Source organism: Hermetia illucens, chromosome 1 (genome assembly GCF_905115235.1).
Source record: "Hermetia illucens chromosome 1, iHerIll2.2.curated.20191125, whole genome shotgun sequence".
Classification (NCBI taxonomy): domain Eukaryota; kingdom Metazoa; phylum Arthropoda; class Insecta; order Diptera; family Stratiomyidae; genus Hermetia; species Hermetia illucens.
Window position 1 is genome coordinate 114,713,539 of NC_051849.1, and position 144,179 is coordinate 114,857,717.

Genomic DNA, 144,179 nt, shown 5'->3' on the forward strand with positions numbered 1-144,179 from the left:
AGTTGGGTGGACTTCAAGAGGATAGTGTCTGCCGCATTTACATCTGCATCGCGAATCACTTCCTTCAGAGCCAGGTTAAAGAAGGCGCATGGTAGCGCATCCCTTTGTCTTAGACCGTTGTTGATGTTGAATGGCCTCGAGAGTGATCCTGCCGCTTTTATCTCGCCTTCCACACTGCTCAGGGCGAACCCAATCAGTCTTACCAATTCCGTCGGGATACATAATTTTCTCATGGCCGTGTACAGTATTACCCTGGCTATACTATCGTAGGCGGCATTAAAGTCGATTAAAAAATAGCGCAATTGATTTCCATATTCCAGCAGTTTTTCCATGGTCTGCTGCTGAGAGAAAATCTGATCTGTTGCTTTGATTGGAGTGAAGTCTCTTTGGCATGAGCCGATAATGTTCTGGGCGTATGGGACTATCCGTCATGATAGAATGGCGGAGAATATCTTATAGATGGTACTCCGCAACGTGATACCTCTATAATTACTGCACTGCGTGATATATATGGGACAGATAATGCCTCATTACCGGTCGGCAGGCATTGATTCGCTGCCCCACACCTTCAGCATCAGTTGATGAACCGCTTAGTGTAGTTAGTCGCCTTCATATTTAGCCAATTCGACTGTAATCCCATCGGCCCCTGGCGACTTATGGTTTTTAAGCTTTCGGATTGCACGGACTGTTTCTTCAATGCTTGGCGGTGGCAGCAGTTGTCCGTCGTCTTCAGTTGGCGGGACCTCCAACTAGCCGATATCTTGTTTATTGAGCAGTTGACCAAAATATTCAACCCATCGCTCCAATATGACAATTCTGTCAGAAATCAGATTTACTTCTTTTGCTTGGCAATATGAACATTGAGGTGTATAAGTATCCATTCTGCTGACTTGTTCGTAAAACTTACGCTCCTGGTGCCGTTGACTTTTCGACTTCACAGACTTGTTGGTTCTCCCAGGCTTCCTTTTCCGTCTGCTGAAGTCGCTTCTCCACTCGACGGAGTTCGTGATAAGTCTCCTGCGCGTGCCCCCGTTCCTTTGAATGAGAGAATGCTACATTACTCCGGTATGCAGAATTCTTTCGTTCCGGTGCAAGTTTACATTCACCTTCGAACCAACCGTTCCGACTTTTCTTGCGGCTGCCAAGTATGTTTGCGCCCGTGTAAATGATAACATTTTGCAGGTGGTTGTGAGGATCAAGGGAGGGATTCGAGGTGGTGTTTTAATTCGAGCTCGGACCACAATACCAACGAGATAGTGATCCGACTTTATATTGGCCCCCCCTATATGTTCTCACATTCATCAAGGCTAAGAGATGACGGCGTTCGATCAACACCTTGGTCAATTTGGCTTGAAAGCGGAGCCAACATATCTCCTGAATAAGGGTTCCGTCCTTGCTTGACTTGAGTATGATTTTGATATCATACTTGGGATAGGTTTCGAGGGTCCGCTCAACTGCCTCGTAGAAGGTATCCTTCTCCCTACTCTGCAGTCTCTTCTGTAGGGGCATGAACTTTCATGAGACTTATATTTCTAAATTTGCCTTCGCAAACGCATAGCCTCTCATACTCCAAGCACATGGTTTACTGGATGGCCACTATAATATATGGTGTAGTAGCTCTCCTCTAGGAAACCAACCTCTGTCCAACACATCTTTTGCAGCGCTGTTGCATCAGCCTTATATTGGGACAGGGTAACAGTTAGCTGCTGAGCAGTATTCGCTCTGTACGGGGAGCGCACCTTCCATGAGAAAATGCGCAAATCGTTATTCAGTTGTTGTTGCTGGGTTCGTCGTTTTAAAGTCCATCCTGCCCGAGGCTCCTTCTATAAGACAAGGGTGCAGCTAATTGGGAATTTGGGGAAATTTGGTTCCTCGTTTTCTAGAATATAATCCTGAAATTTTTGGATGAGATATGCGATGTGTGGACCTAGAGTTCGAGCAAATCCCACTGATGTTCAACCAGGTTAAGGTTTAGAGATAAGCATTCTCCTACTGGGAAGGAAGTGTACTTGAAGCCGTTGTCCTACTGGAAAGCAAATGGTTGCTTTATGTCTAAGGTGGCGTCTTGTCATAAGTAGAAAACCACAGCATTAGAGTATACTTCCCAGGTTTGGATGGCATCCCCAACCGAGCTTTGAAACTGGCAGTGAAGACTAGGCCCGACCTTTTCGCCAATACCTTCGAGGCGTGCCTAAAAGAAGGAATATTCCCTGCCCAGTGGAAAAAGCAAAAGTTGGTGTTGCTTTCGAAGCCTGGCAAGCCACCTGGAAACCCAGCGTCGTATCGTCATATCTGCCTGTTGGATACAATGGGGAAGATGATGGAGAGAGTCATCTACAACAGACTCCTACCCATCGTCGAAGCCAACAATGGTTTGTCGGAACGCCAGTTTGGTTTCCGACGCGTCCACTCTATGGTGGACGCAATTGGCATGGTGGTAAACCTGACAAAAGGTGCACTGATTTCTGGCGGCTGCTGTGCCGTGGTGGCGTTGGATGTCAAAAACGCATTCAACTCGGCCAACTGGAATAGAATTAAAGGGGCGTTGGCTGACATAGGTGTCCCCGGATACTTAGCGAATTTGGTGGAAAACTACCTCTCGGAGAGCACTCTCTGGTACGGGACGGATGAAGGCCCCAAAAAATACATTGCCACAGCCGGGGTACCACAGGGATTGGTACTTGGTCCCCTGTTGTGGAATATCATGTATAATGGGGCGCTTGGTCTTCCCGTCCCAGAGGGGACTACGATTGTCGGCTTTGCTGATGACCTAGCTGTGGTTGTTGCAGCAAAACACCCAGAAGATGTGGACGTTTATGCAACGGAAACAGTGAGAGCGGTAAAGTCCTGGCTAGAAAAGGCCGGGCTGATCTTGGCGGACGCGAAAACGGAAGCGGTCTTAATAACGAAACGCAGGAAAAATAATACTGTAAAAGTGGAGGTCGGTGGACATACGGTCGTATCAAAGCCGGTTATCAAATACCTGGGGGTAATAATTGATACCAAATTGAGTTTTAGGGAACACCTAGAGTATGCATGCCAAAAAGCAGCCAGTGCCACCACGGCACTTGCAAAAATGTTGCCAAATATTGGTGGACCGAAACACTGCCGGAGGTTGGTGCTAGCCGGAGTGGTGCGCTCCATCCTGCTCTATTCGTCGCCTGTGTGGGCAGAGGCGCTTGCAAACTCTCAGAGACGGAAGCAGGTGAACTCGGTTTACCGGCGGATGGCTTTGAGGGTTTGCAGTGCTTTTAGAACCACATCAGATGAGGCAGTATTGGTGGTGGCAGGCATGGTCCCGGTTGACATTCTGGCCAAAGAAATGAGTGTCCTGTACAATGAAAGACATATGGAGGGGCATGCACAGCGTAGAAATGCGGCAAGGTCAGAATCGCTTGATCTCTGGCAACGCAAATGGGACGAGTCTACGAAAGATCGGTGGACGCACAGGCTCATTCCCAACACTAGGGTGTGGCTTGAGCGAAAACATGGGGAGACCAACTACCACATTACCCAGTTCCCCACGGGGCACGGTGGTTGCTACAGGCAGTATCTGCACCGCTTTGGGTTGGATGATTCTCCGAACTGTCCCAGATGCGATGGCATACCGGAGGATCCAGAGCATGTGATGTTTCACTGCCCACGATTTGCGATGGAGAGAAGGAGCTTAAACCAGGTGCTGGGCAGGAGCGGGACCCCGGAGACCTGGGTTACTGAGATGCTGGAGTCCGAGGAGAAGTGGCTTGCGGTTGGCTCTGCAATCATCCAAATGCAGGAGGAGTTGCTGAGATAACAAAGAAGGAGGAAAGCCGGAAATAGGAGAAGGATGAGTGCCTAAGAGCAAACCTACCCCGCGAAGTAACACCTCAATGGTGGTCCCGCGGGGCTGGGGCTGGAGAGACCGGGGGTGGTTTTTAGTGGGTGTGAATCCCACACGCGCCCGCTGTAGTTCCGGCGTTCAGGCGGCGGAGCTGCAGCGGACGTGTCTTTCTAAGATTTTCCACCTCCGTGTACGCACAAAAAAAAAAAAGAAGAGTATACTTCTTTTTCATGTTCCAGTCAATAAACAACAATCTATCTGTCTATCTATCCGGTCGCTTCGTTTCGATTTCTTTTTAAAAGCACTGAAAATTATCTATTTAATTAAAAAAAGCACTGAGAAATGAGAAAAAGTGCTGCAGTACTGGTGAATTTCAAAAGCTACTAAATTTGGTACTTTGGTACTAAAAAGAGAACACTGTAGTTATCTGAGCAAGCCGGAACCTTCACGAGACACAAGGTTAATAATAGTGTTTTCGATATGTTTACGTTGCACTACACTAGGCAATATATGTACTGTCCTGTGGTTCCCAGTGGACGCTAGTCAACCTGCCATATCGTGTAGTGTCATTCCCAGTGAGCGTTAGCAAAACTGTCGTGTTGTGTTGTGACCTGTCTCTCCCAAAAGGCGCTCCTTTAGGCGCGTATGACAGGACCATCATATAAAGTGAACTCAATGACGGCGAGGAGCATCAGAACATGCAATATTATTAAGAACCTGCGGGATTATGTCGACGGAAGGCTTCGCGAAGGTCACCTTTCCGACTAAAAATACCTAGATGGAACGTTTTCTCGAATAATGGAGAGAAACTCCAGCCGAATATATCCAACGTTTGGTCAAATCCATACCACTACCCAGTAAAGGATGAATATGATGCTAAAAGTCTCCAAACTTAATATTAATTGGCAAGGTCCAAATTTCAGTTTTGCATAATAGATTTTCTCTTGTTTTTTACCTTTAGCAATGGTTTTATTTGATCGTTTCTCGTAAACTTGCTTTTTGTATTATATTCAACAGACTGTACGTAAAGTTCTTGTAAAACAAAACAAACATACACTCCTTATCCCCCTTTCTGAGCATTTATGTATTTCGTTCGACGGTGTCCGGATTTCATTGTTGTCCAATATCTATTTTTTTAATTTGAATTTATAAACATTGTTTTTTTTTTATTAATTTAAACAAAAATATCATGAAATTTAAACGTCCACGAAATACATTTATTTTTGGAAAAAGAGTTTAAATTCAAAAGTGAAAATGTCCTCAGTAGAAAAGGATTATGTGAAGATGAACTTAGTGATAGGAAAGAAGTGGAGAATATTAGTTGTTCGAGAAACGGTGAAATTATCCACGTGGATAGCTTTTATAGTACAATTAACTTTGGGGAAGAGGGAAATAGCACGTGCAGTCGCGGTTTAGGGTATTTGTGAAGCAAGAATTGATGCATATGGTTAGTTTTCTAAAAAGCTTTTCCATTAATATGTACATAGATTTGCTGATACCATTTGGTCACAAAAAAACAGATTAAATAAAAAGTAATTTTTTATTGCTTTCAACAAAAGAATAGAAAACTTTTTAGCAGTGAAAATCTAAGTGTAGGCGTCCTGGAAAAATCTTAGGGCTTTACTATCTATGCGAACGTCTGTCTGTCTACCTGTTTGTCACACGCATTTTTTCGGAGACGGTTGTAGCGGTTAACACCAAATTTGGTGGAAAGGTAGGAACTGTGATGCGCATATAGTGAGCTACATAATTCTAAGTCGAATTTAGGGGGGGGCCCTCATACATGCAAAAGCGGGGTGTACATTGTTTTTCATCAAATATAGTCATAGTATCAAATGAAAGGTCTCTGTTAGTACTTTCTGAAGCCGGTTTGACATTTGTTGGTAAGGTGGGGAGTGCGGGGGGTCGAAAATGATCATTTCTTTAACAGACCCATTTTCAGAAATTACCCAAACCAAAAATCTGAAAAAAATCAGAACTCTGCCACTATATGGTGCCTAGGCTCTTAAATACCCTCAACACCGATATCTGCTCAAATATAGTTAATAATAGTATATTACTATAAGTTTTAGTAATTGGCTGGAAAACCTCCCCTAAGTTCATCCTAGTACTTTTTTGCTTCCTAGTATTTTTTTCAAAAGGGTAATTAATTGAAAACTTGATTGGAGTACGTATATATAATGTAATATCTCGAAAGAAACTTTCTAAGAACGATGTATCGTGTAAACTTTCTATTTAAAAGAAATGTCTAAAGATTGCGGTAGCAAAATACTTCCGCTTACAGATAATATTTACCCGTTTTGCAATAATATTCCATTATTTTATTTTTTAGTAGCTATCAGAGGCTTTTACATCCTAATGCACTTGATGGACATGTGTGATTATCGAACCGACATTAAAGTATATAAAAACCTTTCGGGTCTTATCACGTACTGCTTTACATCCCCATTACCAAAGTAAAAAAGGTGTTCACGGCTTGGACCTTTCCTTTTATAAAGTATATATAGAAATTGATGATATTATCCTCGCCTCTGGTTCTATTCTACAAGTATCCTAAATATGTCCGAATAACATTTCTGAAATAGGGCTCCGTTTTTGTCAACGTCGTTGAGTACCGAATTTATAGCTGCTTCCCGATATTCCACGAACGCTTTTGATCCTGATTCTTTTTCCCTACTTTCATACTTGTCTAAAAACTTCAGCGTTTACCCCATTTTCAGTACTTTTACTGGGTTTGCTTGCCAATAATGCCTACTACTATGATTTCATATGTTACATTTTCTTGCGAATTTATTCTGGGCGTTTTTTAATGCCCCTTTTATCCTGGTTCGACAGTCGACCTTCGAAGAAATGTTCCTATCTTTTCTTTTCCCTTTTGGAAGGGCTTATTTTGTTTACTTTTGTTGGCTATCTTTTTATGCGTAGCCTTATTTTCTGGTGATCAATAACAAGCTGAGTAATTTTAGGTAATTTTAAGTAAAATGTTTCATTTCCGAGGGTGAAGTTGATGAAATTAAATTTATTCTAACAACATCTTATCCAAACATCTAACGAACTCCATTCTTTGACCGTCCGGAAGCATTTGCATTATTTTGTCTGAAATAACATTTTACTTCGGCTTATGCATTTTAACAAATTTTCGTGACTCCTGGTATGCTGTATCTAGTTTCTGGATATGTTCTACTTCAATATCGGATTCAGTTATGTAAATTATTCGCTTATTGAATAATTTATAGGTTCTTGTCTCTCCTGCTTTTGATGATAATATCAGTACGATATTCGGACAAGACTTGTCTTATATACCAGGGTAGACAATACCTTTTTATAGGATGAACCGTCAAAACTTGTAAGCCAAATTCGAAACATGCCAAGTCGCTACCATTTTTTATTTCAATTATACTATTCTTGGTTGGAATTTATTCTAATCCCACAACACAACTATCTTTATCTTCAAGCTTCAAGTGTAATATTTGGGAAGTTTCTCAAGCTACTTTCAGATCACCTCTAGTTAGATGTAGACAATTTTTAGCAGGAATTATAAATTAATAAATAAAGTTTTACTTTCGTATAGTTCCGAAATCAATTTATGGTGACGAATCCTTCGAAGGTCTTTGAACTTAAAAACACATAAAATCGGGAATTCCTGGCGATTTCAATTTCTTGGAAACCCTACAATTCAGAATTTAGAAAGTATTACGCATATAGCGACATTTTGGAAAAAAATTGTGCTTTTCCTCAGTGCAAAGTATTGTCATCCTTAAAGTGGGTCATAACATGTTCTCAAGATCTACGTATATAAGTCTAAGTGTTACTTAACTATATCTTAGGAGTATAATATTGAGCTTCAACAAGTGGTATCTTTCGAGATATACCGAACGCATGATACAAAATAGTTATATAGGGACAAGGCTGTCGAGAAGGGGGTGGAAAGGGAGTTTCCTCTGGGCGCTACTTGTATTTCCGAATATGCTGTGAAAAGTGTACGAGTAGCTCCCTTCGTTATTGTAATTGAATGCTGTTTTATTGGGATCGATTTTCAACTTTAATCAGGCCAGTCGTGAATGCTCAGCTTGACGCCGTGGGTCTTGCTCTTCGCGAATTGCAACACTCCGGAGAGTAGATGCATTTTTTTGAAGACTTGTATTTCGAAAACTATGTTGCTGTAATGTTTCGACAGTTGTTGAAGCGAAAACTCACACCAGGAGGTTGTAAAGCTGTGCATTTTCTTTTCTGATGTTTGGTAGCTCTTAAAATGAAAGTTTTAGTCATGTCATATTTTCCGCGTGGTGTTCATGGCTCATATATTTCAGCACCTCCTCAAATAGAGGCCCTGATTCGTTCTGTTGCCAGACTCTGGTTTCATTCTTCAGATATTTCACTCTACTTGACTGACAGTTGCCAAGCATGTCTGGTTGATCTTCCAATATTCATTTTTTCGACGGAAATGTATATAAGTAGATCCAATATTGTGTCACCTAGTGGTAAGTTACGACAAAGTCGATATCTATAAAATATTTTGCACTAAAAGCCAACCAGTTTCCATGGCGAACGGTTTCAGAGCTTATACATCTTAAGCTGGTATATGTATACACCGATCTCTCTGCTGTCACACCCTATTTACTCCGAAAAAGTGGAAACTATTGTCACGAAATTTGGTTTGGAACATAGAGGCTATGAGCCCCTTTACAGACAATGAGCGAACTGATTTTATCTTGAGTTTAAGGGCGGGTCTCGACATGCATGTTAAAGAGGATTGTAAAATTTCTTTAGTAGAATCTGGTCATGTGGGAGTATCTAATGATAACATATCAACAACAAAGGATGCTAAGCTCAAAAATGTACGCACCGTGAAGTGTAACAGGTCTCGTTACTAGAACATGTCCTACCGAAAAATTTTAAAAAAGTCGCCATAATGCATCTATACGAATTTAGATTTCCAAATGCACCCCGTTCCCATATCTGTGCAAATAAAGTTAATAAATGCTTGTTACCTATATTTTGGACAATTTATTTGAAGACACCCTTACATCCATTCTAGATATACAAAATTTGGCGTCAATTGAAGAGACAATATAAGAAATAACTCTGTTTGTACGCAATCCATCTAGGAGGGCAACGAGATGCGGGAAATTATAGCAGACTCCAATTTCGCTCTATACGAAATTTCGAAATCACTGGTTGATGAATACCAAAAACTAGGAAGCACGAACGCAAACCTGCTGTTAAAAATCCCAAAGAAGTCATCAATAGACTACATAATGTACCACCACTATCAAAAGGCGATCGCTTAGTATTCTAGGACGTGAAGGCTCGGTTTCCGAATACACGCGTAAGAGAAGTCCTGCCAATATCCGAGGGATGGCTCCTACAGTTTAGTAATTTTATGGAGTAGAAAATGACAGCCAGCCAATACATAAGATTGACGGGTGTGTGTCTGAATGAAAATGCAATACACCCGAAAATGACATTTACTCAAGAGATGGAAGAAAATGGCAAATTGCCACTTTTAGATCTAATTGTTATGCGCTCCAATCAATAGTTCTCTTTCGACATCTACCGAAAACCGGCGAGCAGCCCTAGTATCTTGTTTTATAATTACTGACAAAACAAGACTCTCTCACTCGCCAGGAAACCTTTCATCATCATCATCATCAACGGCGCAACAACCGGTATCCGGTCTAGGCCTGCCTTAATAAGGAACTCCAGACATCCCGGTTTTGCGCCGAGGTCCACCAATTCGATATCCCTAAAAGCTGTCTGGCGTCCTGACCCACGCCATCGCTCCATCTTAGGCAGGGTCTGCCTCGTCTTCTTTTTCTACCATAGATATTGCCCTTATAGACTTTCCGGGTGGGATCATCTTCATCCATACGGATTAAGTGACCCGCCCACCGTAACCTATTGAGCCCGATTTTATCCACAACCGGACGGTCATGGTATCGCTCATAGATTTCGTCATTGTGTAGGCTACGGAATCGTCCATCCTCATGTAGGGGGCCAAAAATTCTTCGGATGATTCTTCTCTCGAACACGGCCAAGAGTTCGCAATTTTTCTTGCTAAGAACCGAAGTTTCCGAGGAATACATGAGGACCGGCAAGATCATAATCTTGTACAGTAAGAGCTTTGACCCTATGGTGAGACGTTTCGAGCGGAACAGTCTTTGTAAGCTGAAATAGGCTCTATTGGCTGACAACAACCGTGCGCGGATTTCATCATCGTAGTTGTTATCGGTTGTGATTTTCGACCCTAGATAGGAGAAATTGTCAACGGTCTCAAAGTTGTATTTCCCTATCTTTATTCTTCTTCGTGTTTGTGTTTGACCAGTGCGGTTTGATGTTGTTGGTTGATTCGGCTTCTGTGCTGACATTGCCACCATATATTTTGTCTTGCCTTCATTGATGTGCAGCCCAAGATCTCGCGCCGCCTGCTCGATCTGGATGAAGGCAGTTTGTACGTCTCGGGTGGTTCTTCCCATGATGTCGATATCGTCAGCATAGGCCAGCAGTTGGGTGGACTTAAAGAGGATCGTACCTCTTGCATTCACCTCAGCATCACGGATCACTTTCTCGAGGGCCAAGTTAAAGAGGACGCATGATAGCACATCCCCTTGTCGCAGACCGTTGTTGATGTCGAATGGTCTTGAGAGTGATCCTGCTGCTTTTATCTAGCCTCGCACATTGGTCAGGGTCAGCCTAGTCAGTCTTATTAATTTCGTCGGGATCCCGAATTCTCTCATGGCCGTGTACAGCTTTACCCTGGCTATGCTATCATAGGCGACTTTAAAGTTGATGAACAGATGGTGCAACTGTTGTCCATATTCCAACAGTTTTTCCATCGCCTGCCGCAGAGAGAAAATCTGATCTGTTGCTGATTTGCCAGGAGTTAAGCCTCTTTGGTATGGGCCAATGATGTTCTGGGCATATGGGGCTATCCGGCCTAGCAAGATAGTGGAGAATATCTTATAGATGGTACTCAGCAACGTGATACCTCTATATTTGCTGCACTGTGTGATATCTCCCTTTTTATGTATGAGACAGATTATGCCTCGTTGTGAATCGTCAGGCATTGATACGCTGTCCCATACCTTGAGCACAAGTTGATGAACCACTTGGTGTAACTCGTCGCCTCCATATTTAACCAATTCGGCTGTAATTCCATCGGCTCCTGGCGACTTATGATTTTTAAGCCGATGAATTGCACGGACTGTTTCTACTAAACTTGGTGGTGGCAGTATTTGTCCGTCGTCTTCAGTTGGCGGGACCTCCAACTCGCCGATGTTCTGGTTGTTCAGTAGCGCATCAAAGTACTCAACCCATCGCTCTAATATGCCCATTCTGTCGGAAATCAGATTTCCCTCTTTGTCTCGGCAGGATGAGCATCGAGGTGTATAAGGCTTCATCCTGCTGACTTGTTGGTAAAACTTCCGCGCCTGGTGCGGTTGCTCCCTGTACTTTTCTAGTTCACAGACTTGATGGTTCTCCCAGGCTTCCTTTTTCCGTCTGTGAAGTCGCTTCTCCGCTCGACCGAGTTCGTGATAAGTCTCTTCGCGTGCCCGTGTTCTTTGAGAATGTAACATTACTCGGTATGCGGCATTCTTCCGTTCCGTTGCTAGCTTACATTCATCGTCAAACCAGCCGTTCCGACTCCTTTTGCGGCTGGGGCCAAGTATATTTGTGGCCGTATCCATGAAAACGTTCTTCAGGTGGTTGTGAAGATCATTTGTTCATGCTTCATCTCCAGGTCCTCTGTTGACTGCAATTATTACGGCATCGATTTCCCTCTTATAGGTGCCGCGGAGGGCTGTGTTGTGGATGGCTTCAGTGTTCACTCTTACCTGATTGTCAGAGGGGATTCTAGGTGGTATTGTTATTCGAGCTCGGAGCACCATGCCAACGAGATAGTGATCCGAGTCTCTATTAGCCCCCCTATATGTTCTGACATTCATCAAGGCTGAGAGGTGGCCGCGTTCGATCAACACGTGGTCAATTTTGTTGAAAGTGGTCCCGTCTGGAGAGGCCCACGTATGTTTGTGGACCGCTTTCCGCGTAAACCAGGTACTTCCAACAACCATTTCGTGGGACCCTGCTAATTGAATAGTCCGCAGTCCGTTATCATTTGTTTTTTCGTGTAAGCTATGGGAGCCAACGTATCGCCTGAATACGGGCTCCTTCCCTACTTGGCTGTTAAAATCCCCAAGTATGATTTTGATATCATATCTGGGACAGGCTTCGAGGGTTCGTTCTACTGCCTCGTAGAAGGTATCCTTCTCCGACTCTGCAGTCTCCTTTGTAGGGGCGTGAACGTTTATGAGGCTTATATTTCTAAACTTGCCTCGCAAGCGCATAGTGCATAGCCGTTCGCTTATGTCTTCAGAGCCGATAACAGCAGGTTTCATTTTTTGGCTGACTAAGAAACCTACTCTGAGCACATGGTTTACTGGATGACCGCTATAATATATGGTGTAGTGGCTCTTCTCCAGGAAACCCATCCCTGTCCATCGCATCTCTTGCAACGCTGTTATATCAGCCCTATATTTGGACAGGGTATCGGCTAGCTGCTTATCAGCTTCATCTCTGTACAGGGAGCGCACGTTCCATGAGAAAATGCGCAAATCGTTGTTCCTTTGTCGTTGCCGGGTCCGTCGTTTTAAAATCCGTCCTATCCGAGGCTTCTGTTGTGGCTTCGTAACAAGTTGTTTTCCGTGTAGGGTTGTCAGCCCTACCCAACCCCCAACCTGGAGGACCAGTTGGTACAATTTGTCCCGTTTTTAAGTGCGGGAGACTCGCCTTCATCCTTCTCCGTCTGCAGCTTTTCGTCAGGAAAGAGCTCCCAGCGGTCACCACGTGGAGGTGGAGATAGGGTTTGGTAGTAGAGCTGTTGGTGTTGGTTCAACAGGCATTTCCCAGGTTTTATGCTCCATCGTGGGTACCAATCCACGTTTCGCCCCGGGACCTATACTACCCTTTGACCACCCTTCGCCAGGAGAAAAAGTGCATCATGGATACGGTCAATAAAAACGGTTATGATAGCAAGATGATAGAATCTATGATAAAAACTACTAAGTATAATACTCGCAACAAAAGCACAAAGGTATAATTTACTCCCCTTTGACACAAAAACTGAAACGAATTATCAAAAAAATATATTCTTGTCACTGGATCTAGCAGAACATTCCAACTCAAAACAAACCGGTCATATGAAAAAGATCCAAAACAAATATCAGAAATGAGCGGAATATACATCGGTATCTTACTTTGTAGGCCCAAAAGTTGACGTCGGACAAAGTAAAAGATTGGTGACCACAACGCGACGGCGGTCAAAAGGTAATATAGGTCTCAGTGCGAAACGTGGTTTGCTACCTACGTTAGAGCATAAAACCTGTAAAACACCTGCTGATCAGCCCTACTACCAAACCCTATCTCCACTTCGACGTAACGGTCGCTACGAGGTTTTTCTTCATGAAAAACTGCCGACAGCGAAGGATAAGGGCGAGTCTCCCGCGCCTAAAAACGATACAAATTATACCAACTGGTTCTCCAGGTTGAGGGTTGGGTAAGGATGACAATCATATAAAAGGAGCTTCAAACTGGGTTAACAACACAATGACCAACCCGGCAACAAAAGCGGAATAACGATCTGAGCATTTTCTCAAGGAACGTGCGCTCCATGTACAAACCGAATGATGCTTTGCAACTAGCCGATACACTGTCCCAATATAAGATTAATGTAATAGCGTCGCAAGAGATGCGTTGAACAGGGAGTGGTTTCCTGGAGAAGAGCCACTACACCACATAATGTAGCGGTAATGAAGTAAACTATGAAACAATGTGCTCGGAGAAGGTGTCCTAGTCAAATAAAAAATGAAACCTGTTTTTATCGGCGCCCTGAGGCGCTCAACGCTCGAATTACAATGCGGCCTACAATCCCCTTTGACAATTAGGTGAAAGTTAACACTGAATCCATCAACAACATAGCCCTCCGTAACACCTATGAAAGGGAAATGGATGCTGCAATAACAGCAGTTAACAGATGAACTGGAGATGAGGCAACGTCAAATGATGTTCACAATCATCTGAGGAGCGTTATCATTGGCACGGGCACAAACATACTTGGCACCTGCCTGCTCGACGAAAAATGTAAGCTAGCAATCGAACGGAAGAAACCTGCATACCGGGGGCAATGTTGCACTCTCAAAGAACGCGCAGTTTGATGAACTAACGAACAAACAGAACATCAGCGAAGACGACGGACAAATGCTGCTTCCAGCAAGTATGGAAGAAAGAGTCCGGGCAATTCTTCGGCTTAAATCCGTAAGTCGCTAGGAGCCAATGAAATTACAGCGGAATTAATTAAATATGGAACCGAAGAGTTACACCAAACGGGCCATCAATTGATGTTCAAGGTGTGGGACAGCGAATCAATGCCCGACAACCAGCAACGAGGCATTACCTGTCCCATATATAAAAAGGGGGATATCATGCAATGCAGCAATTATCGAGGTATCACATTGTTAAGTACCATCTAGACGATATTTTGCGCTATCTTGCTAGGTCGGATAATTCCATACGCCCTGAACATTATTTTCCCATACCAAACAGGCTGCACTCCAGTCAAATGAGCAACTGATGAGATTTTCTCGCTGCGGCAACCCATGAAAGACTGCTGTATTACGGACATCAGCTGCACCATGTTTTCATCGAATTTAACGCCACCTATGATAGCATAGCCAGAAAGTGAGAGAAAGTGGAGAAAGTGATTCACGATGTAAATGCAACAGACAAAATCCTCTTGAAGTCCACCCAACTACTGACATTATTGACATTATGAGAATAATAACTCGAGATGCACATTCTACCTTCAATCAAATGGAGGCAGGCGGCTATCGGCGCGAGATCTTAGGCTGCACCTTAATGAAGGGAAGACGAAGTAGACTGGTGGCAACGTCAGCACCAAAACCCAAAGAATCAAGAAGATCCTAATCGCACTAGTCAAACGAGAACTATAAACTTTGAGACTGTTGAAAATTTCTCTTATCTAAGGTCGAAAATCACAACCGATAACAGCTATGACGATCTTGACGGTTGTTGGCAACCAACAAAACCTATTTCAGCTTACAAAAATTATCTCGTTCGAAACGTCTCAACATAGTGTCCAAGCTCTTACTGTACAAGACAATGATCCTATCAGTCCTTATGTCTTTCTCTAAGAAAAATTCCGAACTCTTGGCAGCATTCGCCGCAGCCACTATAACGATGAAATCTGTGAGCGATACCATGTTGAGCGATACCGGTTCAGAGACAGTGTGGTACGCAGACGCCCCCCGGAAAGCTCCCCACCTCAGCACTTGCGAGAGACGCTTACGGTATACCTCCTTGCCAAGAACGTCAGCCTGCGCCGTAGAGCAGGACAAACTGTGCTGAATCCATCAGGAGACGTCGCCTGCTAGGCGTAGGACCCCCAATATTTGCCATTAGCCTAGTTAATGCCATAACTCCATCCGATTAGTTAGGAAGACTACTTCGGCTTTTTTCCAGTGCAAGGTTGGAACCATGAGCAGTCATCCATCTGTGCTACCCCCATCTTGATCTCCATCCTCCCCTGACTCTCTAGCGTTTCATAGAGAAGAGAGTTGTTCCTGCTTTTCCTAGAGAGGACTACCTGTTCCAACTCTTTTGTAGAGAAAAGTTAACAGTCCTCTATATTCTCCGCACCGATGTCATCATCTCGTACGGGGTGCGCCGGAAATAGTACCCGTACAATGCCGTCCATCTGCTTGGCCTTAAGAGAACAAAGTTTCCGCAGAGCTCTGATTTTTCGGGCTACCTGTTTGTTGCCGAGTCACCACGGCTCCCGGTTAAGCTCATCGACCAGATCCTGCCGGCAGCGAGTTTTGCTCGTGTTTATTGCTCGGTCGTTATCAGGTTCATAACAGAATGTATGGTTGCTTGCCGAGAAGTCATACAGAATTCACCAGCCCGTCGATCAGGGATACCAGTGACTCCGACGCGAAGGTTACGTTCGGAATGCTATTTCTCACAGCCTGGAAGCCTTAGGTTGGGGTAGATCCAGCATTTAAACCTACCAGTCCTGTTTTCGCCGCCATTTCGAGAATCCGTTTCCCTCTGGAATCTACGATCAACTCGAATGCACGGAGTAAAGCGGAAATATTCAAATACCGTCGATCAACTCGAATGCGTATGTATGGATATGTATGAATCAATATGCAGTAATAGGCAATGCTTGTTTTTAGGATGAGCATAGTATTTATGCTGTTGATTTGTACAGAAGTATATCTTGGAAGTGTCCGGATAGCTGAGTGGTTAGAGCGCAAGGCTGTCGTACGGAAGGTCACGGTTCAAATCTCACTGGTGGCAGTGCGATTTGTATCGTGATTTTAAGTCGGATACCAGTCGACTCAGCTGTGAATGGGTACCTTGATTCAAATCAGGGTAATAATCTCGGGCGAGCGTAATGTTGACCACTATTGCCTCCTACAGTGTTCTGTAGTGTACCGTTACGGTCTTGAATGAAGTGCTCTAACACACTTCAAGGCCCTGATCCAACATGGATTGTTGCGCCAACGATTATTATTATTATTATTATATCTTGGAATTTATCAATATATTAAGGAATATTTTATTTCCTTAGCTCGACGACTGAGTAAAGAAATTGGATATTTTTCTGTTCTTTCTAACTTTGATACGATCGTATGTTTTTTGCTAGAACGTGTAATGAACGTAATATTAATTTCGCCTATGCCAGGAATATATGTATGTATGTGGGTGCCATAGATTTTCGGCTGCACTTGTATGACTGATCTTACACAGTTAGTTTTTCATCTGCCCTGAGACAATCCATCAACAAGTCGAAATACCGGAAGCTGGTGCTTCGGGTATAAAGGTTTTGTGTTTAGCTTATGTGAGAAATTTTCTACGCACATTCCTCCGTTCGTATATATGTATATATTGCAGACGTAGATATATGAATTGATCGAACACCTATTTCCCATTTACTTCGCCCAAAAAAAACATATGCAGTATGTATATTGAATATCGCTATCTGAATTAGCATATACATATCAATACACATGTGTCTGTCTCAAGTAATTAATATTAATATATAAATGATTAAAAAGCTAAAACGAAATGTTTTCCTGCGATCCTCCATTGCATATGAGCTCACTTCGTTGTGGTATTGACGAATTGATATGTTATGATGACATAATATACGTTTTGGAATGCAAGAAATTCACAAAAAATGTAAAAGTTTTACCTTCTACAACTTTTTTAATACTGGTTGGATTTCCTTCTCAAAGTTATGGTTTATATTATCCTTATACTGCTAAATTTTCGACTTCTAGAATGCATTTAAGCATGATTTCCTAACCAAGTGCAGAGGCGAGGAGCTTTGCGAGTGGCGATGGTGATCGCGGGGGTGATCCCCGTCGCCCTCCTTGCCAAGCAGCGCAAAGTTATCTACCGCCGTAAGGGCGACAACTTGAACGTCAACGCACCCTTACCGAGTGGCAACTTTCTTGGCAAAATGAGCTAAGGGGCAGATGGACTGCGCGGCTCATCGACAAATTAGGCCCGTGGTTGAACAAAAGGCACGGTGAGATTGATTACTTCCTTACCCAACTTCTAAGTGGGCATGGAGGTTTTCAGTCTTACCTGCACAGGATTGTGAGTTCTGCAATGGAGTGGCGGATGACGCGGAACACACCTTTTTCTTTTGCGAGAGGTGGGACACCAACAGCTCTATTACCAAACCCTATCTCCACCTCCACGTGGTGATCGCTGGCAGCTCTTTCGTAACGAAAAGCTGCAGACGGAGAAGGATGAAGGCTAGCCTCCCGCGCCTAAAAACGGGACAAACTGTACCAACTGGTCCTCCAGGTTGGGGGTTGGGTAGGGCTGACAACCCTACACGGAAAAACCGATGTTACGGAGTCACGAAAAGGAGCCTCGGACAGGATAGAATTTACAACGACGCACCCGGTAACGATAACGGACTAACGATTTGAGCATTTTCACATGAAACGTGCGCTCCCTGTACAGAGATAAAGCTGATGAGCAGCTAGCCGATACCCTGTCCCAATATAAGGCTTATATAACAGCGTTCCAAGAGATACGATGGATAGGGACCGGTTTCCCGGAGAAGAGCCGCTACACCATATATTATAGCGGTCATCCAGTAAACCATGTGCTCGGAGTAGGTTTCTTAGTCAGCCAAAAAATGAAACCTGCTGTTATTGGCTTTGAAAACATAAGCAAACGGCTATGCACTTTGCGCTTGCGAGGCGAGTTTAGAAATATAAGCCTCATTAACGTTCACGCCCCTACAGAGGAGACTGCAGAGTCGGAGAAGTATACCTTCTACGAGGCAGTAGAACGAACCCTCGAAGCCTGTCCCAGATATGATATCAAAATCATACTTGGCGATTTTAACAGCCAAGGTAGGGAAGGAGCCCGTATTCAGGCGATACGTTGGCTCCCATAGCTTACACGAAAAAACAAATGATAACGCGCTGGGGATTATTCAATTAGCAGGGTCACACGAAATGGTAGTTGGAAGTATCTGGTTTAGCGCGGAAAGCGGTCCACAAACATACGTGGGCCTCTCGCAGACGGGACCACTTTCAATCAAAATTGACCACGTGTTGATCTGAACGCCTGCCACCTCTCAGCCTTGATGAATGTCAGAACATATAGGGGGCTAATAGAGACTCGGATCACTATCTCGTTGGCATGGTGCTCCTGAGCTCGAATAACGAATACCACCTAGAAGTCCCCTCTGACAGTCAGGTAAGAGTGAACACTGAAGCCATCCACAACACAGCCCTCCGCGGCACCTATAAGAGGGAAATCGATGCCGTAATAATTGCAGTCAACAGAGGACCTGGAGATGAAGCATAAACAAATGATCTTCACAACCACCTGAAGAACGTTATCATGGATACGGCCACAAATATACTTGGCCCCAGCCGCAAAAGGAGTCGGAACGGCTGGTTTGACGATGAATGTAAGCTAGCAACGGAACGGAAGAATGCCGCATACCGAGTAATGTTGCATTCTCAAAGAACGCGGGCACGCGAAGAGACTTATCACGAACTCGGTCGAGCGGAGAAGCGACTTCACAGACGGAAAAAGGAAGCCTGGGAGAACCATCAAGTCTGTGAACTAGAAAAGTACAGGGAGCAACCGCACCAGGCGCGGAAGTTTTACCAACAAGTCAGCAGGATGAAGCCTTATGCACCTCGATGCTCATTCCTGCCGAGACAAAGAGGGAAATCTGATTTCCGACAGAATGGGCATATTAGAGCGACCGGTTGAGTACTTTGATGCGCTACTGAACAACCCGAACATCGGCGAGTTGGAGGCTCCCGCCAACTGAAGACGACGGACAAATACTGCCACCACCAAGTTTAGTAAGAAACAGTCCGTGCAATTCATCGGCTTAAAAATCATAAGTCGCCAGGAGCCGATGGAATTTACAGCCGAATTGGTTAAATATGGAGGCGACGAGTTACACCAAGTGGTTCATCAACTTGTACTCAAGGTATGGGACAGCGAATCAATGCCTGACGATTGGCAACGAGGTATTATCAGTACTCATACATAAAAAGGGAGATATCACACAGTGCAGCAAATATAGAGGTATCACATTGCTGAGTACCATCTATAAGATATTCTCCACTATCTTGCTAGGCCCGATAGCCCCATACTGCCCAGAACATCATTGGCCCATACCAAGAGGCTTCACTCCTGGCAAATCAGCAACAGATCAGATTTTCTCTCTGCGGCAAGGCGATGGAAAAACTGTTGGAATATGGGCAACAGTTGCACCATCTATTCGTAGATTTTAAAGTCGCCTATGATAGCATAGCCAGGGTAAAACTGTACATGGTCATGAGAGAAGTTGGTATCCCGACGAAATTAATAAGACTGACTAGGCTAACCCTGACCAATGTGCGAGGCCAGATAAAAGCAGCAGTATCACTCTCGAGACCTTTCGACATCAACGACGGTCTACGACAAGGGGATGTGCTATCATGCGTCCTCTTTAACCTGGCCCTCGAGAAAGTGATCCGTGACGCTGAGGTAAATGCAAGAGGTACGATCTTCTTCAAGTCCACCCAACTACTGGCCTATGCTGACGATATCGACATCATGGGAAGAACCACCCGAGACGTACAAACTGCCTTCATCCAGATCGAGCAGGCGGCGCGAGATCTTGGGCTGCACAGCAATGAAGGCAAGACAAAATATATGGTGGCAACGTCAGCGCCGAAGACGAATTAACCAACAACATCAAACTGCACTGGTCAAACACGAAGAAGAATAAAGATAGGAGAATACAACTTTGAGGACCGCTGACAATTTCTCCTGGCTAGGGTCGAAAATCACAACCGATAGCAGCTACGATGATGAAATGCGCGCACGGTTTTTGTCAGCCAAAAGAGCCTATTTCAGCTTACAAAGACTGTTCCGCTCGAAATGTCTCACCATAGGTTCAAAGCTCTTACTGTACAAGACTATGATCTTGCCAGTCCTCATGTATTCCTCGGAAACTTGGGTTCTTAGCAAGAAAAATTGCGAACCCTTGGCTGCGTTCGAGAGAAGAATTTTTGGCACCATACATGGGGATGGACGATTCCGTAGCCTACACAATGACGAAATCTATGAGCGATACCATGACTGTCCGGTTGTGGATAAAATCGGGCTCAATAGGTTACGGTGGGCGGGTCACTTAATCGAGGCCGAGGCAGACCCTGCTTAAGATGGAGCGATGGCGTAGGTCAGGACGCCAGACAGCTTTTAGGGATATCGAATTGGTGGACCTCGGCGCAAAACCGGGATGTCTGGAGTTCCTTATTAAGGCAGGCCAAGACCGGATACCGGTTTTTGCGCCGTTAATGATGATGATGATACCCACCACAAACAGGTCGACTTGATACCGAGAAAGATACCTTCCAGAGACAGCTTGTCGTAAAAACCTGTAACGTACCTGCCGATAAATATTTTGTCATTGGTGCGATGTGAACCATGAGTTCCATGGGAGAAAAGAGTTTGGAGCTTGCAACGGAGATGGCGAGGGTATAAATGATGTCTCGGACACCCACAAACTTATACCTTGCAATACACGATTTATTAAAAGAACGTCTCATCTTCCCACATTTTATACCGGGAACTTGACTAGCTCCCCATAGAATGTCGGTGTTTTTCATACCCACTGACCACAAGGCCATTCCTTATGAGACCGTGGCACCTCAAATCAACCATTGATTACTGACCAGCAAATTAAGTCAGCGATAAAGGGATCGGACGGTAAGGGGTTCCCTGAACTAACAATAATTTTCTTCCTCCCCTCCCCTTCCGTTGGTGAAAGAATTCCGTGACATGAAGGCTCCCAAAGCCAGGAGTGTTGGAAGGCTAACCCGAAGTCATGTTCCAGGCTAGTTCTCTGATGACAAGGAGGTGTTTAGTTGGTAGTCCGCCAGCGTTGTTGCGGGAGTCCAACACTCTGTTCGTAAACGCATTCACCTACACTACTCCCAAAAAAGGGTGATTTCCGGAGGATTCATAGACCGCACATTCTCACCAAATTTCGTGACAGTCGGAATAAATCGAATGTGACAGACAAACAGACGGACACACATCGATTCTAATAAGGTTTTGTTACACAAACAACCTTAAAAATTGGCTGATAAGAAACTGGTGAACTGACGTGTTAAGTAAAAACAAAATGCAAAAAAGGTTTTCAGCGCATTCATTTAAATCTTCTTTTTTTCTTCAGCCTTTGTCCCGTTCACAAGCGCCTGGTCTGGATGCAATCGCATTCATTTAGATATTGAGCGTGATTTAAATAAATCACTTCCAAGTATGTGCATGCTGACTGCCATTCTCAGCTGTTTCCGTACGAGTAGGACAAAATCTCCTTAATATTTTATTAGATCCAGACTGGTAACCTCTACTAAAAACCATTGCAAACAAAAACTTTTCATTCTTAATGAAAATAGATTCTTGATGAAAATAGATGAATAAACGCATATATCTATAAACACTTTTATACATACATATTTACGTAAAAGTATATGCCGCATGGAGTCATAAGGAAATTTGTTGGAACGGGGCTAGTGATTCTTGCTTAATTAAAAACCACTTGTACGTATGGAAGTGATTCTCGGAAAGTGCATTACAGAATACACAGTGGAGAGGGAAATATATTACAAAAATATGTATATACATAATTATAATATCTTCACTAGAATCGGCCATTGTGCAAATGAAGATTATACTTGCTTTCTTTCCATTTTAATAAATTGACAGTGTCACGATATCTGCTACAACCAAAAATATGTTTACTACATAGTCAAATTCTCGTTAGGTGCCGATAGAAGAATGACGAAAGTAGGCAGGTCCTTGGCGTGTCAATGCCAAAAGTGGCTTCGCTTCTCTATCGGTTTTTAACTTCATTCAGCAAATAGTTCGAACATGATTGATTAACAAAATTGCCAGTATCAGTTGCTTTTAAATTAAGGCGTACAATGAAAGATGGTGATAATTGTAAGCTATTCCTTCATGATTTCATTCTTATTTGAACTAATAAATCTACGTGTTGCGAACAGATGAAAATAATATCGGCAATGGATTATCTACGAATACTCACGTAGATGCCAGTATCGTGGGGCTCTATGAAGAGGCATTGTTCGACAATTGTGCTGTGCATTCTGCAGAAAACATTCAGAGTGATTCAAGTGAAAGGAATGAGACCGTTGTACGTGGCCAGAATATTACATCAACCAAGGAAAATGAACTACTCCCGAAGGAAGTTGTTGAAAAGGCTCTTCCCACTTCCAACCAATCGGCGTGCATTCACTCAATACCATCTATATGCTGCCGCATTTGTCAGATAGCAGATGATAGTGAACGGTACGTGTGGATCCAGATTTAATTGATAGACATTTAAGCGTATATATACATATGCCATACCATCACAAAATAGGGTTTGTTGAAGTTTTATTTATCGATATGTAAAATTTTCTTACTGTATATTCCATTTGGAACGATTACCATGGGCTTGAATTGTAATGGCTTTTCTGATTTATAAAATATGCAGGCAGCCAACGTTACAACTAAGCTGCTAATCGAGGAAGAACAATTTCTAACTTATATTGAAACAACAAAAACCACCTCCTGCACAACGCGACTAACGGAACTGAACTTTTCTACTTTACAAATTGTGTAATTTAAGACGCCAAGAATTTCCGCGGGTAGGCAAATGAATAACTGGAGCATAGCGCCTGGCAGATTTCCGTTGCTGGAATTTTCTCAAGAAATTTCTACAGCGTTTGCATTTATTTGTTGTATAATATTTCTTATTTGCTCGGGGTTTGAAATATTGTACATAACTTATCCCTTATGCCGCTGCCAAATTTGGTTCTTCTAGCATGACCTTAAGGGGGCTAAATTTCTAAAATATGCTAATATACTATTATTAATTTTATTTGGATAGATTTCATAACGGGATGTATTTTAAGGCCTAGATTTCGCTAGATACACCGACCGCGATTTTTTTCGGAATTTTTGGTTGTATAGGTTCTGAGAAAGAAATCTGTTACACTTTTCGAGGTCATATTTTGATCCCTCATTCGCATATATTTCACTCGATATCAAATTTGGGACCACTTTCTAAAAGTACTAATCAAACCCTTTCATTTGGCTATAACCTGAGAAATACAAGACCACACGTTCTCATACAAATTTCGTGGCAATTGGTCCAGCCGTTTCCGAATAAATTGAGTATGACAGACAGACAGATAGAGAGACGGACAGACGCATCGAATCGATTCTAAACAAGTTTTGTTTCACACAAACCCTGAATAATGAAATGATTGCCAAATGCAACACGGTGTTAGGTTGCTCTTGCCGTCCAGGAAAACTCGAATCGGATAAGCTGTCTGCTATTTGAGAGAACAATCTTCATTAAGGGAAAAAACTACATCAGACGGTTTTTTTCCACGTATTTTTGGAGGATTTTTTTACTTAGAAAAATTAATTGGAATTCGATTAAGCGAATAATAGCAAAGTAACCGGACATTAGTGCGCTGAAGGTCATAACTGGAGTTCTTAAATTACAGGACGTGTACCGATTCCAGTTTTTATGTGAAAACGGAAAAGTTTGAACTTTACATTACTAACTTATTGCCTTAAAATATAAACCTCAACGCAGTTGAAATAATCAAAATTAAAAAAATGTAGTTGTTTAGAAAAAGTATTTCGATTCCCACCATTTTCTTTTTCACTTTTTTAAAAAAAATAAGTCAAAAATCGAAAGACCAACGGTTCAAGGTATTAAAAGTTATATACGATGATTCCATTTATATATACATAGCTCGTAAACCATACATGTTGATATACCCGATATACTATTAGACGTAATACTGGCATTTGATCTCGTGGGGAGTAGTAATTTGACGGGAAAGAAGCAACTTTAACCCACCATAACTTTGTCAGTAATATTAGTATCTTTACCAAACTTTTCGGTATGCTTCTTCATATTAAAAACTATATTATAGATCTACGATGAAGTTAATAGAGGTCACAGTAAATTTTTAAAATATATGAATATAAAATTATTAACTTTTTTTGAGGAGACATTGTAATGGATAGTAGTTTTCGGGCGTTGATACCATGTGCATGGGCCACCGTAATTTTTTTTTTTCAGATTTTTCGGTACTCCTACCCTTTGGAATCAATGTCAAAACTAAATACCTACTCCGGAAAGTACTATTCGATATCTTTCATTTTAATATCCCACATTAATATTTTCGATGAAAAAAATGTGCACCTCTTATTTCAGGTGTATTTACTTTAGTTTAACGTACATCAAAGTAATTCACCACATGTGTGAGGAGGGGTTTGTACCAAACTGCGCTGTCACTTGAAGGAACTTCATAACGCAGTTCACTGTAGGCGCATAGCAGTTGAGATGAGACACTTAAGTCACTCATTTCGCGACAGACCGTTGTCTTTAACAGTAATAGCAAATATTTCATCGGGGTTGGTTGTCAAAAAATTTGTTTTGTTCAGACTCAGTCTCAATCCGCGCTGCATGAGGCGCAGAATATCAGCCTTATTATAAGACGCTGGAGAAACATTATCAGCTTAGAACGGTGCGCCGTTCCGCTGGACATAGGAGATGGCCCGCGTAACAGCCATGATGAGTAGAATGCTTGAGAAGGCGTTTACTTGGTGAATAACTACAGATGCACTAGTAGAGTTTTAATCTACCCATCACACTTCGAACTTAATTTTTCGGATTTCTTTAGATGCAATGTAATTCAACGAACGCGTTCCTCAGGCATATAGCATACCATATGAGTTGTGCGGTTAAACGCTTTTCCCCAATTGCAAAAATGCAATGTAAAATTAGTCTTGTGTAAACAGTTCCGCAGTTCTTCACAAACCTTGTTATGTTCAAGATTATTTGAGCGCTAGTAATGGGATAGCAATAGGATCGAACGATCATTTGTAAATCCTTCTGGACTGTCTTTCCTTTTACATATCGGAACAATCGAGCATCCTTGCCAATAAGATGGTTATCTAACCTCCTCAATAACCCCATTGAAAAACTCATGAGCGGCAGTATTGGTTCCCAGCTCTTTGCTTTCCAAAGCTCTGCTTTGATGTCGTCAATTACTTGCTGCCTTCCTTGACTTCACTTGTTTGATTGCTTTATCGACTTAGTAGCGCTGACAGATGGTATCGCCCCAAATGTCGGCAGTGTTTATATAGATTATGTGAAATTTTTTTCGTTGAAATCTTCTCCCTAGTATTGTCGGCATCCATCCTTTCCGGCTCGTTGGTCGTTAAGTAAAGTACTATTCCTCTCATTACCTACAACCACTATTTTGTGTTGAGTTTAGGGGGACTTCCCCATACATGAAAAAGGGACGGTATACATTCTTTTCACAAAATATGTTCATGTGGGATATCAAATGGAAAGGCTCGATTAGTACTTTTCGAAACTACTGCTTATTTTTGATATGGGGTGAAACATAAGGGAGTGTGCACTAACAAGTGAAACAGGCCTCGTTCTCAAAACCTATCCAGCCAAGAAAACTAAAAAAACATTAAAATTTTGCATCTATACCAAAATCAAAATATACATCCGGTTCCAATATCTGCTCAAATAAAGTTAAAGATAGTATATTACCATCTTTTAAAAATTTACCTGAGAATGCGTCTCAGGTTTATAAGGTATAGTATAAGGCATAATTCTAATGAAATCTAACTATTATTAACAAAGTTATAGAAGGTCATACTTATGCATTTCTCATAAATTCATTGCGCTCTAACGCGTGTATGACGTCATCATTACATAAAGTCAGTTAGTTTTAACTTTTTAGCCGTTTTCACATATTTGTATATCAGTATGAATGAATCCAGACAGACGTATCTATGTATACGCTAATTAAGTTTGCGGGTAGCGTCCTATAATAGACAACTGCGTACGTTAGCACCAGTGATACTCACTTTAAATACATATATGTATTCTTTTGTACACAAAGTAAATTGGAAATACGTTTATTTAGGATGAGCACTTTATTTAGGTTTCTAATATATATATAAATATGTATGTTTGTATATGTATGTATCTGTAGTTTAGCAATTAATGAAGGAATATCTTTCATTTTAATGTACGAATTGGAAACTGTCCGTGTGTATTTGATCATCGACGAAGAACTTGCCATAGAGGCATGTATTCTCACACACTTTGATTTAGACATTGTTGGTCCAAAGCCGAGACTCTCGGTTGATGAATCACGTACCAGATTTGTCAATCGCAAGGTTTGCATGAGCCGCTCTACTGACCATGGTTCATAACTGGCAATTGGTATTTTTTCACAAAATCACCACCATTTAATTCTCCGCAGGCCAATGTGCTCCTCATGTGGCTTTATCGCTGGCTTAATTTACTGGTCAGTAATCAACGGTCGATGTTGAGGTGCCATAGTCTCATAGGGAATGGCCTTGTCCAGTGGGTATGAAAAATACCGATATTCTATGAAGAGCTAGTCAATTTGCGTTTTACTGTTCCCTGGTATAAAATATAGGAAGATAAGACGTTCTTTTAATAAATCGTGTATTGCAAGGTACAAGTTTGTGTGATGTCCGGGACATTTAGACCCTCGTCATCTTCGTTGGAAGTTCCAAACTTTTTTCACCCATAGCACTCATGGTTAAGTTCGCACCAATGACAAAATATTTATCGGCAGTTGCATTACAGGTTTTTACGACAAGCTGTTGCTGCAAGGTATCTTTCTCGGTATCAAGTCGACCTGTTTGTGGTGGGTATCATCATCACCACCGGCACAACAACCAGTATCCGGTCTAATAAGGAACTTCAGACATTCTGGATTTGCGCCCAGGTCCACCAATTCGATATCCCTAAAAGCTGTCTAGCTTCCTGGCCTACATCATCGCTCCATTTCAGGTAAGCTCTGCCTCGCCTTCTTTTTCAATCATAGATATTGTCCTTATAGACTTTCCGGGCCGCATCATTCCCACCTATATGGATTAGGTGACCCGCCCAACGCAACCTGTTGAACCGTATTTTATCACGAGACGGTCGTGGTACCCTTTATAGATTTCATCGTTATGTAGGCTACGGAATCCATCCGGCCAAAAATTCATCGAAGGATTCTTCTCTCGAACGCGGCCAAGAGTTCGCAATTTTTCTTTGTAAAAACCCAAGTGTCCCAAGAATACATGAGGACTGGCAAGATCACTGTCTTGTACAGTAGAGTTTTGACCCTATGGTAAGACGTTTCGAAGGAAACAGCTTGTGTAAGCTGAAATAGGCTCTGTTGGCTGTCCACAACCGCGCGGGTTTGTGGCGGATATGCGGTGTAGAAATGAATCGTGAGAGCAGCTAATATAACGGCGATTCGCCTCAGCCAGTTATCAGATCGCTCAACTTTTTTAATGGCTCAACTCTGGTGAGTTCCTCCGTCTTGACAGTAATGGTACCATTATTTAGTCCATCTATACTTTATTTATCCCTTTCCATGATCTCAAGCATTTTGTTTTTATTTTACTCAGGATAGTACAAACTCCGTTGCCTCAACCCCTCTTTCTTTATCTGGACTAGGAAGAAGTATGCTATGTAAATATCAAAATAACCAGAACGATAAGGTCCGTTGCATGGGTAATTTTATCCTCGCAAAATTTTAACAGTACAGTACTAGCGTTCTTGGTTACCAAAGTAAACTATAATATTACGATCGTCGTCCAGGAAAAATCTTAGAAAATTGTTGAATGGAATTACTGGATATTGATTGTCAATTACTCCCTCGAAACAGGTTATGAGCATGTATCAAAATCCATAACGTGATGAATTAATGGGCTTCTATTATACGAATTTCCTCCATTTTTTTCTGTGAAAGTGACGAGACAGCCAGCCCTGCAACAGGAAGGGAAGGTATCTGGAGGTCAATGTTTGAATTCAATGCAATGCAATTCTTCTGATAGCTACAACAACTCTTTCATCACGGATTTTTACGGAGGGTGCTACCCTCTGCAATATAGACTAGCACGATACTAGAAGGTTTGGTTGAAATTTACTTTTATTAATAGATCTATATTTAGCAACTTGGAAAATAAAATCGGCTCTATTCTGAACTCAGACTTTTGTTTATCTTATCGACCGAAAAACAGCTAACGTTTGCTTTGGTGTTTGCATAACGCTCTCAAGAAGTTATCCATCTGGGCGATTAGAATTAAATGTTAGTTGTCTAGTTTCTTACACCACATGACGATCCTCGCACTACACTTGGATCTGTACCCTTGATTATCCCTTTTTTATCACTTTTTAACTGATACACATAGACTGCTGATTTTATGATTTTCTACCCAGTTGTTCGCTTGGCAGTATTCAACCACTTCTTGTATCTGCTGTTCTTGATTCCTTGATATGTTGCCTTTGGCTAAGTTGAACCCGTTCTTTGATTAGTGCATTTCTGCCTACTCCTCTGACGTGTATGGTGATGTGTGCTTAACCTAGACAGTATCCCCTATGGTTCCGTTATTCGCGGGGAGTCGGTTATTTACCAGGTGGGCTGAAAATTTCGTAGGCTAAAATAGAAAAAAATGTTTTCTGATAAGATCTCAGTTCAATATAGTTGTTTTTGTGTACATGTTTCTTTTGAAGGTTAGGGATAACCAAAACATCATATGGATTCTAGTAGCGTCTATGCATTAGCATACAAACTTTTAAACCTTCTTGGTACATATATCTAGGATGCTATAGTAGTTAAATCCCCTCGGGACATCGTCTTCGCCCAATTCAAGACTTCTTTCTGAGCTTGTTTTTAAGGTTTTGTGTAAAACACATGCATTTTTTCAGAGAGGGTTACAGCGATTCTCACCAAATTTGTTGCAAAGGTGGGAACTGTAAACGCTCACGCATACAGTGAGTTACATTCATCAATGTCGGGAGTGAGTCGAGAGCGATCATTTCTTTAATGGACTGAGAAATTACCCAACTGAAAAATCAGGAAAAAACATGAGGCTGCCACTATACGGTACCAAGGTTCGAAAATAACCTCCGTGCCGATATTTGTTCAATTAAAGTTAATAAAGTACGTTACTATAATTTTTAGTAATTGGCTGCATAGCCCTCCTTAAGTTTAGCTTAGCACCACATGCAGCAATATAGACTATACCATAGAGCATGATCCTACCAAAGTTTAGTGGTTACTGCACTATTCTTAACAAAGTTTTGATAAAACAAATTTGCCGTTTCTCTGCAAATTCAAGACTTTGGATGCCAATATCACTTCATTCATCATCATTTTTGACCCAGTAGTTATTTGCAAATTAAACTCAGTTTCGTATATGTATGTTGGTACGAAACACATCGGTAGTGTACAATTCAGATGAATAAGCATATTTGTATATTGCTCTCTTTTGCTTACGAAGGAAGGCAGAAATTTTCACATGTGCAAGATTAATTTTATTCGCACCTGGCAATGCGTGATTGTTCATAATGAACATAATAATTAATAATTCCTGAATATCATGAAGTTTGGAAGTACGTGAAGGAATGTTTAAAACTATTCTAAATTTCAAACAAGAATTTCTAAATTTGTTGTTGAAGCACTCTGTTATCTTTGCCTCGGACAATGGTGGACTTTCCGATAAAACCCCTACTCATACGGCCTAGTGCTTAGCGCATAAGGCACAAAGGAGTTTTTTCATACATTTACTATGAGAGTATTCATTCGATCCTGCAGCAGGCGTTCTGTATCGAGCTCGAAACGTGTCCAGCACACTGCAGACGAAGATACATAGCGTGTCCAGTGTTTGGGAAGTCTCCTAATAGAGCGCAGTTCGCACCCAAGTCCAGCCAAGTATCTAACTTGGCGCACTTATCCCTTGGGAGCGATAGAGTCCTGATTCTTTTATCCCTCGCTGTCAAGTAGGTTTCTACCTATCCTAGCTACTCGATTGCTCCAAAAGAACTCCAACACGAATCCAACAGAACTCCTACACGAATCCAACAGAACTCCGACACGACCCGACTCCAACACGTTTGACTTCAACACGTCTAGACTCCAACACGTCTAGACTCCAACCCGTTTCCGCCTTGCAGCAGTTTAAATACGTGAAGTCCATTAGCAGCAACCCGGAACTTAAGTTTGTTTGAAAGGTCCAATCAAAACAAAAACTGTATACACAACAGTCAACCGTTGGGCGATGTCGTCAGAATATTCCCATATGCTATGGTGCTGGTGACGACATCGCTCAGTAGCAAGCCGGAACACGGAATCGCTTGCATTTTGCACATTGGCACATGTGAATGTTGTGCATTAGCACATGGGCAAGGTTGCTGTTGTTTATTGTGATACTTGATCAGTCAGCAACGTACGCTGACTTTGCAGTAATCACTGCCGATGATTGTTGACGCTATTGATGCGGACTTACGCGATCGGTTGCTTGTGGGAAATCGCTTAAACATTCTCCCACCCGAGAAAGCTTCCTGCTGAGTCGAAGCGTTTTGATGACGGTCATAATAACTTCGGTTGATCCTGATGATCTGCTTGTGCCAGATGAGTAATCCTGTGGTCGTTGAACTTATTACCTATTATTACAAAAGATTTTTTTTTTTTTCAATTTCGCACTTATTTTCTAACGTTACAAAGCTATTTCTTACGGAATATACATAATAGTTTTACCAAGCTTACAAAAATCTTTACATGATGCTTATCAGTTACGGTAATGATTGTTTTAAAATTTTCTGTTCATTAATAGCTTCCTTACAGTTTTTTTTTTTTTTAATGGAAGCTACTTTACAGCGTAACAACAGTTTCTATTTAACTTTCTGTTGATTAGTAACTTCCTTACAAGATTTAGATGGAAGTAACTTTACAAAATATTAATTTAATTGAACTTACTAGTAACTTCCTTACAATTTTTTAGATGGAAGTTACTTTACATTTTTTTTTTTTTTTTCAACATCGGTTTAATGGCGCTCCCCAAATAACATTATTTTGTTCATCTACCACTTTTGTCAGTTTAGTAAACTATTACTACTGTATTTTTGTTAATCAATTAAACACAGTAATAAAATAAACACAGTAAGGATCATGAAACTTAGGCCGCGGCATGGGTTTTATTTACATTGCCGTGAAAGCTAATTCATGAACCTTAATTCGTAACATGGAATATATTTACATTGCCGTGAAAAAACTAGATACTCACTTCAACTACTATATTTACAAATCCAATACATATATACGGTGCACCTTCTTGATAAATTTTCTTATACAATTGAAGTGGTGATTCCTTCATCCCTGGTTTGTTCCCCTGACTCTCGCCAACTCGCTGGCCTTCTATCTTCCAAGGATAGGTGACTCACGAAGCTAGGTTCTTCTTCCGGATTTCTACCTCGTCTTTTAATTACCCAAATTAAACCACCGATAATGATTGCGATTAACGACAAACCTCCCCCAATTAATCCGTGTGGGATGTATTGCCGAAAATCTGATTCCAGTCCAAGTGTTGCTTCTAATTCCTGCCGCAAAATACTAATATCCCTGTCTACAGAAATGTTTGCGGCCACTGTCATCTTATCTAACTGGTGAAATCGAGGAGTCACTGCCTCAAATTTTGCTGTCCAATTCAATACTATGGTATGAGGAGTCCCTGTGATATTGAACATGGCCATGTCAAGTGTGCAGTGAGCCAAGTCTATCAAGGACACTGGAAACCGAAGCTCTAAAGCAGTTTCACTACAGATTATTGGAATTTCCTTCACCTGACCCTTAAACACTGCCCCAAGTTGTGGTTTTAAACGTGCCACAAAAGTGCCATTACTCCACCTCCTAAGAGAACACCACTCTCGCAGATTTTTTGTTCCTTTTGCAATTTCACGCGCGCAGGACGGTCCTGATCGAACAAGCTTAGTTTCAAAGAATCCGGGTAGAATCTCCACTGCACCTTCCTCAAAGAAAAATTTGTCATTTTTCCCAGGCCCCATGAATAAACCCCGAAACGGGACAGCCGTCCTCAAATCCCACGTAAGGCTTTGATGATCGGGGGTAGTAATTACTGCTACGTGGGCAAACCGTTCTTTGTAAGCCAGAGGGATTAAGAATTCGATAGTAACTAAATCGTCTTTTACCCATGCAGAAGGAGGATGAATGTCAAAGATGCTCTCCGGATGCTCCAAATTTGGTAAGTTCATCCCTGGAACATCCTTATTTATTCGCTTTACATATTCTGTAAGCTCTCCTATTGGTCTCAGTTTACTCAACTGTTGATGCTTGGCCCATATCCCTGCTACTAGGGATTGTAGCTCCATTGAGTATTCTGATATTTCTTGTTGGAGCATTGCTACTTCCTGTCGCTCCACAACAGCATTAATCTGCCCCTCAACCTGATGGTACTCGAGATCCGTGATATTAAGCATTAAGGATGCGATTTTAGCTTGCTGATTCTGCAAGCTCTGTATCTCATTACCGATCACGACATCTTGATAACCCATGTATACCATTGCCCCCGTGCCGAACACAGCTGGCAAGTACTTAACCCCTAGTTTCACAGCCTCTTTTACTATAAACGGAACCACGCTTGGGGCCCGCTTAGCTCGATTGGGTTTATAAGCAGCAATAAGGTTCTGGTTTACGTCCTTAGCCTGTTGCTGGTTAGCGATTAACAGAGTCCCGCAATGTTCCTGGATGTCCTGTTTGACTTGTCTGGCGCATATTTTTTAAAATTTTTCCATTTGATCTGCTATGACCTCTAAATGGGCGGTTTACTGAGGTTGCTACCATGTACTTTAACTCGAACACCTTAACTTGAACATCGCCTAAATGAATACCCCTTGATTCTAACACCGGCTCCACCGATGAGGAGGCCAAACTGCCGGGTAGAAAGAACAAACACAAAATCAAGGCAGCTCGAGCCAGAAAACCTCCTTTAACCTTTACGGCTCCACGGGTTCTAGACGCAGGACCATCGATTGCTACTTCGCCTCCCGGATTAGGCCTGCTATCTGCCGATAAATCCGGTTGCAGCTTACCATCCTCCGGTAATAATGGGACAAGCTGATACACTGCACGGTTCACGTTATCCCGTTCAGTTGTTTTTAATCTCACTTGCCTCACCACACCGTTGGGATCCGGAAACGTCTCAACGACTCGTGCCTCCTTCCAATTCAGGGGACTATGATCCTTTTCCTTTATTAGAACCAAATCCCCCTGTTCTAGCTGGCGCCCTGGATTTTTCCATTTGCATCGTTTCTCTAAATGGCCCAAATAATCTTGTTCAAATTTTACCCAAAACTGATGCTGTAAGTCCTGGACCTGCAGCCACCGCCTTGTTGCAGGAAGATCTTCCCTGAGACCTTTCCCCATCGGAGGATTTAATAATCCCCGCTGGATTAAAAAATGTGCGGGTGCCAGCACCTGCAAATCGTGACTATAATTTGACAACGGGTATAATGGTCTACTGTTAAGGATGACTTCCCAAGTACAAGTAATAGCACAATATGAATATTTAGGGTATACATATAGAATAAATATTATTGGGTGCAGGCATAATGTATTTTATATTGTCTGTACCATAGTTGTAGATATATTCTTATCTTAAGATAATAACAGGACCTTGTTCGAAGAACGCATCTTGTTTTGTAACATGTGTGAACGGGCCTGATAATAAAAATGGTACAAGCATAATGTTATTTATATTGCTTGTACCCTATTTCGTAAGAAATGTGTGTTCATTAATGAAGACACTTTGACCTGCGCATTGTAAAATGCAAAATGGACATGTGCGCGACACACGATAAAGATAGGATAATGTTTACAAGATAGGTTACTTTGTAAGAAATATTGTAAGCAGTCTTTAGTCTAAATTTGGAATTTAAATAAAATGGTCATACGATCCTTCCCAAACGGACTCAAATTAAATTTTATTTTAATTGGCGCCCAACGTGGTTTGAACCACAATCTTTAATCCTTGTATAAGGAGTCGGTATTAATTTCGTAAAAAAGTGTGTGAAAATTTAGTTATATAAATGTTCACGATCGTGCGAATTTAAAACGAAACAATAATCGAGTGAAGCGGCTGGCAGCGGAGTTTTCAGACGTACCTACATATTGCAACAAGTGACTGTGACTGGGTGAACGAGATATCTAATCAAAGCGAATCGAATCAACTGGTGGCGTGTGTCTAACTTGCAAACAGATATGAATATCTGTACGAGTATTATGTATGTACAATTAATTTAAAAACATCCTAACATATTAAATTGAGAAATTTAAGCTTAAAAAGGGCCGATTACAGGGTTAACCGAATCGACAGTTTAAATTTTTTAAATCTCTTAGAAAAAAAGTAATAGAAATGTCTTTATCTGCCGAAGCTATTTCGAATATGATTGAAAGGGTTAACCTTTCATTAGCTGTTCAGCTTAGGAAGGAATTTCAAGACGCAATTGCGGAATTGAAATCTGAGCCAGGTCCGTCAACTCAAGGGAGTGACATTCACAGTGTTGTTTCTCAGTTAAGGCTGGAATTTCATTCTACCATACAGGAACTGCGAGCGTCAGCACCACCTGTTGAAAATCAGAGTGATATTAATGTGGTTGTTTCGCAATTAAGGGAAGAATTTCAGTCTTCTTTGCAGCAACTGAAGACACCGGGTCCTTCTGTACAGAGGTATGAGGAAATTGCCATCACAAGTAGGGTTGTTGGTGGTAATATGAGGCTTGACTTACCAAAATCAATGCACGAGTTTAGCGGTGTTATGGATAAGTATCCATCATGGCGACAGTCAGCCAAAGCTGCAATAAAGCCGTATCAACCATATGTTGGTTCTGACATATATTATCAAGCTGTTGCTATTATCCGCAACAAAATTACTGGTTCTGCTGATATGGTTTTATCGTCGTTCAGTACACCACTGAATTTTGACGCTATATTGGCTAGATTGGACCATACGTATTCCGATAAGAGACCACTGTATTTACTCGAGCAGGAATTGTCTACTCTTAGACAAGGTCGTTTTTCTATTCCACAATTTTATGATATGGTAGAAAAACAATTGACTTTAATAACCAATAAAGCTATTATGCAATATGGCGATGAAAGCGTAGTTTTGAAATCCTTGAATGAAAAGTATAGAGACGACGCATTGCGTATTTTCATTTCTGGTATTAAAAGACCTATCGGTGATACTCTCTTTGCGAGTCAACCAAAGGATTTACCATCTGCCTTGGCTCTCGCACAGGAACTAGAGTCTAACAGACAACGCTATAATTTCGCCGCTGCTTTTGCTAATTCGAACTCTGATAGGGAACATACAAGTAATTTGGGTAAAAGTCCACATTATAAAGTGGTTAACAAAACTACCCGAGATGAAGCTCAATCTCCACCTGAACCAATGGATGTAGATCCATCAACGTCTCGATTTAAACAAAATTCGGGAAAAAATAATAATTTTCGTTCGAAATCATCAAACAATAATTTTTCAAAAAGACATCAATTGAACACATTCCGGGTAGAGAAATTAAAGGATAGTTCTGTTGTAGACATTTTACAATCAAAAGCATGTCTTCCATACGTTTGTTCAGTCACTTCTTTATAAAAATATAATTATGTTTCTCAATTTTTGTTCTTTGTTTTGTTCTTGCCTTTTTTAAGTTTTATTATATTGTTTCGAATACAATTTCTAGTGAGCGTGATTTTCTTATGTTTTCATAATATTTATTATCTAAAATGATTGATTAAAATCTATCACTAAGTAGGCCAAGTACTATAAACAATCGCAAAAAGATCACTTTTTTATTTAGTGCTTACACCGCCGCGGTTGGAAACAGAAGAGACCGACTTATTTCCATGCGGTCCTTACTGTCCCAACCAACGGCATTTTTCCGCCGCTAATTCTCCACTCCCCGGGTGCGTTCCGAAAATGAGCGAGTGGAGAGTTTCGCACCATCTACCCGTCCGCATCCGCAACATTCGAAATAAATTTCGAATGCTGCAGATCCTGCCGCGCCACACGTTCAACACACTTTGTTAAACGGTGAGAAAATTAAACTTCTTTTGGACACAGGTGCCGAAAGAAACTATGTGAAAAATCTTCCATTTCTAGTTGGTGTATCTAAATTAAAAAACGATGAATTTGATGTACATTCCATTCATGGGGAAACACGTATCACCGCGAAATGTCAGATAAGCATTATGGGACGTACTTCTGATTTTTATGTATTGTCTGAAATAAATGATATGGATGGAATTATAGGTTACAGATTTCTAAAGGAAATCAATGCAATGATTGATGTCACTGGTAGTAAACTTTATTCTATAGGTGGAATTCAAGAGGTTTTTCCTTCTAATAGAACACAAATAAATCTCCTACAGGATTTAAATTACAATTCTATTCCTGAGGAAGGTGTAGACGGGTTTAAGAAAATCGTTACGGAAAATCAAAAAGCATTTGCTGATCCAAATGAATCATTGCCTTATAATACTAACATTGTGGCCACGATTAAAACTACCACTGACGAAGCAATATATTCAAGGAGTTACCCATACCAGATGACGGCAACTAAATTTGTAAATTCTGAGGTTGAAACTATGCTACGTGATGGTATAATCAGAAAGAGTTCTTCTCCTTATAATAACCCAATTTGGGTAGTTAATAAAAAGGGTGTAGATGAAATGGGAAATCCTAAACTACGTCTGGTAATTGACTTTCGAAAACTCAATGCGAAAACTGTTTCGGATAAATATCCTATTCCAGATACTTCAGTTATATTGTCGAATTTAGGAAAATCAAAGTATTATTCTACTTTAGATTTAAAGTCAGGTTTTCATCAAATCTTGTTGTCAGAAAAAGATCGTAAGAAAACGGCGTTTTCCGTTAATAATGGCAAATACGAATATTGTCGAATGCCATTTGGTCTGAAAAATGCTCCAAGTATCTTTCAGAGAGCGATCGATGATGTATTAAGGGACGACATAGGAGTCCGTTGCCACGTCTACATTGATGACATTATAATTTTTTCTTCCGATATTCAGAGTCATTTAAAAGATATTGAAATAGTAATAAAAAAGCTTCGAGATGCAAATATGTGCATTTCATTGGGAAAATGTAATTTTTTCAAAACGCAACTCGAGTTCTTGGGTTTCGTTGCATCTGAAAATGGTTTAAAAACTGCAGATAGCAAAGTAAGTGCTATTCTTAATTTCAAAGAGCCAACTACTATTAAGGGCCTTAGATCCTTCTTAGGATTATCGGGTTACTATCGACGGTTTATACGTGATTATGCAAAAATTGCAAAACCTTTGACTCAATTATTGCGAGGAGAAAATGGTAATGTTAGTGCAAAAAAGTCAGAAAAAAAGAAAATTACATTGTTGAAGGATGTTCAAGATGCCTTCAATAAGTTAAAGCAGATTTTAGTATCAGAGGACGTTACTTTACGTTTTCCGGATTTCAGCAGACCATTCGAGCTGACAACTGATGCCTCATCGGTAGCAATTGGTGCTGTGTTATCTCAGGACAAACATCCGATTACTTTCGTATCACGAACGCTTAGTGCGACTGAGCAAAACTATGCGACCAATGAGAGAGAAATGCTTGCCATAGTATGGGCATTGCAGTCTCTTAGAAATTATCTCTATGGAGTAAACAATCTTCACATTTATACCGATCATCAACCACTAACATTCGCGATATCTGATCGAAATCCTAACACCAAGCTAAAGCGTTGGAAAAGCTTTATCGAAGAATTCACACCGACTTTTCATTATAAGCCTGGGTCTCAAAATGTTGTCGCAGACGCGCTATCTCGCCAGTATATTCAGAATCTTACTGGAAATGGTGAATCTAGCGGAAATTGCTATAACAGTGAGGTATCCCTATCTCAGGTCATAAGGACAGTGTCAACGCCTATAAATTGCTTTAAAAGTCAGATTATTCTTTCGGTGGGCAAGGATCTAAAAGTAATAACAATTAGATTGTTTAATGGGTACCTACGTCACGAAATTGATTTTTCGAACACCGAAAGTCTATATTCAAAGTTAAAGGAGATAGTTGACGCGAAGGTAGTTAATGGAGTCCACTGTTCTTTGGAAATTCTTGGAAAAATACAGAATGATATTATCAATCTGTTTCCCTCGGTTCATTTTAAGCATACCGAAAAGATTGTGATGGATTTAATAAATGAAAATGATCAGCTGGAAACTATTGCAATGGAACACAATAGAGCGCATCGTTCAGCGAAGGAGAACTATGACCAAATTCTGGATACATACTTTTTTCCTGGACTTCGTAAGGAAATAAAAAAATTCGTTAGTAATTGTAAAATTTGCGTAGAGTCTAAATACCAAAGACATCCGAAGAGGCAAATTATGAAGCGTACGCCATTACCCAAATATCCTGGTGAAATCCTGCATATGGATATTTACAGTACTCAGAATAACTACTTCCTTACGTGCATAGACAAATTTTCAAAATATGCTCTAGTGGAACAAATTGATTCACGTTCAATTGTAGATATTAAAATTCCTCTTACGAAAATAATTGGTTTCTTCAAAAATCCGAAAATTTTATGATAGTTACGGATAATGAGCCATCACTCTGTTCAAATGTTATACAATCCCTTATTAGGGACCACTTTGGTATGTCTCACCATAAAGTTCCAGCTATGCACAGTACAAGCAATGGACAAGTCGAGAGATTCCATTCAACTCTAGCAGAAATATCGAGAGCGATAAAAAAGGATATGCAACTTACAGATCTTAGTGAAATTATCCAATTAGCGTTAATAAAGTATTACAATTCTATACACTCTGTAACAAAAGCAAGACCTATTGACTTACTTTGGAACATTTCTGATTCAAATAAACTTAATACGGAAAAGCTTTTGTTAAATGCCCAAAAAGCTCAAAATAATTATGACAACAAAAAAAGGGTCAATAGAAAATTTAAAAAGGGGCAAGAAATATTTGTCAAAAGGAATAAACGTTGTGGGAATAAGCTTTCGAATAAGTATGATAGGAAAAATGTGCAGAAAGATTTAGGTACTGCGGTACTAGTAGATGGTAAAGAGGTGCACAAAGATAATATTCGTTAATGTTTCTCTTCCCAGATTAACATTGGTCACCACCGTCGCCGGTAAAATCTTTGACTATAGTTCATCTAATTATATATCATTACGGAAAGGGGACGTGGGACTGTACGAAGATTATATATACCTTAGCCATAATATAAATTTAACTAAATTTGAAAGTATAATAGGGGATATTAGTGATTTAAGAAAAATGTTTTCAATATCGGAACAGAAGGAATCACTGGACGCAGATGCGAATGAAATGTCTAGATTATTGTCATCTCTAAAGCTTGGTGAACGCAGGCATAGACGATCAATCGACTTCCTTGGTTCTGCTATCAAATTTATTGCGGGTACACCTGATCACGATGACTTTGTTTTGTTAGGAGAACGACAGTCTAGGCTAGTAGGCGCACAAAATCAGCAGGTAGAAATTAATTCTGAGCTAACTGAGAAAATTAATGAATTGACAGAGCGCATAAATTTAATAAAAAAAGAGTATTATGATATCAGCGAACCAAGATTTCCTGAGTTATTTCAAATTATTACCATTAGAAATCAAAGAGTAATATCCTTATTAACGAACGCTGTCTACTCGGTTACCCTTGCTCAATTAAACATTGTTAATCCTGTCATTTTAACAGACCAAGGGGTCCTCTCAATCGTAAAACAGGAAGAAATGCCCATTACTATAAGTGAATTGACTTCATCTTCTACTGTTAAAATATATATTAGTAATAATGTGTTTAAATATTTAGTTAAAGTACCAAATATAATTACTATTTGTTCTCTCATAGTTGTGTACCCTGTAATTCATAATAATACCATATTAGATTTAAGTAATAGGTATGTTGCCGAGTGCAAAAAAAACACACTGCCACTGGTTAATTGTAAGGAAGGTAAGGGCAAAGCAGTCTGCAAGCACGATCGTTTTGATAAATGCCTTGCAATGATCTTCAATGGAAACGTCGCAACGTGTAAAACGGTCACTTCATATCACATCTCACCAATCGAAAGGGTTGATGATGATACATTGATCATTAATGATGCAACAGCCACAATAGTAGAGAAAAATCACTCGGTGACTGTTACGGGTACATTCCTCGTACAGTTTGAAGAGGATATTCTCGTCAACGACACACTGTACAAAGTTACAGGTAAGGTGTCATCAGTGGTTCCGCAAATTTCAAAGCAGTTCCAGCTTAATGTGTCAGCACATTCGACACAGCTGACATTGCCGTACCTGCATAAGGTACATCTCCGCAATTTGGAGAAGATCCGACAATTTGATGCCGACAAAGTCAACAACAATGAGTATGCATGGTATGCATTTGTCCTCGTCGTGGCAACAGTGATTCCGGCTGGTATTACAGTAATGCGTTGAAAATGCCGTGGTAAGCCGACGATCAGACGACCTAACCGACCTATGAATTTCGACGTCGAAAATGAAATCGAACGTATCGTACGCTACATCGCCGATCACAAACAGATTCGGGCGAATCAGCTTAAGGGGAGGGGTAGTAATAGCACAATATGAATATTTAGGGTATACATATAGAATAAATATTATTGGGTGCAGGCATAATGTATTTTATATTGCCTGTACCATAGTTGTAGACATATTCTTATCTTAAGATAATAACAGGACCTTGTTCGAAGAACGCATCTTGTTTTGTAACATGTGTGAACGGGCCTGATAATAAAAATGGTACAAGCATAATGTTATTTATATTGCTTGTACCCTATTTCGTAAGAAATGTGTGTTCATTAATAAAGACACTTTGACCTGCGCATTGTAAAATGCAAAATGGACATGTGCGCGACACATGATAAAGATAGGATAATGTTTACAAGATAGGTTACTTTGTAAGAAATATTGTATAGTCTTTAGTCTAAATTTGGAATTTAAATAAAATGGTCATACGATCCTTCCCAAACGGACTCAAATTAAATTTTATTTTAATTTACATACAGCGGTATGGAAATCCTCATATGACAGATTAACAACCGCTGGCATCCTTCTCACAAAACGCTTGAAGCTTCCCACTGCAGCTTCAAACAACCCTCCGAAATGGCTTGCCCTTGGCGGATTGTGGCGCCAAACTATTCGCTTTTGTGCTAAACTTTTCCCGACTTCGGCAGACACCTGCTGCCAAGCATTGGTCAATACTTTAGCTGCGCCGACCAAGTTCGTGCCATTATCTGACCGAACCGACCTCGGCTGCCCCCTTCGACTCACAAATCTACGGAAGGAAGCAAGGTAGGCATTGGTGCTGAGGTCGGAACAAATCTCAAGATGGAGAGCTTTGGTTGCCATACACACAAACACAACCACGTATACTTTGATTGTTTTTGAATTTCGCAAAGGGCCACTTTTGATTTGAAATGGGCCACAGAGATCAGTCCCAACGTTTTCAAACACAAATTCAGCTGCTGTCCGTTCTACTGGGAGATCTGCCATCCTGGGGGTAACTGTCAGACCTTTCATACGAATGCATTTGGTACACGTCCTTATCCATTTTGCTGTAGGGCAGGTATATAATAGATTTCTCGAATTATAGTCATGGTGACTCCAATCCCACAATGATCATTGCCCTCATGAACCTGTCTAATGAGGAGATCCACCAAATGACATTTTCCTAAAATGATGGGGTGCCGCTGCTCAAATGGTAATGGAGCGTTGCTCAACCGTCCTCCCACCCTGAGAAGACCACTTCCTTCCTCCAAGAAGGGGTGGAGCGTACTTAGCCAATGATGTCTTCCCACGGGTAGCCCGTGTGTCAACCTCGCAATTTGCTGCCATTTAGTCGCCGCGACTTCTGTTTGTTTTAACTCCATGGCCGAAAGGAAGCCCGATTTCCTGTTTCTCCACCTCAAGCACCACGCAACGGTATTGATCAGTCTAGTCAACGACGAGAACCGGGTACTAAAATCGGTAAAGCCCATCGACTCTCCATAATCTAAAGAGACGCAACTTATTGTTGAATTTTTTATCACAAAGGGAGTCACAGGTAGATCCCCTTGCAAAAAAGGAGGACCCTCAAACCATAGCCTATGGTTTACAAATTTCCGGGGGAGCATTCCTCTTGATGCACAATCAGCCGGGTTTAACTTTGACTGTACATAATGAATTTCGGAAGGAGCGAGAACCTTTCTAATTGATGCGACCCTACGCTTTACAGCCTTATTTTCAATTTCCTTCTGACTTCGGATCCAAGCGAGGACTACCTCAGAATCAGTGTAGGCTGAGCACTTTAGTGGAATTGCCCCTAAGCTTTTTTTGACATCCCTTAATAATTCGACTAATAATACCACGCTTTCCAGTTCGAGCTTGGGAATGGTACAAAGTCCTTCGGCTTGACCAACCCGGGCCTTCAGAGGGGTAACTCGCCCTCTTGATGCAATAAGACGGACGACGTACCCCCGATGTGTCTTGACTCTGCTATAAATAACGGCAGCGTATCCATCCCCCGAAGCATCACTGAAACCAACTAACTCAGTTACGTGGCTCTCATTACCGTACCCAATCCACCTAGGGATTTGGACCTGATTCAAATCTCCTAATGAAGCAAACACTTTTTCTATTTGTTCTTGGGCAACTCCTGAAATCTCTTCATCCCAGCCATACCCTTCTTGCCACAACTTCTCAATTTCGATTCGTAGCTTCATAATAACGGGCAATAGCCAGCCAATGGGATCAAACAGAGATGCACTCACACTCAGGATGTTTCTTTTAGTGAACATAGTAATTTTTCTTATCTTGATACTATACTGAAAGCAATCCTTTTGAGGATTGTAGTGCAACCCCAGGATTTTTGATTCACTCTCGGCCTTTTGCAATTCTACAAAGGAATCAATTTGCCGCGATCTATCTAAGTTTTCCAACACTTCGCTATGGTTACTGACCCACTTCGTTAGGGACATCTTCCCCTTCTCCAATGTTACCGAAATTTTTTTAATCATTTCCTTGGCAGCACCAATGCTTGTTGCCCCATACAACAAGTCATCCATGTAGAAGGCGTTTTTTACTACTCATTTTGTCTCCTCATCGGGCGCGTTATCCTCAGCTACCTGATGAAGTGTCCTAATCGCCTGCCAAGGAGCGCAATCAATCCCATAGGTCACTCTTTTCAGAAAATACTCCTGAATAGGTTCCTTCGGGTTAGATCTCCATAAGATTCTCAGTCTTAACTGGTCCTCTGGTTTCAGCAAAATCTGGCGATACATTTTAGTAATATCACTGGAGAAGACAAACTCAAATTTCCGACTACGGGTAACAATATCAAAGATGTGGGTTTGTAACTTTAGCCCAGGAAGAATTGCTTGATTGAGACTAACGCCATTCGACGTCGGACTGGAGGCGTTAAAAACATTCCTGAGCTTCGATGTGGTAGCATCCTTGCGAATCACACTCAGGTATGGTATGTAATAAACGTCTCCACTAGTATCACCTCGGAGTTCAGTAGGGACCTCTTCCATATGGCCCAAGTCCCGATATTCTGACATGAACTCGTCCGATTTCGTTTTGAGTTCGGCGTTCTTTAACCACCGTTTCTCCTGGCCGAGAAAATACTGAACTGACTTGCTAAACGAGTTTCCCAACTGGATATCCTCCTAACGCCACGGGGTTGGTACAACATACCGACCGTCTTCAGTTCGATAGTGCTGTGATTGGAATAGATGTTCACATCACTCTTCATCCAATTGAACCCTCTCATTTTTGTCAATGGGCATGTCCCAAAGAGACCTTAGGTTTTGCTCAAGTTCCTCCAAGGAAACATATGAGGCCGTAACTTTAGAAGCTGGCAATGCTGCAGAACCAGATACTACACATCCAAATCGAGTATTTTCCGCTAAAAATCCTTCCACAACTTCCACTCCTTCCAAAAATAATTGAGGAAGGACATTGGAACCTAGAAGAACCGGAACATGCGAAACGTGATCTGTAACCGGATCTGCCAGCCTCTTGCCTGGGAACAATGAATTTATTCCCCTAGGTGGACGAAGAAGACCCCCTTTGGTAACTCGCTTCCACATTTGAGCCATCTTCTAAACTAAGAGTCAACCCGACAATTGAAGACAGTCTTCCTGCGGATACTCCTCCCACTCCGGATACTTCCACATTGGTTCTCTTCTTAGTTAGTCGCAGCCTTTGAACTAACTCCTCAGTGATATAACTGCTCTGGCTACCCTGGTCGACCAAGCACCGAACTGAAATTACACTTCCATCCTTTGCCTTTATCTTTATTACAGCTGTGGGCAATATAGTTTCGGAATGGGCAAATTTTGTAGAGTTTTCTGCGTGATGAGAAATACTCCCTTGCATGTATGACCCGCTCGATCGATCTTTGCCGGGATGCAATACTGTTTCATGCTGCCCATGACAAAGCTCGCATTTCAAAAACTTACGCCTTTGACATTCCGTACCTTTTTTGTACTTATGGGAGGCACAGAAGACACATATACCATAATGCCGGAGCAGATCCCCTTTGTCCTTGCTGTTTATTAACCGTGGACATTTTAATACCAGATGATCTTCCATACAAATGTAGCATGGAAAACGCTTTATTTTTCCCCCTTGTATTTTTGCGGCGAGGGAAATTTCCCTATGCTGTTTTTTTCGACCACCTAAGGTCTCTGCCTTCTTAGCAACGGAATGTTCTTCCGCTTGAACCTTCGCGAGTTCGCCCAACCCCTCCCAATTGGGAGACATAACTATGTATCTATTTTCCAGGAATAGATCAATGTCATCAATTGTTACGGGAAGTTTTGGCTGCTTAAGCAATGAATCAAATTCCCGTCGGGTGGAGACATCCATTTTACGGGTAAGGATAAAAGGTATGAAAGGTACACCTTGATCACAATTGAACCCAGCCTTCCTCAGGTTTTGAACCACTGAGCGCATTGTATCAAGTGCCCTTCCAATGGTACTGGGGTCCTGTAATACTATCTGGAGAAGATCTATGAGGGCCTGGATCTCCTTTTCAACCAGCGCCCGAGGATTACTGTAGCGTCATTCCAGAAGTTCCCAGGCCTTATCGTAGTTTTCCCCATGCACTCCTAAGTGCTCTACGACTCTCCTCGCATCACCTTTTAATTTGCTCTGCAGCATCATTAGCCTTTCAGCTCGCCCAATATCAGATGTGTGACGAAGGTCCCCATCAAACGAAGGAATATCAGGGACTGGTGGACAAGGACGAGGTCTATGGCCGCGATTCCAATAAGGAATGCCTTCGGTCTCGGAGCTTCTTAGCCCGAAGCCTCTTGACGGCAACGGTATGTCACCAAAAGGCATGTTCAAGTCATCGCGAACCCTGGGAAACCATTCTCTAGAGAACAAGTTTTCCGGCTGTTTTGTCGCGTCCTCCGACTCCCCTTGGGCTTCATTAAGCTCGACTGAAGGTCCGGGGCGCGGACTTGATGTTACCCTTCCACCTGTGATTTCTACATCGACGGGAGAGCTTTCGGGAATGAGATCGCGATGAACACGCCCAATCAGCTCCTTGGTAGCATTGTAAATACTGATCATAACGGATAGTTTATTTTCTCGGAAATAAACAATGTCCTTAGAAGCGTTTTGGCGAAGAAGTTGGCTGTGGCCGGCGAGGAAATCCCAATAAAGCTGTTGCACTTCTTCCCATGCCGCAGCAAAACGCTCTCGCGTCCTTTTTTCTTGCCGGAGTTTGACTAGGGACTCCCGCACACTTTCAAGTTTGGCGACCCTTTCCTGCTGGGCATCAATAATTGCCTGAATCTCCATTCTGGCTAAATTTGAAGATCGCGATAATACCGAGCTCCGCGGCGATAGTATAACTTTGCGCCTTTAATTTGGGCGCCGCAACGACAATAATTTTGCGGTCTTGATTTGAGCGCCGTTACAACAATAATTTTGCGCCCTAAATTTAAGCGCCTCAACGATAATAATTTTGCGCCCTAAGTTTGAGCGCTTCAACAATAACAATTTTGCGCCCTTAATTTAGGCGCCGCAACAACAATAACTTTGCGCCCTTAATTTAGGCGCCGCAATAACAATAACTTTGCGCCCTTAATTTAGGCGCCGCAACAACAATAATTTTGCGCTCTTAATTTGAGCGCCGCAACAACAATAATTTTGCGCTCTTAATTTGAGCGCCGCAACAACAATAATTCTGCGCCCTAAGTTTGAGCGCCGCAACAACAATAATTTTGCGCTCTTAATTTGAGCGCCGCACAACAATAATTTTGCGCTCTTAATTTGAGCGCCGCAACAACAATAATTCTGCGCCCTAAATTTGAGCGCCGCAACAACAATAATTTTGCGCCCTAAATTTGAGCGCCGCAACAACAATAATTTTGCGCTCTTAATTTGAGCGCCGCACAACAATAATTTTGCGCTCTTAATTTGAGCGCCGCAACAACAATAATTCTGCGCCCTTAATTTGAGCGCCGCAACAACAATAATTCTGCGCCCTAAATTTGAGCGCCGCAACAACAATAATTAGTGATTTCCACTCCGCAATGGCAATACTCTGAACGGAGCACTGAATACGTGGGAAGCGCAAATCTGTAAGGATTTATCCTTTGGTCTGAACGCGCCCACGCAACAACAAAATAGTGCACTGAAAACGTAGGAGACGCAACACTACAAGGACCTTTCCTTTGATCTGAACGTTCCTATGTTGTTCCAGCACAAACAAAGCACCGATAACTTTACCGATGTACTATATGAACCGTTCGGTATTGTCGCGGCGGAACACTAACACGTTTGTAAACTACGCACTCATTAACAACAATTTGCACAAAAAATTTTATTAAAATTCACTATTTTATAAATTTTAATTTATAAATACTTACTTGAAGGATCCTAATTTGGTATCCTATCCGGCTCGACGGACCAATTGTTTGGGGAGTCTCCTAATAGAGCGCAGTTCGCACCCAAGTCCAGCCAAGTATCTAACTTGGCGCGCTTATCCCTTGGGAGCGATGGAGTCCTGATTCTTTTATCCCTCGCTGTCAAGTAGGTTTCTACCTATCCTAGCTACTTGATTGCTCCAAAAGAACTCCAACACGAATCCAACAGAACTCCTACACGAATCCAACAGAACTCCGACACGAAACGACTCCAACACGTTTGACTTCAACACGTCTAGACTCCAACACGTCTAGACTCCAACCCGTTTCCGCCTTGCAGCAGTTTAAATACGTGAAGTCTATTAGCAGCAACCCGGAACTTAAGTTTGTTTGAAAGGTCCAATCAAAACAAAAACTGTATACACAACAGTCAACCGTTGGGCGATGTCGTCAGAATATTCCCATATGCTATGGTGCTGGTGACGACATCGCTCAGTAGCAAGCCGGAACACGGAATCGCTTGCATTTTGCACATTAGCACATGTGCATGTTGTGCATTAGCACATGGGCAAGGTTGCTGTTGTTTATTGTGATACTTGATCAGTCAGCAACGTACGCTGACCTTGCAGCAATCACTGCCGATGATTGCTGAGGCTGTTGATGCGGACTTACGCGATCGATTGCTTGTGGGAAATCGCTTAAACATCCAGTATAAAGCGGGTCAGATATATTTTTCCGCATAATGTAATGCGCCCAAAAGCGATTTCATTGGAAACGAAGAAGCGTAGACAAGTCCATAAGTTTTGTTTGGAATTATTCTGTTCGAAGGCCAATCTATATCAAAATGTATCCGAAGAATTTAAACATAATTTTCGTAGAGTCCAATGCGAACTTATATTTGGTTTGTAATTTCGAGAAAAAAGTAGTTTTCACCAAATCTTCTCCATTTTAAGGTTTTGTGTTTACACATTAAAATCGGTTTACTGTCTGTCTGTCTGTCCGTCTGCCTGTTCGTCACACGCATTTTTCTCGGATAATTTAAGGGAGGTCCCCATACATGCAACAGGGGGGGTGTAAATTTTTTTTTCCACCAAATATAGTCATGTGGGGTATCAAATGAAAGGTCTCGGTTAGTACTTTCCAAAGCTCAGTTTTGACATTTGTTGGAAAGTCGGGGAATTATGGGGTCGAATGTGATCATTTATTTAACTGGGCCATTCTCAGAAACTGCCCAACCGAAAAATCTGAAAAAAATCAAGAGGCTGCGACTATATGGTGGCTAGGCTCCGAAATACCTTCCATCCGATATACCGATTCATATAAAGTTAATAATAGTATATTATTATAATTTTTAATAACTGGCTGCGGAACCCCCTTAAGTTTATCCTACCACCACGAAATTTTGCAACAAGTGGGCTATAATATAGAGCTTGTTTGGTGGAAATCGTACTATTATTAACAAAGTTATAATAGGTCAAATTTGTCACTTCTTTGGAAATTCAAGATTTTTAATATCAATAGAACCCCAAAGTGCATATTCTCACATAATATATGAATATGCTACGAACTAATGGAACAAATTCATACTCAAATGTCCTTATAAAAGAAATACACAAAACCTTTTATACCTGAAGCATCCAACTTCCGGTTTCCCGACTTGTTCAGCTTGGATGAATGAACAATTGATTACAACGCTATGCGAAAGGAAGGTAGTTGCTTTTATGTATAAAAACCATACTAACTTCACTATAGATTCATTTTTCATCAACTTACATTGACAAAGTCTCACTTGATGCGCGGAACGGCGTATATATGTAACAACTTTCTTTCGCCTGCTGGATAGTATGAATACTTTCATTTGTGCTGTACTGGACACTCCCTGTACTGGACACGATAGCTGTTATTAAGTATGAATAGACAATAAGTCAGACGGCTATTTTTTCAAATTATTCCGTTGTGCTCTGAAGAAGTTTATGCTGTATAGGCTTCAAAAATTCATGTTAACTGCATCTACGATGCACCCCTATATTATGGTGATCGGCTGCAAAAGGTTGGTTGTGAGATTTTGATTTGAAAATATCGCATAGTACAAGTGCAAACAAATACGGTACAAGAGAGGAACTTAACACATCACGATGGCTGATCACATCACCAAGGAGGTATTTTTAAATTCTTCGACATATATAATGGGCAAACTACCGAATTAGAGACCGGAACAACAACGATACCAGATTGTAGTTTTGTATTTCTTTCGTTATTGGATTTTTCTTCATTGTGAAATGAAATAAATTTTTCATTCGCAGGCTGATTTCGCCATGTTTATGCAGTGGAACTATAGCTTATGTTCACAAAAAATGTTTAGAACGCTGGCTGAATACATCAGGATTGATACATTGTGAACTCTGTCACTACCGATATCCAGTTAAAATGCAGTTAAGGTAAGAATAATATACAAACTATCTAAAACGTTATGAATAAGGTAAACAGTTTCCAACACATTACTTGTATATGTGTACATACGCGGTGTTATTTAGATCTGTTGAAATTTCGAGATCAGTTGAGTATAGTCCTATGTGTTCCCAAGCGTATATAGATGGTGCAAAAATGCAAAGGGCTTCCATCAAAAATAACACAATATGCTTCTTTCTCCTACTCTTTTTCAAATGTTCAGGGTAAATCACGAAACCTTCATAAACTGGGTTCACTGTCTACCTGTCTATCTGCCTACCACCCCCACTTTCCATTAAAACCAACGTGACATGGAATTTAAGTCCAGTAATTAAAGCCGAAAATCGGTTGCCATCTCCGAATTCTTTCAGTCAAGACCGATTGACATGAAATTTGGGGTGGGGGAGAAGGTGGCATAAAAAACAAAGGTTATATAGCGCTAATGTGCGTGTGACGGACAGACAGACAGACAGACGGACCTGTGAGGAGTGGCCAGTGGCCATCAGGCGCGACCCCAGCTGGCGGATTGGGGCATACCTATTGATGTGTAAATATGTGTTCATGCACTTTTCTTTTCTGACTGTGCATGGGCTAGTGTTTGCTCATCTCTGGTGCGCGGACCAAAATGGCTATGGGAAGGATACCCAGAACATAAAACCACCATGGAAGACGAGAGAAGGAGTAAACTTACGGTGCAGGGGCTCGGAACCCCAGTACCGGCGGCTTTTGGGAGTGAGCAAGCGGGCTCCCGGTCGTCGATATCCCTCGAACGCAGTGCCTCGGTGGTGGACAACTTGGCCACCTTGGCATATAATGCTACAAGTGATTTGGATCTGAAGAATGAGGTATTCAAGCGAAGTACGACTTTACCGAGAACACCAATAACAAGACCAAACAAAGATGAAATAAAAGCAGCTTTTTGGACACCAAAAACCGTGGCAACACCCACCGCACATGTTCAAGATGCTCGACAGCAGGAGGTGCTCCAGGAACAAGGAAGCGATCCATTCAAAAGAAGCTCATCAACTTTGAGATCTCCACCAATGCCAAAGACGATGAAGGATAAAGTACAGGCCAAAAGTGAAGGACCATGTAAAAGAAGTAACCCCTGCCGGGACTTATAGGGAGCAGAGTCCCGATCCGGAGGAATTACCCTTCACCCAGCTTGGGGCAAAAATGGTTGAGCTGTCCGAGTTTATCAAGGACAAGCACAACCTGCACCAAGCCATAAGGAATATGGTGAGGGCTATTAAAGTCCTCTATAATAGATCACAGATGGAGGAAAAGAATAATAAGAACACGCCGAACCCCGCTATGCCAACAGTATCACAAGCGACCCAAGTGACGCCTAACCGTACTACCATCGAATCCCAGCGAAATAAGCGAGTACGTGAAAAAGAGGGGGATCCTTTAAATTATCAGCAGACGTCTAAGAGAAAAAAAAGGCGCACAGGACATCCTGAAAATCAACACCAACAGCTCAGAAGGAGGAAAGCATACAGCGAATCTAGCAAACTCGACCAGCGTTGCGAAGCCCAAAACGAACGAAAACAATGGATGGACTAAAGTTACCAACAAAAAAGCGAAACGAAAAGCAAAAGTGCGAACTCGTCCAGATGCGATTGTTATCTCCAGTAAGGGCAATCTGTCCTACGCGGAAATACTCAAAAAGGTCAAAGCTGATCCCGACCTAAAAGATCTGAGCGGAAATGTGAACAGAATCCGAAGAACCCAGAAAGGCGATCTCATGTTCGAGCTGAAAAGATCCAGCGGTGGCAAAACTGATGACTTTCGAACTCAAGTGAAAAACTCACTTGGGCAGAATGCCGCAGTGCGTGCCCAAAAACATGAGATCTATATACAAAGTAAGGGTCTCGATGAAGTGACATCGAAAGGAGAAATTTGCACTGCTCTGAAGGAGCAATTCAAGTTGAAAGAATTTACAGAGGAGTCTGTTGTCGGTCTACGGAAAGCCTATGGTGGCACTCAAACGGCCACCATACGAGTGCCAGCGGAGGCAGCGCAGATGTTGTTGGCTGCCGGAAGGGTTCGGATTGGATGGGTTGTCTGCCGTTTAAGGGACCAAACTTCACTAAGGAGGTGCTTTAAATGCCTCATGTTTGGGCACTTCGCGAAGGCATGCACCAGCAGCATTGATCGATCCGATCGATGCAGAAGGTGTGGGGAGAAAGGCCATATTGCCAGAGAGTGCAATAGGGACCCCAAATGCTTATTGTGCGAAGCAAAAGAGGGGCAGGATAACCGGCATATTGCCGGAAGTGGTAAATGTCCGCAATTTAGGAAGGTGGTCACTGCAATGAGAAAATGAGGTGGAGCGGCAATATGGGCTTGTGGTCGACAGGCCATACAATGTACTGCAAGTCAGGCAGCCAGTGGCTTTGTATGGGCGAAAATAAGTGGTGTATATGTATACAGCTGCTACGCCCCGCCAAGTTTGACACTGTCTGAATTCGAGCAAATGCTTGATAATCTTGTTCTCGACGCAAGGGTGATTGCAGGTGATTTCAATGCTTGGGCCCTAGAGTGGGGTAGCAGAGAATCAAATGCTAAGGGGCGCAGTCTATTAGAGGCTTTTGCGCAGATGGACATGGTTTTGGCTAACGAAGGTGCTGTAAACACCTTTCAGAAAGGGGGGTCAGGCTCGGTTGCAGACCTGACCTTTATCAGCCCTTCCCTGGCGTGTGGTATGTCCTGGTGCGTCAGCGAACGCTACACCCACACCGATCACCAGGCAATCTTCTTTGAGACATGTGTCGAGCCACAGGCCAAAGAGCTATCATGCCCGAAACCGAAAAAGGTTTCAGGCTGGTCTGTAAAATCTCTGGATGAGCAGACCCTCATACAAGTGCGGTTCGATCAACCTGATAAAGCAGGCGCCTCTACGGAAAGAGCCGTCCATCTGGCTCAATGAATCGCCAAACCATGTGACGCCTCCATACCTAGGAGGTGATCATTCCCCAGTATAAGGCCAAACTACTGGTGGAATGATGAACTGACCGGTCTTCGATCAGCCTGCCACCGAGCCAGAAGAGCGGCTCAGAGGGCGGTAGGTAGAGTCGATCAGGGGCAGAAAGAGTGCGCCTATAAGGCAGCCCGCAAAACCCTCAAGCTCGCCATCCAGCGAAGCAAGGCAAAATGCTTTAAGGAGCTCTGCTCAGAAGCGGACATAAACCCATGGGAGAGTGCTTATAGAATCGTGATGGGACGATTTAGAGGCCGCTCCTCTCCGCAGATCACGTGTCCCACCCTCTTGCTGAAAATCATCCAGGGGTTATTCCCCCAGCAAGAAGAGAGCACCGACATATTCCAACCACCTCTGAATGTGACGGCAATTCCTCCAGTCACCAGAGACGAAATGCTGGAGATCTGCGGCAAAATAGGAAACAATAAAACGCCGGGTCTGGACGGAGTACCGAATAAGGCCCTTAAGCTTGCCGTGAAATCCAGGCCGGACATGTTCGCTGAGTTGTTCGAAGCGTGCATGTTCGAAGGAATATTTCCGGCGGCTTGGAAGCGACAGAAGTCGATACTTCTGTCTAAGCCTGATAAACCTCCAGGTGAACCATGGTCATACCGACCCATATGTCTTTTGGACACGGTGGGGAAAATGTTGGAGCGGGTAATCTATAATAGATTGCCCCCGGTTGTTGAGACCCAAGGCGGCCTTTCAAATAGGCAGTATGGGTTCCGAAAAGCCAGATCAACCATTGATGCCATCAAATTGGTTACTGGCTTGGCCGAAGATGCAATCCACGGAAAGGGTAGTACCAGCAAATATTCCGTGGTAGTAACCCTGGATGTGAAAAATACATTCAATTCGGCCAATTGGAATCTAATACGGAAATCCCTAGCGAAGGTTGGTATTCCCGCCTATCTTGCTGCTATCATCGATAGTTACTTAACTGAAAGGAGGCTCTGGTATGACATTGATGACGGACCCCAGGAGTATATTGTTTCCGCGGGTGTCCCACAGGGCTCCGTATTGGGCCCACTACTGTGGAACATCATGTACAACGATGTACTTAATCTTCCCCTTCTGGAGGAAGCCACAATGGTGGGTTACGCTGACGACATAGCACTGGTTGTTGTCGCAAAGTATCTTGAAGATGCTGAGTTATACTCAAGCGAAGCAATCAGTGCTGTCAAATGCTGGTTGGAGAGCTCTAGTTTAACGCTTGCAGAGGAAAAAGCAGAAGCGGTCCTCATCACGAAGCGCCGGAAGAGAAATTCCGCCTGTGTTAGAATCGGGAATCATATCATCACTTCCAAGCCGACCATCAAATACTTGGGGGTGGTGATAGACAGGAAGCTCAGCTATAAGCAACACGTACAGTATGTTTGTGATAAATCATCCACTGCTAGTATGGCCCTGGCGAGGATGATGCCGAATGTGGGAGGGCCACGGCATACCTCTACGTTGCTTATAGCCAGGGTTGTGACCTCAATCAAGCTCTATGCGACCCCAGTTTGGAGCGAGGCATTGCGGATGTCAGTTAATACTAACAAACTGAATGCCGTCTACAGGAGGACAGCTCTGAGGGTATGCTCTGCCTTCAGGACTGTCCCAGGTGTTGCAGCATTCGTCATCTCTGGAATGATGCCCATTGACATCTTGGCAGATGAGATGGCGAATATATATCATGCGAAGCCAATCTCTCCCTTATCGCAGACGAAGAAGACTGAGAGGGAGAGATCCATAAATAGATAGCAAGAGCGGTGGGAACCCTCGGGAAAGGGTCGGTGGACTCACAGGCTCATTCCTGCCACCAAGGAGTGGTTGTAGAGACGACACGGTGAGATTAATTATAATCTCAACCAGTTTCTCACGGGACATGGAGGATATCTCCAATACCTTCACAGGTTTAAATTGGAGACCTCACCCGACTGTCCAAATTGTGATGGAGTCCCAGAGGACCCAGAGCATGTATTCTTCCACTGTCCGAGATTTGTGGAAGAAAGGAGGAATCTAGAAGAGACTCTAGGAGAGGTGCTGGTACCAGAAAATCTGGTGCCGAAAATGCTAGCACATCAAGAGAATTGGGATGCGGTCAACTCCATGATCGCATCTATTCAAGATAAATTGCGAAAGGCAGAGGAGAAAAGCGCGGTCACGTGCGCCGCGTATAGAAGAAATGGGATTAAGCTAGAGTGAGCTGACTCCGCTCCATGATGTAATACCTTATGCTGGTTCCGCGGGGCAGGGAGGGAGTCGGGGGTGGTTTTAGTGGGTAAAAATCCCACACGCTGGTGTGTCCAGACCAGTGTCTTTTGAAGATTTCCACCTCCTCAAAAAAAAAAGAAAATAACAAAAAAAAATAGGTTTTGTGTTTACACAAAACCTTAAAAACGTAAGCGCAATGCTGATCGCATCTGATTTCGAAGCGAATCAGTTGTAAGGAAGGAGGGTTGGTAGGGCTCCAAAATGATCACTTATTACGCGGTGCCATTCCCAGAAACAACCCAAACGAAAAATCTAAAAAAATCAAGAGGTCCCTGTCTGTTATCTAGGCCTGAAAATAACTCTTATTTTCAACGTCTGATTCATGAAATTTAATATACTCTTTGAAAATTGGCTGGAAGTTCATGCATCATGGAATCAGGCAGTAACTTAGTCTGTAAATAATGAAAAATAAATAAAATTCTATCGAAAAATAATTTTTTCCGAAGTTTCCCTTATTGTCTCATATTCTTCAGAGTTCAAATTATTTTTTTAGCCAATAAAAAACAAGTCGGGAAACCGGAAGCTTGACGCTTCAGGTATAAAAGGTTTTGTGTTTCACTATATGAGGAGTATAACACAGTGCTCCATTGGTTGGTAGCATTGACTTGAGATACTTACTTCTGTTAGCGGTAGTGATCTGCCCAGAACTGGACGATTCTCGGGTCAATGCTATCAGCCAATGGAGAACTGGGTAATGAAATTGGTTTATGTTTTAACGCAACCTGGATGAAGTGGCTTTCCATAACTGGTGTTTTTTGTGATCGATGTATCAGCGAACGTCTCAAATCTAAAATTTAACGCAATGTCGTCCGTCCTGTTACTCGCTATGGTTTCGAGTGTTGGCCGACTTTAAAAGACAATGAATGGCGTCTTGCTGTAATGGAGACCAAGATGTTGCGTTGTTCTAGTGGCGTGACACGTTTTGATCACATCCGAAATGAGGATATCTGCGATCGATATAGGGTTGAACCGATCGTTGAAAAACTGCTAGGGAGGCGTCTTCGATGGTATGGTCACGTAATTCGCGCTAACGAGAATTCACTTGCCAAGATTGGTCTGAACATCGAAGTGTATGGTAAGTGACCAAAAGGCCGGCCGAAACAACGGTGGGTTGATACGTCAGATGGGGATTGAAAAGCCTTGCGATTACATCCAAGTAAGGCACTTGATAAAATAAAATGGCTAAAACCGATCACGATGAGCCGACCCCGCTTGTAAACGGGGCAAAGGCCGAAGAAAAAGAAGAGGATGTGAGGAGCGATGAGTGCCTGACAGTTCCGTGTCACATAGTTCAAAATTCTATTGGCTTGTATTTTTTAGAAAGCGATTCAAATAAATCATTTGATCAAAAGCCCTGTATTGATAATAGTCAACCTTCTACGCATCATACTCTGAGTTTAATATTATTAGCAAATCCAAGAATTTAACTTACATCAGATATAAACAAATCGGGAAACTGGAAGCTGGACGCAGAGGTTTTGCGTATTTCTTAGTACGTAGCACGTAATATATGCATATATTTTGTGAGAGTATCCACTTTCCGGTGATATTGACATCCACAGTCTTGAATTTGCAAAGAAGCAACAGCTTTGACGTATTATAACTTTGTTAGTAATAGTGCGATTTCCACCAAACTTGGTAAGACCATGCATTAGATTATAGCCTACATCTCCGCAATTTCGTGGTGCTAGGATGAACCTAAGGTGGGTTTTACCACCAATTACTAAAAATTATATTAATATACTATTATTAACTTTATCTGAACAGATATCGGTAAGGAAGGTATTTCGAAGCCCAGGCACCATATAATGGCAGCCTCCTGATTTTTTTCAGATTTTTTGGTTCGATAGTTTCTGAGAATGGCGCCCTTAAAAAATTATCACTTTCAATCCCTACCTTCCCAGCAAATGTCAAAACTAAGACCGGCTTCAAAAAATACCAACCGAGACCTTTAATTGGATATTCCAAAAAAATGTACACCCCCTTTTTCCTTAAACTTGACGTAAAAGGATGTAACTCACTTTATGCATGAGGGTTTACAAGTCCCACCTCTATACCAAATTTGGTGTCAATTGCCACAACCGTTTCCGAGAAAAATGCGTGCAACAGACAGACAGTAAACCTATTTTAATAAGGTTTTGTTTTACACAAAACCTTAAAAAGGGCTGGGGAGAAGTAGATTCGTCATGAATAGAATTTTAATATTTCACTCGAATGTTAATTATTCCCGTTAATTAAGACCTCAGCATCTTATTTGCACGGCTTTAGAAGCAGTCAATTCGCGCGAAATTGTTTAGTTTGAACTGCTATAACTTTGGCGTAAATGGTCAGATTTACAATAGTCTTAGGATAAATTTAAGGGTTTTTTAGTCAATTTCTAAAAGTTGGTAATATACTATTAGTAAATTTATTTGAAAAGATATCGTAATGGGACATATTTTGCTGCCTACATTTCGTCTAAGCGCACATGCGTGGGATTTCATAGTTCCCATATGTCCACCAAATTTCGGTTCGGTTTAGCCGTTTTGGAGAAAAGTGCGTGTGGCAGACAGACAAACAGACAGTCAATGAACCGATTTTTTAGGTTTTGTGTAATACACAACCTTAATAATCGATTCCTGGAAAATTCCACAGTGGTGTTACCCTTTAAGCAAAATGCATTTATTTGCAAGCTTGAATGGGTATGGACGTACATACCATTGTGACATTTTCGGTTAAAATATGATATGATATAAAATAGGATTAAGCGTATCGGGATTTAAAGGTTGGTCGGTTTTGGGCAAAAAAAAAAAATGAAAACGAATTTGGGTTGACAATTTGATTTTGTGTGACACAAATTTTTACAGTTTATATGTCTGACCGTCACACGCACTTTCTCTAAAACCACCACATTGATTCGAACGAAATTTGGTGGACTTATAGAAACTACGAAGAACCAGGCATACAGTGAGTGATATAAATTTACGTGGAATTTTAAGTGGAACTTCTCCTACATGTAAGGAAAAAAATTTGTTTCAGCGAAAATAATCATTTAAGGTATCAAATGAAACGTCTCGATTAGAATTTCCGAAACTGATATTACTTCTGAATTGTATGTCAAAAGGAATCAAAACGTGCACACTTAAAGTGAGCGAGAACTCATTTTCAGAAACTATCTAAAACACAATTCTGAAAAAACAGGGTCATGCATTTAAATGAAGCATAGGTCTCAAAATATGTCCCATATCGATATCTGCTCCAATTAAAGTAATAATAGCATATTATAAATTTTTGAGATGGGCCGAAAAACACCCCTCAGGTTCATCCTAGCGTGGTGCATAATACTGGGAAGTGTCGTGAGGATCCAGCTATTGATGTCAACATTATAGCAGCTCGAGCTTATTCAATTCCATGCGAATTTACTGTCTCTTAAGTCATGCAATAAGATGCTGACGTCATAATTAACGACAATAGTTATGACTGTAATTTTAAAGTGGTATATAAGAAAATTCCACTTTTGCCCAAGCCCTTTTTTATCCTGTTTTTAGGTAAATTTCTTCACACTTGCTAATAATTTCGAAGTACTTGTGAGAAGCGTCTCATTGTCAGTACTTTCCAGATCAAATTATTTGTGAAACTGGCTCTTGAAGAATAGTCTTCAATTGAATTTTAATATATGTACAAGCGGGACTGTCCTGCCCTCGAAGTTTCTGCGATAAGGAAACACAAAACGTATAGCTGAAACGTCCAGTCGTTATTATCATGAAGAATGAATCAAATTGCAGTGAATTATAGTATTGTGACCATCGATCCCACATTTGGTGTTAACGAATGAATGAATGAATCGCTTGTCATGCAAGGAGTGTCATAATTTTGAGTTGGGTTTAAGTGAGCCTTCCTATGCATGCAAAGAAAGGATTCTTTTTCTCCGAAATGGGTAAGTGAGATAAGAAATGGAAGATATCGATTAGAGTTAAAGTTAAAGTTCTTATGTTGACACTAAGGTAGGCAGGTGGTGAAATATTGCAAATTTAAAGGCAGAATCCATTCTCGGAAAGAAAAAACACCTTGATATCCTCGTATGACGTCTATGTCAAAAATACCTCCATTCCATACCTGAAATCCTTTCTAGCTAATCCCAGAAGGTATTTTGCAACAAAAAGGTCATTACATAGCCCATAATACTGGCAAGCGTGGTGGAAATGCCCTTTTTATTAGAAAAGTTATGATTTTTTTTTTCGCATAAATTTACTGCACCTTATGCCATCTTTGAATGGCATTCTTTTCTTTATTGGCTTGTTTGGAACCTTTTTTGCATCTTATACCTAAAATCCTTGCTAAACTAGGACATCGACGAGAGAGGAATGGTAACTGATGAAATTCCTCGAGAGACTCAAATTGTCACTCCGTATCTTGTTAAGGTTTTGTGTAAAACAAAAATTGATATTTTGGTCACCGGGTGAATTTAAGGAAAGTGAGGGCAAAATGGGTGTCTCAAAAAATGTAACAGGTGTCGCTCTCAGAATCTATCCAACCGAAAAATCCTTAAAAAATCACAATGGCGAATACATATGAAATCTGGGGCTGAAAATACGTCCTCCTTCGATGTTCAAACCAATCTTAGCTAGTGAGTTTTCATTACAGCTAATCAAACCACCAAGCTATCGAAGGCACCCTCATCATCTTTCTTTCCATTGCTAACATCTTTATTCCCATTACCGCCAGCACTCAGAGGACAATATGTGAAATGCAGATAGATTTTGAATTTTTATGCTTTCGTTGATGCGTCAATAGTAGAGCGCACAATTTGTGGAGCGCCAATTCAACGAGGTAGCGCTGCTGCGTGAAGCAGTTTCTTGCGGAAGGTCACCTTTCATTAATAGAATTAATCCGATTTTTGTGAACTTTAATTGGGTAGGCTCTGAAATTGAAACCTGCTTCACATTATGCATTTTAAAATACAAGTTCCCTACTTTTCACTGATATTCATGCCAGTTTCAAAATCGAAAATTTTGCGATTCTGTACATGTGAAACCTTTTAATTGGTTAGGCCGAGAGACGATTTTAATAAGGATTTGTTTTCCAAAAACGTTAAAAAGGTATCTTTTTACCTAGGGAAAATGAAAGCACGTACATAATAATTCCTTTTAATCATATGTTTTAAGCCAGAGAGTTTCAGGAAAAACTAGCATTTGTCATGAACATAGAAATATGCATTTTAATAAATACTTATATAAAAAGACCGTTACAACCATTACCACCTATATCTATATTTTATTATTTTTATTTACTATTTCGACTTGCCATATATGTCATTTCATAATATTTTTCAATACTTTAGGTATAGTCTATGGCAGTCTCTTCTGCTATGGTACAGGCACCCGAATAACAGAGATGCCCTGCAGGTAAATTTTGTTTCTTGTCTTTAGAAATACACAAGGATATGCCAAACATATGACTAAATTCGGGAAGAATTGTAAAGACCGCATAAACATATTTACATAAACTCAAATTAAATTACTTTACCTCTTAATTTTTTGTCAGACCGATTTCCTACTGTGCTCCTTGATAACGATAGTGTCTTCCGGGATCATTGGGATGTCATTATTAGGATTGCATTTACTCCGTGAAAATCAGTTTGGAATTTCGATGATATGGACGAAGGGAAGTTTAATCATGTTCCTCGTTATTGTGGTAAGCAATTTTCGTAAAGATTAACGCAAAAATATAAAAAGTTAACTTTTCAGACCCTTTCATACCTTGCGAATGTTTTCTTAATTCTAAAAGCGCAACTTAAATCATGGTACAGGTGAGAATTGGCAAATGTAAATTCAATTCAATTCAATTCAAAATTCCACAAAAAAGAAATAGACTAAACAGCAAAATGTTAAACCTGTAACCTATTGTAGATTACCCGCTCCAACATTTCCCCCATAGTGTCTAAAAGACTAGTGGGTCTTTAGGAGTAGTAGTACCAGCTTCTGAACGGGACAAAGGCTGAAGAAAAAGAAGAAATAGTAGCTTCTGCCAGTTCCATGATGCAGAAAAATCCCCGATATCATGCATGCTTCGAATAGCTCCGCGAACATATCTGGTTTATATTTCAGGACAAGCTTGAGGGCCGGTATGCCCTCCAGATCATAGGCTTTACTGTCGCCCATTCTACTTCAGATCTCCGGCAGGTCGTTTCTCAAGACTGCCGGACTCAGTGTCTTATTCAGAGGTCGCTTGAGGTTTTCCGAACCCCCTTCTTGCTGGGGAAGTTCAAATTAACTTCATAACAGTATATTAACATGTTTCTGGGAAGTTGACTAGAAACCCCCTTAGGTTCATCCAAGAGTCACAAAAATTTGCAATAATATAAAATATATTGTGAGATATAAGAGCCCCAGTTTTAATCACGGTCGTCCTATTACAAATATAGTTGCACTAGCTGAAAGTTGTCTTTTCCGTGTAAATCTACTGTAATCCAAAATACTAAATATCAATATCACACTAAAATGAGTAGCCTGACATGAAACATAGACATATACACGGACATATGTACATATAAATTCACTTCAATATTTTCTTTTTTTGGTCTCTTACTCCGAGTGAGAGAGCAACAAATTATGGCTTATTGTGACCATTGGTTTAGTCAGAAACATTATTTGAATCCAGCTAATAACTTTCTTCTGTTTTGTAGTTAAATGGTGCACATATTCGTATAAACAAAACGAATAAAATAAATACATGTCTGCACGCTAAATGTTGGTACCCTAACTGCAAAGACGGAGCAACTCGCAAGAGCCCTTTGGAAAAGGCGCATTCATATCTGCGCTCTGCAAGAAACCCGATGGTCTGGTGCCAAAAGCTGCGACATTGAACGCGAAGGCGGTAAAAATGCCCGTAAACTTCTCTATATTGGTAACCCACACACACAATATGGTGTTGACATTGCCATCTCAGAGGGTTTCCGTGATGCCATTAAAGAAGTCGAAAGATTTTATGATCGGCTGATGAAGCTCACCATTATATCAGCTGATCGCAGTATTCACTTCTTCACCACAGACAGCTCGACCTGATGCTGAGAAAGAGGCGTTCTGGTAACTTGGCACGTGCTTGCTGACGACTATATTATCATTGCCGGCGACCGTAATGGTCATTTGGGTCAAAAGGCAGACGGTAACAGATGCCATGGCGGAAAGGGGTTCAGATCGCGCAATGAGGGTGGCGGGCGTATAATCGATTTTGCTGACACCCATCACCTTGTACTTATGAATACATGGTTCATCAAACGATTGTCTCATCTTCCGACATTTTATATTATGGGAACAGTCAAACGCAAACCGACTATATTCTCGTAAGACGCCGACATTTTACTACTGCCACTGATTGCAACGCCGTTCGCTATGGGACCATCGCACCTCAACTTCGGCCGTTGATTGCCGTCCTGCGAATTAAGCCAGCGATAAAAACAACGTGGGGAACGCACTGGCTCGCGGCGCATCCAATGGTGGCGGTTTGCTGGGATGAAAGAAGAAACGATCTCACTCACACGATTACCGACCATTACGAATGTGGAAGAATCGTGGAACCAAATGAAAGACGTGATTCACAAAGCGACCTCAGCAACTCTCAGGGTTCCCAAGCCGAGTAAGCGGTACATCAACCGAGATACTTGGATTTGGAATTATGACATTGAAATAAGATTCCGTGAAAATAAACGCCTCTACCACAAATTTCCCGATAATAAAATGCTTGCTAATTAGCAAATTTATAAGAATGCCAACCGGGAAGCATGGAAAGCTGTCGCTGTCACCCGAGCGGACCATTACAAAAATCTTTCCGATAAACTGGACACTCGGGATGGCGAGAGAGATCTGTATCGACTTGCCAAAAGCCGTAACGAACGTACAAAGGATATTGAACACTTCTGTCTCGTTAATGACAAGAACTGTACTTTGCTTACCAACCGTCGCGCAGCAACGGATAGATTTCAGCTGAAGAATTTGCTCGTCCTCTCCTTCCACAATGGTTGACATCATTGACCAGTTCCACCTGTCAGCGCGTCGAAAGTCGAGGAGGCAATAAAACGAATGAAATCTGGGAAAGCCACACGACCTGATGACATGGCATCTGAGCTCTGGAAAGCGAAGAGCTAGGACCCAACACTGTGGCTCAGTGAATTCTTTAGTCGGGTTATTCAGGAAGGATGAACACCATCTAACTTGCAAGAAAATACTGCTGTTCCAAATAGAAAAAGAAAAGTAATCCAGCAGAATGTTCAAATTACCGTCAGATCGCATTTTTGACAATCGTATTCGCGAAATCATTGAAATAACCGTGAATCAAGTTTGTCTTAAACTGCGAAAACGACTTGTAATGGTAAAAGTGGATAGGAAGATCAGGTCGATCATGCTAAGTGGCCGACAATGACCTAGAGGGCAGAGCTATCCCAAAAACCTAAAAAAAAATTGGCTAAGTTGACCGTGAAGGTCCGCCCGTAAAGATTGAAGCTCCATCAAAGTGCTCGCTCGACACGTTCTTGCACGCCTCTGTGCTAGTCAGGCTCGGGAATGTGGGGGGTTCTTTGAGCGCTTTGATCCCTCACGCTTGATTACTACAAATCAACGTGTCTATTCTGATGCATGGGTCCGCACCGGATTCCAAAATAGACATTAATAGGGACCTCGCGACGGGCTATCGAATAGCAACCCGAACGCGAACTAAAATTGGAAAATAAAAAACCGGCTCGACCGCGCGCAACGTTTGTTCTGTTTGTCTTGAGATTTAACGTCTCGTAGGTGATTGCCTTCCAGAAGCCTCTGGATCTACGGGCCTTTGCGGCTATAAGCTGAAAGGTATTGCCGTCCGAGCTACTGACGAGTGTCCTTCCCTACCTTGATGTGAAACGACTATCTCTTCGTTTCAGCATTTGAAAAAAATTAAATATTCTTTCTTCTTCGTAGGGATGAAGTGACGGGTGAGATGAATCCTTGATGGAGTACGGAGGTAGTCGACTATATGCTGTGCCGTTCCGTTCTCAATGATTCATCTTCACACTATCCCAGAAACCTAAAAAAAGTTGACCGTGAAGGTCCGCCCGCAAAGATTGAAGCTCCATCAAAGTGCTCGCTCGACACGTTCTTGCACGCCTCTGTGCTAGCCAGGCTCGGGAATGTGGGGGGGGGGTACTTTGAGCGCTTTGATCCCTCACGCTTCATTACTATAAATCAAGGTGTCTATTCCGATGCGTGGGTCCGCACCGGATTCCAAAATAGACATTAATAGGGACTTCGCGATGGCCTATCGAATAGCAACCCGAACGCGGACTAAAATTGGAAAATGAAAAAAACGGCTCGACGCGCGCGTGGAGTCGTAAGTCTCTGGACCCGAGTGCCGCGATCAAGGAGGGGAAGATCCACGACGGAGGATGTCCCTTCTGATAGAGGTTCTGCGGGTGGACGGAGGAAAAATGAGGGAGGAAGTTCTCAAATTACGCCAGAGTTACTCAAAAATCATTTCGTATTATCATTCAAAAAAAAAATAAAAGGAAATATATAAATATAAATAATAACAAAAATAAAATCAAAAAAATAATTAAATCAAATTCAAGGAAGAGAAAAAAAAAAACTAAAAGGAAAAACAATTTTACCGATAACCAAAAAAAAATAAAAGAAAAAACTTACGCAGGTCGTTACTCCGAGCTCGAAGGATGATTCTGGTACAAAGAAAGTTGTTATCATTATCCTATGAAAATTTTTATTATAACTTGACGATTCCTTCTCGAACAAAATATGAAACACCTGGCACCAAGCAGGCGTATTGCTTAAATTCTTACAGAAACGATTAATATATTATGCTAGAATCCGCACGTTTCTTAGCTGTTCAAAATCTGTCGTTTCCTACGAAAAACAACTTTTCCGGAATTTCTCCCCAACGTTCGAAACTTCCAACAAATACCGTCTCCCAAAAAAAACAAAGCACTCTCGTTTCTTCTCTGTTCCAAAACTCTAGTCCTCTACGAACGACAATTTTTCCCGAATTTCCGCCAACGTTCGAAACTTCCAATCATTCCAGTCCCCCAAAAACAAAGCACTCCCGTTTCTTCTCTGTTCCAAAACTCTAGTCTTCTACGAACGATAATTTTTCCCGAATTTCCACTAACATTCGAAACTTCCAACCATTCCAATCCCCCAAAAACGAAGCACTACCCGTTTCTTCTGCCTTCCGTTTTTTTTTCGCACCGCTTCGCTTCCTCCTTTGTTCTTCCCGCACCGCTTCATTTGCCGCTACATAGCCTTCAACTCTCTCTAGGCAATGTTGCGGCAACATGCGCATGCGCCGTGCGGATGTGGCAAATCATTCGCCTCTTGTCAAGATCAATTCGCCCGAATGCATTCAATAATGTGCAATCTGCGGCGAACATTAGGGCAATTGCACATTATTAAATGCATTATTTAAGCAAATTAATTAAGAAGAGTCGATTCCGCTCACGTCGCGTAGCCGCGGTCACTACAGACCTAACGAAATACAGGCTGCGCGGCTACTCATAGAGAAACACCGTGAGAAGCATCGCCCTCTTTACATTGTCTTTCTGGGTCTAGAGAAAGCGTTTGATCGTGTACCACAAGAACTCATCTGGTTTGCTTTACGACAGCACTTATTGCCAGAAGAACTCGCGCCCTGGGTTCAATTGCTCTAGCACGATCCGAAAAGTAAAGTTCGAAGTATGACGGGTGTATCCAACGTCCAGCGCTCTATACACTGCTTTATGCAGCTGATGTTTTCCTAGCATTTGATAGCAAAAATTTGTGACGACCGATCCTCATGAAACAGGTACAATCACTGTCCGCGGCAGTGATCTGCCCAGAACTGAGCGATTTATAATAAAAACCTCGGATCAACGCTATCAGCCAATGGAGAACTGCGTTATGAAATTGCTTCACACGTTAACGCAACGTGGATGAAGTTGCGTTCCACAACTGGTGTTCTTTGTGATCAACGTATCAACGAACGTCTCAAATATAAAATTTACCGCAATGTCGTCCGTCCTGTCGCCCTCTATGGTTCTGACTGTTGGCCGACTATAAAAGACAATGAATGGCGCCTTGTGGTAATGGAGACGAAGATGTTACGTTGGACTAGTGTCGTGACACGTTTTAATCACATCGGAAATGAAGATATCCGCGATCGTTATGGGGTTGCACCGATCGTGGAAAAATTGCGAGAGAAGCGTCTTCGATGGTATGGTCACGCAATTCGTGCTAACGAGAATTCACTTGCCAAGATTGGTCTGAACAGCGAAGTCGATGGTAAACAACCAAAAAGCCGGCCGAAACGACGGTGGGTTGATACGCTGGATAGGGATTCAAAATCTTTGAGATTGCACCCAGATCAGGCATTTGATAGAGCCAAATGGCGAAACCGATCATGACGTGCCGACCCCGCTGGTGAACGGGACAAAGGCTGAAGAAAAAGAAGAAGAAGATTCGCATAAACGCATTATTTAAAAGTGCAGCGCTTTCGAATTCTTGATTGAAAAATTTAATTTTTTTATTTATATTTGACTATTGGGGAGTTTTCAAGCAATGTTATTTACAAAGTTAGTATTTTGTAAAAATAGTAATTTTTGTATGGATCACAGGAACGCCAAATTGGAATTCGCCATGTTTTTCTGAGATGAAAAAAGAATAAGTTAGATGGTTATTGGTGTTATTGTCATGTCATAAGAGGAAAAAATGTTCGGCTATCGGGTGAGAAAATGAGTAAAAACTCCATTTTTTGGCAGGTTAGCGTTTTTATACATACCTCCAAGGGGCTAATTTTGTGGCTTAAAGAATAGAAAATCCAAAATGGCGATCCGGATCTGAAACCCATGAAAATCCAGTGGATTTGCATGCAACGCATTATTTATAAAAATAAAATGTAAAATTACAGTACGCATACTTGATCGTGACTGAGAGTGAACATTAGGGAAATGTAGGATCAGACAGATCTCAGTTTTCTCCAAACTTTAGCGAAATCTACACCAAACCAAATACTTGTAGTTATTTGCGTTGAAGTGTATTTAAGGCCTAGTTTAATACAAAAATTTACAAAACTATTTAAATTTGAAGTTAAAAGCTAGTTACTTATTTTTGAATAATATTTAAAAGTTAGTCCAAAAAATAAATTTCTTCAAATGTGCTTTCATATGTGTATGTGCCAGTGTACATTTTGGGCTACATACAAATGGGATAGTTCTGCACTATATACACAAGAAGAAGGGTCGAGCTTCCGAATTTCGACTTGTTTATTATTTCTAAAAATTTTATTCACAGAATATAGTCATGTTGGGTATCGAATGAAAGGTCTCGATTAGTACTTTTCGAAACCGGTCTTAGTTTTGAGGTTGTTCAAAAAGACGGGGAGTGCGACGGGTGGAAAGTGATGATTTCGGACCCATCGGATAACGGACCCATTCTCAGAAACTACCCAAACGAAAAATCTGGAAAAATTCATGGAGCTGCCCCTATATAGTGCCCAGGCTTCAAAATGCTTCCCATATCGACATCTGTTCAAATTAAGTTATTAATAGTATATTACATGCTAAATGCATAGACATAACCGGCTACGTACAAATGGGTTCTACACTCAAATATACTCACAAAAGAAACAAACAAAACTATTCATATCTGAAGCGCCCAGCTTCCGGTCTCCCGACTTGCTTTTTTCTTAGGACTCATCACGACTACCAGTTCGGAACAAACTATCAGCAAGTCAAATCAATTCAATTCAAACCTATTTTGTACTGTTTTGTTATTCTATGCAACTTTGATACACTTTCACGTTGTAATATAAGCGTAGAGTCCCCCGAAGGGTATATATACGAATAATTTTTCTGGTAATAAAAAGTTTTCAGACTGCATTTTCCGCTTAAAAAAATATTACCAAGGTGTAGGGCTTAGAAAACATACCAAAAAGAAAGCAAACATTCTGATAAACGGAGGTATTAGATAAACAAACAGAACTATTTTATTCATTTTTAAGGTTTTGTGTAAACACAAACCTTATTAAAATCGGTTTACCGTCTGTCTCTGTCTGTCTGTCTGTCCATCACATGCATTTTTCTCGGAGACGGTTATAGCGATTGACACCAAATTTGGTAGAAAGGTGGGAACTGTGAACGCTCACACATACAGTGAGTTACATCCTGTTACGTTGAATTTAAGGGGGGGGGGGGGGTCCCAATACATGCAAAAGGGGGGTGTACATTTTTTTTTCATCAAATATAGTCATGTGGGGTATCAAATTAAAGGTTTCGAAGCCAGTCTTAGTTTTCTTGGAAACGTGGGGAGTGCGGGGGGTTGAAAGTGATCATTTCTTTAAGGGGGCCATTCTCAGAAACTACCAAACCGAAAAATCTGAAAAAATCAGGAGGCTGCCACTCTATGGTGCCTAGGCTCCGAAATACCTTTCATACCGATATCTGTTCAAAGAAAGTTAATAATAGTATATTACTATAATTTTTTATAATTGGCTAAAACCCCCCTTAAGTTCACGCTAGGACGACGAAATTTTGCAACAGTATAGGGTGTAACATACAGCATGATGTTACTAAGTTTGGTGGAAATCATGCTATTGCTAACAAAGTTATAATACGTCAAAGTTGTCGCTTCTTTGCAAATTGAAGGCTATAAAAGTCAATATCATCCGAAAGTGGATATTCTCACATAATATTGTGTATGCATATATTACGTGCTACGTACTAAGAAATGCACAAAACCTTTCGTAACTGAAGCGTCCAGCTTCCGGTTTCCCGACTTGTTTTAAAACTAAATTTAAAATTGAACATTGAAGGGTACGAATAATTATTCTGGCAAGTGTATAGATACATACAATGATCCGACGACATTACCTTCCCCTGAGTAAGTGAGGTCAAAGGGTACTATAGATCCCAGGGCGGAACATGGATTGGCATCCACGATGGAGCATAAAACCTGGAACACGCCTACTGAACCAACAACAACAGCTCTACTGCCAAATCCTACCTCCACCACCACGTGGTGATCATTGCGAGTTCTTTCTTTATAAAAAACTGCAGATAGAGAAGGATAAAGGCGAGTCTCCCTCGCCTAAAAACGGGGCAAAATGTAACAACTGGACCTCCAGGGTGGAGGTTGGGTAAGGCTGACAACTCTACACGGAAAACCGATGTTACGAAGCCACGAAAGGAGCCTCGGACAGGATGAATTTTACAACGACGAACCCGGCAATGACAACTCATTAACGATTTGCGCATTTTCTCATGGAACGTGCGCTCTCCGGTAGCCTGTCCCAATATAAGGCTGATTTAAAAGTGTTGAAAGAGATGCGATGGACAGGGACCGGCTTCCTGGAGAAGATCTGCAACACCATATATTATAGTGACCATCCAGTAAACCATGTGCTCGGAGAAGACTTCTTAGTCAGCCAAAAAATGAAATCTGCTGTAATATAGGCAAAAGGCTATGCACTCTGCGTTTGCGAGGCAAATTTAGAAATATAAGCCTCATAAACGATCACTGCCCCTACAGAGGAGAACTGAAGAGACGGAGAAGGATACCTTCTACGAGGCAGTTGAGCGGGCCCTCAAAGCCTGTCCCAAGTATGATATCAAAATCATACTTGGAGATTTAACAGCTATGTAGGGACGGAGCCCGTATTCAAGGGATACGTCGGCTCCCCATAGCTTACATAGGAATACCAATGATAACGGACTGCGCATTATCCAATGAGCAGTGTCGCACGAAATGGTAGTTGAAAATACCTGGTTTGCCCGGAAAGTGGTTCACAAACATACGTCGGCCTCCGCAGACGGGACCACTTTCAATCAAATTGACCACGTGCTGACTGAACGCTGTCACCTCTTAGCCTTGATGAATGTCAAAACATATAGGGGGGCCAATATAGACTCGGACCACTATCTCATTGGCATGGTGCTCTGAGCTCGAATTACGACACCACCTACAGTCCCCTCTGACAGTCAGGTGAGAGTTAACCCTGAAGCCATTCCACAACACAGCCCTCCGCGACACCAATAAGTGTGAAATGGAGCAGAGATCCTGGAGCATGAACTATCAACAAATGATCTTCACATCCACCTGAAGAACGTTATCATTGATACGACCACAAAGATCCGGCTGATTTGATGATGAATGTAAGCTACCTACGGAACGGAAGAATGCCTGCATACCGAGTAATGCTGCATTCTCAAAGGACGCGGATACGCGCAGAGACTTACCACGAACTACGGCGAGCGGAGAAGAGGACTCCACAGACGGAAAAGGAAGCCTGGAATAACCAAAAAGTCTGTGAACTAGAAAAGTACAGGCAGGAGTCACACCAGGCACGCAAGTTTTACCAACAAGTCAGCGGGATAAAGTCTTATACACCTCGATGTTCATCCTGCCAAGACAAAGAGGTAAATCTGATTTCCGACAGAATGGGCATATTGGAGCGATAGGTTGAGTACTTTGAAGAGCTACTAAACAACCAGAACATCGGTGAGTTCGTGGTCCAGCCAACTCAAGACGACGGACAAATACTGCCACCACCAAGTATAGGAGAAACAGTCGTGTAATTCATCGGCTTAAAAATCATAAGTCGTCAGAAGCCGATGGAATCACAGCCGAATTAGTTAAATATGGAGTCGACCACCAAGTGGTTCATCAACTTGTGCTGAAGGTATGGGACAGCGATTCAATGCCTGACGATTGGCAACGAGGCATTATCTGTCTCCTACATAAAAAGGAAGATTTCACACAGTGCAGCAATTGTAGAGGTATCACGTTGCTGAGTACCATCTATAAGATATTATCCGTTATCTTGCTACATCGGATAGCCCCATACGCCCTGAACATCATTGACCCATACCAAAGAGGCTTCACCCCAGGCAAATCAGCAACAGAATAAAACTGTACATGACCATGAGAGAATTCGGTATCCCGACAAAACTGATAAGAGTGACTAGGTTGACCCTGACCAATGTGCGAGGGCAGATAAAAGCAGCAGGATCACTCTCAAGAGCATTCAACATCAACAATGGTCTACGACAAGGAGATGCGCTATCATGCGTCCTCTTTAACCTGGCCTTCGGAAATGTGATTCATGATGCTGAGATAAATGCAAGAGGTACGACCCTCTTTAAGTCCACCCAACGACATCGTGGGAGTAACCGTCCGAGACGTACAAACTGCCTTCATCCAGATCGAGCAGGTGGTGTGAGATCTTGGGCTGCACATCAGTGAAGGCAAGGAGAAAATATATGGTGGCAACGTTAGCATCAAAAACCAATCAACCAACAACATGCAAACCGCACTGGTGCAAACGGGAAGAATAAGGATAGGAGAATACAACTTTGAGATCGTTGATTAATTTCTCCTATCTAGGGTCGAAAATCACAACCGATAACAGCTACGATGATGAAATCCTCGCACGGTTGTTGTCAGCCAACAGAGCCTATTTCAGCTTACAAAGACTGTCTCCGCTCGCAATGTCTCACTATAGGGTCAAAGTCCCTTACTGTTCAAGGACAATGATGTTGCCAGTCCTCATGTGCTCCCCGGAGACTTGGGTTCTTAGCAAGAAGAATTGCGAACTCTTGGCCGCGTTCGAGAGAAGAATCCTTCCGAAGAGTTGTTGGCCCCCTACATGAGGATGGACGATTCCGTAGCCTACATAAAGGACAAAATCCTACGAACGATACCATGACCGTCCGGTTGTGGATAAAATCCGGCTCAATAGGTTACGGTGGGCGGGTCACTTAATCCGAATGGATGAGGATGATCCACCCTGGAAAGTCTATAATGGGCAATGTCCTATGGTAGAAAAAAAAGACGAGGCTAGACCCTGCCTGAGATGGAGCGATGGCGTAGGTCAGGACGCCAGGCAGCTTTTAGGGATATCAAATTGGTTGACCTCGGCGCAAAACTGGGATGTCTGGAGTTCCTTATTAAGGCAAGCCTAGACCGGATACCGGCTGTTGCGCCGTTGATAATGATGGTGATGGTGAATAATTTACACCAGCACTAGCATAATACAGTGAGTAATTAAAAGAAGTCGAATTCCAGGCAGGTAAAATAAAGACACTACGGGGAAAAATTCACTGGTTATTGGAATGTGAATATTTGTGCGGTAAAAGATATGAAAACTACATATAAAATTATTTTCCAATATTTGAAGGCGATTTCTAGCTACTTTTGAGTAGCGAGAACGTTTAATAAAGCATTAAAATATCATAAGGAGCTGGGTTTTATTGTTTAGATTCTATTCTACAATGACGAAAATATAATGTGTTATGTTGTTAAAGCTTGGTATGAAACAAAACCGTATTAAAAGTGATTCAATGCCTGTCTACCCGTCTATCTGTATGTCAGCCTGTCTGTCACACGCGGTTTATTCGGAAACAGCTGATGCTGCTGTCGTGGTCTGTAAGTCCCTTAACATATTGTAAGTGGCGCCATTTTTTGTCGAGTTCAAGGCAGGCTTCTCACACATGCGAAAGGTAAATTTGAAGGTAAATTGCTTAATTGGTACTTTCTCTAAACTGACTTTACTTCTGATATTAGGTGAAACAGGGAAGTGAGGTCTCAAAATGTGTGCGCCAAATAGTGTAATAGGTCTCGTTCTCAGAACCTATCCAATCGAAAAATTTGAAAAAAAGTTACAATAGTGCACCTATACAAAATCTAAGCTTCAAAATACATCCCATTACGATATCTTCCCAAATGCTAGTAAATAATAGCATCTCATATTTTGGAAATTTACCCCTTGAGTTCATCCTAAAAGTAAAAATTTTGGTGCCATTATTAGTAATAATACAATACACAATTTTAAAGAACAAAGTTGTAAGACGTTAAAATTTTGCTTTTGACGAGAATTTACCGCAATCCGAGGCGTGTATGACGTCATTATCATATGAAGTAAACTCATATGAACGGTTGGATATAAAAAGGAATATTTGGTATATTTAGCTATATACGAATGGAAAAACGGGAGTAAGAAATATTTCTTCTGCTATTTCGACTTCTTTACATACATATATGGTCGCAATTTACCCCTTGATGGGCTTAGCGTGCCTACTACACTTTCGCGACATTACTTAGCTTCCCGAGACGCATGTACTCCTTCTTTACTGTTTTGCGCCAGGTGCCCATGTGGCGACCTATTCATTGACCATTTTGACGAAAATAGATTCCACTGCACGACATTGTCGCTTCGCTTCCGGCCACTTCTTGCAAATTATAAAAAAAAAACTTTAAAAATTCTTTTTTCGGTTATTTATGGTCTGTATGATGTGGGCGGTCTTGGATATGGTCCGGACGCTATATGTTGATATTTTTATTTCTGTTTTTTTTATGAGTCCTTAACTCACGCAGGTGCCAGGCCTGTACGCCGACATAGTTCTTCGTTTTTGATAGTAGCAGGGTAGCATACTCGGATGATACGACGCAGACAGCTGTTGACGAAGGTTCGGAGCTTTCGAGTGAGAGGGAGGTTCACTTTCCATGTGCTTCTCCACATAGCAACACGGTAAGAAGACCGTTTAAACTTGATATTGGTGTTGGGATAATTGCATTTGGCCATGTCATCAGAGTAGTCGAACTGTATGAGGAAATATGTCATGGTCCATTGAAACCTTCCACGTTATCCTGATAAGGCTGCATGGAGAACATCACCGATAGCAAGAAGAAATAATATCAGCAACAAGATGCAACCCTGGCGGATTCCGGATTCAATCATCCAAGATTTTAACTCGGCGCAGCGCGTGACATTTTGAGCCATCATATGCCGCTCTAATAATAGGTATCAGTTTCTCCGGAATGCACTTCCTGCGTAGAACACTCTAGATACACTCCCGGTTCACGGTGTCGAAAGCGTTCTCGAAATCGATGAAGAACAGGTGCAGCGAAGATCTAAACTGCGCGCATTGTGCCGAAATGATCCGTAGGACAATGCGGCCAAAGTAGGAACATTTGGAGCGAAAACTAGCCTGCTCTCTTTCGGACACGCTTTCGAATTGATCATTTAAGCGTTCCAGGATTATTTTAGCTATTATCTTCTCCACGGCTGGGAGGACGTTAATCCCCTCGGATTGTTACACTCAAAACGGGTGCTTTCTTTTGGAATCTTAACGATCATCCCCCTCACCTACTCTCAGGGAAATGTGTCGGATTCCCAAGATTTCTGTGCAGATGCAAATAATAGATCTACAGTACCTGTAGTTCCGGGAAGACCATGCAGGCCAGCAGCTCTTCTCGATTTGAGTGCATTGATGACCGAAATGGATTCTCTTTTGCTTAGAGGAACAGTCCGTATGCACACATTACCCCGCCTCATCGTGGGTGGGAGACCAACCGTTAACGTCCTGTAAGATTGGTGAAAGAGCTTGCTTGCGATATGGTATACATTTTTCAAATCATTGTGCTCTGCGGCTTCTTCTGCTTTCCTGACCGGTATCCGGATTCAAGCGTGTCGCACCTACCATCTCTCGCAGCCGATCCTTCCGTAAATTGATCCGCTCCCTTGATTTTTGGTGTTGGCCAAATGCTTACCGATATTTTCAATCAGCAAGATAGCTTTTCCAGGGCCGAGGCTTTCAGGTCGCTGTCAGCACCTCTTTTGTTATGCACATTCAGGAGAAACAACTCCTGAACTGCTGGTCGCATGGTGGTTGATCTGATTGTTATTATTTTTGTTGAATTGTTTGATTGTTAAATTATTTTTTCCGGGGCCGATTGTCAGGCTTTCAGGTCGCTATCAACACCTCTTTTGTTATGCACATTTAGGAGAAACAACTCCTGAATTGCTGCTCGCAAGGCGGTTAATCTGATTGGCTGCGTAGTGTGGGTCAATTTCAGACCCAACTGATCTTATGACAAGCTTTGTACTCTAATAATGAACCACTAAAGGCGACTCGGTGGAAGTTGCGGAAATCCACAAGCCCCCACCATTATAATCACGTCGCCAAGATCGTGCTTTCACACCACATGTCCAAATAAGGTATTATCAAAGTCCGCCTTGGCATTCAGATCGCCCATCAAGATCACAATATCACCTTTAGGAACCTTCCCCTGAACTACCAGAAGTCTCCGCTGGTGCATAGCACTGCATGCTTGTGATACTGCTTAACATGATCCGGAATCTTTTAATCAAAAGTCTGAAAGAAATCGGCTTCCAGGTCAAGGAACGAAGGTCAAGAACGCACCTTGCGGTATTATTCTGTTAAGGGAAAGTCGCACCGCGTCCTTGAATTGTGCCCCTTTTACTGGTTATAGTGTACCTATTGATCATAGTATCTCAAGCAGGCCTGTAACCGTTAGGAACTTTAGTATGTTCCCTACTTCCAGATCTTTCAGCTTTGCATCTGGTATTAAGTGTTCTCCCAGATGTCTCGACCTACTTTGCACAAGTGCCGGACACTGTCCCAGGACGTGTAAGAGGTTTCGTCCTCCTCCTCACAAAATCTGCAGGCAGTGTCCGTAGATATCCCTAGCTTCCCTAGGTGATATTTCAGCCGACAATGACCAGTGAAAATTCCCACTATGATTCGGAGGTTCTTTTTGGTGCACCTTGCAGTAAAAGCCAGAAGAAAACCCGACAGTAGATTCGCGTCTGTTACCAACGAGTACCAAAGCACATTGCCGAAAGGAGTAGAGGAGTACTCTCCAGAAACCCATTATCTTACTTCGCTTAGTCTAGAATCATCATCATCAACGGCGCAACAACCGGTATTAGGTCTAGGCATACCTTAATAAGGAACTCCAGACATCCCGGTTTTGCGCCGGGGTCCACCAATTCGATATCTCTAAAAGCTGTCTGGCGTGCTGACCTACGCCATCGCTCCATCTTAGACAGGGTCTGCGTCGTCTTCTTTTTCTACCATAGATATTGCCCTTATAGACTTTCCGGGTGGGATCATCCTCATCCATACGGATTAAGTGACCCGCCCACCGTAACCTATTGAGCCGGATTTTATCCACAACCGGACGGTCATGGTATCGTTCATAGATTTCGTCATTGTGTAGGCTACGGAATCGTGCATCCTCATGTAGGGGGCCAAAAATTCTTCGAAGGATTCTTCTTTCCAACGTGGCCAAGAGTTCGCAATTTTTCTTGCTAAAAACCCAAGTTTCCGAGGAATACATAAGGACTGGCAATAGTCTTGTACAGTAAGAGCTTTGACCCTACGATAGGACGTTGCGAGTGGAGAAGTTTTTGTAAGCCGAAATAGGCTCTGTTGGCTGACAACAACCGTGGGCGGATTTCTTCATCGTAGCTGTTATCGGTTGTGATTTTCGACCGTAGGTAGGAGAAATTGTCAACGGTCTCAAAGTTGTATTCTCCTATCCTTATTCTTCCCGTTTGACCAGTGCAGTTTGAAGTTGTTAGTTGATTCGTCTTCGGTGCTAACGGTACCACCACATATTTTCTCTTGCCGTCATTGATGTGCAGCCCAAGATCTCGTGCCGCCTGCTCGATCTGGATGAAGGCAGTTTGTACGTCTCGGGTGGTTCTTCCCATGATGTCGATATCGTCAGCATAGGCCAGTAGTTGGGTGAACTTAAAGAGGATCGTGGTCTAGAATGTCCAACTTATATCGTTGGAATTCCCTCTCGAGTTGGAAAAAGCGGGCATTCTGCGAACTCTTGATACCGTTATTGAAGAGCGTGCACAAATTCCAGAAACCAATTATAGTCCGTGTGCGATAGGCAAAGGTAGTAGCCGTGAGATCAGCCCCTTTCCGAGGCACTATTAACGTTTCGGTTGCAAAATGTCAAAATTTGCATGTTGCTCGCCAAGAACATTTATCCCATTAAGTTAGTCCCTATGTCCCTATGAATAGCAAGAAAGGCTTTAAGGGTTACAGGGCAGAAAGTTTTCGTGGAAATCTGCTTCTGCCTTTTTTCTTTCTCTCTTGTTTGTCCAGGTGGCTTCTGTAAGTTACATATCTATGGTGTTGGTCTAAAAGAAATTGTATTTGTTGTAGTATTGTGACTTTATTAACCTTTCCCGTTCTTTTCTGCTATAGTCTGCGAATATTGTTTAATTTGAGGATATGGTGTTCACTTATAGTTTTTGACTGCAAAATAATGCCACTAAATGTAATAAGTGCAGCTGCAGTGGCTTTAGCTGGCACTGGCCACCGTCAATGTCATATCGCTCGTACACTCGGTATACATCGTACTACGTTATGAGATGCCGTCAGACGATTACCGGAGCCAGTACCTCTTATGAGTCACGTACGGATCTTATTGTGTTCGATAGAGGCAGTGTGACAAGACAAGGCACGTTTCCATACCGCAAGATCCGACGCTGGGTGCCTTAATGAGGTCGGCATTCAAGCTTCACCATGCGCGTTACGCAGTCCTGATCGTAACTCAATTGAACATATTTGGACAACCTCAAAAGACGTGTTCGAGCTACAGTACCAGCCCCTACCTCCCTAGGAGAGCCGAAGACTGCTGTGGTAGAAGAGTGGCATAATTTTCTCCAATGAGATGTCTAACACATCATGAAAAGATTGCCGAACCGGCTTAAAGAAGTCAAAAAGGTCAGAGGTGGCAACACCCACTTTTAATTTTTTTATTTATTTTCCAATTAAATAATTGGAATTTTTCAAAATGTTTATCTTTTTTTTTAAATTTTCATTGAAGATATCCACAAAATCGATTTTTAATAGGCATGCTTTAATAAACGACCTTTTTGCAAGACTTGTTTTTTTATTATCTCAATTTGCAACGAACCTATAAACCCATAAATTATTGTCTACATTTGACCATTTTTGCAAATTGAAAGAAATAAAAAGTGAAGCTTTTTCGCGAAAATTATGATTCCTCGTTCTTTGCTGGTGAAATATCCTACTACAGCATATGAAATCCGCTGTTTTTTTTTCGTTCATGAATCTTGTTCGTTGTACTTACTTACCGCTACTATAATTTTCACGCTAGTTATTCTAAGTCCAGTGGTTAGCAGCCGCAGCGGAAGGTCGCGGATCGAATCCTACTGGTGGCAGAAGAATTTATACTGCTACTGTAAAATCACGACGATAATCCCAAACGAGCGTAATGCTGACCACATTAGCTCCTAGAGCGTAGCATGAAATAAAGTGATCTAACAAACTTGAAGGCCCGGACCCAATTGAATTATTGCGCCAATTATTGTTATTATCACTACTAAACATCCATTTTGTCATAAGTAATATCTGGTTATATCGGGTACCGAGTGTTATTAATTGATGCAGAAAAAACAACATCGTTTACATGGTTAGACAAAAAAAAATGTTTGTGCTATGACGTTACAATATAACTTTTTTCAAAAAGTGGTGTGATATCACATTACCTACTAAGGTAATGTTTCTACACTTAATGGTGTGCGAGTAATAAGATTACAGGAAGGAGGCACCAACATCCGCAATAAACGAGGATTCAAATCTGGGACTGCAAAACTGGGTGGTTGACGCTTAACAAGCTCGGTCATCGCGCCGTGAGATTCATTTTGTTTTTGCTCTGGGCTTTTATATTATTATTACGGCAATAAGTCATCTATCATGAAGCATTCCGAGTTACTTAATAAGCTGCGAATATAACACATTTTTATTGGAAATGATGAATGATGATGTATCTGTCATCGCTGAAAACCTAAATATATTGGGTAGAAATAGCTCTTTTCCTAATATATATGTACGTATATATATTGTATTGTATTGTACAAGTTTCCTTTTTACTAAAATACAAAAATCAGGAAAAGTATTTAATAATTATAAATTAGATTACGGGTTCAATTTTTCGCTTCAGGTGGTGGCAGTCGGCACGAGAAGTGAAACTTCTACTGATAGACAGGAATATATTGCGGGGACAACGTCGCTATAAGCGGTTTAAACTCCGTCGAGGTGCAAATAGAACGGAAGATATTGAGCAACAAACCGAAGCTTCAAGCATTTCAATCTAAAAATTAAGAGTTAAATGCTATTTTCAGATATTAATTAAACAACCCTTCAAAATATATTCACAAAAAACAATTTATGTGAGCCGAGATGGAATATTGTAAAATTAATTTCATCGTGAGGGACCGCACCGGAGGGCACGCATATACTTCGTATGCAAAAGCGTGAATATCCTCCAACTGAAGATGAAATAAATAAATACACACATATATGCATATGCATCTGAATATTCGGTACGCATATACATTTGGCGTGAAAAAATGCAAACAGCTGACTGATATGAAATCAAATGTTCATAAAATGATTGTATGCGAATATTTCTGTGTCCGGTTTTATTGTTAATAGGGTTGTTAATTGAAGGTCGAAAGAAATTGTTGTTTCCTTTTTCTCAAGTTCACAAAATCCCTGGATTTTGGATCAAAATGGAAGCAATTTCTATAATAATATTTATTGTGTTTATTTTAGATGTCTGTTAACGAAATCTTGTCAAGTAATGTAAAAATGTCCGTTGTAGAAAAAAAATAGAAGAGGAACAAATTTTAGAGACGTTAGGGAGTATTTTGTAGCTTTTTCTACAACCGTATTGGGTATTCATGCAAAATGGGAAAATACTGATACCAAAGAAAGGCAAATAGCGAGTGGGCGACCATTAAAATTAGAAGAAAAATTTAGGTTAGGTAACCTCTGGTAGGAATTATCTACACAAATCCACCCAAAATCAATACATAGATTCGAAAAGCAATAGCGGAAAACCACAGTATTTGGGTGTCCAAATCCATGGCCCAGCGAATTTTGAGGCGATATCTCCAAATGCAATTATCCCAAATACGATAATATTATTTTGTTTGAGGATACATCATATTATTTTTTTAGGAGAAATAAAGTTGTTACTACAAGGCCATAAAAGAAAATCCTTTACTTTAATAGGCAATGGTCTATTGTAAATTGGGGCCGTCCTTTTTGGAGTGACGAGACGTAAATTCAGTTTTTTCTCCAGCGACGGTATTTGGAACCTAAGACGTCTAAAGAATTAGCAACCCCATCTGGAATACCAAGCACTATTGATAATCCAGTAGTATACCCTGAGTATGACTGAAACCCCATTTTCTCATTTTCAATATCCATTGTAGGTTACGTTTCGCATGATGAAGTTAGTCCTTAATGCAAGTTGAGAGCATCATAACAACCCAAACTTAGTGTCGTATTTTTGGACAAAATATGATCACGTATGCTGTTGAAATATTAATCGGGCAATAGCTTTTCCATGATGATCATAGTCTAAACCATTCATCTAATTAGGCTATGCAGTATGATCGTCCTACAAATCTGATCTAAACCTCATTGTGAATCTTTGGGAAGGGTTAATGTACATGTTCGAATTCACATATTTTCTGAAACAGTGCAATTTAATGTTTGTATCACCTAAAGAATAGATGAAGACCCCGATTAATGTCCAAATTAATCTTGTAAAGTCGATACACAGCAAATCCGAACTGGTGAAAAGGCAAGGGCTATGCCACTATATATAAATGAAAAAAGTATTCTAAAGTATGAAATTTATTGTTAATGTGGCTTTGACGACTTTGTTTCCATCCTTTTACCCCTAAAATTTCGACTAATTTTACGAAAGACTAGAATTTGCTTTATTGTCACAAATTGGAAACTTATTAAACTTTCAATCAGAAACGTTAGTAGTTATAAAATACAAACAAGTCGGAATACCAGAAGCTCGGCGCTTTGCGTATGAAGGTTTTGTGTTCATCTTGTGTGAGGAACTCTTTGTCTACATACCTAAGGATGCAAAATATTTCTTCATATGTTGCCAAACTCCAAGCTATAAATATGTTCAGATATAGTAAAACAAACTAACATTACCTATTGCCGTAGGAAACTACATATATATGTGTACGCATGTAAATGAATATAACACATTTACACACACACGTATGTAAATTATATACCGGTGATACTAACGACCCACACATCGTTCATATTGCATCCAGCCGTAAACTTCATTAGCATATACATATATACACATGTCTGCGCCGAGTAATTCATACTGATGTACAAATAACTAAAAAAAGCTAAGAAGGGAAAACTAAAATGTCCCCATGGACGTCATCCATACATAGAGAACAATAAATTTACGTAAAATGGGGAATTTTGACCTTCTATAACTTTGTTAATAATAGTTGGATCAAATTTTTCAGAATTGGTTTCTATATTATCACCTGTAATACTGTAATTCTAGGATGAACTTAAAGAGGGCCTTCGGGAAAATTTTTAAAATGTGATAATATGATATTATTAACTTTATTTGTGTGCATATCGGAACGGGATGTATTTTGAGACCTAGATTTCATATAAATACACCACTGAGAATTTTTTCATATTTTTCGGTTGGACAAGTTTTGAGAACGACCCTTTTACTTTTTAGATACAAACATTTTGAACCCTCACTCCTCTATGTTTCACCCAATATCAACAATAAAATCAACATCGAAAAGCACTAACGAGCCCTTTCATTTGATACCCTAACATGGCTATATTTGGAGAAACAAATTTACTGCCCCCTCCCCGTAAATTCCTACGTAAAATGACGTCAGTCACTACATGTACATGCGCATAGACCACATGTTCTTACCGAATTTTATGACAATCAGTGTAGCCATTTCCGAGTAAATCGGCTGTGACAGATAGACATTGAAACGATTTTAATAAAGCTTTGCCTCACACACACCTTAAAAAAAGAAATAAAAAAATATTTGCTTATTTTCCTTTTACAACCAGTTGTTTCCATCTGAAACTGATCAACAAGCAGCAAAGGAGCTAAAGAATGGCATCGAAATGGGTTGTATTACAATACCTAGATTCCTAATAGGTGCCAATAATTTTTTCGTTGAATAGATTTGCACCGCGCGAAATAGGTAACGCATTCTGGAAGACACGTTTGAAGTCATAACTCCCTTATCATTCAATATGAGAAAATGAACTAAGTTTAAAAGATACTAATTAGAAGTCTAACTTTAAAAGGTACTAATTAGAAGTCTTTCGTTTGAAGTCGCGTATACCCCGGATAATAACAATAATAATCCTTGGCGCAACAATCCATATTGGATCACGGCCTTGAAGTGTGTTAGAGCACTTCACTCAAGACCTACAGGACCTACAGGATACCCTAGAGGAGGCAATGTGGTCCACATTGCGCTCGTCCGAGATTATTACCCTGCTTTGACTCAGGTACTCATTCACAGCTGAGTCGACTGGTATCCGACATCAAGTCACGATACAAATCCCATTGCCACCAGTGAGATTTAAACCGCGGCCTTCCATTCGACAACCTTGTGCTCTAATCACTCAGCTATCCGGACACCGAACAATTTTTCAACTAAGCTCCTGCAGAACTATTCTAGTGAGATTTGAAATATGTGGTCAATTTTTCCGTAGTGTTTTTCTTGATAGATTACTCCTTAATTCCACCAAAGACAATGTACTAATTGATACGATGAAGTTCTCCTAAACTTATTCGTTCAACATCGAGTTGTCGCTACCATTTTTTTTCAGATGCCCATAGGTGAGTTTTAGTCTAAACAAAGAAAAACCGGGAGCTCATACCCTGCTGGCTCCCCTATGAGTTGAAGAATGAGAATTTTTTGTAAGTAGAGAAAGTGCTCCTTGCCGCTGCAAAGGTAATAGCAATAATCCTGGAACACTTCGAAAGTTCCATCAACAGAGAGCAGACTGGTTTTCGCTCTGAATCTGCCTGCGCTGAATATATTAATTCCCATCTGATCCCTATAGAACAGTCTGCGGGGTTGAGGCCCGGCTTCACATGATGTTTTCGACAATGAAAGCCTTCGACAGCATGAGCTGGAGAAGCAGATATTGTATCTGAAAGATTCTGCATGAGAGGGAGCTTCCAGAGAAACTTGTAACTGTAATCAGAGTGAAATGCGATGGTCTCAAAATCCGAATTACAAAGTGGTATCCGACAAACTTGCATTCTGACGCCGGTACTATTCTTTCTTATTATCAGCGACATTATTCATGCGACCTTGGATGCTGGATTCTCACCGAGTCGTTGGCCTTCACTAAATAGGTCTGGATTTGGAAAAGGAGGCAAACAGATTTGGACTGAAAATAAGTATCGCTGTGGTGCTCAGAGGTGGCGGTGAGGAAGACGGGGCGGCAACCCTGTGGGCCAAACCAAAACCAAGTGGCTGAGGAGAACCTCCATAGCTGTACTGACTTTGGTTTGGCGGTCGTGATGCAGTAGACGAATACTCCAAAGGCCTAATTAGGGCGATCAGACCCGATTCTGCACGGGGACTCATCTGAAGTGGCAAATTGGTCACGAAACCTTACCAGGGGTATACTGGTACCATGGGAACCGGGATAGCCCCTGGAATCTCATACTTCGGGTGAACTCCTGTTGTATGTGAGTACAGCTCGGTTATTTGCGTTTGGCCCCCCTAGTAGGAGTTTCATGGTGGTTGTGCTCAAGCGAGAAGAGACCATCAGGCCTCGGCGTGGTGTTGCATTTCAACACAGGTGCCGTACTCCATAGTTCGGTAGAGATTTAGGTAGTTCTTGCATCCACCAGTATGAATGCGAAGCCATTCTTCGACAAAAATTTGAAGCATACGTTTTTGAGGAAATACGGTAGGTGGTTAACGTTATGAAAATCTTCCAAGCTCCTTGTCGAATATATTCCAAATTTGTAAGATTTGATTTATACCACCAACAGATTCACCCAAGTTTCGCTATTCGGCCTTTCGATCAATCATCCGCAATAACGTATTGTCAGGGCTACTTGGATGGTATGTAGTCTCAATCCCAGACGAACTTGCTTTGCGGTCATATGCGAAAGTGGGAAGTTTTCAAATATAGGAATACATCACTAGACGACCAATTTGTTACATGCAGTGAGCTCATATTTAGGTATTCAAGAGTGACAGGGATACCTCCCCCTCGGGATTCTGACCTAAATTGAGACAAACAATTTGAACACGCTTAGCGGCAAAAAGCAAACCATTGCCAAAATAACATCCACCCAGCGGGCAATACCCAAATGGTTAAAAAGAAGCGTAGCAAAGCGAAAGAGATTACCCCAAGCAAAGTCAAAGTTAAGTTTGAGGATGCCGACGTCGGAGGTGGCTATTGCAATAACCGACGAGTTCGAATTGGCTGCTGACTCGTATGAAACCATTAAAGACCCTAGAGTGGAAATGAAGTCCTAAGGGATAGTCTCAGAACATGCACCTCTTAAGGAAACTCGACGAAGGATCATTCCAAGGAAAATCTCTTCCAGGAACTAGAAGCAACCATCAAATCGAAGCAACCATAAGCTCCCTTCAAGTAACCATTAACAAAGCCTTGCAGTGGTCTAGGCCCCCCCCCCCCTTCCCCGCGAACTGCAACCAGAAAAAATGGAGCAAGTACCATGTGCTTCGCTTATACCATAGAGTTCTGATAATTCGCATCGTCAATGGACAGACGATTTAGTACGAAACATCTGGAGTGCAAAACGACCGGTGAGTGCAGTTCACCACATCGTAAAAGGTATAAAACACCCTATTAAGTTGGACATAAAATGGAATGGCCAACTGCAGAGGCTGGCAGTTTGAAAACGAAACGTCATTCGCAATTCACACAAAGGTCTACGCAGAGTATCATATTTCATAGTCCCCGGCCAGAAGAAATACATACATCCCCGAAAATAGTCGAGAAAGCAGCCTGACTTTATTCGTTGGGGCTTGAAAGGACCAAAGTTAATATATTGGTATTTACTATTATTTATTGTGTTTTAATATGTTACAAAACACCTTAGGCATAGAACAACCATTTGTCTTCCATTAGGACAAAAAGCCCAAATACACTTCTTTCTCGGGACGAAAATCGGTATTGTAAAATGCCCCACGTCGACTCTATGTCCCCCAATCGGAAGCCTTAACTTTGTTGAACATCTGCAGCATTTGCTCGAAGTCCAACTCTACATACGGCACATCTCCTTCAAAAAATGATTCCCGAAGGTATTCTAGGAAACTAGGATCGAAATTTCCGCCAATGGGAATACATATTTTGATTCCTTCTTTGTATCGCCTCATACATATTAAGATGTGCGATTCTGGCTGCGCAGCGGAAATGCGTCGCATTGAACGTATCGTCTGCCGATGCGCTGAAACACCACCAACACATCTGGCAGCCTAGCACGAGGCCGGGGCGGAGCAGTACTTTATCTTCTTGTAACCGCGTAAGGTTCAGTCGCCCTCTTGGCACACTTAATTCATATGTTTTCGTTATCGGTTTCACATAAGTTCACATAAAAGAAAAGTGACGTGCATGGTTTCACGCTCTTCAACTTCCTCCCGTCTATAAAAATGTGCCAACAATATTAGTAGTCACGATATATATGCATGGGTGTGATATAAGGTACAACAACAGTAGAGGTGGAACTCTTTCCATTTTGCTTGAAACTAGAAAGTACCACATTTTATAATACCATAATTTTGCCGTTTCTGACAACACTACTCACCAAAGCTCTAACCCTAAAATACAATAATCTTGCAAGACCTCATATTTTCCTCAAAGACTTGGGTTCTCATAAAAAAAGATTGCAAATTAGCCGTGTTCGAGAGAAGGATTCTTTGAAGAATTTCTAGCACCTTACAAGAGGATGAGCAATACCCCAACTTTCTGGTTGTGGATAACATCTAGCTCAATAGGTTAATCCGCACGGGTGAGGACAGCACAAAAAGTGCAAAAGAGCAAAATCTATGGTAGAAAAGGAGAAGAAAGTGTGGCAGGCCCAGCCTCAGATGAAGCGATGGTGTAGGTCAAGTCTCCAGATAGTTCACGGGTGTATCGAATTGATGGGCCTCGGGACATAGGAGATTCCTGGAGTTCTACCAAAGCAGGCCTAGACCGGATACCGCTCCCAGGTATCAGAAGCGTCTGATGAGTCGCCTCAGCCCTAGATGAAACCGTTTGTCCTTGTTTTTGAATGTTTGGGTGCTGCGCCCCAAACGAGGAGTGCATGGACCAAAAAATTTAGGAGTACGTTGCTCTTCATTTGGTCCAGTGGTAAATCAAAACAAAATACGCATTTAAATTTGATTCATTAATCAGCAAATTAAGTGCTATTCAACCTTTCGATAATCTGCTTACAATAAATAAATCAGCACTAAATGCAAGCTCATGCAACCAGGTATTTGCTTGCATAACAAAATTTCATATTCATGTCAACAATTTCACTACCTCTCTAGTCAACTTCAATATTAGTATTTAAGAAAGAAATTGTTAATGTTCTAGACAGAGTAAATAAAGATTTCGACTGAGAACTGCCATCTTATTCACTGCTCAAAGGATAATTGGAGGATTATACTTTTAAAGGTAATTCAATAATTTGAAGATTATTGAACGAAGAAAAATATCTGTGCACTGATTTTAGGATTTTGGCACCAGCTATTGATATTTTCCCATTTGGTCCTTCTAGTCGGATCATCGGTCGAAATCCTGAATTGTCGGAAAGAAAAAGTTGTTGAGGTCTAAGTCACAGCATACCTTCAGACGATGAACCATCTCCAAGCGGTAAGGGAGAGATCGATGACTAGAAGTTCAACCACGATGAGGTTCACCGTTTCATCCGGAACTTCAAAAAGCATGCCAAATCCAGATATAACAAGGAGTAGGAGTTCAAGACACAAACACTACAGGGAAAGTGGACAGTGTGTGAGCAGCTGCATCATAAAACATTGGATAGCGGAAGTGACGACAAAAAGTTGCAAAGGGACTACATCCAAGACTACGAGTCGGCAGAAGCACTATATGAGGAATATATCGTGCAATTCAAGACGCAGATAAGGAATTGCCGTGATGTTACAACAGTGACTCCTGCTCTGAAGACATCTTCGTCAGCGGTGGAAGATCTAGAAATTAATTTGGAAAGGATCAAAATTCCTAAATTCGACGGTAGATACACTAATTGGGCAGCGTTCCACGAATTATTGGAAACTTCGGTGAACGCTAATAATCGATTAGGCTCCATCCAAAAAGTGCAATACTTACGTGCATCAATAGGTGGCCAGGCAGAGCAATTAATTAAGTATTTGAATATCACGGATGCTAATTACGATGCCACTCGGAAATTATTACGTGAAAGATTCAATAATAAACGCATAACAGCAAATGCATTTATGATGCTTTTGTTTGAAATTAAACCTAGCGCTCCAGGTAACTCAAATGGAATTGAGAACATGCTAAACGTAACTAATGAAGTGCTTAATGGAATGAAAGCATTGGATGATTATCCAAAAGACATGATTTTAATTTATTTGCTTCAACAAAAATTGGATAGTGAGCCATCTTTGGAATGGCGAAAATTTGTTGGTGGATTCCTTGACAAGTGGGCACGTTCCTTCAATTTCTAAATCTAAGTGTGCAGTTCATGCAGCTCAAGTTTCGGTAGAATCGTGTCAAATGTGCAACAAAAACCTCAAAATCTTTCAATGTGTGTAATTTAAGAACTTGGAGCCATCGAATCGAAGACTAATCACATGGCGGCTTCATGTCCACCCATCCATCAACGCTGCAAGACTTGCAACGACAAGCACAATTCAATGAAGGAAACACAAACAGCGTCAGTGACACCTAGTTTGCTGACATCATTAAACTCGGTTTGGGAACAAGATTCAGCGGTCATTGTCTTATTGGCCACTGCTACCATATCAATAAGAAACGCTTATGGGAGATTCATGCCTTTGGGGGCATTGATAGACCAAGGCTCACAAAGGTCATTCATAACTGAATCAGCAGTTTAACAACTTGGACTAAAGCGCAAGTATGCACACGTTTCAATTAGCGGCTTAAGTAGTCACCGATCATCAACACGAGGTATGGCCAATGTAGAATATATGGAAAAACCATCTTCCAATATCCTCTGATTCAATTTGCTAGATTGCCGGAGAATTGCCGCATTGCGAGGTGAATAAAACCAATGCAATTCGATATGAAGGAACTTGCCGATGCCAATTACCACAAACCTGGAAAAGTTGACATATTGCTAGTATCAGATGTTTTTGGGGAATTGGTTCTTCTAGTCATTCGAACAATCCCTGGAGGTGGACTCAAATTGCATTTCCTGGTCAGTGATGATCACTGTAGGGACACCAAAGCGAGGGATCCACTCTCGACTAGGGACTTCGGCACAAGATTGTGCGGGGAAATAAGCCCACTTCTTTTCTTACATCCCTGGTGACCTTGCACTTTTGGCGTGCGATGCACTCTCTGACCCAGGAGTTGATGTCCTTATTCATGGAGGGCCAGAAGTATTTCTCGGTAGCTAACCGACTTGACGATTTGATGACTGGATACGCTACGTCGTGAACTGCGTGGAACCTTGCGAAAGGTGACCGGAATGTATGGCCAAGGTCCCTTTTCCTTAGGAGCGTCTGGAGACCAGAGACGTCGGGGCCGATCAAACACTGTCGCCTAAAAACAGTAACTTACGGAATGCCTTATGCTCCATATCGACCAACTAAGGCACTGCAGTAGCTGGCAATACGGGAGCAATTCAATCACTCAAAGGCTTCAACAGACATCTCAAGGGACTTCTATGTAGATGATCTGTTGACGGGTGCGAGAAATAGCGATCAAGCGCTTGCAACCGGAGGATTCAATATAAGGAAATGGTCTTCCAATAGTACAGAGGTGCTAAATTCAATTCCTCTAGATAATCGTGCTTGGCCTGAACCAATCGAGTTGAACATGGAAAATATGATTAAAGCACTAGGTCTTTACTGGAATCCGCAATTCGATGCCTTCAGCTTTAAGGTATTTTTCGCAAGTTTTGAAGGATAACAAGTAACAAAGAGGCTAGTCGCGTCCAGCATCGCAATGTTTTCGACCCACTAGGATGGCTTCAATCATCGGTTATTATCGGAAAAATTTTACTTCAGAAACTTTGGTTATTGAAGGTAAGATGGCCTCGTTCCTGACGGTGACAAGGGTGATCATTCCTCGCTATCTAGGAAACTCATGAGCAAGCGTAGTCGGACTACATGGATTCTGTGATGCTTCGAAGGATGCGTATGCAGCTGTCGTATATCTAAGAACAATCAATTCATTGAATGAAGTACAAGTCTGTTGTGTCTGCTGTGTGTAGTAACATCAAAATCTAAGGTCAGCCCGTTAAAGATTCAGGTCATCTTACGATTAGAGCTTTGTGGTGCACTGTTATTGTGCAAGTTAATGAAACATGTGAAAACTACGCTTGAACTTGGTGTTTATATTGAAACTTTTTATTAGGCCGACTCAACCATTGTGCTATCGGGGCTATTGGATCATCCAAGCAAATGGAAGACTTATGTGGCTAATAGAGTGAGTGAGATCCATTCTTGTAGCGAATCAAGACAATGGAAGCATTTCGCATCGGAATACAACCTTGCGGACTGTGCATCTCGTGGAGTTTTGCCATCAAGGCTAATCGATCATCTTCTATGGTGGAGTGGACCCGAATGGCTTAAATTACACAGCACCAACGGACGTAACCGACTCAAAGACAACGAAGGAATAAATCAAAGACGCAAAGGTGAATATCGCAACCGAAGAGCCACAATCAATATTAGCACGATACTCTCACTATAAAAAACTGCTACGCACTGTTGCATTCTGTCTACGATTCAAATACCGTGATTGGCATCCGGACTTTCTATCGACACAAAAGATATCAAGAGTCAACTTAGTTTGCGTTCTACTTTCTCAGCAAGAATTCTTTGTAGACGAATTGCAAAGGTTTCGACAAAAGAAGAACATCTCATCATCATCAAGACTGCTCTCTTTAAGTCCATACCTCAGGATGGGCGGTAGATTACAAAATTCGAATCTTAACCAGTCACAGAAATATCCGGTTATCATCGATCCTAAAAGTGATCTAGGTACCTTGATTGTGAGGCATTTCCATTATACACTACTGCATGAAAGTAGCCAGGTAATGCTTGCTGCCATTCGAACTGAATTCTGAATTCCACAAAGCCAAAAATTAGTAAAATCTTGCATTGAATGCTTTAAGGCCAATTCCCAAACTCGGAAACAGATCATGGGTCATTTACCAAAGTCTAGAGTAATTCCACCCAGACCATTTAGCAATTGCGGGTTAGACTTCGCTGGACTAATTACACTCAAATGATCATCAGGGAGAGGATCAAAAACAGTTAAGTCATACACTGCATTATTTGTTTGCTTGGCAACAAAGGCCATACATTTAGAAATTATCAGCGACCTTACCTCAAACGCCTGCATTGCTGCGATAAAACGATTTGTTGCGAGACGTGGATTATGATTGAATATTTACAGTGATTATGGTACAAATTGCGTCCCGGCAAATAAATGGCTCAGGGATCAACTTCGCAAGGTGCAGCAACAAACTCAAGCTTACTTAGCAAATGAGCAGATCAATTGGCATTTCAACCCATAATCAGAAATCACCTACGCCTGAGGGATCACCTCCCCATATTATAAAACAAAGAAAAGAGGAGCAAAGTAATGAAATCACACGGTCAAGTACACGAAGACCAATAAAATCCTACTCCAATTTGGTGATGTTTATACTCACAATACGCATTGTTCCATTTACCAAAGCATCAATTAATAGATCTCAAGTAGAAATGACGCACATAAATAATGGATTCGTTGTCGAGCACATTGGGAAGGCACAAATGAATCGAGGTTTACTTCAAGTTGCCTTGGAGTAAACTAGAAGTGGACAAAACAAACATTAAAAATATTTTCTACATGTCCAGATTGTGCGAGGCAGGACCGAAAATTACGGAAGAAATTGAGTGTTACGATCTTCTTCATCATTTGAGTATTATTAATCAAAACATTTAACATAAAATTGATACCTTTCATTTTCTCAAGTAAAGGAGGAGCAGGGACCTCTGGGAGGCATGCTAACTGCATTATTTGGCATTAATAACGAGGTCTGTCAAGACATAGACGCGTTAGAAGCAAATCAATAACGGCTAAAATTACCAGGTGGGAAGGAAACAAAATTTATGTTACGAGCAACTCAGTACATGAATCAAGCCAGCACAGGAATAAATGAACAACTTAGAATTTTCAATGATAAGCTTAACGGTGTAATTAAACAAATCAACAATTTTAGATATTGAGTCGATGCTCTTGACCATAATAAAATTAACATCCAATTTCTGGGAACGTATCAACGAGCATTAAACTTCCTTAACGAAGTGTAAGCCAAGTATTCAAACGCGCTAAATGCGGTCTATGTAAGTAAAAGAGTTCTGGATCTTATTCAACCGTGAATTGATAACCATCATCACCAGAATAGAACAATCTATTCCACCCGCTTTATCAGTTTTTCACATTCCAACTGAAGAAGTATCAATCCATTTTGATGGAGATGCTTGCTCCATCATTGGACATTTCAATATGATCGATCGTCAAGAGTATGAATTGCTAAAGACAACAATCATTCCACAATTGCTTTACAATCGCACCTACGCCGTCTGGGAATAAACTTCAACACCCAACTCTATTTCGAAATAACTGAAGAAGATTGACGCCACAGCCCACAAATATCACACCACAGGTATATCACACTGACTAGCACGCTACACGACATGAGGAATAAGCCAAACTGTATTATCAAGGAAGTGTACAACCTTTATGAAGGAATTAATTGTACAACTATGTTTGTGCTAGCGCCCAACATTGACATTATTTGTAAGAAATTATATCCCAAGGACAAGTGGGTCTTGATGATGACGCAGGTGATTCAAACTCATTCTCTGTATCATGAGAAACGTGAAAAAATCCTGCTAAATGCGATCATCTTAGAAAAAAAGTAAACGTCATTTTAACTTACAAACTTATCTACAGTCCGCAAACTAGAATTATTAAAAAATATTAAAAACTAAATTTTTGGTGCCGTGTTAAACTTGTTTTTGTGAATTTTGGTGTCTTTTCACGACTTCTTCAGTGAATAAAAAGAAGCTACTGAATGAATCGCAATTATTCTAGTTTGCGGACCGTAGAATGTTCTGAATAACATGTAGTTTCGAGAAAAACCCGTTTAAAAAGTAGAATACGATTTTTAGCCATAAAACCTTAACTCACCATTAATCTGCTATACCTACTCCATAAATCTTAGGTTGCTTCAAGAAACACATGTACAGCCTTAGCTTCAATTCCTGTCCTTTTAGCAAACTCATTCGAAGTTATTCCGACCGATAAATAACACTATAATTTCCGAACGACTCGGAATATTAAAAAATCACTTTAGTCATATATTCTACACTATATCTAGATAAAATTGATGGTAAAAAAAAAATTCAATTCCGCGGAACCGACACATGGGATAACCCCCTTAAATCTTTCAGTCTCGCTGACCAGTCATTCACCGGCTATTCAGGAATATTCCCGGCTTCTCTGCAAATTGATCGGTTTCTCATGTAAATGCGGGTTCGAAACTTTTCGATCCAACCATTCTACGCCAATCGCCAATCACCAAACGCTGCGCAACCCCACGGTTTTTTTCTTGAATGATCAGTCCATTTATAGGAATCTTACTGGATCTTCCACGAACCAACCATTCCAAAATGCATTTCTGGATTTCAGGCGTCTTCCGTAGTTTTGAAAAACTCTTCATTGTGGTAACTTGTGGTTACTTTTCCGTGTCCGGATGGCTCAAGTGTTCACCACTGCCGGGCTGTCGTAGCGGAACGTCGTGGTTCAAATCTCACTTTTGACAGAGAGTCAAATCAGGGTAATAATCTCGGACGAGCGCAATGCCGACCACCTTGTCTCCTACAGTTGCGGTCTTGAATGAAGTGCTCTAACACACACCAATTGGATTGTTGCGTCAGCGATTGAAGCTCGAATTGAAGGTTTGTACGATCGTGCCCTTCAATAAAATGTTCTGTCCCATGCGAATCCACATTTTGCGCGACGTCGTCATTGTGTCGAGACGGAGAGGTCTGAACTCATCTTAAGAAAATGTAAATGAACAGGATATTGTTCGCAAAAATGGTAAGTAGTCCCAGATGGGAGATTATGTACTTCTGAGAAAATTTGAAAACTTGACCCTTGCTGCCAGTGCCTGTTAGGAGAGGTTTCGTTATAACAGCATTATTCCAATGAACTTTGTATTATGGTATTCTATAATATTAATATATTTTGGAGTTTTTTGCCAAGGAAAAGCAGCCAAACTAAAAGTTATGTTTTTTACCTCATCTGATTACTAGCCATTTTCAAAAAAGCTTAACCTGATTGCTGGACTAAACGAGCACATTGCTCAAAAGCTTGCCAAATGGTCACAGTTAAAAGCTCATTGTAGAATTCAAGCGTGTGAAATAGATTTTCATCAAAACTAAAGAAATACTTTGATTGAAGAAAAGCATCCAGCTTCCGGTGTCCTGAATTGTTTCAAATGGAATTAAAATGAAACCCTTTTTAAGGTAATGGTCAATAAATCTCTGAAGGGTGGAACCATGAAATCTTCAGCATCTTCTTACAATTCTTCTTTCTTTTGCGGTTGTGGAAAAGAAATATCGGACGGTAATGCCTTATCGAAAATTAATTATGTTGCCATAGTGGGTAAATAGTCGATACTTGAAATTAAGGAAATTCTGAAAAAAACCTTACCAGAAATAAATAATTTTCAATCGCTACCCTTAAAAGTGTTCTTCCACTCCATCGTACTAAAATAGTGCACCATACCATGAAAAGTTTTTTCAGTAAACAACATGAAATTTCGTGATGAACTCGAATGATGTGTGAAGATGGAGCCGAACATTTCAAGAATCTTAAAAACGTAGTCAAAACTTTAGATGCGCATGCATAAAGATCATCATCATCAACGGCGCAACAACCGGTATCCGGTCTAGGCCTGCCTTAATAAGGAACTCCCGGTTTGCGCCGAGGTCCACCAATTCGATTTCTCTAAAAGTTGTCTGGCATCCTGACTTACGCCATCGCTCCATCTTAGGCAGGGTCTGCATCGTCTTCTTTTTCTACCATAGATATTGCCCTTATAGACTTTCCGGGCTGAATCATCTTCATCCGTACGGATTAAGTGATCCGCTCACCGTAATCTATTGAGCCGGATTTTATCCACAACCGGACGGTCATGATATCGCTCGTAGATTTCGTCATTGTGTAGACTACGGAATCGTCCATCCTCATGTAGGGGGCCAAAAATTCTTCGGAGGATTCTTCTCTCGAACCTGGCCAAAAGTTCGCAATTTTTTTCTTGCTAAGAACCCAAGTTTCCGAGGAATATGTTACATGAGGACTGACAAGATCACAGTCTTGTACAGTAAGAGCTTTGATCCTATGGTGAGACGTTTCGAGCCGAACAGTTTTCGTAAGCTGAAATAGGCTCTGTTGGCTGCCAACAACCGTGCGCGGATTTCATCATCATAGCTGTTATCGGTTGTGATTTTTGACCCTAGATTGGAGAAATTGTCAACAGTCTCAAAGTTGTATTCTCCTATCCTTATTCTTCCTGTTTGACCAGTGCGGTTCCCAAAGAAAATTTAAGCAATTGCCAGTCTGCCCTTGCGTAGGACTCTGAAAGTCTTCAGAACCCCTTTAAGAATGCCAGGCTACTGGTGACGTTGCATGCAAAACTACCCCAAAATAGCGATGCCTCTACGGTAATTTACAATAACATACAAACCTGCAACTTTTTAGCTTTTGAAAGCTATGTGTAAAACAAAACCTTATAAAATTAGTTTAATTTCTGTCCTCCTCTTCCTATCTGTCGGTCACATGAACTTTTCTTCGAAACATATCAACACGAAAAAGTGACCATTTTGTTAAAAGGGGCTCCCCATACATGCGAAAGGAGGCTGCAACATTTTTCTCATGGAATGTGGCCATATGGGGTATCAAATGAAAGGGCTCAATTAGTACTTTTCGAAACTGGTTGTATTTGTGGTATTTGATATTGGGTGAAATATAGGGGAGTGAGCGCTCAAAAGATGACTACCAAAAGGTGTAACAGGTCCCGTTCTCAGAACTTACCTAACTGAAAAATCTGAAAAAAATCGCAGTGGTGTATCTCTAATAAATCTAGGCCTCAAAATACATCCGGTTCCGATATCTGCATATCAAGTTAATAATAGTATATTTTCACATTTTAGAAATTTACCCGACAACTCCCTTATGTTCATCCCAGAAGTATGGCATGGGTGTAACGAAGAACATAATGCACAAGTTGGTCAAGTTAGAAGAAAATCCAACTATTATTAACAAAGTTATAGGGGGTGAAACTTTACCAGTTTTTATGAATTCCGTACATTCCACAATATGTATGACGTCATCATCATATTTCAATTCATCAATGAGTTCTTATGAGTGGGGTTGGAAAGAATTATTTTGTTTTAGATTTTTAGTCATTTGTATATGAATATCATTTACTCCAAACAGACATGTGTGTATGGAGGTATATAGTATATACGTGACTGTGTGGAGTTGCCAAATCTCCCATCAGGCGCGTCCCTTCGTGCGGATAAGGGAATGCTCGGCGAAATGTGTCATGGCCATGCATATGCACGCATCCGGAGATGAGCGTGTATGGGCATGTTTATGCGCAGGCCAGGTAGGTGGGAAGTAAACGCCCACCCGTGGATAAAAATTGGCTATGGGAAGGATACCCAGAAATAAAACCAAACATGGAGGAGCAGAAGAAGAATGAAGTTACGGTGCAGGCCTACGGAAACCCAGTACCGGCGGTTTTTGGGAGAGAGCAGGCGGGCTCCCGGCCGTCGATATCCAATGACCGCAGTGCCTCAGTAGTGGGAACCTTGGCTACTGTGGCATCTAATGTTACAGTACGTCTGAAGCTGCCAGTGAAAATACTGCAGTGGCTACCTCGAGAAAAGGGATCGAACCTTCAAAGGCGGATGCGGAAGCTTGGAGGAAGGTAGAACCGCGGAAAAGAAATTATCGGAGGAAGATTAGACCGGAGATGATTTTCATTTCCAAACAGGGCGAAAGGTCATACGCCGACATTCTCAGGAAAGTGAAGGCAGACCCCGAACTCACCAATTTGGGAGACAACCTCAGCCGCATTAGACGGTCGCAGAAGGGAGATCTTATGTTGGAACTTAAGAAATCCAAGGATATAACCGCGGACAAATTCTTAAGCCAATTCTTCTTCTTTAGGGCAGGAAGCCGACATAAGAGCTAGCAGGCCGGAGATCACTATAATCTGCAAAGATATAGATGAAATCACGACGACGGAGGAGGTTCGCGAAGCGTTGGGAGAAACAGTTCGATCTTTCCGGACTACAAGAGTCAGTGGTGAAAACGCTAAGGAAGGCCTATGGGGGAACACAAACCGTCATCATCAGCCTACCAGTGGAGAACGCACTCAAACTGTTAGCAGCAGGGAGAGTGAGAATAGGCTGGGTTATGTGTCTCCTTAGGGAACAGGTGGCGTTAAAACGGTGCTTTAGATGCCTTGGCTTTGGTCACATTGCGAAGGCATGCAATAACCCAAATGGAGGAGGGCTTCATCAGAGCGAAGGTGAAGGGCATCCACATCTACAGCTGCTATGCTCCACCCAGCGCTACACTCGTCGAGTATGAGCGGATGCTTGCTGCTCTTGTTTTGGATGCAAGAGGACGTTGGCCGATCATAATAGAAGGCGATTTCAATGCATGGGCTCTTGAATGGGGCAGCCGGATAACTAATGTCAGGGGACGTGTTCTCCTCGAAGCATTCGCGGAGCTGGACGTGGTACTGGCGAATGTTGGGTCTTCGTACACTTTCCGGGGAAGGGGCCTGGGGTCTATAGTGGGCCTGACATACGTGAGCGCCACTTTAGCCAGTAGAATCGCTTGGCATGTCAGTGAGGACTATACTCACAGCGACCACCAGGCAATCTGCATAGAGATCAAGGACGGATCGAGCTCGAAAAGGAGTTTTCGCAGAATGCCGGGTGATATGCTTGGCTGGGCAGTGAAAGCTTTCGAGGGGGACACGTTTTCCGCGGTGATCAAATCCGACATATCCCTGAATGGTACGGCTGGAGAGAAAGCCACCCAGATCACTCGATGGGTGACGGAAGCATGCAATGCTACTATGCCCAGAAGGCGATTGCTCCCCAGTAGGCAACCCAACTACTGGTGGAACAACGAAATCGCAAGTTTGCGAGCCGCATAGTTTTCAGGGCAAGGAGGCTTTGCCAGAGGCTCAGGGGAAAACCCGGTAGCGACGGTCGAGAGGAGGCACACAAGCAATTGCGTGGCCTGCCTAAAGGAAGCCATTCGGAGGAGCAAAAGGAACTGCTTGCAAACAGCTGTGCGACCATGCCGACATAAACCCTTGGGGCGAGGCTTACAGAGTGGTGATGAAAAGGCTGCGGAAATCACCCCAGGTGACCTGTCTGCGCCTCCTGAAACAGATCGTTACCACTCTGTTCCCTCACCACGAAAATAGGGGAAAGCAAGTTTTTGTCCAGCTAAATGACGGCATAATACCGCCTGTAACTGTGGAGGAGCTGCGGGAAATATGTGGTAGGTTCGGTGACAACAAGGCCCCAGGTTTGGATGGCATCCCCAATCGAGCTTTGAAACTGGCAGTGAATACTAGGCCCGACCTTTTCGCGAACACCTTCGAGGCGTACCTAAAAGAAGGAATATTCCCTGCCCAGTTGAAAAAGCAAAAGTTGGTGTTGCTTCCGAAGCCTGGCAAGCCACCTGGAGAACCAAGCGTCGTATCGTCCTATCTGTCATGTTGGATACAATGGGGAAGATGATGGAGAGAGTCATCTACAACAGACTCCTGCCCATCGTCGAAGCCAGCAATGGTTTGTCGGAACGCCAGTTTGGTTTCCGATGCGCCCACTCTACGGTGGACGCAATTAGCATGGTGGTAAACCTGGCAAAAGGTGCACTGATTTCTGGCGGCTGCTGTGCCGTGGTGGCGTTGGATGCCAAAAACGCATTCAACTCGGCCAACTGGAATAGAATTAAACGGGCGTTGGCTAACATAGGTGTCCCCGGATACTTAGCGAATTTGGTGGAAAACTACCTCTCAGAGAGGACTCTCTGGTACGGGACGGATGAGGGCCCCAAAGAATACATTGTCACAGCCGGGGTACCACAGGGATCGGTACTTGGTCCCCTGTTGTGGAATATCATGTATAATGGGGTGTTTGCTCTTCCCGCACAGAGGGGACTACGATTGTCGGCTTTGCTGATGACCTAGCTGTGGTTGTTGCAGCAAAACACCCAGAAGATGTGGACGTTTACGCAACGGAAACAGTGAGAGCGGTAAAGTCCTGGCTAGAAAAGGCCGGGCTGATCTTGGCGGACGCGAAAACGGAAGCGGTCTTAATAACGAAACGCAGGAAAAATAATACTGTAAAAGTGGAGGTCGGTGGACATACGGTCGTATCAAAGCCGGCTATCAAATACCTGGGGGTAATAATTGACACCAAATTGAGTTTTTGAGTGTGCGGATAGCTCAGTGGTTAGAGCACTAGGCTGTCATACGGAAGGTCGCGGTTCAAATCTCACTGGTGGCAGTGGAATTTGCATCATGATTTGACGTCGGATACCAGTCGACTCAGCTGTGAATGAGTACCTGAGTCAAATCAGGGTAATAATCTCGGGCGAGCGCAATGCTGACCACATTGTCTCCTAGTGTATCGTTACGGTCTTGAATGAAGTGCTCTAACACACTTCAAGGCCCTGATCCAATATGGATTGTTGCGCCAACGATTATTATAAATTGAGTTTTAGGGAGCACCTAGAGTATGCATGCCAAAAAGCAGCCAGTGCCACCACGGCACTTGCAAAAATGCTCCCAAATATTGGTGGACCGAAACATTGCCGGAGGTTGGTGCTAGCCGGAGTGGTGCGCTCCATCCTGCTCTACTCGTCGCCTGTGTGGGCAGAGGCGTTTGCAAGCTCTCAGAGACGGAAGCAGGTGAACTCGGTTTACCGGCGGATGGCTTTGAGGGTTTGCAGTGCTTTTAGAACCACATCAGATGAGGCAGTATTGGTGGTGGCAGGCATGATCCCAGGTAACATTCTGGTCAAAGAAATGAGTGTCCTGTACAATGCAAGACATATGGAGGGGTATGCACAGCGTAGAGATGCGGCAAGGTCAGAAGTCGCTTGGACCTCTGGCAACGCAGATGAGACGAGTCTACGAAAGGTCGGTGGACGCACAGGCTCATTCCCAACATTAGGGTGTGGCTGGAGCGAAAACATGCGGAGACCAACTACCACATTACCCAGTTCCTCACAGGATCACAGGTGGTTGCTACAGGCAGTATCTGCACCGCGTTTGGGTTGGATGATTCTCCGAACTGTCCCAAATGCGATGGGATACCGGAGGATCCAGAGCATATGATGTTTCACTGCCCACGATTTGCGATGGAGAGAAGAAGCTTAAACCAGGTGCTGGGCAGGAGCGGGACCGCGGAGAGCTTGGTAACTGAGATGCTGGAGTCCGAGGAGAAGTGGCTTTCGGTTGGCTCCGCAATCATCCAAATGCAGGAGGAGTTGCAGAAGGAACGAAGAAGGAGGAAAGCTGCAAATAGGAGAAGGATGAGTGCCTAAGAGCAAACCTACCCCGCGAAGTAATACCTCAATGGTGGTCCCGCGGGGCTGGGGCTGGGGCTGGGGCTGTAGAGACCGGGGGTGGGTTTTAGTGGGTGTGAATAACACACGCGCCGCTGTAGTTCCGGCGTCCGGGCGGCGGAGCTGGGGCGGACGTGTCTTTCTAAGATTTTCCACCTCTGTGTACGCAAAAAAAAAATAGTATATACATGTTAATGAAGTTTGGGGGTAGTGCCTAATTCAGATAGATATATTTGAACATTAAACCAACCGTATCTATGTACTATATGTGTACATATGTAAGCTTCTGTGCACGAAGTAAATCGGAAATATGGATACGATCACTTTATATACGTGCATATATACTATATGTACAGCAGTTTGATTGTTTAGGGTGAGGATAGTATCTATCGCTGTAATATATACGTATGTCTTGTAGTTTGGAAGAGAACGAATGAATGAATGATGAAGGAATATGTTGGATTTGTAGTTATATAGGGATAGGAACAATGTGCGTTGAAATTTCTTACATAAGATGAACACAAAACCTTTATACCCGAAGCGCGAGCTTCCGGTATTCCAACTTATTCATTAAGTGATTTTGGGTATGTAATTCGTAAGATGAGTAAGAGATGCAAACAAGACAATTTTTGTGAACCAGTTTTTTATCTGCAAGTCACTTTTCTTAATTATTTAAATGTTTTCTTTATTTGAGTTTGCAAAAGGTGAAACTCTTCGGAATATTCTCTCTAACGTTTTGAGTAGACAAGAACAGATAATAAATTATTTTATCACAATAAATGTTTTCACGGAAAATAATAAAGCGGCCATAAAAAATTAGATAATAATGAATTTTCTCCTTCAAGTTTAATTGACTGCTTAAAATATAGCACTTTCTTGGGAACAAGCAGTTGAAGCATATTCGCCAAAATCTCAAGCATTACGTCTGCTTCCTTCTTCCAGGATTTTTAGTAATTGCACAAGACATAAAAACGTTCAATAAGTCGTAAAAAGCGCCATTTGGTATTTTTCCGGAAGACGCTTTTCATTTTCTTTTTACATTCATTCCGACGCTGCCGCTGTTGTTTAAAAGTTTAAGAACATTGCAAAGACCTGAAGGCAAAATTAGGTTCTTTATACAACACCGTGGCCAGCTTTACGGAACATAAATCCATCCTCTCACGAGGAAGCAAGAAATTTTCCCGAGCATAAAAATTTATGCCACTCGGACGGATTCTTCTCACGTCTGAAAAGGCACAGACAGGGACTACGGCGGTTTTGCATGGACAGGACACTTGTTCGGGTCTGTGGTTGCCGATGGTGGAAGTGGGAAGTATCTTTATGAGATCTTTAATGGCAACTAAATGCTGTCGCCGGATTATCAGATTGTAACCTCAAGGCTTGTCTTCCTACCGTGACGTCAGTCTGGTTAGAAATGTGCCAAGTCTCCTCACATTTTCGGTTTTCTTCGAATATCTGGTAATGAAAGCGAAATCATTAAGAAATTAAATTCAATAACATAATTCCCTGTGTGTTTTCGTGGTGAACCAACTAAGTACTGTGAATTGTTTTTGGACATAAACCAACACTGCGATGGTTTCTGAGTATCCTTCCCTTCCCGTTGCGCCGTGGAAATGAGTAGGAAGAGCAATAATTATGAAATGCCTTTTAGTGGAAATTAGACGGATGTGGATTAGTTAAGCTTTCTTGACATGTGCGAGTTACATCCTTTTTATGCCTTTAGCATAAAAAAATATTTTTTTTGTATTACTTTTAAACTTTATTACACTTCACGATTATTTTAAGAATCATAATTCACAAAGTTATTAATATATTGGGTATTATTTTATGTTCTTCGAACATTTCTACGCCCGGCAAGCAACTGACTTTGAATTCGAAAAATAACAAATATAGCAATTGCACAATTCTTAGGATAATTGCATATTTGTTAGAACAATAAAATGCTGTGAGGGTCAGATATCGTCTCGACGTTTGATGCATTCATGGGAACAATGCATGTTTCCATGTCTGCAGGAAATCTCGAGTTTCGTTGCAAGTCTGGGAATGAAATTTTATTTTCATTCGTCAGCAAATTTGCAAACGTAACTTTTCCTTCGTTAGAATTAGGATTATCCTGGATCCGATTTAAAAATTTCCAATTTAAATCTTTTTTGTTTACAATAAATGAAGGTAGGTATTATGATCATTATCAGAATAACGATCAAGGTCAAACTAATTCCCGAGTAGGTCAGTGTTTTATGAAACTTTAGTTCTTTAATTTCGTTTGTGTTACCTTCGTCTTCTAAAGTCAATTCATTAAATGAAAGAGTAGTATTTTCTGCTTTGTTAATACAAATTTGTAATTACATATTTGTTTCGAATTTCTTTAATATTATTGTAGTAACTTTTATCATCCAAACTGATAATACAATTGTAAAATTTTATGAAATAGTTTCCGGATAGGTGAAATTTTTCTTCATCCCAACTGGATGTTAACGTTAAATTTTTTGCTAATTGAATCAAATACTACTATCATCGATATGATAAATATCTGGATTACAATCTCCAATATTTTGACAACTTTGATTTATAATGCAATGTTTTAATTTATTTGGGCTATATAATGTTTTATCTGTGTCATGTTCATAATATTTATTATGATATTTTAATGTATCGGTAATTTGACAATTTATTTCGTTACATGAATTTTCGTTTGTCAATGGTATAATTAGTTTTAGATTGACAGGAGTCATTTTATATGGAATCTTCAATAAGAATATGAATTTATCTGTTGTTGTTTTTGAAAAACCTAGTTTCAAACTTTTAACTTTATTTGAATCGATTTGATAAGTAATGATATCTTCGTGGGTTCAGAGAGATAGATGAATGATGTTAAGATTGGAGAGGATTATGTTGTCCTTGCAATTCACTTATTAGTGTTTAATATGCATTGCCATGATACTTTGTCTGGTTTGAGAATTCTCTGTTGTCACAAAGTTTTGTATGAGTTTTCTGTCGCTTCGAATAGTATTCAGTAGTTTGTTTATGGATGCATTAAAATTTTCTTTTATTTGTACCTGTATGTTCATATTGATTATTATTTCGTGATTATGTCAATAGTTTCTAGATGGTTATTTATGATTTGTCTGTCTTCGTCGCCTATGGTTCCTGCTATCCATTTGTTTATGGTTCCGAAAATGTTTATCAAACCTCGTTTCTGTACGCTATGGTTAACTTGTCCTGTAGTTTATGTATATTCTTGATTAATGGTTGGTATAAATTTTCAGGGAATGCAACTGATCTGTCAGCTAATTCCTGCACTATTTTATTGATTTGGTTAAGGTCAATGATATGTAATGGGTAATTATATGTTTTTGGTATTAGAATCTGTTGCTTCTGAATTATTGTATATTCAGAATTTGATTCAACTTTCTCTACTTGCAATTGTGTTGTTACTGAATGTGTCATTACTAATATCAAAAAGGGGATCAATATTATCTGCAAATTTAAGAGGTCGTTTTATATTAGTTGGATGAATATTAGTAAGGTCGTATTTTCTAAATTTAGGTTCGTCTTTATGTCTAAGAGATTTGTAGCTTTTTTTCTAAAACCGTATTGTCTAGTTTCTTCATATTTTTCCTTGTTTTTGTTATGCTTTTCTAGCTCTTTCACTCTGAGATTTGAGAAGATTGTTATGAATTTCATTAGCTGCAACTATTCCTTGTTCGGCTTTGAATAGAGTCGTTTTAATTGCACTGTGATATTGGGTGTTGTAATACTTTATAGCATCTAACATTTAAATTGGCGAAGGGCGTAATTGTTCTAGATCTAATAAACGTAATTTTTCTGTAATGGTACTATTTAACTTTTAAATATTTCCTTTGCCTCTGTGATTATGAGGTTTCACTATATGCTTTTCCACGTTTTGCTCATTTAAGTACTCTTTAACACTCTTTTTTTTGAAGGTATTTCGGTTTTCTTAAATTTCGGTTTGATTGGGTTTCGATTTTATTTTGCACGATTGCATAAGTCGCAGTTATAAGTGATTTTGTTAATAATTATCTTCAGTTGCTTGTGATTTACTTTATTTTTAAGGTCTCCATAGAGTGCGATGATACCTGGGTGTTTTGTTTTTCGTGTTGTATAGAAATGACTCTAATCAGTTTTTCTTCGGTTTGGATATGTTGGGCAAAATAAGTACACTTTAAAAATTTTGTTGTAGGAAATTGTCTGATTAATGTTAATCATGTTAAAATCATGATCTGTTATTTGGATGTGAATAGTTACTTTGCCACCTGATATGTAATTCTTTAATGTAGTAACTGGAGTTGAGGTTGGACATACACATATCCTTCGATTTCCCGATTTTTTTTCGATTCCGGGATTTTATTAATGTTAGTCATGTGCTCTTGAAATGATATACTAAAGGTTAGTATATCTACAAGAAAAAAATATAAGCTTTTCCAAGTTTATCTAAAATCTTTTCAATGTTTGGAATTGGAAACTTATCATAAACTGTTATCGAGTTAAGTTTCCGATAATCGATTACTATACGCCATTTTTAAGGTTTTGTGTGGAAGCAAAACAGGGAGTAGCGCCATTTTGTGTTAATGGAGGGTGTAACGTTTTTTGTTTACTAAAATGTAGCCATGTGTGGTATCAAATGAAAGGGCTCAAATAGTACTTTTCGGAAACTACTTGATATCGGGTGAAATATAGGGGAGTGAGTGCTCAAAATATAAGCCGCAGAAAGTGTAACAGGGACTCGTTCTCAGAATCTATGGCTGTAAGGGATAATATAGTCAGTTTAGTCAAGTTTGAAGAAAATACAATCATTATTAACAAAGTTATAGGGGGTGAAACTTTACCATTTTTTGTGAAGTTCGTGTATTCTACAACGTGTAACGTGTTTTAACATATCTTTGATTTGTCCGGATAGCTGAGTGGTTAGAGCACAAGGCTGTTTTACGGAAGGTCACGGTTCGAATCTAACTGGTGGCAGCGGGATTTGTATTATGATTTGACATCGGATACCAGTCGTCTCAGCTGTGAATGAGTACCTGAGTCAAATCAAGGTAATAATCCCGGGCGAGCGCAATGTTGACCACATTGCCTCCTACAGTATACTGTAGTGTACCGTTACGGTCTTGAATGAAGTGCTCTAACACACTTCAAGGCCCTGATCCAATATGGATTGTTGCGCCAAAGATTATTATTATTATTATTTGATTTGTCCTATTGATTTCTTTCTTGTGTATTCGGGGATAATGGTATGTTTTACTAGTATACTGTTATGGGTTATCGTCTTTGAGTCGAATTTCGTGAGTTATTCCATATGTGAAGGACAAATTGTCGCCTTCGTTAAAGAAAAGATCTTTGTTTTACACTAATAAGTTGTTTAGTAAAACTTTTTCTTTGGACTTGAGATCAGATTTATTTATTTTGTTATGAATTTCATCTGTTGCATTGTTTATGGGTTCTAAGTGATTTGCTTGAGCAATTTCGCTAGGATAATCTACGTTCTCAAAAGGAATTTGAAATTGAATTGAATTGAAAATTCTAAGAATTGATTATCGACGTCAACTCTCGATTGGAAAGAAATTAGGAAGTTCATACCGATAATGGCGTCGTATTTGCTGCTCTTTAGGGGGAAAATCTTCCATTGTAAGGTTCCTTCCTCGATGAATTGTTTTGGAATTGATGTGATTATCTTATGAGTCACATAGTTTATACCTCTTAATGAGTTATATTTGAGGGGTTTGTCTAATTGTAGATGTTTATATTTAAGTACGTCGGGTTTTATAAGACTGGTATCTGAACCTGTATCAAGCAAACAATTTATAGAAGTACTTTTAAATGTTAATTTCATAATAGGTAATTTGTTTTCCGAGGCTAGTTTGTAAAATTTACGTCTTGGTTAATGTCAATTTCTTTATTGATATGGCCAATTTCCATGGGTTCTGGTTGGCTTTTATCAGTTCTGTGGCTGTATAGTCCTGAGCTTTGCCTTGAGGTATTCTGAGAATTGCAACGCTAATTGGAATGTTGCGGCTTATGGGAATCTGATTGCTTTTCACGATTGTGAGAGTTGTATTGATTTTTAAAAAAATTTATTTGAGTTTTGATTATTCTACCATTTGTCTAATTTTCTTCTTTCTGGATGGTGTATTTCGTTGTAAATCTCAGCTTCAAATTGCTGGTCACGCTTCTCCCAGTTTCTGCGATCTTCAGGGATTTCTAGGATGGCGTTTCTCGCTTTTCTAATAATTTTCGTGTTAACTATTTTTTTCAAGCAATATTCCCTCAGGACTGTCTTGTTTATTTCGGTGAAATTTCTAATTATTTGGTCCGATGCCAGCGTAATCTGGTGTTCCCTTTACATATAACCTATCCAACCGAAAAATCTGAGAAAAATCACAGTGGTACATTTTTACGAAATCTACCATATATAAACACTATAAAATAAAATTGTAGTTTGGAGTAAGCTACTGGTCTATCAATGTTAGACTTAACTACAAATAGAAGACAATATCTAACCTCTCAAAATACATCCCGCTCCGATATCTGCACAAATAAAGTTAATAATAGTATATTTCCATATTTTGGAAATTTACCCGGCAACCCCCCTTAAATTCATCGCAGAAGTACAAAATGGCTGGATGGATGGATGTGAGGAAGAACATAATGCACAATTTGGTCGAGTTTCAAGAAAATGCAATTATTATTAGCAAAGTTATAGGGGGTGAAACTGTTATTTTTGTGAATTTCGTGCATTCTAAAACCTGTATGAGGCCATCATCAGATATCAATTCATCAATACCACAATGAACTGAGTTCTTATGAATGGGGTCGCAACGAATTATTTTGTTTTAGCTTGTTAGTCATTTGTATATGAATATCAATTACTCCAACGAGACATGTGTGTATGTGGGTTTATAGTATATGCGCGCTAATGAAGTTTTCCGGTAGTGTCTAAGTCGAAGTAAATTGGAAATATGGGTACGAGTTTATATACGTATATGTAATAGGCAGAGGAAATAGGCAATGTGTTTGTTTAGGATGAGTATAATATCTATGCCTGTAATATGTAAGTATGTTTTGTATTATAGTTTGGAAAAATATGAAGGAATAGGTTGAATATATACGGATAGAAAAATGTGAGTTGAAATTTTTTACATAAGATGAACACAGAACCTTTATCCCCGAACCGCGAGCTTCCGTTATTCCCAATTGTTTTTAATTCACGGGGATGCGGCTGGAACAAAAATGATTGCAGGCCTACAAATGCAGTTATCTAGCAAACTTTTGATATTACAACAACCGTTGCTCCAACACCGCGTAAAAAAACACTCTCCACAAAGTTAATTTCGACCTTCTTCAATCATTCATTTTCATCTTCATACTCCTGTTTCCCTTTTCTGCAGCAATGTTGAATATCCCTTGATACGTGCACTTTAACGCCTAACGTTGGGGGTCGCTATGCTGCGTACCAGGGATCCAGGTCCAACGGAAAGCTCCATTTATACCTAGTTAATACCGGCTTCTTGAACACTGGACATCTGCTACTACCTACAATATGAGCGATGTTATTTTTCTTTACTAGAGCAAACATTCAACATGTTCACTGAAAATATGGTTTTCATTCCCTGTATATTTAGATTTGCCTGTCTGACTGTTCTATTGTGTAATACACGCGATTTGCAAGAGAATGATGAAAATGACGAAGCGTAGCCATTATCACGACGACGTAATAATCGGTATCCGGTCTAGGTCTGACTCCAAACATGCGGGTTTTACACCGAAGCCTGCCACCCCGCTTTATCTCATTTAAGGCAGGGTCAACCCGAATCTCCTTTTTCTAACCGTAGATATTCCCCCAAGAACGTTTCTGCCCTGCATTACCCTCATCCACACGGATAGTGTAGCCCGCCTAACGTAACCAACTGAGCTGGGTAAATTATTTCGTTATATCAAAATCGTTCACCCTTAAGATAGAAGGTTTTCATTCTTTGTAGAATACTCCTTCTCGAACGCGGTCCAGGTTTTCTCGCGAAAAGTACATATGGACTGGTAAGATATTTGTCATTTCCAGCAGGAGCTTTGATCCTATAATGTTTCGCCGCTAAAAACCCAAGTCCCCGAAGAATATACATTTGAGGGGAATAGTTTTTTCTGTTAACTGACAACAACCGTGCGGAGACTTCGCCGTCGATTCTATTATGGGTTGTGATCTTTGACCTTAAATACAAGAAAAGGTGATAGACCTCAAAATTGTATTTTCCCGTCTTTATTGTTTTCAGTTGCTACTGTTTGTGTTTTAGGTGCTCACGTTGCTACTATGTATTTAGACCTGCCTTCATTAATTTGAAGTCCAAGATTACTTTGTTTAGGGCAAGCTCAAAAAGAATTTATGGTCGAGCAAACCTTTGTATTACACGGTTTCTCATCGTGAAAGATCTTGAGAGTTATCCTGCTGTTTTTATAATGTCCATTTAGTCAGCCTTACTAATTTTGATGGGTGCCAAAGTCTTCCATGGCCTTGTAAAGATTTGTTCTAGCTATCCTACCATAGGCAACCTTGATTGATTATGCCACCGATGAATAAGTTTCAACAGTTTTTTTACCACTTGTCGTGGTGGGAAAAATTTAATTTACTTATGATTTACAAATGGTAAAGCCTTTTTGGTATGGACCGATAATGTACTGGGCGCATGGAATTACCCGGTTTAGCTAGACAGTCGAGAATCTCTTGCTCGAGTATGACCGAAAAATCGTTGACCTGACATTGATAGGGAAAGTGGCCAAGACGAGCCGATCTCACTTTTGATAGGGACAAATGGTGATGATGAAGGAGATGGATAAAGCAAAACATTGTCAAAATCGGCTCAACATTGGTTTGCCTATTTGTCTGTTACACCCAATTTACGCGAAAATGGCTGAATTTTTGGTCATGAAATTTTACGAAAATGTGCGGTTTTTGAATGTTTTTACATGCAATTGACTGTTAAATTTAAGTAGAGACTCCCGCAAATGCCAGACTAGGTTATAAGTTTTAATTTATGGGAATATAGTGCTAGAGCTAGAGGATAAGGGCGAATGGATTCGAAATGTAGGGACCACCATAGGTAACAGGTCTCGTTTCCGAATGATATTCAACAAAGAAGTTAGAAAAAAAGACAATGATTCATTCGTATGAATTCTAGGTCCCAAAATATATACGATTTTGATATCTGCTCTAGTAAAGCTAATAATGGCATAATATTATATTTTAGAAATTTATCCGATTATTATTATTATCATTTATTTATTACTATACCATAAAACGCCATGCTTAGCGTCTATAACATCATCATACAATTGTTACATCAGTACGAAAATAAATTAAGTCCATATAAAGGGGGTGGTGTGGCGCGGCAGGATTCGCAGCATTCGAAATTTATTTCGAATGTTGCGAGTGCGAGCAATATAGATGGCGCGGATCTATCCACTTTGCGTAGCACGTCAAGGGAGTGGAAGATCGCAGTAATTATGTTTTTCAGACCTGTCACTGATTTTTAATATTAAGTTTGGAATTGAAAAAAGAACACTGAAGTCTTTTTGATTTGGAAAATAGAATTGGAGTTGAGTTCGCTGACTAGAATTGGAGTTGAGTTCGCTGATTAGAATTAGGACTAATAATATGTAAAACCATTAATATTAAATGTTCGCTTAAATATTTTAACAAAAATATAAGTAATGTTAATTACTTAATTGGTGACCCCGGAACTCGCACCAACAGCATCAACAACTAAGATCCCGAATTCCCAGAACCTGCAAAATTGAAAAACTCAAGCACATCATCATCCCCATCAACAAATCGCAGTCTGCGCAAGCACAATCGCTCAGCAGGCAGCCGCAACAACCGATTGGAGATAAGTAAGAGTTCCGAAGCCGCAGCCGCCATCGCTGCCGCAGCCACTTTCGCCGCCGCACTCAACTCCACCATCGCCGCAGAGGTCGAAGCCGCCGCCGTCACCGCCGTAGCCGCTACCGTCGCAGCCGACACCAATATCACCGCTGCAACCATCGCTATCGCAGCAGGAGCCGAAGGCTCCGCCACCATCGCCGCCTCCTCAGCAGGTGCCGCCGTTTTAGTTGTTATAAGTTAATTGTATTTCACTCTAAGTCAATATTAAAAGTGAATAATTGTCCACCATCGCCGACATTGGTGAAGTTCTATTAACGACAAAAATTCGTCCGAGCAACACGGCAGAAATAGAACTTCCAAAGACTGAGAAATCCTTCCAAAACATCAGTAGACCGTACGGCAAGCGATTTTCACGCGTTCGCATCTACAGTTGAGTGTGGAGTGATGTGGTAAACATCACGAAAACGTGTCGCATCTTCACATCCAGAGTCGGAGCAGAGGCAAGAAAAAACGCGAGAAAACCTTCTCTACACAGTGTACTGCGCGACACACGTCGGACCCTCTCCAGAGGTAGATTTTTACGCGACTTCCCGTACGCACGCCCTCCTGCACAACACCTTTCACGCACCGGACTAGTCATCATTGCCACAACGATCAACAACAGCAACAAACGGACGTCCCCAGCACCGCCAACGCCGCAGCTGCAGCCGACAAACTCGACCAGCGCCGCCGTCAAGGAGTTATACTTAAGTGAAATTATTATTCATTTATATATAATATTTATTTATTTATTCAGTTAAAAAAAAATAGTAATAAAAAAATTGAAATCGCTGCAAGAGACGGCGTGCAGGTATTTAGCATCGCGAGTCCTCCATTCTCATTGGTGGTGTTTTTGGTCTGCGCTGCATAGCGTCCGCTTCGTTTTTTCTCGTTTCGTGCGTGCATTTGTGGGTGCGGCCTGCCGTGTCGGTGTAAAGTTCACCGTGATTCAGTATAAACTCACCGCGTCTACATCTCGTACTTAAGAAAAATGTCGTTTGACAATAAAGACGCGCCAGGCCCATCGGACCCACAAGTGACCGCCCTCGCCGTACGCGTTCCTCCGTTTTGGCGGCGGAACCCCGAGCTGTGGTTCGTGCATTTGGAAGCACAATTCCAAATGTCCGGCATCACATCGGACGCGACCCGTTTCAACTACGCGGTGGTCGGCCTGGACGAAGAGTCCATACTTCTGGTGTCCGACGTGGTGAAGTCGACATCGTACGTGCAGCTCAAGAGCGAGTTGATCAGGCGCCTGTCGGCAAGCGAGTCGGCAAAATTAGACCACTTGCTGGCAGGTTTAACGTTGGGTGATCGAACTCCCAGCCAATTGCTTCGTGAAATGAGGCAATTGGGTGGGAGCAAGATCGGCGACGACCTGATCAAGTCGCTCTGGCTGCGTCGGCTCCCGGAGGGCACCCAGGCGATCCTCGCTTGCGTCTCCGGTTCCTTGGAGGAACTGGCAGCGACGGCCGACCAGGTTCAGGAGGTGTACGTACGCCCAACCTTGGCGGCCGTTCAACCACCGTCGGATGAGGTGGGTGAATAGAGGCGCGAGATTGCTGCGTTAACAGCCAGCATGGCCGAGATGCGGGCGACGTTGGACGCTCAGCGTTCGGGCGCCAGATCGCGAGCACGCTCACGGTCTGCCACCCGAAAAGGGCGATCAGGTAGCAGGTCGTTAAGACAGTCCACGGACCCAGGGATTTGCTGGTACCACCGCAGATTCGGGGATAAAGCGACAAGATGTACGCTACCGTGTAGATTCTCTCCTACCACAAAAAACTAGGTCCGCGGGGGGTCTTGGCGACGGCCACCCAGAACGCAGCACCACGTCGCCTAACTATTTTCGACCCCCTCAGCAGGCGCAACTACCTCGTCGACACGGGTGCGGAGGTTTCGGTTCTTCCCGTACCCCAGCATCATCAACTTTTCCCTCAACCGCTCAAACTTGCGGCAGCAAATTCCTCCCGCATAAACACGTACGGGTATAGGCAAGTGGACGTGAGTCTTGGCTTGCGTAGGACGTTTTCGTGGCGTTTCATCCTGGCGGATGTCAGCTTCCCCATACTAGGCGCAGACTTCCTGTGTCACTATGGATTGCTGGTGGACTTGCAAAACAAGTCTCTTATAGATTCCACGACCAACCTTAATTCGTCGGGACATATGGTATCTCACCCAGGCAATAATCTTTCCGTTCTTTTAGAAGACATTACCGACTCTCGTGTTCGGGCACTTCTCCAAAAGTTCAGCCAGATTACTACCAACTGTGGTCTCTCCAAACCAGTGAAGCACAATGTGCAGCACCACATTATCACTACTGGTTCCCCGATCTTCTCGAAGGTGCGTCCTCTACCATCTCAGAAACTGGCAATTGCACGGAAAGAGTTTGAACAACTCGTTCAACAGGGTATCTGCAGGCCCTCAAACAGCTGTTGGTCTTCCCCACTGCATATGGTCCCTAAGCCAAACGGCGAATGGCGCCCATGTGGGGATTACAGAAGGCTAAATGCACAGACTGTTCCTGACCGATATCCAATTCCACTCATCCACGACTTTGCGCATCACCTCGCGAATTGCCGCATCTTTTCGACCTTGGACTTAACCAAGGCTTATCACCAAATTCCAGTAGCTCCTGAAGACATTCCAAAGACGGCAATATGCACACCCTTTGGACTCTTCGAGTTCACCCGAATGACTTTCGGATTGTGCAATGCGGCGCAAACCTTTCAAAGGTTCATTCACTCAGTCCTGCGAAACCTCGAATTCTGTTTCGTATATTTGGATGATGTTTTGGTCGCTTCTTCCACTGAGTCTGAGCACTTAGCCCATCTCGAGTGCATTTTTCAACGTCTCCTTGAGGCCGGTTTAGTCCTAAACGTTGAGAAATGCAAATTCCTTCAACAACAGGTGAGATTCCTCGGCCATTTCATTTCCCCTGAAGGAATACAGCCCGACCCAGACAAGGTGCAAGCGATAACAAGCTTCCCGCGTCCAAAGACAGTGAGGGAGTTGAGGAGGTTCTTGGGCATGCTAAACTTCTACCGTCGTTTCCTGCCCAAGGCCGCCCATCTCCAGTCCATTTTGAACGCGTACTTGTCTGGCCTCAAAACTAAGGACACACGAGAGATCGTGTGGTCTGAAGAGGCTATCTGCGCGTTTGACAAATCTCGTCAACAACTGGCTGACGCTACGCTCTTGGCATTCCCTCTGCAAGATGCACCCCTAGGAGTTTTTGTTGATGCCTCTGACATCGCAGTAGGTGCTGCCCTTCACCAAAAGGTGGACCAAGTTTGGCAGCCGTTGACCTTCTTCTCGAAGCAGTTGAATCCCGCTCAACGGAACTACAGCACCTACGATCGCGAACTGCTCGCCGCATACCTGTCCATCAAATACTTCCGTTTCTCCCTAGAGGGCCGGCCGTTCACAGTGTTCACGGACCATAAGCCTCTCACGTTCGCTTTGAAACAGAAGCCCGACAAAGCGTCCCCTCGTCAGCTTCGACACCTGAGCTTCATAAGCCAGTTTACGTCGGACATCCAGCACGTGTCCGGGAAGGACAACATGGTTGCTGACGCTTTGTCTCGTGTCTCCGAAGTCAACATCCCCGCCTCACTCGATTTCTCGGCTATTGCCAAGGCGCAAGTGGATGACGCAGCACTTCAGAGCCTCAGGTCCAACCCCAAATACAAATTTCGGGAGTTGCCCATCTTCGGCTCAAACCTCTCGCTCTGCTGCGAAGACTCGGAAAAGGGACCTCGGCCATACATTCCGGCCACATTTCGCAAGGAAGTGTTCCACGCAGTTCACGACTTGGTGCACCCCGGCATCAGGACAGCAAACCGGTTAGTCACCGGAAAATACTTCTGGCCCTCCATGAACAAGGATATCAATTCCTGGGCCAGAGAGTGCATCGCATGCCAAAAGTGTAAAGTCTCCAGGCATGTAAGGAAAGAAGTGGGCTCATTCCCCCGCACTACCAAGCGTTTCCACACCATACACCTCGACATAATAGGGCCTTTGCGAGACTCGCACGGTTTTAAGTATTGCCTCACAATCATCGACAGGTTCACGCGGTGGCCTGAGGCAATACCTCTGAAAGACATTACGGCGCAATCATGTGCTGAAGCCCTCTGTCGAGAGTGGATACCTCGCTTTGGCGTCCCTGCAGTGGTCATCATTGACCAGGGAATGCAATTTGAGTCCACCCTTTTCTCCGAGTTAGGCAAACTCCTTGGTTTTAAACGCCAGCGGACTACGGCATACCACCCACAATCCAATGGGATGTTGGAACGTTGGCACCGGACGCTGAAAGCCGCCATTATGGCACGCGACGACCCGTCCTGGACGCAAGTCTTGCCTCTCGTCCTACTCGGCCTTCGTACAACCCGCCGAGAGGAATTTGCTGCCAGCCCCGCGGAGCTGGTTTACGGGGAGAACCCAAGACTCCCAAGCGATCCGGTCTTCGACAAGAGATCGGGTCTCACGGAGTCGGGGTTGGTGCGTCTGCTGAGGGACAATCTCCGGCGCATCAAGGCGCCACCACCCACTCGACACTCGTCCATACCTGCTTGTTCGCCCAAGGAACTGGACACATGCACGCATGTGCTGATCAGAACCGATGCCGTCCGGAAGCCGCTGCAGCCTCCATATGAGGGCCCGTACCGCGTTCTCGAGCGGGGAGAACATTTCTTCCAGCTCGAGATCGGTGGTCACAAAAAGGCGGTCTCTTTGTCCAGGCTGAAACCCGCGTGCGCCCCGAAGCAACGTCGTGTCCGCTTTGCGGATTAACGGCGAACGAAGTTCGGGGATCAGTCGCTGAAACCCCTAGGTTTCATCTGGGGGCGGAGTGATGTGGCGCGGCAGGATTCGCAGCATTCGAAATTTATTTCGAATGTTGCGAGTGCGAGCAATATAGATGGCGCGGATCTATCCACTTTGCGTAGCACGTCAAGGGAGTGGAAGATCGCAGTAATTATGTTTTTCAGACCTGTCACTGATTTTTAATATTAAGTTTGGAATTGAAAAAAGAACACTGAAGTCTTTTTGATTTGGAAAATAGAATTGGAGTTGAGTTCGCTGACTAGAATTGGAGTTGAGTTCGCTGATTAGAATTAGGACTAATAATATGTAAAACCATTAATATTAAATGTTCGCTTAAATATTTTAATAAAAATATAAGTAATGTTAATTACTTAAGTGGCATGGAAACATCTTCCTTTTACTTCTCTGATTGTTTTTAGTTATTTATTTGTTAGGGTTTGGAATTCTTCTTCTTCAAAAGTTCTTCAGATATGGCGAGGCTTGGGGAAACCCGATTTAATATCACTTTACTGTCTATCGCATGCACTTTTCTCAGAAAGGTTACACCTGTTGACATGAAATTTGGTGTCAAGGTGTCAAGATGTCAATTATGAACGTCCATGCATGCATTGAGTTACATCATTCTATATTGAAATCAAGGGGGTGCTCATACATACGAAAGAGGGGTGCATTTTTTCCCCTTTCATGGGGAACTTTCAGTACATTGTAAATATTTCCATTCGTACATAGCTAAACGTTTAAACGTATCTCGAAACTTCTATACATAGCTTCTTCTTCAGTATTGCGCCATTCAGGAGCGGGTTGGCTCCTTTACTGTTTTATACAAAACCTTAAACAAGTCGGGGAACTACAAGCTAGACGCTTCAGGTATAAAAGGTTTCGTGTATTTCTTATATAAAAACATTTGTGTCTAGCGCGTAATAAAAATGCATACATTATATCAGAATATTCACTTTCGTGTGCCACTGAAATTTAAAATCTTAGAATTTGCACTGGAGCCCAATATTTGACCTACTATAAATTTATTAGAACCAGTACTATTTCTACCAAACTTGGGTGGGGTATTATTACCTATATTACTGCATGATAGTTCCAGGATGAACTCAAGGAGGGCATTGCAGTCAATCAATGGGTCGGTGAAAGAAACGACCATTTTTCAGCCACCCGCCCTCCCCCGTTGTGCTTGAAATGTCAGAATTGAGAACAACTTTGAAGAGTACTAATCGAAGCCTTTTATTTTGTACTCCACATGACTAAAACTTATTGCCTATTTAATATTATACTTTGTACGAACATGGTAGTGCAAGAAACCTTTTATATATATAGAAGTACAAGAAATCACCACTGACACCAGATATCTTTTGGAGAGAGAATCCTTCGGTAGATGTTCGTGTTCCCAATACAATATGGATAGTTATGTACATACGTAAATACATTTTCCCACATTTCAATATTCATTCCTAAAGGTATTACAATCACTCGGAGCGATGAAATAATGCTAATTTGTCTGATAAATAATTCAGTGAAGTGCAAATAACATGAACCAAAATCTGTTTCACCATATGGTATACATTAATTGTTTCCATGCACTTTCATAGAAACCATGCGTGCCATTCATGCCCATTCCCGGAAAGATAACTAATGCAGATGCATCCAATTAAGGTGTTAGATGATGATGCAAATGCGATATGGTCCAGAAAATTACGGGTATATTCACCAGTGTGAGGTGAATTCGAATGGAAGCTTGTCCTATGAATTAGATTAGTGGCAAATTTGGTGTATGGAGCTCACTGGATCAGATAACTTGGATTCATTGCAGTAGAGTTTTACTCAGAGAATATCTGAATTGGGTACTAACTATTTTGGTTTTTCTCGTAGATAATTGGCTCCATTGCAGTGGCTGTTTAAGTAACGAGGTCCGACATCACAGTCAGAATCGCTGTAATGAGATTTTATTCAACCTCGTGAATAATCTATTGAGGAATTTGAGAGCATTCCTGACATTTCGTATTGTGATAGTTTCGGAATAGTTGTTTTGGCGCATCATCGCGGTTTGATTTCCAAAATGTTTATGGTACGAAATGTGGTGCGTTGGCAAATAGTCATGTAATGCACTTTTGCAATGGATATGTAATTTCATGGACTTCAAATTTCATTCAATTCCTCTCTTTGTAGGGGGATTAACTTCAGTGAAATGTAAAATATAAGAATCCACTCTACCACTATTGCTTCATTGTTCAAATAATGATGGTTCCACTAGTATTTGTGTGTATTGGAAGTTGGTTTCGACAGGCATATTGCATTGTTTCCCCTGGGAGATCGATTTGAAGCGTGTAATGGAACACTCGTATTTTCAGTGCGTGTCCTTTTTAAATTTAGGTTAGAGCACAAGGCTGTCGTACGGAAGGTCGCGGTTCAAATCTCATTGGTGGCAGTGAGATTTGTAATCGTGATTTGACGTCGGACACCAATCGACACAGCTGTGAATGAGTACGTGTGCCAAATCAGGGTAATAATCTAGGGCGAGCGCAATGCTGACCGCATTGCCTCCTACAGGCTAATCCTGTAGTGTATCGTTATGGTCTTGAATGAAGTGCTCTAACACACTTCAAGACTCTGATCCAATATGGATTGTTGCGCCAACGATCATTATTATTAGTATTATAATGTAACTCAAATTTTTAAGACTGTTGTACATACATATGCCATAAACCTTACCGTGTAATTATGAATTTTCGTTAAAACTTAAACCCTTTATTAACATCATCATTAACGGCGCAGCAACCGGTATCCGATGTAAGCCTGCCCCAATAAGGAACTCCAGGCATCCTGGTTTTGCATTGAGGCCCACCAATTGGAAATTCCTAAAAACTGTCCAGCGTCCTGACCTACGCCATCGCTCTATCTCAGCCAGGGTCCGCCTCGTCTTGTTTTTCTACTATAAATATTGCCCATACGGAATAACCCGCCCACCGTAATCTATTGAGCCGGATTTTATCCACAACCAGTCGGTAATGGTATCGCTAATAGATTTCGTCGTTATGTAGAATACGGAATCGTCCATCCTTATGTAGGCAGCCAAAAATTCTTCGGAGGATTCTTCACTCCACCGCGGCCAAGAGTTCGCAACTCTTCTTCCTAAGAATCCAAAGTCTCCGAGGAATATATGAGGACTGGCAAGATCATTGTCTTGTACAGTAAGAGCTTTGACTCTATGGTGAGACGTTTCGAGCGAAACAGTTTTTGTACCCTGAAATAGGCTCTGTTGGCTGCCAACAACCGTGCGCGAATTTCACCATCGTAGCTGTTATCGGTTGTGATTTTCGAGTCTAGATAAGAGAAATTTCTCCTCCTATTCTCCTATCTTTATTCTTCCCATTTGACCAGTGCGGTTTGATGTTGTTGGTTGGTTGGTTTTGGTGCTGACGTTGTTACCATATATTTTGTCTTGGCTTCATTAATATTCAGACCAAGATCTCGCGCCGGCTGTTCGATCTGGATGAAGGTAGTTTGTACGTCATCGCGACGTTCTTCCCATGATGTCGATATCGTCAGCATAGGTCAGTAGTTATGTAAACTGTAAGAGGATCGTACCGCTCGGATTCACTTCAGCATCACAGATCACTACCTCCAAGGCCAGATTAAAGAGGACGCATGATAGGGTATCCCCTTGTCGTAGACCGTCGTTGATGTCGAATGGTCTTCAGAGTGATCCTGCTGCTTTTATCTGGCCTCGCACATTGGTCAGGGTCAGGCTAGTCAGTCTTATCAATTTCGTCGGGATACCGAATTCTCTCATGGCCGTGTACAGTTTTACCCTGGCTATACTATCATAGGCAGCTTTAAAGTCGATGAAAGAATGGCGCAACTGGTGTCGATATTCCGACAGTTTTTCCTGCTGATTTGCCTGGAACGCAACCTCTTTGTGTATGGGCCAATGATGTTCTGGGCGTATGGATAGCGGAGAATATCTTGTAGATGGTATTCACCACCGTGATACCTCTATAACTGCTGCCCTGCGTGATATCTCTTCTTTTATGTACGGGACAGATAATACCTCGTTGCCAGTCGTCAGGCTGTCCCGCAACTTCAACTACTTGGTGTAATTGGTCGCCTCCATATTTAACTAATTCGGCTGTAATTCATCAGCTCCTGGCGACTTATGATTTTTAAGCCGATGAATTGCACTAACGGTTTCTTCCATATTTGGTGATGGCAGTTGCTTGTCTGTCGTCTTCAGTTGGCGGGACCTCCAACTCACCGATGTTCTGGTTGTTCAGTAGTTCATCAAAGTACTCAACCCATCGATCGAAAATCAGATTTGCCTCTTTGTCTCTGCAGAATGAACATCGGAGTGTGTTAGGCTTCATCCTACTGACTTGTTAGTAAAACTTCCGCGCCTGGTCCGGTTGGTGCGTGTACTTTTCGAGTTCACAGACCTGTTGGTTGCGTTTTCCGCCTGTGAGGTTGCTTCTCCACTCGCCGGAGTTCGTGATAACTCTCCACGCGTGCCCACATCCTTTGAGAATGGAACATTACTCGGTATGCGGCATTATTCCGTTCCGTAGCTAGCTTACATTCATCGTCGAACCAGAGCTTCGACTTTTCTGGGGGCTGGGGCCAAGTATATTTGTGGCCGTATTTATAATAACGCTCTTTCAGGTGGTTGTGAAGATCATTTCTTGATGCTTCATCTAAAGGATCTCTGTTGGGTTCGGTTATTGCGGCATCCATTTCCCACTTGTAGCGGTTGTGGAGGGCTGTGATGTGTTCATTGCTAACTATCACCTGATTGTCAGAGGGAATTCTGGTTGGTGTAGTTATGCGAGCTCGGAGCAGCATGCTAACGAGATAGTGATCTGAGTCTATATTAGCTTCCCTTTAAGTTCTGAGGCCAAAGAGTAGTATAGTTCCTAGGCCGAAACGTGGATTGGTACCCACGATGGAGCGTAAAACCTGGGAAACGCCTGCAGCATCAACAGCTTTACTTCCGAAGTCTATCTCCACCTCCACGTAGCGATCGCTGCTAGTTCTTTCTTTATGAAAAACTGCAGACGGAGAAGGATGAATGGGATGAGAATGGGACTAAGTGTACCAACTGGTCCTCCAGGATGAAGGTTGGGTAGGGCTACATGGAAAACCGATGTTAGGATGCCACGAAAGGGCCCTCGGACAGGGTGGATTTTACAACGACGAAGCCGACAACGACAACGGATTAGCAATTTGCGCATTTTCTCATGGAACGTGCGCTCCCTGTTCAGACCGAATGCTGCTGAGTAGCAAGCCGATACCCTGTCCCAATATAAGGCAGCTGTAACAGCGTTGCAAGCGATGCGATGGACATGGACCGGTTTCCTGGAGAAGAGCCGCTACACCATATATTATACTGGCCATTCAGTAAACCATGTGCTTGGAGTAGATTTCTTAGTTAACCAAAAAGTGAAAAATGATGTTATAGGCTTTGAAAATATAAGCGAAAGGCTATGCGCTCTGCGCTTGCGAGGTGAGTTTGGAAATATAAGCCAAGTATGATATCAAAATCATACTTGGGGATTTCATGAATCAAGTAGGGACAGAGACCGTATTCAGGCGATACGTTGGCTCCCCCATAGTTTACAGAGCGACACCAATGATAATTAACCGCGCATTATTCAGTTAGCAGTATCGCACGAAGTGGTTGATGGAAGTACCTATTTTGGGCGGAAAGCGGTTCACAAACATACGTGGGCCTCACCAGACGGGGGCATTTTCAACCAAATTGACCAAGTGCTGATTAAACGCCGCCAACTCTCAGCCTTGATGAATGTCAGAACATATCGGGGGCCAATATAGACTCTGACCACTATTACTCCGAACTCGAATAACAACACCACCCAAAATACCCTCTGACAATCAAGTGAGAGTGAACACTGAAGCCATCCACAACACAGCCCTCCGCGACACCCATAAGAGGGAAATGGATGCCGCAATAACCGCAGTCAACAGAGGTCCTGGAGATGAAGCATCAACAGATGATCTTCACAGAGAAGAGCGTTATCATTTCTATGGCCACAAAGATACTTGCCGCAAAAATTCAAAACGGCTCGTTTGCCGATGAATGTAAGGTACGGTACGGAAGAATGCCGCATACCGAGTAATGCTGCATTCTCAAAGGACGCGGGCACGCGCGGAGACTTACCATGAACTCCGGCGAGCGGAGAAGCGGCTTTACAGTCGGAAATAGGAAGCCTGGAAGAACCAACAAGTCTTTGAACTAGAAAAGTGCAGGGAGCAACTGCACCCGGTGCGGAAGTTTAACCAACAAGTCAGCAGCATGAAGCCTTATACACCTCGATGTTTATCCTGCCGAGACAAAGAGGGAAATCTGATTTCCGACAGAATGGGCATATTGGAGCGATGGGTTGAGTACTTTGATGCGCTACTGAGCACCCAGAACATCGGTGAGTTGGAGATCCCGCTAACTGAAGACGACGGACAACAACTGCCACCACCAAGTAGAGCAGAAACAGTCTGTGCAATTCATCGGCTTCAAAATCATAAGTTGCCAGGAGTCGATGGAATGACAGCCGAATTAGTTAAATATGGGGGCGACCAATTACACCAAGTGGTTCATCAACTTATGCCCCAGGTATGGGACAGCGATTCAATGCCTGACGATTGGCAGCGAGGCATTATCTGTCTCATACTTAAAAAGGGAGATATCACACTGCGGCAAGCGATGGAAAAACTGTTGGAAAATGGACACCATTTGCACCATCTTTCCATCGACTTTAAAGCCTTTCTATGTCCACCCAACTTCTGGCCTATGCTGACGATATCTACATTACGGGAAGAACCACCCGAGACGTACAAACTACCGTCATCCAGATCGAGCAGGCGGCGCGAGATCTTGGGCTGCACATCAATGAAGGCAAGACAAAGTATATGGTGGCAACGTCAGCACCGAAAACCTACCAACCAACAACGCCAAACTGCACTCAGGGAAGAATAAAGATAAGAGACTACAACTTTGAGACCGTCGATAATTTGTCTTCTTTAGAGTCGAAAATCACAACCGATAACAGCTACGATGATGAAATCCGCGCACGGTTGTTTGCAGCCAACAGAGCCTATTTCGGAGCGATGGCGTAGGTCAGGACGCCAGATAGCTTTTAGGGATATTAAATTGGTGGACCTCGACGCAAAACCAGGATGTCTGGAGTTTCTTATTAGGGCAGGCCTTGACCCGATACCGTTTGTTTCGCCGTTGATGATTTGTGCTGGCATTCATAAGGCTGAGAGGTGGGGGCGTTCGATCAACACGCGGTCAAGTTGGTTGAAAGTGGTCTGGAGTGACCTACTTTTGTTTGTGGACCGTTTTCCGCACAAACCGGGTACTTCCAACGCAATTTTGTGTCACACTGCTAATTGAATAATCCGCAGTCCCTTATCATTTGAATTTTGAAGTAAGCTATGTTAGCCAACGTATTGCTTGAATACGAGCCCTGTCCCTACTTGGCTGTTAAAATCCCCAAGTACGATTTTAATATCATATCTGGGACAGGCTTCGAGGGTTCGTTGTACTGCCGTTTTCGAGTAAAACGTGTATGTCAAACAGACAGACAGACGGACGGATAGACAGGCATTGAGTCGATTTTAATAAAGTTCTGTTTTACCCAAAACTTTAAAAAAGGCCGTTTAACTAGTGGAGTATACCACGATTCGCAAACAAGGTTTTGGGTTTTTTTCAGGGCTTCTTGTATGTATAAAACAAACGGCTTGGTGAATCGCAATTATCTTAGTTTGCGAACCCGGTTTTCAATATGTAGTTTCAGGAAAAAGCATTTAAAAATTAGGATGTGATTAATAATCATGAAATCTTAACTCGATTCCTAGGATCCGACACACGAGATGACCTTGCTGACAGATTTATGGATCTGTACGTGGATAGTCAGTTTCGGATTCATCTGACTGCGAATAGGACGTAATTTACAGAAGCCACAATTTCTAGCCTCGTAGGAGGTATCCTTCTCCGACTCTCCAGTCTACTCCTTCGGGACGTGAACGCTTATATTTCTAAATTTACCTCGCAAGCGCAGAGTACATAACCATCCGCTTATGTTTTCAAAGCCGATAACAGCAGGTTTCATTTTTTGGTTGCCTAAGAAACCTACACCGAGCGCATGGTTTACAGAATGGCCACTATAACATCTGGTCTAGTGGCTCTTCTCCAGAAAACAGGGATCGGTTCAACGCATCTCCTGCAGCACTGGAGCGAGCGAAAGTTCCATGAGAAAATCTGTAAATCGTTATTCCATTGCCGTTGCCGGGTTCATCGTTGTGTTATCAGTCCAGTCCGAGGCTCCTGTTGTGGCTTCGTAACAAGTTGTTTGCCGTGAAAGGGTGTCAGCCCTATCCAACCCCCAACCTGGAGGACCAGTTGGTACAATCTGTCCCTTTTTTAGGTGCGGGAGACTCGCCTTCACTCTTCTCCGTCTGCAGGTTTTCGTTAAGAAAGAGCTCCCAGCGGTCACCACGTGAAGGTAGGGTTAGGTTTCGGTAGTAGAGCTGTTGGTGTTGACTCAGCGGGCGTTTCCAAGATTTTATACTCCATCGTGTGTACCAATCCACTGAATCGTCCATCCTCATGTAGCGAGCCAAAAACTCTCCGGAGGATTCTTCTCTCGACGCGGCCAAGAGTTCGAAGTTTTTTTCGTTTTCGTTTGTCCAGTGCGATTCGATGTTGTTCGTTCTTTCTGTGTAGGTGCTGAATTGCCACTCTGTACTTCGTCTTGCCTTCATTAATGTGCTGCACAAGATCTCGCGCCGCCTGCTCGATCTGGATGAAACTAGACTGTACATCTCGGGTTGTTCTTTACATAATGTCAATATCGTCAGCGTAGGTGAGTAGTTCGGTGGACTTGAAGAGGATGGTGCCTCTTGTATTTACATTAGCATCGAGAATTACTTTCTCCGGGGTCAAGTTAAAGTGAACGCATGGTAGGGAATCCCCTGTCGTAGACGGTTGTTGATGCTGAATGGTCTCGAGAGTGATCTTGCTGCTTTTATCTGGCCTCGCACATTGGTCCCGGTCAGCCAAATCAGTCTTATCAATTTCGTCGGGATACCGAATTTCCTCATGGCTCGCACATTCGTCCTGATCAGCTAATGTCCAGTCAATGATAAAGTGGATGTGAAGATAATTTGGTGATGCTCCATCTCCAGGACTTCTGTTGACTGCGGTTATTGCGGTATCCATTTCCCCTTATAGGTGGTGCGGAGGGCTGTGTTGTGGATGGCATCAGTTTCAGCCGTCACATGGTTGTCAGGGGGGGCTGTGTTGTAACTCGAGCGCGGAGCACTATGCCAACGAGATTGAGATCCGAGTTTATGTTTGGCCCCCTCTATTTGTTCTGACATTCATCAAGGCTAATAGGTGGCGGCGTGCGATCAATTTTGTTGAAAGTGGTCCCATCTGGAGGGACCCACGTATGTTTATCAATCGCTTTCCGCCCAAACCAGATAATTCCAATAACCATTTCATGCATACTGCTAACTGAATAATACGCAGTCCGTTTTCATTGGTATACCTATGTAAGCTATAGGAGTCGACGTATCGTCTGAACACGGGCTCCGTCCTTAGTTGTGTCAAAGGGGCCGAGACAGAAAGCAAAGTCTTTAACTGATTTACAAGAATTGTTTATTTCACGTTTTTCAACACGGAACATATTGTGGTCCATATCGGTCGGCGTCTCGAACTCGACTCACTGCTACCCATCGTTGTGGTCGCGATTGCTCGTTTGTGACAGTTCGGCCACTCCTGACAAATCGGACTCCTGGCCGGGCACGTTCCCCGGGTCTTCTTCGTTGTCGCTCCCATCGGTATCGTTGTCGAGGAAAGGTGCAGCTGTGCACCACGGTTTAAGATGTTCGGCGCGGAACACCGAATTAAAGCGCCTTTGTCGCCGTTGGAGACCTTCGATATCTTCAACGACGTATCGGTCGAACCTTAAGACTTTCGAAATTACATACGGCCCTCGATATCGCGGCTCCAGCTTTCGAGAAAACCCCGTCGAAGGAGCAACGTTGGTAATCACGACCAGATCACCCTCCTGATATTGAGAAGGCTTCTTGCGCTGCCTATCGAATCGCTGCTTCCATTTTGCCTGCTCGGCTTCAATCGCTTTAGTTGCCCTTTCCCGTTGGATATCGATACTTTCTTGTGAATCGTTCGCTTCATCGTGGATGGCTTGTACGAGACGGTTATGAACAACGTCCCGCAATCGAAAATCGAATATGAGATCGTTCGGACTATATTTGGTCGTTGCATTTGTATTGCTGTTCAAAGTCCACTGGATGTCGCGGATAGCTGTGTCCCAATCTGAATCGCTTACACAGCTGGCTCGAAGACATTTGCAAACCGTTTGATTAATTCTTTCAATTGAGCCGTTGGCTCGAGGTGTTCGAACAGCTGTTTGAATGTGTTGGATCCCGTTTAATTTACAGTATTCGGCAAAGTTGTGAGAAGTGAAAGCCGTGCCTCGATCGGTGACGACAATAGCTGGTAGCCCAAAATACGAAGTCAATTCATTCAACGCTCGTATTACTGGCTGGGTGTTTACGCTACGGACGGCTTTTAAGGCTGTAAATTTAGTAAAAGGATCGGTGATTCCCAGGATATATTGATTTCCTCGTGACGTCTTCGGCAGTGGTCCTACATGATCTAGGTGCAATCGCATGAAGGGAATAGGTTTCACAGTGTCGATGTATAGCTGCCCTTCGGCCTTCCCTGTCACCGTCTTATTGTACACGCATTCCATGCATGCTGATATATATGACTTGACATATTTTCTCATTTTCGGGAACCAAAAATCTTTCCTCAATCGATCTAAAGTTTTCTCCGCAGCAAAGTGTCCCATGTCATCGTGGTACGTACGCACTACTCTCCATCGCATTGCCGTCGGTACAACGAATCTCAACTGATCGTCAACTTTGCGGTACAAACGGTTATTTTTGTAAACGTATTCGCGTCGAATCTGTGTCGCTTGTTCAGAGCTCATTCCTTGAAGAACTTTGACTGCTAACTTCATATCCTGCAGCTGGATGGTCGTCAAGAAATCGTGTTCATCGAGTTCCACCTTAAGGGCGAGGTCGGCGACTGTCTTGGTTGGGTGTGGAGGCTCCACGGGTGCTCTGGTCAGAGCGTCTACATGTCGCATGCGGTCAGCACTTCGATGGATGTATTCACAATCGAATTCCTGAAGACGTAGCCACCATCTAGCAATGTGAGGATGTAACGGCGTTTTATTTTTCGTAGATGTTATTGCAGCACAATCAGTAATGACACGAAACCTCTTTCCGATCAAAAACATTCTGAACCGTTCCAGGCTGTCGACTATGGCTAGAACCTCTAGCTGATGACTGTGATATTTCGCTTCGGTCTCCGAGCACTTCCGACTGAAGTACATGACAGGTTTTAACCCGTTGTCGCTCTCTTGAAGTAACACTCCAGCAATTCCATTCGAACTCGCGTCCGTGTGGACTTCGTGCTGTCGCTTGACGTCGTAGATCTCTAAAATCGGTGGATGATAAAGAGCTCTTCGTAAGGTATCGAATGCTTCCTGTTCAAGAAATGTCCATGTAAATGGTTCCGCATCCTTCGTTTTCAGCAATCGAGTTAACGGTAAAGCTATCTGAGCATATTCTTGAACGAATCGTCGAAAGAAACTAGTTAGTCCAAGAAACCGTCGAACCTCGGTTCGATTACTAGGTGTTGGGAATTTCTGGATTGCATCGGTTTTCACTTCACCGGGTAGAAGACCGATTTCCGCTAATATTCCTAAGAACTCATCCAACGCTTCCAAGCCTTCTTTGATATTTTTGCTCGGTATGATGATTTCGTCAACATAAGATACTACTCGTCGTTTCATTCTCGATGTGATTTTTCGGATTTCTCTTTGGAATTTGAATGGAGCGTTGGTCAATCCAAATGGAGCTACGTTGAATTCATATTGGCCTATATGAGTGGCGAAAGCCGTATACTTTTTCGATGATTCGGCAATCGGGATTTGGTAATATCCTGAAATGAAATCCAGCGTAGTAAAGAAGGAATTTCCGGCCAATTGTGCCACTTGCTCTTCCACACTGGGAACTGGGAATGGTTCCTTCACTGTAATCGCGTTTAATACTCGATAATCGATACACAGTCGGTCTGTACCATCTGATTTCGCGACCAGTATGACCGGAGATGAATATTCCGACTCGCTCGGTCGAATTATTCCAGCTTTCAGTAGCTCGTCGATCATTTCTTCCACTTTCAATCGCTTCGGGAACGGAACCTTGTAAGGCTGTCGACTGACTGGTTTGCTGGTTGTAACACGGATTTCCATTTCGGTGGAATTTGAACGACCGATCGTTAATAAATTAGTAGAAAAACACTTATGCCATTTTTCCAATACTTCAAACAGTTGTTCTTTATCGATTGATGATATTGGTCCGGTTCGTATGTTCTCGAATTCCGATTTCATTTTAAATTCACGACCACGAATTGTGCAGCACCTACCTTCTTGCAGTAGAATATCGGTTCCAATGAGTATCGGCTTATCCATCTGCTCGTCGTCCACGATATACAAAACTCCCTCCAGTATCACGTCGTCAATTCTGATTGTTGCAATTATTTTCTTATTGCAAAGGTATACAGCTCCACCGAACCCTTTAAGTTGTTGTGCTGGCTCGAATTGTTTAATCTGTCCAATTGGTTGAGCCTCAGACTGTCTGATCAAAGAACAGTTACTTGCTGAGTCCACAATACACTCAAATTCATCGTCGCCTATTTCCACTGTCTTCGTTAGCAATTTGTTGTCTGTGTGTTGTGCTATACGATTTATTGTTTCTCGGCGGTTGGCTTCTGTTCGCGCGGCTGTCGGGCAGTCATTCTGCGCATGGCCAGTTCTATTGCATTTCACGCATCGTGGTCTTCGTTGCGGCTTCGGACAGTTCAACGACAAATGCCCTCTTTCGAAACAATTGTAGCATAGCCTCGAGTTTTGATTTGCAGCATTCAGCAGCGGCGGCAATCGGAGTATATTCGTTTGTTCACCCCGAACGCTATTGGAACTATCGTTCGTTCCCGGATCGTTCGCTACAAATCGTCGTATGGCCACTAGCATTTCGCTCGACGTGTTGAAATGCATCGTAACTATGGCAGTTTGTAATGGTTTCATACAAAGCCCTCGTCGTATGTAATACACGATCGTTTCGTCGTCAAGCTTCGCCCGTCGTCCCATTGCGCAGACGCGGAAAAAATATTCTTCGGTTGTTTCGTTGTGTGCGCGACGGCTGCTATCGAGCCGCTGTCGCATATCTTCTGTCGTAAATCGACTGGGGAAATCTGCAATTAGCGCTTTGGAGAATTCTTCCCACGTTGCAAACGTCGTTTGCAATCCGTCAATCCATCGTTTAGCCGGGCCTTCCAACTTAGCCTGAGCGGCAAACAGAACGAGGTATTCCTCCCAGTGATACACCTGAGCCAATTTTTCAATTCGGTCGATGAATTGTTCGGCTGATGGGGACACATCGTCGAGCGGGTCAAATGTTGGTAGAATCCCGATAACATCTCGTGGTTGAAATACGTATTCCGCGGTCGGTTGACGAGTTGACGTCATCGTCTCGTTGCGCCGTCGTAGTGTCGGCTCGATATCGCGGAAAGCGGAAACCGTCTGTCGAAGGTCGTCGTCATTGTCCTCGATTTCGTTGTCGGACAATTCGATTTCATCGCTACCTTCACTGTCGATCAACCGCTTCACTAAATCCGGTTTTCGCCCGGCCGATCTCAACTCCCGATCGCGCAGCAACTTCCGTAATACCGGGCACGTTAAATCTGCGATTGCGAATTTTTGTCGCGGCATTTTGCATTCACCGAAACCAAAAAGGAATATCCCACTTCTGATCAGTCAAAGGGGCTGAGACAGAAAGCAAAGTCTTTAACTGATTTACAAGAATTGTTTATTTCACGTTTTTCAACACGGAACATATTGTGGTCCATATCGGTCGGCGTGTGCGAGGATTTCGTTTACTTCAACCCTGTCGAGAAGTTTCGAATTGACTATACCCCTCTTAGCGAGCTGGTTGGCTCTATTTCCTCCTTTAAAATCATCATTTTATTAAATAATGTTTGCTCATACTTATCGTTATTTAGGGTAGCAAGGTCGGCAACGATTCTATTGTAGTTATCAATAAGTTCTGTAGATACTCTGCTAATATACCTATTGATTCTGTACTGCTTGTTGTTGTTGTCTATAATATTATTCTGACTCTTGACAATGCTATCCCAATCAATGGCATCCGGACTTCCCGCAAGCCATTTTCAGGCAGAACCTAACCAATTTATTGTTCGACTAGACCTACGTACTTCTCTGTATCTTAGTTGGTCAATTAGCCTCTCTATTTCGGAAATGCGATGATTAATTTGAGGTACTAAAATACTTGTTCTATTGACTCGGTATTTCACTGTTAATTTTATACTACTAATAACTTCGTCGTAATGGCTAATATTAATCGCATGAATAATTTTAAAGTTCCCTGTTAAGATTCTCCCGACTCCCTGTTTCATGGTCATAAGTGGTCCATTGTACTCGTAAACATCCACAGAAGCCCGTACATTTCAAAAGGTCAGTCTGAAATATCATAAAAGGGATATTTTTTAGATGAGACTTGTGAACCTCCCTACCCTCGGTTGTGGTGATACTGACACGGTTGTCCTGTGCAACAGTTTCCTTCTTATACAAGGGTTTGCTTTTTGCTTTAATTTGCTTATCAACCTTGAAGACTACATCTCCAGGCTTGTAGGCTTTTGGTTTAGTTCTTTTAGAATTGTGTTTACTAATCTGATTCTTTTGTTTTCGCATGATTTCGCATTTAACATCTTGATTTAGTTTGGTTTTAAAATCAAGTAACTTCTGATAATTTATGCGATGTGATCTAGCGAAGAATATGTCAACCGGTTTCTTCCCAGTAACGGAGTGAAAGGTATTATTGTATCTGTCTATGGTAACGTTTATTGCCTCGTTAAGAGAAAGGTCAGGGTATTCCTGTCGGATGCATCGCAAAAGTTCAAGAATAGTGGAATGCATGCGGTCAGCCGTACCGTTAACCTCAATTTTTTGAGGTGGTGTCAAGTATACGGTTATCCCTAATGCTTCAAGGTAATTTAAGATTGTTGGACTAACGAAACTTGGTTCGTTGTCTGAAACCAGTAATTCAGGAACGCTGAAATAGTGAAGCACCTTGATTAGCTTGTCGCGTAGATGAAGGACGGACTTATTCTTTAAGTGAAAAAACTTTGCGAACTTGCTAAACTTGTCCACGCAGGTAAGGTATTTTTCCCCCGAAATTTCAAAAATGTCCATATGCAACATTTGTGTCGGATATTCTGGAACAGGTGTTTCCTGCAATTCCGGCTTGGCAGGGTGCCGGTCATACTTGTTCCTACTACAATTGTCATAGGTTGCCACATATTTTTTAATTCCCTTCATCATTTTTGGGAAGTAATATCGCTCTAATATCTGCTCTTTATTTTCTTTATGATTCCTATGAGCTCGCCAATGTTCCTGTGGTATAATTTCGACCTTGTTTTCTTCATTAGCAATATCCTGCATCATTTAATATTAATGCCATTAACGACATTAGGGTTTAACATTTCCTTGAGTACCCTAGTTAAACTGTCTTTGTTTACTTCGCTTAACTGAATAAAATGTCTGTTGTATGCTGAGTGTGGTTCCTCGTAAGCACTCATCTCTTTACCTAATGATATTATAAGCTGGTTTTTAAACATATTAATTGGAGCCTCGGTATGAGGGATGAGATCTGTGCTGTCTTCCTCTGCACTGTGCCTTGTTGCCGAGCCCGGAGTCAAGGATGTTTACCTCCAACGGCAGTCCAGAAAAGGCATCGGCCACGAGATTGGTTTTCCCTGGTTTGTATAGTAACTCGTTATTGTACTCCTCTGTTCTCGATTTCCATCGCTTGAGTTTCGCATTATTATTACTATTACTCAGCGAACGTAAGTGGTTGATGGTCTGTTAGGATTTTTATCTTCTTTGGCCCGTAGAGGTATGTCCTGAGTTTGTCGAGGGCCCAAACGATAGCCAGCAACTCCTTCTCGTTTGTGGCGTAATTCTCTTCGGTTTTATTTAGTGATCTTCAAACATAAATGATAAGCCTGTCACTTCCCACTTCACCTTGCGACAAAACTGCTCCAATTGCATGGTTTGACGCGTCAGTGGTTTCTCGAAGTCTGGAAATGCTAGAACCTCGGATGACGTAAGCTTGCAATTCTGTGGGCCCGAGTTTAATTTCCTTTATCTTCGATTGGTTAGCCTTGACTTGTGCGTTCCCATTTCTCGTACTGTTTGTTAAAGGTTTCGCGACTTTGCGAAGTCTCTAATAAATGTCCTATAATACGAGGCTAATCCAAGGAATGTCTTTAAATCCTTGAGATTTGTTGGAGGCTTGATTTTCCTAATTGCAGCGATTTTATTCGGATCAGGCAGAATGCCCTCCTGGCAGATAACACATCCCAGAAATTCTACTTGAGTCCTTAAAAATGTAGATTTCTCTAAGTTGACTTTTAGATTTGCTTTCTTCAGTTGCCGAAGTATCGTCTGTAGATTTCCTAAATGTTGTTCTTCTGTTTCACCTAAGATGATAATGTCGTCGATGTACACGTAGCATGTCTTCCCAACGAAAGGTTTTAACACATCATCTATCATCCTTTGGAAGATAGCGTGAGCATTCTTTAGGCCAAAGGGGAGTCTAGTAAACTCGTACTTGCCATTCGCGGTTGAAAACGCCGTTTTAGCTATATCGTCCTCCTTCATTCTAATCTGATGGAATCCTGATGTTAAATCGAGTGTCGTAAAGTACTTGGATCTTCCGAAGCTTGCTAAGGTATTGGTGATGTCCGGTATGGGGTACGTGTCTGGAATGGTGACCGCATTGAGTCTTTTAAAGTCCACCACTAGTCGATGTTGCTTTTCGCCCAAGGAATTTGGCTTTTTTGGTACAATCCAAGTGGGTGAATTATACGCACTATTCGAGGGACGTATGATACCGTTTGCAAGCATCTCGGATATCTGTCTTTCTGCCTCGGCTCTCAAATTGACAGGGTAGGGGTATGATGTTGTATAAATGGGATCAGACGTAGTGGTTCTGATTTCTGCCCTTACATTTGTTTCCTCCATCTCGCTGTCATTAATTGGTCCGAAGGTCTCGCTATATTCCTCTAATAACCCCCGCAATTTCTCTTTCATTTCATCACAAAGGTGGTCGTTCTTTATTGCTGTGCTATTTACCTGCTTAGATTCCTTTGCTTTCAGGGAAATTTTAATGTTCTGCGAAATTTTGAGAGTATTATTTTTCCTGTCAATGACAGCATTAAGTTGCTTCAGAGTGTCGTCGCCTATTATCCCGTCGAATGATTTCAGACCAGGCAAAACGTAAAAATTTAGTGGCGTGTCGTTCCCGGCGCTCCCAAAGAACTTGCCAGTAACTCCTAGTGTTATAAGGATCTCCCCCGCGGCTGATTGAATTTTAAGTGGTTTAGCTATTGGTTTCGCATTTTGGGAAAATTCAACAGAGATGAAATTTTTGTTCGCACCAGTATCCACTAAAAACTTGAGTATTCTACCATTTCGGATACGATTCTCTAAGTATGGTACGCTAGACAGGCGTCCATCATAAAATTAAGTTGATTTTCTTGAAATATAGGCTCGCATTCCTCAATTTGATCAAAGTGACTTTCCTCTGGTTCGTCCTGAGGCTCTACGTTATAATAACCGGACTGATCATGGTCAATACACGGATCAGTTACTTGCTCCTGCGATTCTAGGTTATCGAGATGCTGCGATTTCCTAGGCAAATTCATAGAATTGTTTGAGCGCTTATTGGGGTAAAAGTTACGGGGTCTGTTCGTATAATCCACCTGACGAGTCTGGATGGATCTATCTACTTCCATAGGTGTTAGAAGTTTAGGATTTGTGGGTCTCAGAGGAGGATTGTGTGTATCCGGCTGCGGTGGGTTGTTGGGCCGATTATTATATAACCAATTTCGCTCAGCTGTACTTAACTGCTGATATGGTACTGTTATCGTAGGATTGTTAAAAGCGCGGCGCGGAGTGAAAATTTGGTTTATTGGGGAAGATATGGAATTATTAACATTCCTCTGTCGGATGTTAATATTTCTGAAATTAATGTTCTGAAACTCCAAACAGGAAGCATAAGCCTCGGGAAGAGTTTGTGGTTTCTGAACTATCAACATTCTTGAAAGGTCCCCATTCAAACCCCTGATGAAGACATCCAATGCTCTATTCCTATAATTCTGCGTTAGTGCTGTAATTGTCTCCTGGGAATAGTCCTCAGTTTTGATTTTATTCACCAACAAGGAAAGTTGGTGATTCATCGACATAGAATTCATCACTCACCATCACTCTTGCTCCCTTGGAACATTGAGTGTAGCTGGTGCTCCAGTGTACGAACATCTCGCTTGTCCGCATAATGAAGCGATAAACATTGCTTAATGCAAGACCAATCGTCGTCGAATATATTGTAAGAGATGAGAGCAGCATCTGCTGGTCCTCTTACTTTTTGCCTAATATGGCGAAGAATGGCCCTATATATCGGTTTCTGGCGGACGATCTGATAATCTGCAAGAATGGTTTCCACACTGTGAACCCATGATATATATTGAATTGGGTTGCCGTCAAATACCTGTAAGTCCCTAAGACAATCAGGGAGTTTTTTAATATCCTCTAGATCCTTCTCATTCTGGGGGAGCGTGGGGATTGATTGGCTTTGAGAATCTGAAGGCTGGGTCTTAATTGCTCTCTCTAGAAACACCAATCGTGCTTCTGTTTTTTTTTTAAATTTCGATTTGGGCATTAAGCGCCCCAGTTAATTGCCTTAAGGTTTTCTGAATAGTCTCCATTATTTCCTATAGGAACGGAAACGATACAATGAGGAGTTGTGATTTTTTAGATTTTCTGTGTTCTGTATGCACAAGGCAAATCCAAAAAAAAATTCTTTTTTCCTTCCTTTTCTTTTTTTAACACTCTTTGCTGATTGAAAATGGCTCACACTAATCTTCACAATTGAACACTTCCCACACAGATTCCACTTATTTAAAAAATAGAGATGTAATATTTCGATTATTCAATTTACGTATGGTAACAAATCAATCAATGTTTAAGAGAAATTTGTAAAAATAAAAAATTTGATGATTACAGAAAAATATATATAGGGTGCGGCATCATAACTTCCTTTTTTAAAATGCGCGCCACTCAGTAGTTGATGTCATAACGTTGCGCTAGTGGTCCCGTTCAAGTGGGGATACTGTAAAGTTTTGTCCCGACACGGTTCAGTCGCCATCATGCGTTGGAATAGTGAGGAGCGTGCCTTTGCCGTTGAGGTTTACTTTTCAAGCGGATGTTCGGTTACTGAAACACAGCGTGCATTTTTGCGGAAAATGAGGTCACAGTGAATTCGGACCGGTATGAAAAGTAAACCTCAACGGCAAAGGCACGCTCCTCACTATTCCAACGCATGATGGCGACTGAACCGTGTCGGGACAAAACTTTACAGTATCCCCCCTTGAACAAGACCACTAGCGCTCCGCTATGACATCAACATGTTCGGTGATATATGATATCGTTATGGAGAGTATTTCGGAGCCTAGGCGCCGAATAGTGGCAAAATTTCGATTTTTTCAGATTTTTTGGTTAAGTAAACTTTGGAAATGGGTCCGTGAAAGAAATTAACATTTTCTAGCCTCCTCCTTCCTTTTTTAAAAAAAAAATGTCAGAATTGAAGCCAGCACTGAAAAGTGCTAATCCAGACCTTTCATTTGATAACCAACATGACTACATTTGGAAAAAAAAATTTTTACCTTCCCTTTGAATGTATGGAGATACTTAGATTCCGCTTAGAACGCTGTAACTCGCAATATACGTGAGCATTAACAACCACAAAATTTCGTGTCAATCGGTATAACCGTTTTTGAGAAAAGTGTGTGTGACAGATGGACAGACAGTCATAGAGACAAACAGTCAAATGATTTTAATAAAGGTTTGTTTTCCACAAAACCTTCAAAAGGGAAAATAAAATATTGCCAATTCCTTCCCATGACTCTCCGTTCATATAAGCTCACGTCACAAAGTGTAATTAAATTCACATGAAATTTAAAATTTTCACCTTCAGCAACTTTGTTAACAGTAGTTCGATTTCCATAAAACTTAACTAAGCATTATGTCATAAAATGCCCATTACTCTGACTCCACGTCTTGTACGGCAAGAACGAGCGTAAGGGGGGTTTTGAGGTAAGTTTCTAAAATATGGTCATATATCATTATTAACGTTATTTGTGCAGATAAAAATGAGATGTTTTTAAGGTTTTGTGTGAAACAAAACCTTATTAGAATCGAGACGGTGTCTGTCTATCCGTCTGTCTGTCTGTCTGTCTGTCTGTCACACCCGATTTATTCGGAAACGGCTGGACCGATTGTCACGAAAATTCGTGAGAGTATGTAATCTGGTGTTCCCTTTACATGCAATAAGTGGCGCCATCTTGTGTTAAGTTTAAGGGGGGCTCCCCATACATGTGAATGGAGGGTGCAAATTTGATATTGGGTGTAACATGGAGGACTGAGCGCTCAAAATATGACCCCCAAAAAGTGTAACAGGTCTCATTCTCAGAACCTATCCAACCGAAAAATCTGAAAAAAAATCACAGTGGCGCATCTCTACGAAATCTAGGCCTCAAAATATATCCGGTTCCGACATCTGCACAAATAAAGTTAATAATAGTATATTTCCACATTTTAGAAATTTACCCGGCACTCCCCTTATGTTCATCCTAGAAGTACAAAGTAAATTACAGTACAGTAAATTTGTCATGCGTATAATGAAGAACATAATGCACAATTTTGTCAAGTTTGAAGAAAATCCAATTATTATTAACAAAGTTATAGGGGGTGAAACTTTACAATTTTTTGTGAATTTCGTGCACTCTACAACCTGCATGATGTCATCATCACATATCAATTCGTCAATACCACAAAGAAATGAGTTCTTATGAATTGGGTCCCAGAGAATTATTTTGTTTTAGTTTTTTTAGTTATTTGCCAGGCAGACATGTTGTAATATATGCGTGCTAATGAACTTTGCGGGTAGTGCCTAATTCAAATAGATATAGGAAGTACATCGGAAATATGGGTACGATCAATTTATGTACGTGCATATATGTGTACAGTATTCGGAAATAGGCAGTTTGTTTGTTTAGGGTGGGGGTAATATCTATGGCTGTAATATGTACGTATGTCTCGTAGTTTGGCAAAATATGAAGGATTATGTTGGATTTGTAGCTATATACGTATAGAAAAATGTTCGTTGAAATTTCTTACATAAGATGAACACAAAACCTTTATATCCGAAGCGCGAGCTTCCGGTATTCCGACTTGTTTGAGACCTAGATTTCATACGGATTTTTTCATATTTTTGGATGGGTAGGTTCTAAGATCGGCCTGTTTAACTTTTTGGGGCCTACATTTTGAGCTTTCATTCCTCTGCGTTTCACCCAATATTAAAAATAGGATCCCTTTCAAAAGGTACTAATTGAACCCTTTCATTTAATAATATAATAAAATGTTGCTCATTCTTTCGGGAGCCCCGTCTTAAAATCAACTTAAAATGGCTCCACTTCTTATATGTAAAGGGATTCATACACCACACGTTCTTATAAAATTTCGTAACAACAGGTTCAGCCCTTTTTGAATAATTCGACAGACAGACAAACGGGCATTGATTTTAATAAAAGGAGATAATGGACAAATTCCCATAGAAAGAATGTGTTAGAAATTTGTGAAAAAATAATAATTTGTAATTAACTTGTCAATAACTATAACTACCTATCACATAATTTTATGTTGAAATGTTTAACGAAGCGTGTACACAATAATTTCTCTCTCTGGCACATAGTTATTAGTTATCAATCGCAATATCTTTTTATCGACTCTAAGGTCGCTTATGATAGCATAGCCGGGTTAAAACTATACAAGGCTATGAGAGAATTCAGTATCTCGACCAAACTGATAAAACTGATTAGGCTGACCATGACCTATGTGCGAGGCCAGATAAAAGCAGCAGGATGACTATTCAACATTAACAAGGGTCTAAGGAAAGGGAATGCTATATCATACATCCTCTTTACCCTCGCTCTGGAAAAAAGGATCTGTAATGCTAATGTAAATACAAGAGGTACCGCCCCCTTCAGGTCCACCCAACGAGTGGTCTACGCTGACGATATGGGAAGAACAACTCGAGATCTAGAGGTAATGTAGACCTTCAACCGAATCGAGCAGGCGGCATGCTACACATTAATGAACCAAAGAACCTACAGCATCAAACCGCAGTGGTTAAATGAGAACAATAAAGACAGAAGACTCCAACTTTGAGATCATTGAAAACTTCTTCCATCTTATTTTGACTGTTGCCTTGAGAGCTTTATTTTATTGGGAATGCTATCCAAGCCAGGTGCTTTATTTCCAATTGGCATGGATGCGTCACATGCTCGTCACAACTTTTCGCTAATTTGTAAGGCTTTATTTTCTGTGCTCCCTTCAATTGCTGCAGAACTTTTTCGAAAATCTCCTCGTCAAACTTATTAGCTGCCCACCTTTCAGCTCTCGTCCGGGACCATTTCATTCCTCTATCATGCTTAACTTTAAAAATGATGGCCTGGTGGTCGCTATGTGTATATTCGTCACTGACATACCACTGGAGATCCTCAGCTAAAACATCGCTAACAAAAGAGATATCCCGCCTATTTTTGCTCTAGTGAAGCCGTTTTCGAGGATCTTGGTGGTTCCTTCTATGGCCCGATTTCCGCATGTCCATATCGCTGCCTTTCCGCTCTTATTCGCGACTCAAACTCCACTGTCTAGATTTTTGTGCTGTTCGCAAATAATAGCAACGTCGATTTTATTTTCCAATATCGTCTGGAAGAGCAGGTACTGAGCCGCTTGGCAATGGTTCAGGTTTAGAACCTCATTTGCGCATAGTGTCGATCGCCTTCCTATCCACCGGACACGTGCTGCTGCCTGTGATATGAGCGCTATCAATGTCGTTTATTTGCCTACAGAATAGAGAATTGGAATTTTCTTCGCAGACTTTTGCAATGTGCTCTGTCTTTCTTCATTTTCGATATAGGTCGGACCTATCGTGAACGCTAGTACATTTTTTTCGCCATGTGCCCAAATTCTAAACACCTGAAGCATCTTTTCGTAGTCGGCAGACGACCCATCCAATCCGAACTTTACTGGCAGTGATAGCCCTTTTGGCTGCTCCAAATATCAGATTTATGGACGCAGTTTGTGTGCCGCCATATACCTTCCTCAGCCGTAGAATATCTCGCTAATGGACCGACTGTATTCCCAACTGGGATTGTAAGGCTTGACAAATTTCTTCCTTCGTTGTAATCTCGTCGAAGTCTTTATACTCAATAACCACGCGATTTTGATTGAGCTTCACTTCTGCTGCCTCACCCAGCGACGACTCGTTTTTTTCTGCAAGTCTTCTGACTTCTTTTCGCCAGGTTTAAATTCCAGCAATAGGTCGCCGTTCTGCGTTCACCTTATGCGGTTCACATTTTCACTTAGCTCTATTAACGAGGTGACTGTTTTGACCTTGCGCAGAATATTTTTTTTGTTTGTTTTTATTATTATTAGCGCATCGGGCCGGCTTCTCGCCTGCCGCTTTTTCTTCTTAGTTGAAGTGCTTGATTGTAGGAACCGTCTTTCGCCGTAGGGTCTGGTAGTCTTTTGCGAATTTGCCGTGGAGGCGTTTTCTCCATTTTGCGTTGCTGGCTGCGTTTAGGAGATTCCGCTTCCCCATTAGACTCTCTCAATCTTTTACGGGGCTCCAGAGTTTCCTTTGTGCCCAGTATTCGTTATGCATCCTTAATAGCATGTCTGTCTGTCTTTTTTTTTGTAAGGAGGTGGAAATCTTCAAAAGACTCTGGCCTGGGCACGCCAGAGTGTGGGATTTTTACCCGCTAAAACCACCCCCGAATCCCCCCCTACCCCGTGGAACCACCTTTAGGTATTACATCACGGGCCGGAGTTACCTTACTTTAGCTAGGTCTCCTTCCGCCTTCCCGCGAAGTTCGTAACCGCGCCTTCCTCACTTCTTCTGCTTTTCGCAGTTTCGCCTGATCGCATACCAGTCTTTCTGGAAAGCTACCATTCTTCCTCTAGGTTCCTTCTTTCTTCCACGAACCTAGGACATTTGAAGAATACGTGCGCTGAGTCCTCTGGGGCCCCGTCGCAACCTGTACAGGTATTGACGGTATCCTCCATGGCCGGTGAGAAACTGGGTGAGATTATAATTGATCTCCTCATGCTTTCCTCTTCAGCCACTCCCCGATGGAAGCGATCAACCTGTAAGTCCAACGACCCGTTTTCCGACTGGTCCCATCGCTGTTAGATCTCTCTCTTTCGGCTTTTTCATCTGCAATAAGGAGAGATGGATGCCAGGATGTCAATCGGCATCATTCCCGAGATGAGGAACACTGCATCGTCTCAGACGGTCCTAAACGCAGAACACTACCCTTAAGGCTGTTCCTTCTGTAAACCATACTCAGTTTATTTGCATTGCCCAAAACCTGCAGCCCGTTTCCCCAAACTGGAACTGCATACAGTATGATAGAGCTCACCACCCTGGCTATGAGCAGCTTGCAAGTATGTCGCGGTGCTCCTACGCTCGGCATCATCCTTGCCAGAGCATTTTTGTGGTGGATGCTTTTTTGCAAGTATGCTCTATGTGCTGTTTAAAATGGAGTTTTCCGTCTATCATTACCCCTAAGTATTTGAAGGCGAGCTTGGAAGTGATGATACGATTCCCGATTCTAATGCAGGCATAATGTCTCTTGCGGCGCTTAGTGAAGAGGATCGCTTCCATCTTTTCTTCCGCAAGTGAGAGTCCAGCGCTCTCTAACCAAGCCTTAACAACACTGATTGCTTTGCTTGAGTACAACTCAGCATCATCGAGATGTTTTGCGACCACAACCAGTGCTATATCATCGGCGTAACCCACCACCGTGGCCTCCTCCGGAACCGAAAAGTTAAGCACATCATTATACATGATGTTCCACAGTAGTGGGCCCAGTACAGAGCCCCGCGGGACACCCGCGGAGACAACGTACTCCTTGGGTCCATCATCGGTATTACACCACAATGTTCGCTCATGCAAATAGCTATCTATAATAGCGGCGAGGTAGGTGGGAACACCAATCGTCGCCAGAGACTTTCGTATAAGGCTCCAATTGGCTGAATTGAATGCATTCCTCACATCCAGGGTGACCATCACATAATATTTGCTGGTAGAACCCCTTCCGTGAATTGCATTTTGGGCCAAGCCAGTACCCATTTTGATGGCATCAATGGTTGATCTGACTTTGTAGAACCCATACTGCCTATCTGAAAGGCCCCCTTAGCTCTCGACGACTAGGACTAGTCTATTATAAATAACCCACTTCAACATTTTCCCCATAGTGTCCCCATAGTGTACCCTGGCGGTTTGCCAGCCTTAGCCAGCAGCACCAGCTTCTGCCGTTTCCATGGTGCTGTAAAGATACCCTCGGACATGCACGTTTCGAACAGTCCCACGAACATATCCGGTCTACATTTGACGTCGTTCCTGGTGACTGGTGGAATCGGCGTCACATTTAGGAGACGCTGGAAAATGTTACTGCCCCGTTCTTGTCTGTCTGTCCATCTTTTTTTTTCGAACAACTCAGCGAACATGTCCAGTCTGGATTTCACTGCAAGCTTAAGGGCCTTATTCAGTACTCCGTCCAAGCGCGCCGCTTTATTGTCTCCTATTCTACCGCAGATATCCAACAGCTCGTCTCTGGTAACTGGCGGAATTGCCGTCACATTCAGAGGTGGTTGGAATGTGTCGGTGCTCTCCTCATGCTGGGGGAATAAGCCCTGGATGATTGTTAGCAAGAGGGTGGGACACGTGATCTGCAGGGATGAACGGCCTCTGAATCGTCCCATCACGATTCTGTAGGCACCCCCCACGGATTTATGTCCACTTCTGAGCAGAGCGCTTCTGAGCATGGACGCGTCACATGTTTTGGCGTTGCACTGAGCCAGATGAACGACTCTTTTCGTAGAGGCGCCTGCTTTATCAGGTTGATCTAACTACACCTGTATGAAGGTCTGCTCATCCAAAGATTTTGCAGACCAGCGTGAAATCTTTTTCGGTTTCGGGCGTGATAGCTCTTTGCCCTGTGGCTCGACACATGTCTCAAAGAAGATTGCCTGGTGATCGCTGTGGATTTAGCGTTCACTGACGCACCAGGACATACCTCGCGTTAGCGCAGGGCTGACAAAGGTCAGGTCTACAACCGAGCCTGACCCTCCTCTCTGAAAGGTGTTTACAGCACCTTCGTTAGCCAGAAATATGTCCATCTGCGCGAAAGCTTCTAATAAACTGCGCCCCCTAGCATTTGATTCCCTACTACCCCACTCTAGGACCCAAGCATTGAAAACACCACCAATCACCTTTGGGCTTCGTCCCCTAGCGTCGAGAACAAGGTTATCAAGCATTTGCTCGAATTCAGACAGTGTCAAAACTGGTGGGGCGTAGCAGCTGTATACATATACCACTAATGTTTGCGCACACAAAGCCATTGGCTGCCTGACTTGCAGTACACTGCATGGCCTGTCGACCACAAGCCCATATCGCCGCTCCACCTGTCGAATTTATGACCCATATGCCACCGTGACGGTATCTATACGGTTCGCTTATGATGGCGATTTCCATGTCAGATTTGAACGTAGTCTGCTCAAGTAAATCCTAAGCGACCCTGTAATGATTGAAAAGAAATACACAAAAACTTTCATACCTGAAGCGTCTAGCTTCCGGTTTCCCGACTTGTTTTTAATTCATGTAAGGATTGACATGTGAAAAAATATATCAATCAAATCTTATCCTGCACAGACCCCAGGTACTATCACATTGAAGTGGATGTAGTGGCATACGATCACGCAGGAGTTGAAAGCCATCTGGGTCAGGTACTTAGAAGTTTTTCTTATCTAAGATGAAGTGTCTAGCTTCTTATTTTTCAATAGTTATGTACTAGTTATTGGAATTCCAGACCTTTTTTGAAACCCTAGAGTAAGCTGCTATTACTTTTAACATGGCCGATTTTTCAATTCCTAAATGGGTTTTTAGGATTTCGTGTTTGTCTCTCCGTTCCTCTATTACACGCACTTTAATCAGAAACTGTTGCCGCTATTAATACGAGACTTGATGTAAATATGGGACATGTGCATGCCCACAGCAAGCAGTGAGTAACATCATTCTACGTAAATTCAAGGGGTTAGGGTCGCTTCAGCTGCGGGGCGTATGGAGCATCGAATGAAGGGTCTCGATTAGTACTTTTCGATGCTGGCCACGGTTCTCATTTTTTATGCAAGTGCGATTGATAATTTCTTCAACGGAACCAAATCTAAAAAAAAATATAAAACTGCCACTATATGGTGTCTAGGCTCTGAAATACATATAGAGGGTATTTTAGAGCCTTGACAAATAAGATTAATAGTAGTACAATACTGTATTGTTATTCAGTTCATCCTAGATTCATGTATTATCGATTTGCAGTAAATTATGGCCATTTAGGGCATTGTACTATCAAGTTTGGTGAAAATCGCACCATTACAAGCAAAATTATAACAGGCCAAATTTGCCGCTTTTGTTCAAATTTACTGCAATCTAAGCCTAGTACGTGAATATTGCGAGCCAGTTGCAAATAGGACAAATGTCTAATCGAATATTCTTATATAAGAAAAACACAAAACCTTTCCACTTGGAACCCTGAGCTCCTGGTTTTCCTTGATGTTTCTTTCTTACCTGTGTCTACCTTCATGAATACCTGCCTTTATGCGACTTTTAGAAATCTTTTTATGGGTACAAGGCATTTGACTAATGTTCTGCAAGAGAGCGTTAATGGTTTCATTGATTTCATATCTTCAAACATTACTTTACTTTCTTTGAAGTTATTTGCTCAAAGGAGATATTGACAGATTGCAAGGTCAACAAGAATACTACTCCGCAACGGAATGACTTTAATTGAAAATAATAGAGAAACAATTCCTAAGTCTAACCGCTTCAGGTATGAATAGTTTTGCGACCCTCTTATGTAACAATTTGCGGTTGCATTAATGCTCCATTTCCATCTAGTTTGGAGGTACAATATACACGAATAGCATTTGATCTACTATACGTTCGCTAATAATAACTGGAATACCAGCAAACTTTCTGCAACCGTGTTTTATATTTGGTTTACGTATGGTTTATGTTAATGACATTTTATACTGCCAAGTTGGTGTAGTTGTTCAATGAATTTCTAAATTAGAGTCATATAATTCTGTTAACCTTAGCAGATAAGGTATTTAGTTAAGGAGAAAAGTGAAGTGTTCGTTCACCCCGTTTTCTCCAAGAATTTAATAAATTTCTGGTACCGAAAAATTTTAATGTATTTGTGATTAAAATATAGTTTCATGCATAAAATATATATATCCATATATTTTTAAAACAAGTCGGACTACTCGTGCTTCGGGTATAAAGGTTTTGTGTTCATCTTATGTAAGAAATTTCAACGCACATTTTTCTATCCGTATTTAGCTACAAATCCAACATACTCCTTCATATTTTTCCAAACTACAAAACATACGTACATATTACAGCCATAGATATTATCCTCACCCTGAACAAACAAACTGCCTATTTCCGAATACTGTGCATATATATGCACGTATATAAACTCGTTCCCATATTTCTGATTAACTTCGGGCACAAAAGCACACATATGTACATATATAGCACGTATATTAAATACTACGTACGTATATTAAACACTACCAGCAAACTTCATTAGTACGCATATATATCTACATGACACAATGACTCAAACATAATAATTCTTTGCGACCCCATTCATATGAAGTCACTTCGTTGTTATTCGTTGTAATGTAATGTCGGAAATTCACAAAAAATAGCAAAGTTTCACCCCCATTAACTTTGTTAATAATAGTTGGATTTTCTTCAAACTTGACCAAATTGTGTAGTATGTTATCCCTTACACTCAATGGGAGTTGTCGAGTAAATTTTTAAAATCTGAAAATATACCGTTATTAACTTGATTTGTGCAGATATCAGAGCCGGGTGTATTTGAGGCCCAGATTTCATAGAGATGCACTACTGTGACTTTTTCCAGATTTTTCGGACCTTTTACATTTTTGATGGTCATATTTTCAGCCTTCACTCCCTTACGTTTCACCCAATATCAGATATGGAACCAGTTTCGCAAAGTACTAATTGAACCCTTTCATACCCCACGTGGCCACATTTTATGAGAAAAAATTACACCCTCCATTAACATCTATTGGGAAACCCCCTTAAATACAAAATGGCGCCACTGGCTGCATGTAAAGAAAACAACAGGTCACACGCTCTTACAATCGGTTTAACCGTTTCCAAATATCGGGTGTGACAGGCAGACAGAAAGGCAGATAGACAGACAGACGTTGACCCGATTCTAATAAGGCTTTGTGTTTGGACAAATAGTGGAGAATGTTCTATTGGGTAGATATAATAAGTGGCAAGAACTTCGAATAAAACTGTTCATCCGAAAGCCATGCATAGAGTTGTCCATTCTCCTGGTTATAATAGTAGAATTAATTACACAAAATCATTTATTAGTGAAAAGGAACAGGAAGCACCGCATAGATTTTGCATAGATATTACGTTGGCGTTACATCAAAAAGATGAAGGGTTTTGGAAATAAGTATTATATGCACGCATTATACAGGTGATGTT

The 144,179-nt window shown here is 41.9% G+C and overlaps 1 protein-coding gene across 2 annotated transcripts; it reads left to right on the forward strand.

Moving 5' to 3' along the window:
• Positions 1-22,221: 22,221 nt before the first annotated feature.
• On the forward strand, positions 22,222-79,210 carry LOC119647096 (E3 ubiquitin-protein ligase MARCHF2-like). 2 transcript variants are annotated; one of them, XM_038047866.1, is made up of 7 exons: positions 22,222-22,387; positions 22,450-22,753; positions 49,580-49,714; positions 60,287-60,350; positions 60,490-60,639; positions 60,693-60,754; positions 78,747-79,210. In XM_038047866.1, the coding sequence occupies exons 1-7, from the start codon at positions 22,369-22,371 to the stop codon at positions 78,898-78,900; spliced, it is 888 nt and encodes a 295-aa protein (XP_037903794.1). In that variant the 5' UTR covers positions 22,222-22,368; the 3' UTR covers positions 78,901-79,210. The 2 variants fall into 2 exon arrangements, with proteins under 2 accessions (XP_037903794.1, XP_037903795.1); XM_038047867.1 differs by lacking the exon at positions 60,693-60,754.
• The last annotated feature ends 64,969 nt before the right edge of the window (positions 79,211-144,179 follow it).

What these genes read in the sequence shown, in the direction of transcription:
- LOC119647096 (XM_038047866.1), top strand. An exon ending in TCATGTTCCTCGTTATTGTG is followed by an intron (nt 60,640 to 60,692) that starts GTAAGCAATTTT and finishes TTAACTTTTCAG; the next exon opens with ACCCTTTCATACCTTGCGAA. An exon ending in CAACTTAAATCATGGTACAG is followed by an intron (nt 60,755 to 78,746) that starts GTGAGAATTGGC and finishes TTTTCGCTTCAG; the next exon opens with GTGGTGGCAGTCGGCACGAG.